Here is a 144,179-nt window from a genome sequence, read left to right as displayed (position 1 = left end):
TAAGGTTTTATCTTGAATGATATTTTTCCTCATCACTTGTAATGTCCATGCTATGTTTTACAAAGGGGTTTTGTTCCAAGACCCACCACTTGTCCAAGCTAACTCTATTGAAACATAGAGAGAAGCAAAGGTCCACCACTTGTCCAAGATAGGCTCCATTGAAACTTGGAGAGAAGAATGATCCACCATTTCTCCAAGATAGTTTCCATTGAAACATTGAAAGAAGCAATCTTCACCATGTCTCCAAGCTAGGCTCCATTGAAATACCCTAAATCCATAATTTTGTACACGAGGGTTTTACATTCAAGGTCCACCACTTGTCCAACCTATTATCCCTAGTAGCACGAGTGGTTTGGTCTCAAGATTCACCACTTGTACACTCTATGTCATTATATTAAGAAGAACTATGTGTTAAGGACCACCACTTGTCCATCCTATAAGGTTATATTTTAAATGGTATCCTTTCTCACCACTTGAAATGCCCATGATATGTTTTACATGGGGGTTTCATTCCAAGGTCCACCACTCGTCCAAGCTAACTCTATTAAAACATTTAGAGAAATAAAGGTCCACCACTTGTCCAAGCTAGACTCATTGAAACATGGAGAGAAGGAACCTCCACTGTTTCTCCTAGATAGGCTCCATTGAAACATGGAGGAAAATAAGCTCCACCATGTCTCCGAGTTGCTAGGCTCCATTGAAATACCCAATACCCATAATATTTTGTACATGGGGGGTTTACATTCAAGGTTTACCACTTGTCCAACCTATTATCCTTAGTAAGTTTGGTCTCATGATTCACCACTTGTCCACTCTATCTCATTATATTAAGAGGAATTTGGTGTTAAGGTCCACCACTTCTCCAACCTATAATGTTATAGCTTGAATGGTATTTTTTCTCACCACTTGTAATGCCCATGACATGATTTACATGGGGGTTTTGTTCCAAGGTCCACCACTTGTCCAAGCTAAATCTATTGAAACATAGAGAGAAACAAAGGTCCACCACTTTTCCAAGCTAGGCTGCATTGAAACATGGACCTTAATACCAAATTATTTCTAGTAGCATAAGTGATATTTTGTACATGGGGGGTTTACATTCAAGGTCCACCACTTGTGCAACCTATTTTCCCTAGTAGGTTTGGTCCCAAGTTCACCACTTATCCTCTCTATGTCATTATATTAAGAATAATTGGGTGTTAAGGTCCACCACTTGTCCAACCTATAAGGTTATATATTGAACGGTATTTTTTCTCACCACTTGTAATGCCCATGATATGTTTTACATGGGGGTTTTGTCCCAAGGTCCACCACTTTTCCAAGATAACTCTATTCAAACATAGAGAGAAACAAAGGTCCACCACTTGTCCAAGCTAGGATCCATTGAAACATGGAGAGAATGATGCTCCACCATTTATACAAGATAGGCTGCATTGAAACATGGAGAGAAGCAAGCTTTACCATGTTTCCAAGCTAGGCTCCATTGAAACACTCTAGGGGATTTTATTTCAAGGCCCACCACTTGTTTAACCTATTATCCCTAGTATCATGAGTGGTTTGGTTTCAAGATTCACCACTTGTACACTCTATGTCATTATATTAAGAAGAACAATGTGTTAAGATCCACCACTTGTCCAACCTATAAGGTTATATCTTAAATGGTATCCTTTCTCGCCACTTGAAATGCCCATGATATGTTTTACATGGGAGTTTTGTTTCAATGTCCGCCACTTGTCCAAGCTAACTCTATTGAAACATAGAGAGAACCAAAGTTCCACCACTTGTCCAAGCTAGGCTATATTGAAACATGGAGAGAAGGATGCTCCACCATTTCTCCAAGATAGGCTTCATTGAAACATGGAGAGAAGCAAGCTCCACCATGTCTCCAACCTAGGATCCATTTAAATACCCTAAACCCATTTTATTTTGTACATGGGGGGTTTTATTTCAAAGCCCACCACTTTTCTAACCTATTATCCCTAGTAGCACGAGTGGTTTGGTCTCAAGATACACCACTTGTACACTCTATGTCATTATATTAAGAAGAACTATGTATTAAGGTCCACCACTTGTCCAACCTATAAGGTTATATTTTAAATGGTATCCTTTCTCACCACTTGAAATTCCCATGATATGTTTTACATGGGGGTTTCATTCCAAGGTCCACCACTTGTCCAAGCTAACTATATTCAAACATAGAGAGAAGCAAAGGTTCACCACTTGTGAAAGCTAGGCTCCGTTGAAGCATGGAGAGAAGTAACCTCCATCATTTTTCCAAGATAGGTGCCATTCAAACATGGAAAGAATCAAGATCTACCATATCTCCAAGATGCTAGGCTCCATTGAAACACCCTAAAACCATGATATTTTGTACATGGGGTGTTTATATTCAAGGTATACCACTTCTCTAACGTATTATGCCTAGTAGCATGAGTGGTTTGGTCTTAAGATTCACCACTTATCCACTCTATTTCATTATTTTTAGAATAATTGGGTGTTAAGGTCCACCACTTGTCCAACCTATAAGGGTATATATTAAATGGTATCCTTCACCACTTGTCAAGGTCCATCACCACTTTTCCAAACTATAAGGTTTTATCTTGAATGATATTTTTTCTCATCACTTGTAATGTCGATGCTATGTTTTACAAAGGGGTTTTGTTCCAAGACCCACCACTTGTCCAAGCTAACTCTATTGAAACATAGAGAGAAGCAAAGGTCCACCACTTGTCCAAGATAGGCTCCATTGAAACATGGAGAGAAGGATGCTCCACCATTTCTCCAAGATAGGTTCCATTGAAACATTGAGAGAAGCAATCTCCACCATGTCTCCAAGCTAGGCTCCCTTGAAATACCCTAAACCCATAATTTTGTACATGAGGGGTTTACATTCAACGTCCACCACTTGTACATGAGGGGTTTACATTCAAGGTCCAACCTATTATCCCTAGTAGCACGAGTGGTTTGGTCTCAAGATTCACCACTTGTACACTCTATGTCATTATATTAAGAAGAACTATGTGTTAAGGTCCACCACTTGTCCAACCTATAAGGTTATATTTTAAATGGTATCCTTTCTCACCACTTGAAATGCCCATGATATGTTTTACATGGGGGTTTCATTCCAAGGTCCATCACTCGTCCAAGCTAACTCTATTAAAACATATAGAGAAAGAAAGGTCCACCACTTGTCCAAGCTAGGCTCATTGAAACATGGAGAGAAGGAACCTCCACTGTTTCTCCTAGATAGGCTCCATTGAAACATGGAGAGAAATAAGCTCCACCATGTCTCCGAGTTGCTAGGCTCCATTGAAATACCCAATACCCATAATATTTTGTACATGGGGGGTTTACATTCAACGTTCACCACTTGTCCAACCTATTATCCCTAGTAGGTTTGGTCTCATGATTCACCACTTGTCCACTCTATGTCATTATATTAAGAGGAATTTGGTGTTAAGGTCCACCACTTGTCCAACCTATAATGTTATAGCTTGAATGGTATTTTTTCTCACCACTTGTAATGCCCATGACATGATTTACAGGGGGTTTTGTTCCAAGGTCCACCACTTGTCCAAGCTAAATCTATTGAAACATAGAGAAAAACAAAGGTCCACCACTTTTCCAAGCTAGGCTACATTGAAACATGGACCTTAATACCAAATTATTTCTAGTAGCATGAGTGATATTTTGTACATGGGGGGTTTACATTCAAGGTCCACCACTTGTCCAACCTATTTTCCCTAGTAGCTTTGGTCCCAAGTTCACCACTTATCCACTCTATGTCATTATATTAAGAATAATTGGGTGTTAAGGTCCACCACTTGTCCAACTTATAAGGTTATGTTGGGATTAAAGCCCAAGTGGCCTCTTATGCGGATATGGCCGGCCGCCCGCCTAACTCACTTACCTCTAACTCTTTGTATATACTAACTTATACTTTGTGAATACTAAGGAATTGGGAGATAACCCTTCTAACAGTTCTCTGCGTACTGTGTACTGTGTAAGCTCACTGTGTGTGTGTGTGAGAGAGTCGACCCACGCTCCGCTCCGCGACTTCAATTGGTATCAGAGCCTTGGTTCAGTGCGGTTTTGCGCAATCGCGCGCGCGCACTTTTCCGGCAGATTCTGGATCCGGAGTTCGAAAATTCACACTCGGCGTTCTGGGAGTGTTTCCATCAGGCGACCTGGCGTTTTACCCCCCTTTCGAAGCCGTTTATGCCCTCAGAATTTCGTTCTGAGCACTACAGCAGAAGATAGATTTCAGCCGCAAAGAAATCCGTCTTGTGTAGATTGGCAAGCAGGAGGTGGTCGACATCAATATCGACATCGACATACATCACTTATTCGTCTTCAGAGCATCATCTATAGACCAGGTACACATATATATCATCAGATATATATATTGCAGTCTGCATTGCTACTTCTTGTGCTTGCCAGGTTCCAGGGGAGGTGTGGCCATACGACGGCTTGACACCACTGGCATGTATTGCAGATTGATGTACTGTGATTGTGGGTCTGCTAGTTGTGAGTCACGCTAGCAGACAGACCGCCGCAGCGGTCATAGGACAGTGATTGGTCTATTATAGAATGTATGCTAGTTCTGGGCAGTTTGCTGAGCCATCTGAGAGGGTCGTGTGTGAGGTTTTTTGAAGCCAAGCACTGGGGGCTGGGTTACCCAGTGTGAGGTGGATTTGGTTGCTGGAGTTCCCCTCTACATGCATCCTCTTCGGCGACTTTTATCCCTTAGGATGTATGAATTTGTGTAGACACTGGATTGCATCTTATGCGTCAGGCCGTTGAGGCATTGTTCAGGGTTCAGTCTTGAGACAGATACAGGTTCTGTCATCGCCCAGAGAGGAGACAGTGTATGCTTACAGGATTTGTCACTGGTCAGCTATTTATGATTGTTTTTTGAGCTATCTTTTGGTTCCCAGAGCTCAGTTTACAGGGGAGACTCTGTCAAAAATTTTCAAAATACTGACAGTTCCTGAGGAGAGGTGTTCAGCTTGTTGATTACAGCTTGTTTACTGTGTACAGAGGCCAGTTTACAGGGAAAACTCTACCGGATTTTTCTCAGGAGTAAACAGTTTGGCAGATATGGCATCTTCTCAAAGTGAGACTCTTTACAACATAAAGAAGCTGGATGGCACAAACTTTCCATTCTGGAAGAAGCAGATTTGGCAGGTTTTGGTGCAGAAAAAACAAGTGAAGCCACTGAAGCTCAAAGGGGAGAGACCAGAAGGTATGGCTGAAGATTTGAGTGGGAAGAGCTTGACGAGTTAGCTTGTTCCACAATCATGCTGACACTGGCAAAAAATATTTACTTCAACGTAGCAGAAGAGACTACAGCGTATGGCGTATGGCAAAAGCTATGTGGTATGTACGAGAAACAAAGTGCTGCTTCTCAGATTTACTGGCTCAAGAAATTGGTGGATTTGAAGATGAAGGAAGGGACAGCCATGTCAAATCATCTGAATGAATTTCACACAATTTTCAACCAGTTAACAGCACAGGAGATAGTCTTTCCAGATTCAGTGAAGGCTATGTTTCTCTTAATCACTTTGCCAGACAGTTGGGATACTTTTCGTACAGCGTTAAGTAATTCTGTCGCGCCAGAAGGTCTTACAAGTGCCAATGTAGAAGGCAGCTTGCTCACAGAGGAAGTGAACAGGAAGAACATTGACAAAGGCAAAGGCAATAGTGCTTTGGTCGTTCGAGGGAGACAACAGTTTAAAGAGAAGAAGGGTAAGAAGGCACAAAACCAAAGTAAGTCTCGTGATTCGAAGTCAAAGGATGACATAGAATGCTACCATTGTGGCAAGAAGGGTCACATGAAGCGAGACTGTACGAAGTGGAAACAAGAAAAAGGAAAAACAAAGAGTTCTGAGCAAGATGAAAAGAAGAGTTCAGTGAAGATTGAAGAGGTGAATGTCACAGGATCTGGTTCAGACAGTGATTCTGGTATAGCAGCTGGTGACATCTTCCTTACAAGTAATCTTGATTTAGTTTTCTTGACTGCAGAGGATGGACATGCTATGAGTGATTGGATTATCGACTCAGGGGCATCTTTACATGTTTCTCCGTACAAAGAGTGGTTTACATCATATGTGGCTACTAAAGATTATGTCAGACTTGGCAATGAGCAGGTTTGTAACATACTTGGAGTGGGAGATGTGCAGTTGAAGTTTCAGAATGGCTCTTCTTTATGGCTCAAGAATGTCAGACATGTTCCAGCAATACGAAAGAGCTTGATTAGTACAGGGAAGTTGGATGATGCGGGTTATGTGACAGTTTTTGGGAACAGCGCTTGGAAGATCTCCAAAGGTTCGATGACTGTAGCACATGGCAGCAAGTCAGCAACTCTGTACACTTTACATGTTTCAGAGGTTAAAAACCATGTAATTAATGTGATTGAGCAGCCAAGTGTGTCACTGTGGCATCGTAGGTTGGGACATATGTCAAAAAGAGGAATGGAAATACTTTCTCATTATGGTTATTTGCCTGGCTTTTCACTTCAAGATTTCGAGTTTCGTGAGCATTGTGTTTATGGTAAGCAAACACAGGAACCGCACAGATCAAAGAGGAATCGTAGGGACAAACGGTTAGCTCTTGTACACAGTGATCTATGCGGACCAATGCCTAGTTTGTCACTAGGGGGAGCAGCGTACTTTTGTACATTCATAGATGACTATTCTCGCAAAGTATGGGTTTGCTTCTTGAAGCACAAGGATGAGGTGCTCAAGGTCTTTAAGACATTCTTGCAGCTGGTGGAGAATCAGAGTGGTCAGAAGCTGAAGTGCTTGAGAACTGACAATGGTGGAGAGTACGTTTCCAAAGCTTTTCAAGACTTTTGTGAAGCAAAAGGGATTAAGCGGGAACTTACTGCACCATATAATCCTTCACAGAATGGGGTTGCAGAACGTATGAATAGGACCATACAAGAGAAGGTCAGAAGCATGTTGTCAAATGCTGAGTTGCCTGATGGATTTTGGGCGGAAGCAATGGCTACAGCAGTCCATTTGATCAACAGGTCTCCTAGTAGGGTTCTGGATAAGAGTGCAGTGGCCGAGATGCTATGGACAGGCAAGGCACCTTCGTATAAGCATCTCAGAGTCTTTGGTTGTGAAGCTTATAGCCATATTCCTAAGGAGTTCAGAAATAAGTTAGAACCAAAGAGCAAGAAGTGTATATTTCTTGGCTACGGAGAATCGGGCGAGATGGGTTATCGGCTTTGGGATCCTAAGTCCAGAAAGCTTATTCGTAGCAATGATGTGCATTTCAATGAAGCCAAGTTTCACGCTAAGCCAGAGAAGACAGAGGAGATCAGAAGAGTTGTCTTCAGGGAAGATGGACCTAGTGCTAGCACATCAAGACAGCATAGTCAGCAGGCTCAGGAACAGCCTATAGTGGCTAGAGAGGCAGAATCAGTTGTGGTGAGACGTTCTGAGCGTGTCTCCAAACCACCTGATCGTTATGTGCCATCTCTAAATTATGTCATGCTCACAGATTGCGGAGAACCATCTTGTTACAAGGAAGCATTACAAGTGGTTGACTCGAAAAAATGGCAGTTGGCCATGCAGTCAGAGATGACAGCTCTGCATAAAAACCAGACATGGAAGTTGGTTAAATTACCACAGGGCAAAAAGGCTCTACCTTGTAAATGGGTTTACAGGTATAAGATCACCGCTCATGATAGTCAGCCAAAGTACAAAGCAAGGATTGTTGCCAAGGGCTTTAAGCAAGAACAAGGCATTGACTTTGATGAAGTCTTCTCTCCAGTGGTCAAGATGACTACATTGAGATGCTTTCTTGCATTGGTGCTATATTGGATTTGGTGTTGCACCAAATGGATGTCAAGACAGCGTTCTTGCATGGTGATTTAGATGTGGAAATTTACATGCAGCAGCCAGAAGGGTTTGTTGAGAAAGGCATGGAACATTTGGTATGCCAATTGTTAAAGAGTCTTTATGGCTTAAAACAATCACCGAGGGCATGGTACCATAAGTTCCACCAGTTTATGCTTTCTCAAGGCTACAAACGTAGTGAGTTCGATCACTGTCTATATACAAAGAAGGCTAAGGATGGCAGTTGGCTGATCCTTATTTTGTATGTGGATGACATGTTGATTGCTGGCAAACACTTGGAAGAAATTTCAGCTTTGAAGTCAAAGATGGCAAAATCATTTGACATGAAAGACATGGGTGAGGCAAGTCATATACTTGGTATGCGCATTGAGAGAGACAGATCAAAGAAGTTGATTTGGTTATCTCAAACAGAGTATATTGACAAGGTTTTGCAACGTTTCAATATGGAGAAGGGAAAGGCATTGAGTGTTCCATTGCCACCATATGTGAAACTTAGCAAACAAGATTGTCCTGTGTCTGAGGAAGAAAAGGCTGAAATGGATAAGATTCCATATGTGTCTGCAGTGGGTAGTTTGATGTATGCAATGATTGCTACACGTCCGGATATTGCATTTGCAGTGGGAGTGGTTAGCAGATATATGTCAAATCCCGGCAAGAAACATTGGGAGGCAGTGAAAGGTATCATGAGATACTTAAAACATACAAAGAGTATGCGCATATGCTATGGTAGTCAGGATTTGAGTGTCAGAGGATACACTGACTCAGATTATGCAGGAGACTTGGATAAGAGGAGATCTACATCAGGCTATGTCTTTACATTGGTTGGAGGTGCCATATTATGGCGATCTCGATTACAAGATTGTGTTACACAGTCTACTACTGAAGCTGAGTATGTTGCAGCAAATGAGGCATGCAAAGAAGCTATTTGGCTTGGTAGATTGGTTGCAGACTTGGGAATCAAAGTAGATATGCCAGAGTTATATTGTGATAGTCAAAGTGCTATACAATTGGCAAAGAATCCAGTGTTCCATTCGAAGACTAAGCATATTGATGTGAAATATCACTTCATTAGGGAAGTACTTGAAGACAAGCAGATACAACTGCTGAAGATCCACACCAAGGACAATCCTGCTGATCTACTCACAAAGGGACTTCCAGGAGAGGGCTTTGTGCATTGTCGTGAGTTATTGGGCATTGGATAGATGGTAGCCATGTAAATCTTTGTACATTTATGTTCATAGATTTACAGTTACTTAAAGTGCCACATTGGACTTTAAGTGGGAGGTTGTTGGGATTAAAGCCCAAGTGGCCTCTTATGCGGATATGGCCGGCCGGCCGCCTAACTCACTTACCTCTAACTCTTTGTATATACTAACTTATACTTTGTGAATACTAAGGAATTGGGAGATAACCCTTCTAACAGTTCTCTGCGTACTGTGTATTGTGTAAGCTCACTGTGTGTGTGTGTGTGAGAGAGTCGACCCACGCTCCGCTCCGCGACTTCAGGTTATATATTGAAGGGTATTTTTTCTTACCACTTGTAATGCCCATGATATGTTTTACATGGGGTTTTGTTCCAAGGTCCACCACTTTTCCAAGATAACTCTATTCAGACATAGAGAGAAACAAAGGTCCACCACTTGTCCAAGCTAGGCTCCATTGAAACATGGAGAGAATGATGCTCCACCATTTATCCAAGATAGAGTGCATTGAAACATGGACAGAAGCAAGCTTTACCATGTTTCCAAGCTAGGCTCCATTGAAACACTCTAGGGGGTTTTATTTCAAGGCCCACCACTTGTTTAACCTATTATCCCTAGTAGCATGAGTGGTTTGGTTTCAAGATTCACCAGTTGTACACTCTATGTCATTATATTAAGAAGAACAATGTGTTAAGGTCCACCACTTGTCCAACCTATAAGGTTATATCTTAAATGGTATCCTTTCTCGCCACTTGAAATGCCCATGATATGTTTTACATGGTAATTTCATTCCAAGATCCACCACTTGTCCAAGCTAACCATATTCAAACATAGAGAGAAACAAAGGTCCACGACTTGTCCAAGCTAGGCTCCATTGAAACATGGAGAGAAGGAACCTCCACCATTTCTCCTAGATAGGATCCATTAAAACATGGAGAGAAGTAAGTTCCACCATGTCTCCAAGATGCTAGGCTCCATTGAAATACGCAAAACCCATGATATTTTGTACATGGGTGATTTACATTCAAGGTCAACCATTTGTCCAACCTATTATCCCTAGTAGGTTTGGTCTCACGATTCACCACTTTTCCACTCTATGTCATTATAATAAGAGGAATTGGGTGCTAAGGTCCACCACTTGTCCAGCCTATAAGGTTATACCTTGAATGGTATTTTTTCTCACCACTTGTAATTCCCATGACATGCTTTACATGGGGGTTTTGTTCCAAGGTTCACCACTTGTCCAAGCTAATTCTATTGAAACATAGAGAGAAACAAAGGTCCACCACTTTTCCAAGCTAGGCTCCATTGAAACATGGACCTTAATACCAAATTATTTTTAGTAGCATGAGTGATATTTTGTACATGGGGGGGTTTGCATTCAAGATCCACCACTTGTCCAACCTACTTTTCCTAGTAGGTTTGGTCGCAAGATTCACCACTTGTCCACTCTATGTCATTATATTAATAATAATTGGGTGTTAAGGTCCACCAGTTGTCCAACCTATAAGGTTATATATTGAATGGTATTTTTTCTCACCACTTGTAATGTCCATGATATGTTTTACATGGGGATTTTGTTCCAAGGTCCACCACTTGTCCAAGTTAAATCTGTTCAAACATAGAGAGAAACAAACGTCCACCACTTGTCCAAGCTAGGCTCCATTGAAACATGGAGAGAATGATGCTCCACCATTTATCCAAGATAGACTCCATTGAAACATGGAGAGAAGTAAGCTCCACCATGTCTCCAAGATGCTAGAGTCCATTGAAATACCCAAAACCCCTGATACTTTGTACATGGGGGGTTTACATTCAAGGTCCACCACTTGTCCAACCTATTATCCCTAGTAGCATGTGTTGTTTGGTCTCAGGATTCACCACTTGTCCACTCTATATCATTATCTCAAGAAAAATTGGGTTTCCATATCTAAATGGATCTTTGCTTGGATAAGTGGTAGACCTTGAGACCTAAATACCCATTCTACACTAGAGCATTGGTTAAGACTTATGCACTTCAAGGATACCTTTAACACTAGGTTGATAATGGGACACTTTTATGTCCTAGGACACTTTTATGTCCTGTTAAGTGACCATTTTCCTTGAATCATGTCAAGATTTCCAAAATGGATTTTGAGGTGCTATCTATCTAGAAAGTTGTCTCATGAGCTGAAAAAAACTCGACATTTTTTTGGAATATCAATTCCATCTTTAACCTTGTCCTTGCACAACATTTCACAACCTAAACTGTGTGAAAAAACGGGTCCTGTTTTTGGCTTTTTTCAACTTTTTGCAACTATACCACTCTAGAATTCATGTTTGTGAGGTCTATAATGCTAGAGAACTATCTTTAGTAGTCCTCAACATGTCCTGGTGCTTGTAGGGAGAAATAAATGTTAAAGTTTTAAGTTATGACCAAATTACAAAAATTGTCAAATCCTGTTTTTTAGCCAATTTTAGCTCTTCTATGATTTTTTTGGTGGCTTTCATGATATCCAAACGCAGTGTTGGTTTTCTATGTCGCATATTGTAACATAAAGCTAATATTCCTTGAGTTTTGGGGCACCTAATACCCTATTTTGCATAGTAGACAATGATGGTTGATTTTTTCAATTATAGAAGAAAACAAAACATTGTAGTATATCAAGTATAGCTTTTTCAATATTGTTAGTTTCTTGTGACAACTACATGCATTTTGTAGATAGTAACCATATCTAGTCATAAGGATCAAATTTGGCTAGATATTGAATAGTTTCTATGGGATTCTACAACTCATAATGTTGAACCCAATTTTTTCATGTTTGCTGTATTTAGAAGTTCAGCTTTGTCCCCAAGATTCCCCTTGGTAAGAGATGTATTATTCTTTTGACATGCTCCATGGATCCTTATAAACCTAAAGGACAATAGGGAACTAAGAAAACATGCATATATTATTTGTATTGAGCGTGGCTATAGAAAATTTGATGATAGGTTTGCAGAATGGTAAAAATTAAAATTTTTTGTACCTATTTATTTTGGCAAAACAAAAAATAGTGAGTGAGAAGCAATCATATGTTCCGATCACCAACCCATTGAAGTTAACTAGGGAATTTATTTCAAGTCCTACAAAAATCCCTAATCTTATTTTTATGCAACAAAACGTAAGAAATGACTGTTTTGATGAATATGTAATGGTCCATCAACTTTGGAGGCTTGGTGTGACCAAAAGATGAGAAATTTTACAAGTTTCTTATTTTTTACATGTGTTACTAGTAGGCCTTGAACTATAACCTCATGAAAGGATTTTACAAAATGAGTGGATCTACTATGGTTTTGGAGGTTTTTTTCAAAACCCTGAAAGGACACTTTTATGTCCTGTTAGGTTACCAACCTAGTGTTAACAACAAGTAGTAGTTATTAGTTGACTTAAGTCTAGTTGAACTCCATGGTATTGAGACTAAGAGAGAGTGTAGCATAAAAAAGAGTCAGGATTTTAATTTGACTTTCTTTCTATTAATGAGTAGATCATAGATGGATTTTGGTATCTAATAAAACCTTAGGGTAGACAATGTAAAACTCATGTCTATTGTTGTGTTTGCATTAAGTGTTCTTTTTCTTCAATTTCAGAACCATTAGAGAAAAATGGATTGGCTATATGCTGGCATAAATTGAAAAAAACTATTGAATTACCCATCCAACCTCCTCCAAGACCTTGTCCAAGGAATGAATCACCTCCTTATCACCTACCACTTACTTTCAAGGACATCAAAAGAGTACTTATCTTGGATCTAGAGGGGTTACTTCTCAAGACAATTGAAATGAAACATGGAGATTCTATACCATCTTGGGCTCAACACATGCGACTTGTGGAGGATAAAGATGAAGTTTATCATGTGGTGCGACCAGACGCACAAAGTTTTTTGGATTTTTGTGCTGAATACTTTGAGCTATGGATATGGAGTTGCTATAACTTAACAAGGGTGCAACGCATCACACAAAAATGTTTTCCTGAGCAGTATACCAAGTTCAAGGTGTTTATGAGTAACAAAAATTGCCAAATCCAAATATCATGTTAGGATTTACAAGGGTTTATCACAAAAATTTGAGTGATATTTGGAAGATGTTTGAGGATTTGGATGCAAACAATACCTTAGTTTTTTATGACACTCCATATAGGGTGATGTGGAACATGCCAGGGACATATCTTATATTTCCAAAGATATGGAGGCAAACTTCCGAGCAACTTCAAAACTTCTTGCAGAGAACCATAATTCCATGGTTGGTAGGATGGTTGTATGCAAGAGATAAGAGAGTCTATACATACAACACAATTGTAAATCAGTATAGTGATTCTGAGACAAATTATGTCCTTGGTGTGTACTTGTCAACACGAAAGCATTGAATAAATATGGCCATAAGATGCTTTTTTTATTCTAGTGTGTATCTTTCAACATTTGTATAATTTGATATAGTCTTTTTTTTTTTTAAACAAAGGTGTGTCAATTTTATGAACACTTGAATGGAGTGCACCCTACTCTAAGGGGACTTCAATGTACTATTGGAGTGCATCCTATTGTAAGGGGACTCTGATGTATTGCTAGAGTGCACCCAAATTTTTGGGGAATCATTTTTTATTTGATTGGGGCCCTTGTTGGGTCATAAAGTAAAAGAAATTCATTTTTTGTCAATTCATATCGAGGTTGCATTTATTTGTAACTATGAGAGAATTGATGTTTGATATCAAAATAAAACTTGTAAGTGTGGATCAGAGAATTCATGGACTTTAAAATAAAACTTGTAAGTGTGGATCAGAGAATTCATGGACTTTAAATATGTGAGAGGGATCTTTTTCTTGGGCACAAATGTTTGCTTCAAGAATTTTGTCATTACATACTTTATGTGAAAGAGTTTTAGAACCTAAAAGACTTTGAAAACAAAACTATGAAATCTAAGTGCATGTATTCTTGAATGGATTGAAAGTTGATGTATACATGCATGTCGCCTTGATGAAGATTTAGATCTGACAAGATGCAAAGCTAGAATTCTTGGACGTTACCTTTGTCAATTTGGTAATAACATATTTAACTTTCTTTTATTATGGATGGAAAATATATTATTATGTGCATTTGGAACCTAATTGCTTGACCTTCAAACCAAGATTCCTATGTTATTTTTTCATATACTTTTTTGTAATGAATTAAGATTGTGGATACAAGGTCCACCACTTGTTCAAGCTAGATCTAAGAAAGTATATATATTGAGTCTTCAAACTAGTAAACCAAGGGAAGAGAGAAGCAGGGTCCATCACTTGTCCAAGATCATCTCTAGACAACATAGAGAGATGTTAGGTCTACTAATTGTCCAATATAGTCATGGAGAAATGATAGAAGGTTGATCCACTTGTCCAACCTATCATCGCTAGTAAAATGGGAGGTTTGGCCTTAAGATTCACCATGTAACCAACCTATACTTCATTGTATTATGAAGAGTAGAAAAGCAAAGCTCCACCACTTGTCTAAGGTAGTTCCAAAATCAACATGGAGAGAAGCAAGCTTCACCATTTGTCCAAGATAGGTTCCATTAAAACATAGAAAACCTCATATATGTTGTACATGGAAGCTTTTTTCCAAGGTCCACCACTTGTCCAAGCTAAGATCCATTAAAACATGGATAGAAACAAGGCTCCACAACTCGTCCAACCTTTATAGCTGCAAAGTGTACCAGTTGTCTAAACTAGGCATGGGAAAATAATAGAAGGTCCACCACTTATACAATATATTATCTCTAATAGCATGGGAGGTTTGGTCTCAAGTTAGGAATTGGCTGACCTGTATTTCATTGTATTATGATGAATTTGGTTTTAAAGTCAACTACTTATCCAAGCTATAAGTTTATATCTTGAATGGTATTCCTTCCCATCACTTAAAAAACCAATGATATGTTGTACATGGGGGGGTTTGTTACAAGGTCAACCACTTGTCCAAGCTAGTTTCATTGAAACATGGATGAAGACAAGCTCCACCATTTGTTAAATCTAGACTCCATTGAAATCTAGAAAATCCATGCTATGTTGTACATGGGGTTTTTGTTTTAAGGTCCAACACTTGTCCAAGCTAAGCTCCATTGAAACATGGAGTAGAGAAACACTCCACCACTTGTCCAAGCTAGGAAACATTGATAGTAGTTGGTTTAGTTTAAAGATCCACCACGTGTCTAAGCTAACTCTATTGAAACATAGAGAGAAGCAAAGGTCCACCAATTGTTCAAGCTAGGCTCCATTGAAACATGGACAGAAGCAAGCTCCACCATTTCTCCAAGATAGGCTCCATTGAAACATGGAGAGAATCAAAGGTCCACCATTTCTCCAAGCCAAACTCCGGTTGTCCAACCCATAAGGTTATATCTTAAATGGTAATCTTTCTAATCACTTGGAATACCCATGATATGTTTTGCATGGGGGTTTTGTTCCAAGATCACCACTTGTCCAAGCTAACTCTATTGAAACATAGAGAGAAGCAAAGGTCCACCACTTGTCCAAGCTAGTCTCCATTGAAACAAGGAGAGAAGCAAGCTCCATCATTTCTCCAAGATAGGCTAGCATGGATAAGTGCACCTTGAAACCAACCTTCCTATGAGGCAATAGAGCATATGCTACATATTTTATGTATGCCCCATGCCTCAAATTAAGAATTTATAGATTAGAAGTGGACCTTGCTTGAATGTCACATGCAATAAATTAAGGAAAAATGGCCAAGTGGATTGTATTCCTCAATGGATCCTTGCTTTCACAAGTTGTGAACCTTGAGTCACTTTTACATTAACTTGGACAAGTGGTGGACCTAGAAACCAAGCTCTCCATGTTGAGATAAGTTGTAGGTAGGACAATAGAACATAGACAACGATAATGGATGCAATATACTCGTCTCCTAATAATCCAATTGATTGAAACCATGGTATTTTAGTTGTTTTCATTGTGTATTGTATGTGCATAAAGTGGAATGAGACCTTAAGAAAACTCAAATTTTTGACAAAATCTCTATATTTTGTACATGATATATTGAAAGTTGTCCAACTTGGGAATTGGGATTTTCCCACTTTACCTAATATGGTCTTCTTTGATAAAGGATCTTGGTGTACAAACTCATGAGCTAAAGTTTATAACCCAAAAATCTGAAAGAAAACATAATAACATGCTTGCAAACATAATAAAGATGTTTTTTGAAAGAATCTAAAAAGAAAACATAATAAAGATTCTTGCAAGGCACATAAGAGAGCCGCTTTCTCTACATTGGATATCCTCACATGTGAACCTTGGGAAATATGAAAGAGTCCCAGAATAATTCACCCCTTTCTCCATTGAGCCTTTGGTGTTAACATGGAAAACACAATTACTTCCTTCACTAGCCTAGGTTGCATTGTTCTTCTAACTTCAACCCTATCGTGAAATTCCTTTGTCAATTTAAAACTCCATTTCAAAATTTTACAATCTCAAAACTTTGGACAAAAATTGATGGCATGCAACCACATAAACAAAACTTAGGGCACCTGTGGAGTTATATTTTCACTTTAAAGTACAAAGCCTTTTTTTTTAAACGCAAATGTCATCAATGTTCTATGTGTGTGTGTTGATAGTATTATAGAACCAAACACAAGTAATTATGATGCCACCTAGACGTGAACCTGAGGGTGGTTATTTTCTTCATCCCCAAAATCATGGAGTAGTTACACCTTGTGTGGCACTGGACATAGAGTTGTTAATGAACCAATTGCATCTTATATTCTGGTTATGCTCACACGGTCTATGGAACACTCTGCTCATCCCATTTCTCCTGATTTGCACTTGCAACATGCTTCTTGGCACCTTGTCCACCAACCTATGTTGTGACTATAACAAAATCAGGTCTATGGCTATCCTCTTCCACATTTACATTGGAATCTACAAGGATGGGATGCTTTTTCCTTATGCTTTTCTCTTTATGTGCTGACATGTGCATCTTGGGACTCAAAATTCCCATCTCATGCATTGAGAAGTGTGCAAGGTTTTTCCAGAACCACTACCCGTTGAATGGCTCATAAAATGCTTAACAAGATTCTTTATACCTAGCCCCATGCAGGATCTCATTCCCTTTAAATATATATTGTATCTTACACTTTGAAGGACAACCAATGCCATGTCTACATAGGCAACCTCATACAAACCTCTGTTGGACTTGTCTAACCATACTTTGTTCCCATTGAAAATGCATGACCTATCCTTCTCAGACATGTTTTGGCCCCTCTAAAATACATAGTTTGAACAAAATCCAATTGGCACTTGCTTCATCTACCATAAATCCTTAAACCCTTAATCCATGACTACTTTATCTAGCATTTCCAAAATTCAATATGGGCATATTTGTTTTCAACAATGAATTCACATGTGCGGCCAAATTTATAAGTTCATGCACATGAGGTCATATACATGTGTTGACATGGTTGGCCAACCATCAACATGATGCACATGATAAAAATGAACCCACATGTTTTGCAGGTTTCCTCTAGGTCGCATATGATTTACCGGATCCACACCATTGCCAGGGCCCGTAATTGACATTTTAAAGACATGAAGCTATTGGCCCCCAATTGTCTTGGAAACAATATATTGTGCAATAATGGGTATTGGAATTTGTACTTTAATCCAAGAACATGCTCAAATCCTTTGGATGTAAGTCCCTTACCTGTCTTAGCACAATCCAAGCTTCTTAGCATTTGATGCTTTCTTGAAAGAGGAGTGACAATATCAAGGAATTCTGCAAATTCATCATTCCCAATATGGTTGTCCTTGTCTAGTTCTAAACCCTTGATTTTGTTCATAATGATGTCTTCTATGGAATCTCGCTCTAGTTTCTTTGCTATGGTGAAAGGGTTAAGAGAAGCTCGTGCAATCAATGCTTCACCTATTGTGACTGTTCCATAACTCTGTTATGTCGATCACCAATGGGGTGTTTGTGAAAGCCTAAATGGATTGCACACCTTGTGAAAATGCTCCTATTAATTGCAATGCAATAATATGTCGATCACCAATGGGGTGTTTGTGAAAGCCTAAATGGATTGCACACCTTGTGAAAATGCTCCTATTAATTGCAATGCAATAATATATCACCAATGGACATGTACTCATACACTCAAGCATATGACCACAATGAATGCACAATAGTTTCCAATACTCACCACTAAATAATCCCTTTGCTAGTAATTGAGATATCCTTCCCTTCCATTATGGATTTTAGATCTCAACTAGAATGAGCATTCAACATTTGCACTTTGAAGGTGATTAAAGAATATTCTAATTTGTACAATACCTTTGGAACCGTCATTGCTATAGGTGACATACTCTGCCCACTTATGACGATCACACCTTTCTCCATTCCATACATTCCTGATTTTTGTTTGTAGATGGTAGCTCAAAAGAAATGTAGCCGTCATAGTTTTTGTGGAGCTCATTAACCTACACAATATCATCACCTAACTCAAAGCAACCAACAAGTTACTTTGAAGTGGCAAGGCCCTTATTTTTCAATAACACTTGAGATTGAAGAGCTTGATGCACCCTCACAATCATCTTTAATAATGATTGGAGAACACTTTGAACCATTAATTTCCAATTGAAGTTTCTATAGTGCTCAATCAAATCTTGTAGAGTTGATAAGCTTCATGATTAAGCAGATACACATCCTCTCCTTGGTCATTTTTTCATACACTCTAGTTTGATTTTCCTTCCAGAGACTGTAAGTGGATCAAGTGAGAAGGCAGTGCCATTGAGCTCAAAGCGTTCCTTCAATGTATCAATTTTAATCTCTTGCATTCGATTCTCAAACAATAGCACCGATTTTAGGCCAACCTATGTACTATAAATGGGGATATGTTGGCTCATTCTTATCAAGTTTTGGTGGAGAATAGAGGTCTTGAAATTGGAAGGAAACAAAGGTCACAATTGTCTTAGGCAAGAAAGTTACAATAACTTGATATACTGAAAATTTTTGTCTATTAATTAAACGTACCTATCAATAATAGCAAAATTTTCATATTGTCACTCATAATAACTCATGTGCATTAAATATGTTGTTGAAACATATCCGCACTTTGAAAGCATTTAATGGTTCTTGTATCAAGTTGTGTATAATGATTCTCCACTCTTGTCCTTTTCCAAGGATGGCCTAGACATAAGCTTTTATTATTGAACTAAAATACAATATTATATAACAAAATACAATATTATCTAGCAAAATATATATTCCATGTTATCATTTTTGGTAAAAGTTCAACATCAATCTTGTACCAAGCTCATGTTTTAATCTTGCACCAAGCTTCAAAAAGTTTATGGTAAGTTTATTTACAAGGGAGGAGGGTTAAAACTTAAAGTATATGTCCAAATATCGAGGCCTCATCATTTGTGTGTGAAACTTGATGCATAAAATTATATGCAGAGAAAGCACATCTTCAACTGCTATGAATTTCACGCAGATGGCAAAGCTTGAAGACTATTAAGTTCCCTAACCTTGTTGCACGGGTTGTGTCTCCACCCTTCTGTCAAACCATGTTAAGGAAAGAATATCTCACTCTGAGGTATGCAGTTGATAAAATTTTACACATTATTTTCTTTTGTCTTGGCACCTTCAACCTCCCCCATTCAATACAATGTGCCATGCTTTAAATTGGGGTCTTACATGGCCATAACTTTGTGATATGGCTATAAAAAACATACTTTTCTTGCTATTTTTTTGGTAGTAGGTGATCTTGAGAAAACTATGGGACGCATGTCTAACCTCACCATCCTATCTTATTGCAGTACTAGCGAGAACCACGATTAATTTGTCACCCATGGGATGAAGCTGACTCGATGAGTGCATAGAGGCTACAAGAGTTTGTCAATCTCTCGGAAAACAACTAACAAGTCGCATCCAACTCAAGCTACACTCAAGTGACTGAAATCACCAAAAGCCAATCACTCATCGGTAAACAAATCACATCCATTACAGCATCAAATGACATCCAAACGTAATGAAACTTTTAGGACAAGTTTATAAGACCTAAGCACACATGCTTATGGTCTCAAACCCCACTTTAGGTCAAGTTCCAAAATCGCGATTATTAACAACAATGGATTTTTTACCTAGTCGTTTTCGACTCAGAATGCATCTAAATGCTTAGCAATGATGCCCCAATACCCTGCCTATGCTTAGTTTTTTATTTGAAAGTGTAAATTCCTTGTTATGATGAAATTAGGCCCCGAGTCGGCGATGCCAAAAGCTACAAAGACTGTGAACTACTTACGTCAATGCGTAGAGCTCTTATCTACGGTTGCAATGCAACAAACACGACTGCAATGTGACAACCGGGGAGGGAGTAGGAAGCGCGAGAAGGAGAGGAGTGAGCGTCGTTAGCTCACGCTGTGTTTCTATTATCCAAACTTATAAAAAACTTACAAAAATTGGCTTTTATACCTTAGCAGAGGTTTTTGGGTGGTAACTAAAAATCTGGAGTTCTACCAAAGCTGAGTAATGACAGGTTGATACAATCTGGAAGCTTGTAGCCCCGGATCATTAATTATAGAGTCTATCTGAGAAAATAGGAGTTACAATATTTCCAATTTATCAAAATAATAAGTGTCTTACAAAGAGAACTCCAAGAAATGGTAACCGTGTTAGCTTGCTGCTAACATTCCCCCCCTCCTCGCCTGTGTCGTCCCTTGACACAGCTTTATGGGCTAAAATAGTCTTCGGGCTGGCAGTTGACGAGGCGGTCTTTAAGCACATTCAATGCCTTCTGGTATTTGATTTTTCTTTCTTTATCTGGCACTTGCAGAAACTACATGGTCACTCTGTTCTTCAGCTCCACCGTTGAGTAGCCCACAAATCTGGATGTGAGGTTGTTGATCACTGGCGCAAATATCTTTGTTCGCCAAGTGAAAAATCTCATGTAGAAAGCTTCCTCGAATGTCAACATATTATATGATGGCAAGAACATACACCGGGCGTAGAAGCCATAGAGGACCTCTTCGAAAGGCTGACCACTGAGATCATAGCATAATCCTTTATTACCCTTGAGGAATGACATCCACGGGGTGCCTGCTTGCTTTGGCTCATTAAAAACTTCAATACAAGTGAGCAGCATTCGGCATATCTTATATAACATTGCACAAGAGAGATCTGGTAGACTCTTGAAGAAGGACATGGCGCCCGTTAGGGTTTTCACCATGTATTCCTCTGTTGCTTGTCCTTTCTCTAGAGCTGGCAGTCTTGGGTAGTTCAGCCAAGTTGGCCGCTTCTTTGTTAGTGCCTCATGCTCTTTCCACGTCCTTACTCTGGGTACATGACAAAATGTGGGATCTCTTTGCAAGGCTACAGGTGCTCTTGTGGACAGAATCAAATACCTCGGATTCTTGTTCAACTAGTTCAACCTCCACTTTGGGTGGTCTTTATCTGTGCCATCTTCTTGCATGTCTTTGTAGAGTCTCTCTTTTACCTGTAGTAATTCCACCTTTATCAAGGGGTATGACAGGGATTGCTGATGCCATTGCACATTGATCTGATTGAGAGTGAGTTGGGTGATGTTGACAGAGTGAAGAACTCTCAACTCCCAATCCATCGCGGCTTTCCACTGCTCATCTACGCTTGGGTGATCTTTTCTTTCAGTGCATCCTCTTCAGCTTTTGATAGCTGGACCATAGGCTATGTGTCTGCATTTGTAACGTTTATCTGAAAATCCTCTTCACCACTCATCTCTGTTGTGGACTGTGTCTCCAATTCAACAAATGAGACCGAGGGTATATCTATCTATGGCGGCTCTGACAGGCCTGCCTCTTCCTGCGTTTCTGGCTTTCCATCTCTAAGAAGCTGGTTAACTCTCTTGAGCTCAGCTATTTCTTTTAGGAGCTCTTCTTCTTTCTGGATCCGCATCAAAGCCAGGTACTTGCGCTGAGATTGCTCCAGCTTTAACTCCAGCTCAAGGTCTTTGTTCTTTTTCTCTAGTGCCTTGTATACCTCATTTGTCCCTTTGATCGAGGCCACGACTGGAGGCCACGACTGGATTCTCTCTTATTTGCCGTAAGAAGATTGCCTGATCATTTATTCTTTGTTCGGAGTATTGTAAAGAGGCATTGGCAACATCCAATTGCACTTGATTTTTTTGAGCTGACAAGGTTGTCATCAAAAGTTCGTTTGTAACGTCTGTCAGTTGTTCATCTTTTGCTTTGCAAGCATCTGATAACTTGGTGAGCAGATCACCTAGCTCTTCCATTTCTTTCTGTTGTCGATCTCTTGCTAGCTGATGTTGTTCAGCTTCGGCTTTCATCTTATGCACTTGCCTCTGAAGATCGGTGATGACGTTCATTCTGTCTTCTAACTCTCCATGGAGAGCGTCAATCACCATCTCGAGTTCTTTAGCCTTTGTGTTGTGGCTAAGTGCTATTGATCGGAGTCTCTCCATCATATCTTGCATGTGTCTTGCATATTCGTTTACTTGCAATATTACCTCGTCATTAGACTGCCAATCCTCCTGTCTTGCCAGCTGAGTTGATGTGCCTACAGCCTCTTGTGTGTCCTTCTACTGTGTCGTGGCTGTTGGTTCTTCTTGCGTGGAGGTAGAGGGTTGGTCTTTTTCTTTGTCATCTTGAGTCCTTGTGGATGCCTCCAAAATCTCTTTCGGATTTTCAGCCTCTTTTCTCGTGTCTTGCTTTGTCCTTGGGCCTTTAAGTCCACTAGGCACCCATTTCTCTGGGTCCTTCCCTTGTGCTTGTCTGCTGCACTGGTAGGCGTGTTTTTTTCTTTCAAAACGAGCTTGTTTCTGTGCGAGCTCTTCTTGGTGGGCGGCCACAACTTTTCTCTTCATCTCTTCTCTTCTCACTCTATTCTCCTCATTATCAAAGCTCTCACTACTGTGCCTTTCCGGAGAGCTTTCAGCCGACTCTTCATCTGATTTATAAGATCTCTTGCCTGACCTTGTAGCTCTAGGAGACGGTTGTGCTGCCAATATCCATGTGTTTTGGTCAGGGGAAGGTGGTAGATTGTCGGCCATGCCGATGGCATGGTACGCTATCCTTGTCAAGACTTCTGGCACACCCAAGTAAGTGATCTTGCCTTCTTTCTTGGTGCCCTTCAAGGTGGTCAGGACATACTAGGCATGGTCTATTGGTTGCCTAGTTGTTGACTTGAGAACCTGTGTAAAATTGGTGGCAATCGCGTGATTTGGCGTGGTGTACCTTGGTGGTCTTTTTGCCAAGAAGTGGAAGTGCTGATGGTATAACCGGGCTGGCTCTTCCACTTGTTTCTGAATTAAATCGGCAAAAGTAGCTGTGGTGGTCTCTTTGGTAAATGTTTCTGCTGTTTTCCTATCCCTTGCTTGCATGATCATTCCTTCTGTAGGCAGTCTGAGTGCCTCTGCCACTATATCTTTACTTATGACCACTTCAACCTTGTTTCCCTGAGTGTCAGATATTTGGGCCGTTCCATCTTCTTTAATTGTGGATAAAAGCTCGTAAGCTTTCTGAAAATCCACTCCGCAAGGCTCTTCTTCATAAAAGTCTCTAAATCCAAGCATGCGGTTGGCTTCTTTGGTCTCTGGCTTCGCGGAAACAATGACAACATTCATCGAACTTGTGTTCTTTTTACTTACTTTTGTACCCAGGTCTTGACTTTCCTCACTGCTAGTCGGATCTTTGACATTTCTAAAATCTGCTTTGACATCATTTTTATTTTCTTTTGTTTAGGAGCACTTCCTAATTCACTCTCATATGAACTTGAATTAAAACTAAAACTTGACTCCTCCATTGATGACTTACTGTCAATTGAATCCCTTCTTCCATTATGGTCTTTCTCCTTCTTGGCCTGTTGCTCCAATTTCAAAGCTCTTTGCACCAGATCATTGACCTTTTTGATTGGTGTTGGTACCTCTTACTCCCTAAAATTCTTACTTTTAGATCCACGCAAAAACTAGGCACATATTCTCTTTTATGAAGGAGGTTCCTTCATTTGTGTGCTGAGCTCTTGATCTTTTCTACATAGCTCCTTACTGACAACTTTTCTTGCTTGATCCTATCTAGCTCACAGAGAATGTTCTTATCCCCACAATTTTCATTATAGTCTAGAATAAATTCCTTCTTTAGTTTGTTGTATGTTCAAACTTTCTATGTTAGGTAATGGTAATATCATTTCCTAGCCGCATCCTTGAGAGTTTGTGGAAAGCATTACCCCATTCATCTTCATCGATGTCCTCTAACGCTACATATTTCTCAAAAGCCTATGTGTGTACATCCGGATCATCTTTCTTTCCACCTTTGAACGCCGGAAAGAAATCTTCAGTTGCTCCTCATATCTAGTCCTATGGTGATCAAAGTCTCGTTCCCTGTGTCTGAGTTTCTCTTTATGATCATAATTCCTCTTCCTATGCCTATGTTTACTGTAATGGTCAGTATCAACATCCCATCTGTCATTATACTCATCAATTGTCTCAGTTACAGTATACAAATTATTTTTCTTATCTGACTTCCGATGTGTCGTTTTCTTGTTTCATCTGCTACCATAACTGGCATCAGTCTGAACCTTCCGTTTGCCCTTCTTGTATGATCTGTGAGACCCATGTGAGAGCGTCTTTCATCCCTCTCTGAATGCCTCTTTCTTGATTGAGGAGAATGTTGAGAGTCTCCCAAGCCCCTAAGTATCTCTCCGTTCAGGGTTGGCATATGTCTCCTCATTCTATAATACACGTCCATCATTATAGCTCTACTCTAATGCTTCAGCCACTATAGTCATATGATCCTATTCTTTAGCAAAAAGTTGGTCTCCTCCCTATTGTTGAATGTCTAGGTGACATTGCGAGTGTCCAGGTAACTCCAAATTCCAACTAGGAGATAAGTTCATATCAAGAGCTTAAGCTCACCACCATGATCGCCAAAATGGAATGAGGAATCCCAATCCTCGAGCGAGTACTTCCGAGCGGACAAGAAACCAAGCGAGCATAAGCAATGAGAAATATTAGATAAAGATCTCAATAGTTACTCTATAGAGTATAGTGTAGCAAAGTAACCATATTGCATCTCAAATAGTCTCAAACAAAAGAGCCATACTCTTCCTTTAATGTGTTCACACGGACATTGATACACAGTCATATCCTTGCTTTTGAACCATCTTGTTGAGCATATTCCAAAACTCTATTTGTGCAAACTTATTCTCCATGGTAAATTCACATGTTGCAATTGTCATAAATTCGTGCACAAATAGATCAAAAGATGGTAACTCAAATGCCACATGTCCATCATAATGCATAGGTAGATCTTGAATTTGAATGATATCCTTTGCTTGCTTGAGTGCCATGTGTAGGCTGCTTTGTGAAGGCATTGCATGTAGTATACCAACTATTATGGAGGGACCATCGAACTATTACTAGTGTGTCCTTCATTCCAATGCCTTGTGAGCTTTCAATAGCAATGCGAGCCTTCTAGAATTGACATTAGCCATGATTGAGAAGGAAGATTTGTTCACCACTAGCAAGTTCAGTAGCCTTTATCTTCACCTGCTCTCCCATTAGAGTTAATGGATGCAAATTGAATGCATTAGTTATTTCACAATGTTGTATCACAAAAAGCCATAGAAAGTGCATAGATGCTATCATCAAACATAAGAACAATCTTGTGGCACATTGTCATCCATAAATGGTTATGTGCCTACCCATGGTTGACTGCAACATGAGGAATTTCAAACTCCAAGCAAACCTTTTTGAGCAATCTCAAAAAAGAGAAAAATCCCACAAGATACGTCGAACTTAAATCATAATAGAAACATTTAGCATCAAATTACATATTACAATCTACCTATCATTGTCTCTAAACGTCTAGAGCATTCCTTATGGAGATTTTAATCATCCACCCTTATATTAACTCCTTGATTATCCATACTTATGCTCCCTCCTTTGAATCACAGCTTGTGGTCATCACTATTAAAGCCATGGTAGATGCTTGGACAAGTAAATGAGTGTGTGTGCGCGCGCGCACGCACGTGTGTGCAATGTTGTGGAGGGGAGCGGAGGGTTTCTTATTACATAATATTATGGCAAGTGCTTTTGAGGAAGTTACAGAAGAAGTAGATTTGGTAGATCGTATTGGTAGGTTGGAGCCAATATGAACAATGTGTATTTGCAACCTTTGGTGCTAGATTGTACCTTATTGAAATTGGAGATAATTTTTTTTGGGTGAGTGACTCCATTTTGTCTAGCTCGCAAAAAAAATATTTCTCGTATAATCATGACACTTGAGAAACGAAGAGGAAAAGGAAAATATCCTTCACATCACATACTTGAAGAGAATAGTTTTCATGGACTACAAACTCTTTTATAGTTTTCACGGTGAGTTGCAAAAGAGGAGGCCCGAATCACGAGGACTTTGTGGCCAAGGGTGGAAGAGGTGATGAAGATCATAAGGTACTGTCGACATGAACGATAATCACCACTTGCATGCAACAGCTTGGCAATCACCTCTTATGCAATGCCTTCGCAATCACCTCGGCCCCATCTTTCAGCGAGAACAAAAACGAAGAATTTGTGTGTGTGTGTGTGTGTGTGTGTGTGTGTGTGTGTGTGTGTGTGTGTGTGTGTGTGTGTGTGTGTGTGTGTGTGTGTGTGTGTGTGTGTGTGTGTGTGTGTGTGAGAGAGAGAGAGAGAGAGAGAGAGAGAGAGAGAGAGAGAGAGAGAGAGGGATGTATGTGTGTGTGTGTGTGTGTTGTGTGTGTGTGTGTGTGTGTGTGTGTGAGAGAGAGAGAGAGAGAGAGAGAATGAGGTTCATCCTCCACAGTTGCGGGATCACAATCGAGGAATATTTTCTCAAAGACTAGCCTTTCTGGTCGCACATCAAAAATGACTTTGATGCGCCGATGCCTTTGTTCAGCAATCCCTACCTCCACCTTCTTCTAGAGTTCCACAAAAGTTGGCCTGACTCCGCCACTGGGTAACAAGCTCTACATGGAAGGGGTGTGCATGCTCTCAACCAATCTAGCCAATTACACTCTCTCTCTCTCTCTCTCTCTCTCTCCTCTTAGACTCAGCACCTCCTCTTTAAGTCACTCACAGTGCTTGAAAAAAACCTAGGTTTAGTGTAGCCCCACCTACAAATTTTGAGATTTACCTCTAAATTTTATAGTTGAAGGTGAGAAAACCTCCAAAATTTGAAGAAAATTAGTGTAAATTGGTCTAAAAACCTTTAGATTTAGTCAGTTTAGCTCTATTGTTTCTAACATGTATGTGTGACAAGTTTTTGGAAAAAAGTTTTTCTCGAGCACTGGTCACTCACTCTCAGTGGCCGAGTTTAGTGAATTTTCAGTGTCGTGTCTCTTGTTCACTTGCAGGGCTTCTCTCTGTCACGCACTCTCAGAGTCTCAGAAGCAAGTTAGACTCTCTCTCTCTCTCTTTCTCTCTCTCTCTTTTTTTTGTTGGAAAAAAATTTAAAAAGACATTTCCAAAACATTAGGTACAATCCCGTCCAAAAGACTCAACGTCCATGTTATTGATAGCTTCAACCACGCTGGTAATTCTTGTAGCATGCATCTTCTTAAGAGTTCTATGATAGAACTCAAAATTCATGAGCCTTCTTTCTCTCCTGACTTAATATGCACTAATTAGACACCTCTTCACTTCCTAACAACAGGAACATTGGTATGTTGATTCTGGTTCTGCATATCCTCCGTGCATCTAAACCTATGTGGTGGCTCACGTACCCTTCTTGTTGTGCAGGATCTCACTGCACGCACAATGTGAAAGTGAATGGCGCATGAAATGCAGTATTGCATTTTGGCGTAAAGCTTGGGAAGTGTGTACCCATCATAAACCAAGCATCCTGCACATCTCGCTCAACAGCTTGTTCAACAATGTTCCTTACAAGAAACCGCTTGACAGCCTTGTCTTTGGGCACACATCGCCCACAGTTGGAGCACTTGATGGGGTTTGTGTCACCTCTTCCGTGCTTTTTACATCCACCATTGTGGTGCTTGACCATCATGACTGTTTATGCCGCAACTGCTTCTGCTTCCTCTTCATCGTCTCTCTCTCTCTCTCTCTCTCTCTCTCTCTCTCTCTCTCTCTCTCACACACACACACACACACACACACACACACACACAAAACTCAACTCTCTCAAAGAGCACGTGCCGGGAGTCTCTCTCTCTCTCTCTCTCTCTCTCTCTCTCTCTCTCTCTCTCTTTCTTTTTAAAAGGAAAAATTACCAAAATACCCCTCTAATTTTTGGAAATTCCCAAAGTACCCCTCAAATTTCAAAAATTCCCAAACTATACCCAATATTTTGTCATAAATTCCCACAATGCCCTTCAAATTTTCCAAAATTCCAAAATATCCTTGGCACGACATTAAATTTCTCCAAAGATATTTTTTTTGTAGCTTTTCACAAGAAGACTGATTGTCTATCAATACGTTAAGATGCTCAAGCTAGAAGTTGAGTTGGTTATGTAGGCTTTGTAGATAAATCGTTTCATTATTTTTAAACATAGTCGACTATTTTTGCGAGGTACTTTGTAACAAATTACGTGCTAAGCACTCAAAACATATCTAAATTGTCAAAAAAGAAAAAAAAATAGAAAATCTTGAACAATCCTACCAAAATAGATACAAGGGTATTTTGGGAATTTTTGAAATTTGAGGGGTATTTTGGGAATTTCCATAAATTGGAGGGTATTTTGGTAATTTTTCAAAAAAAACACTCAGCTCTCTCAAAGAGCGCGCGCCGGCGTGCGCTCTTTAAGAGAGTTGAGTTTTTAAGAGAGAGAGAGAGAGAGAGAGAGAGAGAGAGAGAGAGAGAGACTCTCAGCACACGCGGGACAAGGGGCACTCACGAGCAGCCATGGTGAAGCTGTGTCGCAAGCAGCCAGAGATCGCAGTTGCCATGAAACATACGACAATATAAAGATAAAAGCGCACCACCCTCTACCCTCTGCAGGAGCATCAGTGAGTAGTGCAATTATGGCTCCTTCCAACGGCACCACGTCATTTGTGGAGGTCTGCCCCCATTGATGTCCCCTTTCCCTTCTTGGCCTACCAGTGCTGTTAGGCAGGCCTGTGATCTCTCCCTCCCAATTCGACGTCTATTGAGCACGATATATGAGCTTCGATGTCAATCAGCATCGTATACGAGAGCTTTGGCGTTCCGATATGTATCTCCACGTAGTACTTCTTGTCATTCAAGTTGATCTGGTCCTGCGTATTAATCAACTCACCGAATGTAGTCGTCGTACTTGCATTAGTAGTCAGCAGGATTTTGGTAATCTGAAAGGAGGTGATAATTTGTTGCAGGCATCCACCATTGCAAAGCCTCTGAACTCTGACCTGAAGCCAATTGTGAGTGGCCTTGCACCTCAACTCGTAGGGTAAAACAACAAGAAGACGGCACATCTCCACCTGTGCGAGCTCATTCCCAAGATCATGCGTAGCAAAAAAATCAGTCCTTCTGAAGCCCACCGTCATGTACGTCGTCAACAGATGACATATCTCGTTTTGTCTCTCTCCCCCCGCCCCCAACCCTCCTCTTTGTCTCTAAGCTAGCACATCTTGGTAGATTCCCCCTCCTCAAAACATTTGAACATATCTACTCTTGTTGGGGGTCGCCTGCACGCCATCGTGTGATCCTTGCTATAGGAATGATGCAAGAAAATGTTTGATGCTTGTCCTTGTTGTAGAGTACTTGATGCAAAGTTTGGCACTGGAGAGCTCATTTGTCCTCACTATAGAATTACTCACTGGAGAAGTTGATGTCGACCATCCTCACTACAGTGTTACTCGGGCCGTGACACCCATCTTTGCTGCAAATTTACCCAGGCCATCATGGAGTACTATCATAATTGCACTCATGTTCAATTCCATGATCGACACCAACTGGATCTGGAGACTGTTAGAGAGAAAGAGTGATTTCGTATTGTTGGATGTGATTACAGTTATATCTAAGCGTGCTGCTTGCCCCAGCCGCTGGCACGAGCACCGGCATAATATAAAGCGGTCCGCTGTTTAATTGCCTGCCAAGGGCTCATTATCGGAGCCCAACACGTCTCGCAGGGTCGTTTGCAAGCAAAAGAGAAGAAGAAGTAGAGCTCGTTGCGATTTTAAGCAGAAATAGTAGCTACAATATTATATTCGGGGTGGCCAACGAAGCTTGCAAGCGATCGTGGGAGGAGAGGCAGGAGCAGCTGGGGAGGGGGAGGGTGGACGTGGAGGGCGGAAGGTATGGCCTGCAGCAGCGCAGGGCCGCCTGTCGAGATCATATTGAGGGCATGGGCGACATCACAGCCCGCATAAGCGGGCTTCAGCTACGGTAGGCGAGCTTGAGCAGGAGGGGGAGGAGGCGGTAGGGGCCCCGGAGGAATGCTGCCTGCGGGCCGCCGTCTGGCAGCTGCGCCAGGAACTACAGAACGTACGCTCTCATCTGGCGGCGCTGGAGACGGAGGAGGAGCCACCCGACCTTCTACAAGCTCGTAATATGCTTACACTTCAAGCATCCGGTGGTACTGCAGCTACTGGTGATGAGCTGGACCTGGGACTGGCACTCACCATGCGAGGCATAGTTAATGATCCCCTCCCGCCAGCTATCATTAATAATTATAGTCGCCTGCTGCAATTATCAGGTCAACGATCTTATTGATGGTATGGACCGCCGCCTCACCCTCTCGCAAGCTACTGTACGCCTCTAGACCTCCGCTTGACACTGGCTCCGCCCGGCGACTCCAGGCCTTCTCTATCCAACTGAGATTCAAGGAGACATTCTATCTTCACCTTCAACTTTGTCCATGCCGACTTTTTATGGTTTGTGTTTCTTAATTACGAACTTCAGTAATGTCACTCGTCATAATTCAAGTACTTAGTTGAGCCATTTTTCTACTCTTTTGAGGCATGCCAATACATAATCTTGTATTCACACTTACACTGTAACCACATCCAACAATACGAAATGAGACCCTAATCGTGTAGGGCTGCTAGAGAGAAATAACGCAATAGCAATGACAATGAGGCCCACACCATCATCGAGTCACACACAATGATGTTTAATTGCATGTCTAACACTTAGATATGGAGGGAGTATTGGTAATAGTGCAGGCACTACAAGAGGTTGTGTGCTCTTGTGACGCTGTTAGCGATCGAAATACACTGGGTTTTTATAACCCCCGGCGTCGCTAAAACCGTCGCTAATAACGTCGCTACGAAAGCGTCGCTATATGCGTCGCTATATAGAGACGCTCATAGCGACGGTCATAGCGACGGTTATAGCGACGTTTACACAGAAGTCTATAGCGACGCTCATAGCGACGCTATAGAGCCATAAATAGCGACGATTATAGCGACGCCCAAGAGAAAAAAAAAATTGGTGACAGGGCATTGAATGCCCTGCCACACATCAACCATATTGTACTTGATTCACTTTTTAAAAAAAGTGCAAGGGTAGATAATAGACCCAAAATAGTCACCCACAAGACGTATTGTTTGCAAAATTGACAAGCGTAAAATTGACAATTGTACACATCATAGGCAAAATGAATTGATTGGCGAATGTAATAATGACAATTGTACAACATCATAGGCATAAAGAATTGATTGGCAAAATGAACTGCGGTGACAAATGTAATAATATACATGGTTCAAAAAGACGTATAAAATCCGTCTCATGATACATAAGCTATGAGAAACCCTAAACTAATGCTATCTAGCTACGGCTAAACTGACGTCGTCTAGTCAGACATCTCATCGCGTCCAAGCGGCGTATCTGTCGGATTCTGCAAAAAAAGACAATAAGACAGCTTTCAGTAAGTATAAACATATAACGACATTTATAAAACAATACAAAAAATAGAAAAGAGTAAACCCTAATACTAACCATGCCTCCGCGAGAACTGAGAATGTCCATCAGGGCGTTTAAGCCCTTCCTGCCTACGTACTCGCGCTCGTACGGTGTGGGATCACGTCCTGTCATCGACCACTGTCAAAACATACAAAGAATTCATTATGTTAGAATTAAAAAACTCATCAACCCTAAATTATCGAACATAAAGAGCAATGCGAAAACACTTACAAAATCGGCCTCAAATGATGCCCATCCACCGCTCCCCAAGTGGTGCGAGCTCCCTGCCTCTACTCGCGCTCTGGCTGCATCCTTTTGTTGCTTCCACTTGTCGGGATTCTCGCGCGCTGCTTTCTTCGCATTCTTCCAATCTTCTTTGGCCAGCCAATCTGGCCTATTCCACCCATGCTTGATTGCTTTTTGCACTTCGGAACGCTTGTGTTTGCAGTATTCGCGCATTCGAATCTTCATCAGGTCTTCATTGAAGCGCTGATCCCGTGTTGGAACGGGAAACTCGTCATGAAGTATGTTGATGACTCTGTTTTTTAAATCACTTGGTACTTCACTCCGTTTGTTTAGTATGTAGTGTCTAAACAGCTGAGAGCAAAGACCACGCATGTGCGAGATCACCTTCTTGCCGTCATCATCCATAATGATGCCGCCGCTGAAGTCGACGGAGTAAGGCAAGCCCTCTGACCGGTGACGCGTGAACCTGGGTGTCCCGGCAGGGGTCTCTAGCGGCGTGTCGATGGGGGTACGGACGTCTGGTGTCTCCACCGGCGTCTGGGGCCCGAAGCAAGGAGTGTCGAGTGGGGTGGCTCCTGGCGGAGTAGGTAGAGGTGTGTAGCTGCTAGGAACAGTCAGCCGTGCAAAACCAGGCGTAGATGGCGATGCTGTGGCTGGTGTGGGGGCGGGCAAAGAAGGGGAGGGTAAAGAGTCTCGTCGAACACGAGGCGGTGTGGAGGCATCGGTGGCGGAATCCCCACAACAACCGCCACCGCCACCACTAGAGCACCGGTGTCTAGACGAGTGTGAAGCACGTCTCGTCGACGCCGAAGCTTCGGAGCGCACCGAATGCTCCGAAATAGAGGGAGATGCGGATGGAGTAGGAACGCGCGATGATGCGTCAGAGCGATGATGCTCCACGTACCACTGTCTCTGCTGCGGTAACAAAGAAGAAAGAAACTCCTCATCATCCATACCTGCATTAAACACACGAATATTTAAACTTAATATTGAATGAATAGAGTAGACAATGACGCAAAGACCATTAAATACAATGACGTAATGACGCATATAAATACAATGACGCAATGAATTGAGTGATAGAAGAGGCAAGTCGAAAACTCAGAATTTTCAATCAAAAGATGTGAGCGCGAGTAGAAAAGAGCGTTATACACCATGGAAGGTACTTAGAGAGCCAGAGCTTTTACAACACGGAGCAAAATTGTTCAAATACAATATTTGTGGCTTTAAGAGATCTCTCTCTCATCCTCGCATAACTCAGCATAACTTCCTATATCTATATAGAGCTTTCCGTTTAAACACATATCCTCTGTTTCATTTTGTAGCTCTTCTGCATGCACCCCATATAGAGTAGTAGCATCTTGATGCTCGTCTGGCACCATCGCAGTGGCTTCTGATTGAGCATCTTCTCTGATCTCCTCCATTGATGCCGTTGTGATTGGCACATGGTAGCCTTCATACGTCCTTGCACTACGAGGGGCTACCTCTATGACGTACCACCAGTTTGATGTAGACTTTGTAGGATGAAATATTACCTGCCAGAGCCACATAACTTACATGAGGGCTTTCAAGCACATAACTTGTAAAAGGGGGATGTTAACTATTTACATACTTACTTGTTCACAATGCTCGGGTAGTACGAAAGTGTCTCTTAGGTCAGTCCATTTCTTAATAGAATCCACCTCAAGAAAACCAGACTCTCCTCTACGCACAGTAGCGTTGCGACCCTCCATGATTATCTTGAACCATTGCACGTTGAATAAGTCGACAAAAAATCCTCTGTAATCGATCCTCAAAATCTCTTGCAGCGTGCCGAAGTAAGTGAGTTCCGCCACCACAGGATCTGCATCAGAGGAACGTCGTCGACTAGACTGTTCAAATTTTGCCATGATTCCACAATCTTGAGTAAAACGCTTTTTGTCGATTCGTTTCACCCTAAAATGTCGACCTTTACACTGTGCTGCTGTGTATGACTTATACTACAACGAACAAAGATTATGAGTGGCCGTTCAAACGTTTAGAAATAAAGTCACTAGCTAGTCGTACATTGCAAACTTACCTTGGTCGCGCAACCCCGAGAGTACTCCCACTCTTCCTCAGTCACTTCGTCACCGCATTGTTGTACGCTTTTCAATTGGTTGTGCAACCATCTTAAGCTCATGAAGGTTGGTAGGCTCTCCAGAACCGTCGGATAGTGCATCGGTTGTCGTCTTCCCCGTCTCCACTCGATTCGTGCCCTTTGTCGCTCTTGCTTTGCATCCTCATATTGTGAAATCCACTTTTGCATCACTGGATTGTGAAGCATGCAAAATCGGTTGATTTTAGCCTCTAGATCTTCCGTCGTCTTCTTCTCAACACCGAGATTGCGAGGAAGCAGAGGAAAATGCTTGATGCGAGGAAGCAAAGGAAAATGTCGCAAAACCTTTTGTGGAATTTTTGTCCCGTGTAGATCTACTCGATATCTTTCGGAATCACATTTCGGACACTTCTCCATGTCTATGTATTCCCCTCTGAAAAGAATGCAGTCATTAGGACAAGCGTGGATAGAATTGTAATCCATCCCCAAGTTTCGCAAAATCTTTCTTGCTTCATCTCGGGAATCTGGCATCACATTGTCAGCTGGTAGTATGTGCTCTTTAAGCAATCTACACAACATAAAAATACGATACAGTCGTGTAAAAATCTATCAGATCATTATACATTTAGAGTTTTATTAAAGTAAACTAATTATAATAGATCACCTGAAAAGCGCTGTGACACTAGTGTCACTCCATCCAAACTTTGCCTTCATGTTGAGAAGAACCAGGAGTGCTTTCAATCTAAACATACGTGCTCCATTATACAATGGCGTATCGGCTTCACTTTTCATATCATCATAGATAAGCCTTTCTGAATCCATGATCGTCTCGATCATTTCATCAATCTCGGGCTCAAACATTGCCTCGTTGGGAATGTGCTCCGCATGATCATCCCCCGAGCTGTCAGAGGCTACATCTTGTGGCCTCACATATGCTGCTTGACCAAAGCGCCTGCGAACACGTCTATTGGGTTGCAAGATTGCTGCTTGTTGGCCAGCGTCAAAGTCCGACGAGTTATAATTGGCAACAACTCGATCTATAATAGATGGATCGAACTCGCCAAATTCGCGAACGTGCTGCAAAGAAACACGTCTTGTCCGTCGCACAACATGCTTGCATTGATTACAAGGACATAAGACCCTCGTTGAGAGATAGGTGTTTCGGTTGGACGGTCCCACATCCTCGTCACTACTCATAATGAGGATAAAAATCTTATAACCTGGACAACAAATTTAATATTCTATTGGCATTCTTCGTCTTATCTCTCTCTCTCTCTCTCTCTCTCTCTCTCTCTCTCTCTACCTCACATTCTCTAGTCATGTCCAATCCCCGCACACCTCGGTCTAGAGGTGCACGGAGATCAGAACCACCGGGTTATAATCTCGTCTTTATTGGTCAATACCTATATTTGTGGATACAAGAAATCTACAGACCCACATCTACATGATACTGCATGTAGTGGACAAAACCCCTTTGCCTCTTCTCTAGCTGTAGCACTTCACAGCATCTTAACATCTTTTCACAGTAGATCTTTTCACTGTTCGTCTAACTCTAAACCCTAAACCGTAAGTAATTCTTGCGTGGACTCGATCTAACGTAAATAAGCGTAAATCTAAATAAGCGTAAATCTAAATAAACGTAAATCTAACTAAAAATAAACCTAAATCTAATTTAACGTAAGTCTACATCTAACCTAATCTTTAACTTCTTTTGGGATAGTTTCCTACGACGTTAAAACTCTCTTCTTCTTGTGTGTGTGTGTGTGTGTGTGTGTGTGTGTGTGTGTGTGTGTGTGTGTGTGTGTGTGTGTGTGTGTGGGTAAACCTAAATAAACCTAAGTCTAATCTAATAGAACATAAATCTAAATCTAACGTAATTATGTTATATTAAAAACAAAGAACTAAACTAACAGGGATTATAAGAACCTTAAAACTGATTTAACACATAATTTTTCACATAACTCGGCAAGAGTTGGCATTCTCATCACTAAAGGTATGAGAGTTAACTTCCGGCGGTGACGCTGCCTCATCTCCATCCACATCTGACGACAGCAATTGGCCCTTTAGACCGTTCTTGCTCTTGTTACTAACTTTGAAGTTGCTGTTGAATGACTAGAGGTTGTCTAGATGGTCATTGTGTCGGGGATGTAGTGACTCTTGCCGCCCTGAAGATCCACCTTCTTCCCTATCTTCTGAAGACATTTCACCAGTACTTTTGGATCGACGGAGCCCACCATGAGTGAAGGCAGCAATACCCTATATTCCATTGAGGGCTTTCTTCACCCGCTTCATGTAGGCATCGCAGTCTATGGAGACCTAAATCTAATCTAATATAACGTAAATCTAAATCTAGCGTAAATAAACGTAAATCTAATTAAAAATAAACCTAAATCTAATCTAATTTAACTTAAATAAACCTAAATCTAATTTAACGTAAGTCTACATCTAACCTAATCTTTAACGTCTTTTAGGATAGTTTCATACGACATTATAACTCTCTTCTTCTTGTGTGTGTGCGCGTGTGTGGATGTGTGTGCCAATAAAAAGAGATAAATGGTATTACCTTTCTATCACCCATGCCAAGTATGATAGATTGGTTATGCCATTTCCCTCTTGAATAATAGGTCTTGAGTTCAACTCCTCGTCGGCTAGATCTTTAGGTCTTTTAATTTTAATTAGTTTCCTACGACGTTAAATTAGTTTCTCTCTCTTTCTCTCTCAATGTGTGTGCGTTTTTTTGTTTATGCATGTTTTCTCTCTCTTTTCCTCTCTCAATGTGTGCGTTTTTTGTTTATGCATGTTCTCTCTCTCTTTTCCTCTCTCAATGTGTGCGTTTTTTGTTTATGCATGTTCTCTCTCTCTTTTCCTCTCTCAATGTGTGCGTTTTTTGTTTATGCATGCTCTCTCTCTCTTTTCCTCTCTCAATGTGTGTGCATTCTTTGTTTATGTATGTGTGTGTGCATTTTTGTTTATGTTTGTACTCTCTCTCTCTCTCTCTCTCTCTCTCTCTCTCTCTCTCTCTCTCTCTCTCAAAAACACTATGTGTGTGTGTATGTGTGTGTGTGTGTGTGTGTGAGAGAGAGAGAGAGGGAGAGAGAAAGAGGGGAAGGGAACATGAGAGTGAGGAGAGGGAAGGAGCATACCTGGCTCTCCTTCCTCTCCTCGTGTGTGTGTGTGTGTGTGTGTGTGTGTGTGTGTGTGTGTGTGTGTGTGTGTGTGTGTGTGTGAGAAGAAAGAGAGAGAGAGAGAGGGAGAGCGTTACCTGCTCCTTGCTTGAGGGCGCCGAAAAACTCAGATCTGAGATCTGAGTTTTTGGGCGCTCTCTGTTATTTTTTTAGCACAGTCGGCGTCGCTATGAGCGTCGCAAATTTCTTTGTAAATTAGCGACGCCGGAAATTTTTTTTTTGAGCGTCGCTGTGTGAGCGTCGCTAATATGAATAGCCTCTTGTAGTGAGGGTAGGTAGAGAGACAATGCAACAACGATGTCTATGAGTCACACACCTTGTGTGACAGTGTGACACTGAGGTTAAGCCACATTGCAAATTGCAAAAGCAATGCTTGTGAGGTACACATGTGTGACATTGCAAAGGTAGAAAACACCTCAATGCCTTTCGTTTTGTTAAAGCTAAGCCAGTTACAATGGTAACTATGTCAAAGTCGGCATACTTACAAACTTGTGTGCATAGATCCCCTCCCGTGACCATGACTGAGGCATATTTTTCAGAAAAACAACTAATAACTATGCCTCGTGTTACAATTGCCTAAGCTGACAATACAAGGACTCTAGTTTGCACGCAGTAACTCAAGATGAGTCAAAGTGTCGCGACAATATGGAGATATTTCAAGAAGCTCAGAACCATACCATTGATGGACTATAGTTTCACCTAGTAGCACTTAACCGTAAATGGATATTAATTAAGAGCATCAATAGTGGTTGTGGAGAGAATGTCAAGATGGATGTAGAATGGGAGGACTACTGGCAATTAGCAGTCATGCAGGTTGGGAGGGGTAGACAACCCTGTGTCAGTTAGAGGGGCCCACAACACTGATGATGATGCAAGGGAGCAACCCATCCTCAGGGTCTTCCAGCTCCAACCATCATCATCCTTTCTCTCATTGGTATGGTCATCAATATCCTCTCTCTATTGAGCCCACAACTCATGATTCTCACTTACCAAAATTGGTTACTGACTATTTCCAAAGTTGCATGGGTTGCAACTCCACATGGTAATGAGAACTACTTCAAATCACATGACCAAATCATTACTCTTAATCACATCACCTAGAGTGTGGATAGTTGTGGGATAAATTACCTCCCTACACCTCCGCTATAAACAAAAGAAAATAAAGGCAGACAATGGGCATACTTAGTAAAGTTTCTAGTTCATAATTCAAATACATGGAATGAAATGTAAGTATGAAAAAAATTAAGAGCATACATAGTACAACATGGGTAGATGTCATTTTGATATTCGCTTGGGTTTTAGTTCGCTCGAAAAATCTCGCTCAGGCTACGGTAAGACTCAAATGGAATGAGCTAGTCACTTCTGATAGCTATTCCAGGTTGGAGATTGAGAGTTAGATGTCAAATCAGATAGAGAATCAAATTCAAACTTCACACAAGCATAGAAAATCAGATATGAATCGAACTGAAAGAACAATGTAAAATATTGGCGCAAAGTACGGGAGCATATATATTTAGATAATGAAGGAAAGGACAATTGGCACCACGTGCTAATTACAATAGAGTTGGATGACAAAAGGAACAATAGCTCAGGAAGTGCAATGACTCAAGAATGCCGAATGGAGTAACCACCAAAGACTCAATCAACAAACCATGAAAATGAGAGTAGCGGGGCCTATTTATAGGTACGCATATTGGGTCTGACTGATTGTACACTATTACAATTACTACACGAATTACTACTCGCTATGATCAAGCACCTGAATAAGACCCGTTTCGACCGTCTACACCCTTTAACCTCTGTAATGTTTTCTTCTCTATGTGTCTCTCTCGCTTCTTTCCTTCACTTCCACACTTGGATGTATGCAGGCAGTGTGAATCTAAGTCGTCGATGTTGTTTGTGAAGTAACATTGAACCGTGTGCGCTTTGCCATGGATGCGATCACGATGTGATCTGCATGTAAACTGTGTTCTGAACTCGACAGAGGATGTAATCAGCCTATAAACTGGGTGTGATCCTACATGAGCTTGGTGTAAGCAAGATGTGAATTGTGTGAGCAAGAGATTTTGCTAGTTGCTTTGAGAGAGAGAGAGAGAGAGAGAGAGAGAGAGAGAGAGAGAGAGAGAGAGTGTGTGTGTGTGTGTGTGTGTATACATACTCTCTCTCTCTCTCTCTCTCTCTCTCTCTCTCTCTCTCTCTCTCTCTCTCTCTCTCTCTCTCTCTCTCTCTCTCTCTCTCTTCCCGGTGTGTGTGTGGGTGTGTGTGTGTGTGCGCTAATAAAAAGAGAAAAATGGTATAACCTTTCTATCACCCAAGTGTGGTAGGTTGGTTATGCCATTTCCCTCTTGAATAACAGGTCTTGAGTTCAACTCCTCGTCGGCTAGATCTTTAAGGTCTCTTGGGATAGTTTCCTACGACGTTAAAACTCTCTCTTCTCTCTCTCTCTCTCTCTCTCTCTCTCTCTCTCTCTCTCAGTTGACGTTAAAACTCTCTCTTCTTCTTCTCTCTCTCTCTCTCTCAGTTGAGCCATGCAGTTGGCCCTTTGCACAACATTATGCACATTTTCCTTTGAAAATGCCTTTGTCATATAGACGGGTGACAAAGAAGGAAAATTTGTACACTTTAGGACCAACATTGTGGTTTGTATTTGTGTGGATGTTATATGCTTTGGCCATTTGATCAAGGTGGTTGGTAGTCTTATTGTTGCTATTAAGCATGAAGGCTCTAGCAGATTGGGGGGAATTGTTATGTTATGTCAAAGTTTTTGCAACAATGAAAGAAAACATTTAGTAATGATGCTAGGAATCCAAATAAATCAACTTCAATGTGGCCAAGGATTTCCCACCTAGAAATTTCGACATGCATAGTCTATGGTGTGAATTTACGTGCATTTGTAGCTATTGTGATATTTCTCACTCGCTTTTGGAATTTTTCTTAGCTCTCTTGTTTGACTTAGTTGGCATGTGCTTGTAATTGAAAGGTTTGGGCTCTACAAGTCGCTTCATGTGGCGTGCGTGCCCCACGTTTTGCTTCTCTTATTAACACCAAGATAAACACTTGGATATTGCTTTTTGTTAGTGAGGTGTGGGGTGCCTGATGCATTATTAAGGGGCTTGATATACAATTACCAATCTCACAAACTCGCAAAGTTAAATCATTCATAGTCAAGGCACGAAGCAGTGGCAAGTAGGAAGCTTACTTTCATTATATGTAGTTGGTACTAAACACCGTGCTTTGTTTGATCCAAGGGAACATTGCCACCATCCCATTTCATGATCTAACTAGCAAATTGTTCTTGTGACACTCATGCATCCACAATTGGTTCTTGCTTTATGCTTACAACTCCTGAATATCGTGGTTGAGCAAGACACAACCTGTCCACATGGGAAACAAAATATGGAGCACTTTCACAATTACAATCAATTGTGTTTGTTTAAGACCACTGTTTCTTGAGCAGTAAGAATTTAGGTTGATCTCACCTCTTTTTTGGAATATCATGCATATTGTGGTTGAGCAATATGCGGTTGAGCAAGTAGCATACTTGATTTTAGAGCTTCATAGACATGTTGTATGTTTGGTCAAGATGCCTTAGCGAAACTTTGGTCTCTGGCGCTCTGGCGCTCGCTGCATGAGCTTGAGGGGGCTCCGGGTAGGTCGTCCAGGGGATGGGGAGTCAGTGGCAAGTCCGGGCGGTGCCGGGCGTGGCGGATCGACACCTGCGGGGTCGGGGTCGAGATCTGGGGAGCAGATGAGCCGGAGGCTGGCTCGAGTGGGGGTTCCTGTCGACTCTTGCCCGTCCTTGCAGGGTAGAGGCTCCCTTAACCTATTTTTTGTTGCGGGGCTGGGCAGCAGCCCCCCTCTTCAGTTCGAAGAGAAAAACGCTCGCCTGGTTTTATGGTTCGGTTGGTGTTGTGGCTCGGCCCTCTGTTGGATGTTGTGGGCACCTGCCTCGGGTGACAGCAGGAGCAAGTGGTGGATTCTCTCTTTCCGCCTGGTGGTCTGACGGTTTGTGAGTCTCTCGGTAAGGGCGTGGCCCCCTTCAACAGCCTGTGGTTTTGATGGTGGATGATAGCTATGGTTCAACTGGGTGCGGTTGCTTGTTCGGGATCTCTTCGAAGCATGCGGGTGGCAATGACAGGGCCATCTCCATGGTGGCACTTCGGATCGAGCCCCTGGTGATAGGGACTATGGGCCCCGCCCGATCGGCATTTATGGTATGTACTGAGGGATTGCTGGCATTTGGATTCCTTTCTGCAGGGTGGCTCCCTTAATAGCTGATGTTACTTTGTGGGTTATAGTTGTTTGCTAGTCTGTTGATGCCCTGGCTCGAGGGTGAGCAGGGTTTGTAATGTATTTTTTTTGGGATTATTATCAATATATCACTCACTATTGTGAGTTTTGCAAAAAAAAAAAGATGCCTTAGCGAAACCTTGGTCTACCATATTAGATTTTGAAGTTGACTACAAAGCAGCTTTCACAGATGCATGTATGTATGGTCGAGATGCCGTACTACTCCTGGCTCCTTTAAGTGTCTGCACCACCACAACTAGCTTCAATAGCATTCATAACATATTAGCACTTCCAAAACAAGTGAGGAGCATTGTCATTGTGCCAAGGAGACTTTTATTTGCCTGGCGTATGTACCGACTCACTAATACCTTACTGATCTTTCACAAATAACTTGTATCATGAGAATCTCAATGCTTTGAGTTATTCCTCTTTGTAGAGTAGGGCATGGCACTTCACTATACATCAGTGCCAGCACACATCCTCCAAATAAATGTTAGGATAGTGGACCCCATTATTGTTATATCTTCATTGTATGATACTACTGGTATTTTGTCCTTTGTCATTGTGATTATAATGGGAGCAGTGCCCATGGCTTAGATATGCCCTTCAATAACGCATAAGGCACTGTGGAGTGTGAAGGGAAGGTAGATGCATCGTTACAAGCATGCTGATGTGGCCAATACTTCCAGGCTCGTTCATAAGCGTGCAATGGTAGGTTACTTCCATGTTGAATTGCCCAAGAATTGTGATCACTAGGAGCTCAAGGCACATAACACACCCATGATGCAAAAGTGGAAGTTCCACTGTAAATCTACTACTAGATGTGTTGCTTCAGTTGTGAGCTTTCTCATTTGCCCTTGCATGGTTTTCTAACACAATCCTTTTTTGTCGGTAGTGATGGAGCCTAATTCACTTTCTGACATTGTCAAAGAGAGCAAGGCATTCTTCCTTCTTCCTAGCACGAAACAACATGCACAACTCTAATGAGATGATGCCTTCTAGCCTTTCCTTTTAATACATTGCTTTTGTTATTGAGTTGCCTAGAGAAGACACAAACCACACGCCCTCCCAAGCTTTTCTTTGGGACAATCTCAACAGGACTTGAGATTGTCCCAACCATGAGGACACTATACAAGCTCCTCACCAACTGACCTCTCGCCCGCAATATGCCTTCTAGGCTTATTACTACAAGGAGTTGCTATCTGCATAAAGCAGAGTAGCATCTAAAAGACAAGGCTGCCACTCGGAAAGCATGCACGCACACAAATGCCCGCACACACAATTTTGTGATGAGGATTGAGTTTGCAGCAGTTATTGGTTTTGGCCCAAGATGGACCACATCTGTGAACCTGCTGCTCCAGACATTAATAAATAAGCACGCTGGCCCTGTCTTGGCCTCTGAGACTCAGAGCCCTGCTGAAAGGCTGAACATAGCCCTCCTTGAGCTGCTGCTATAAACCTTGATCTGGTTCAAGGAACCTATGAAATGAGATGTCTTGCGGAAGCGTTAGATAGTCTTCCTCAGACTGGTCCTGTGAAGAGCAAAGGAAGCTGTTTAAACATGATGTGCCAAACATGTATTAATGCGGGCAGAAAAATCTTTTGAAAAGATCAAGGAAAGGGCCAAGAAGATATGACAAAGGCAGGAACAACAATCTCCAACTCAACTACTTACAAATTCTGAATAACAATTTTTTTTTGTCACAAATGGTATGAGATTCAGGTGAGGAGACCTCGCATATGCATCGAGTGACAAGTTTTTTCCCGACATTCGTGGTGGTCAGGTAAATGCCAGGAATCTTTTTCGTGCCGCTGGAATCGAGCCTTGGTGTAAACACCTACATCAACACTTAACCACTAGACTGCAATGCTGTAGGATCGATGACATTTTCAAACAAAATGAAAAGAATGACAAAGGTCGTGTTCTTAAGTGTTCAAAAAATGGTATTGGTTTTTGGCACCATGCTTCGATGCATACCCTCAGTCTTGAGATGTAATTGTAGACCATATAAGACTTGTTTCAGCAAGTCTCTTCTCCAGATTCCTTTGAGCCTAAAGCTCCAAGCCTAAAGGACTTCACATGGACTGTCCTTTTAAGTTCTCTTTACCTTCATTCCCTCTCTGGAGTCTCACATTAAGGCTGCAGGTAGTTTAATCATAGCATTCTTCTCAAGGATTCTTCGAGGAATGCTTACATGGTCATCACATTGTTGCTGTCTTGTACAAGTTTCTCGCTTCCTCTGTGTTCTGGAGGGGCCAGCAGTTCAGGGAAGATAATGCTTTCGAAATCATTGCACTGCACTCTTTGAATTCCGTGTTCTTTGTGTTTTAAAAGGTTGATGAAATTCCACAAAAGAGCTGTTTAAAATCAGTAGTGGGTACTCCTCCACCTTGAGGTTTACTTGATAGATCAAATGCCTTGTTCTTGGCCTCCTCAATAAGCAATGCCTGTCAGAACAGAAATCCCTTAGTCAGCAAAAATCCTCAACTTAGCTTTAACACTAGTCTGGTAACCTAACAGGACATAAAAGTGTCATTTCACGGTTTTGGAAAAAAATTCCAAAACCATAGTAGATCCACTCATTTTGAAAAATCCTTTCATGAGCTTTTAGTTCAAAGACTACTACATATAGAAAAAATGAGAAATTTGTAAAATTTATCATGTCTTGGTCACAACAAGCCTCCAAAGTTGGACCAGTGCATTTTGCCCAAAACAGCTATTTCTTACGGTTGATTGCATATAAATAAGAGTTTGGATTTTTGTAGGACATGAGATAAAATTCCTGGTTAACTTCAATGGGTTGGTGGTCAAAAACATATGGCTACTTTTGCCTCACTATTTTTTTGGGGCAAAGAAAATAGGTGCAAAAAAGTTGCATTTTTACCATTCTATGGACCTATCATCAAAGTTTCTATAATCACGCTCAATACAGATACTATATACATGTTTTCTTAGTTCCCTTTGGGCCCTTGGATCCAAACGGAGCCATGGAGTGTGCCAAAAGAATTATGCATCTCCTACTAAGTGGAACCTTGGGGACAATGATGAAGTGCTAAATACAACAAACATGAAAAAACTGGGTTTAGCATTATGACCTCTAGAATCCTCTAGAAACTACTCAATATCTAGCCAAATTTATTGTTTATGATTAGATATGGATACTACCTACAAAATACACACAATTGGCCCAAGAAACTAGCAATATTGAGAAAGCTATACTTGCTACACTAAAATGTTTCGTATTCTTCAGCAATAAAACAACTCAACCATCATCATATACTATGCTATATAGCATATTAAGTCCCCCAAAACTCAAGGAAGATTAGCTTTATCTTATAAATGACACTTATACAATCAAATTTTCATTTGGATATCAAGAAAGTCACCAAAAAAATCATAAAATTGCTAATTTTGCCCAAAAAACAAGATTAGGCAATTCTTGTAATTTGGTCATAACTTCCAATTTTAACACTTAGTTTTTCCTAGAAGTGTCAAAACATGTTGAGAACTATAAAAGCTTATCCTCTAGCAATCTAAATCTCACAAACATGAAGTTTAGAGTTGTATAGTTGCAAAAATTTGAAAAAAGGCCAAAAACAGGATCCGTTTTTTCACACAGTTTAGGTTCAAAAATGTTGTGCAAGAGTAAAGTTAATGGTGAGATCAATCTTCCAAAAAAAATGTCAAGTTTTTTTCAACTCATAAGGCAACTTTGTGGATATATAACACCTAGAAATTTATTTTCATACTCTTCAAATAATTCAAGCAAATTGGTCACTTAACAGGACACAATAGTGTCCAAGGACATAAAAATGTCATGTTACCATTCTAGAGTTAATGATGCACAACATGCCATAAGTCAATCTTTGACATTTCTGAAATCTACGTAAACAACACTCTACATGACTGGTAGCTTCCTGCAAAAAAGTAACATTGATGTAGCCCAAACTTTTTGTATAAAAGAAAAAGTTCAGGCATCACCAGGCAGGATACAGTCAAAGCTCCCACATAGAGAATCCTAGTGGACAGATCCATTCACATACAGCGCTTGGGATGGCCTACGCTTCAAGGGAAACCACTATACTAGTGTTGCTTACAAAGGAGAATCTAGGATATCATTACCTTACATAGGGAGAGGCCTTCTTGCTTCTTTACTATGGAGGAAATAGGAACCATACTGTAGAGACCCATGTGAACATTCAAGGGATGAGCGCCCCTCCTTGTATTGTGAAGAGAAAAGAGTAACCAAAACCGAGGAATCTACTGCTGGCGATCAAGCTCGTCAACATCAAAGCCGGGTCTCCAACATAACACTACCAACGGGGTCCCTGCAAAATAGGAGATCAACTGAGGAGAGACTCGGAGCAACGCTCAAGTGATATGTGTACCAAGAAAATGCTACGGCACAACATGACAAGCTCCAAGGTGCTTCCCTCAAAGCCTCCAAAGTTCAAGCTGAAGCCACTCACAAACTGTGGCGCACAAGGGGGAGAGCCCCACCATGTGCCCAACTAGTGTCTACCCCACATAATGTCAAGTAGCAGCCTGGATGCCAGTAAGATCCTCTGTCCAGGCAAAAGGGGCAGGGGCACCCATAGTGGCGCTTGATAGTAGTATGGTGGCCGCCATGGAGTATACCTGACAGGAGGCTTCCCACAGACAAATGTCAATATTGTGGACTCGAGGGAACTCCAGAGATACAAGAATGCTCTGAGGACTCAAGTGCAACGCGGGCATATCTGTCTCTGGGAAGTTCCCACATGCGGTGTATAAAGGAGACAGATCTAATGAGCGCCTCCACCACTAGTGGGGGGGCAGCTAGCTCTGCCCGGATAATGGCATGTGGTACTGAAGCCTTGGCTCTACTGAGCCGTGAGATCATAGAGACTAGTGGCTTCTCCATGCCCCCCATCCATCAATGCGACCTGTCCTCCCGTGATGGTCCAATGAAGGTACCCAGATCTCAGCTCCATAGAGCAATGCAAAAGCCTCCAAAGTGTCAAAGAGCCAGAGATTCGTCCGAGGCTCCTGAAACTGAACATGTGAACACATCCTCTCCAATCTACCCAATGCTGCATGGGCTCTGGTCAGTCTAGTCTCTACTGCTCTCCTCAATGAAAATGCTGGTCCACTGAAAACCACTCCAAGGTAAGTGTAAGCATCTATATATTCCACCGTCTCCTGGCCGTATGTGAATGCGGGCGCTGACCTCCTGATCCACTGTGGGGTGGTATTAAATACCATGACCTTGGTTTTACCAAGGTTGACAGACAAACCACTTTCATGGGCGAACCTGTGCAAAGCATCCAAGTGACGTTGCGTCCCCTCCAGAGAGTCGGAGATCAACACAATATCATCAGCATATAACAATAGTGGAATCCATGTCCTTGCCAGCTGTGCACCTCTATCACCATCTCTCTCAATGTAGTCAGAAACCTCATCCACATACATACCAAATAGAGTAGGAGAGAGCGGCAACCCTGCTTCACCCCAATAGTGGAGTGAACAGCTTAGATAGGCCCTCTGAGGTACGTACATGCCCCACTTCTGACCTGTATAATGCCATGACCCCCCAAGTGAGCTCTGTGGGTACTCCCATCTCCTGTAATTTGCGCATCAATCTAGCTCTGGGTACTGTGCCAAATGCTTTGCGGAAGTCCACAAAGCTACAATAGATCCGTCTCCCATGTGATCTGCCCTCCTCAATGATGACTCTGTGTCAAGATATGGTCAAGAGTAGAAAAACCTCTCCTGAACCTTGCCTGCCCGCCGGCTGCACGTATCCTCTCTCTCTTTGCCCATCTGCACAGCTGCTGCTCAAGAACGGATGCATACAACCATGCCAGTGTGTGTCCGATCATGATGGTGCCATAATTCCCAAGCTCCATAGGGTCTCCTAACTTGAAGATAGGTACAATAGTAGATAGGCTCCAAATATCAGGCAAGCCCTCACACATGGCACGGTTTAACATAACTGCTAGTAGATCTCTGGCATGCATGAAGTGCTCAGCCACTAAGCCATCATGATCATCTGCTCTCCTAGTCCTCATCCTGTCAATGGCCTTCCTCTGACGCGTACTGGCCCCAGACCTCTGTAGAGGTAATGGCGGGGGGGACGGGAGGGGCGGGGGGGGGGGTGCTCATGAAAGAGCTGCCATGCCTCACGTGAGTCTTGACTCAAGAATAGCTGGTATAGGTCCTGCTCTAGGCGAGCCAAAAATGCCCTCTTCTTCCACCGCACTAAGCGCCAGAAGTCAATCTGTGACTATCTATGAGTGATGTCCCCTAAAAGCACCTCCCTCTGAAGTCTAGCTCTAGTCTCGCGGCATTCCTTATCATACCAGCTGTTCTGGCGCATGCTCCCAGAACGGCACCTCTGCTCAGGCTAGGTGTGTGGGTATGCCTCTGCTGCTCCATCATGCAATGTCTGTGTCAGTATAGTAGTAAGCTCCTCCAACATGTTGGTACGGGGAGATGACATCATGGTTTCAGGCGCATGGGTTCAGCATAGACAGATTGCCTCCCTTCCAATACTCACTGGATGCACCCTCTCTGACTCCTACACAGTCTGAGATCACCAGGCGCATCCGCCACGACCTGACTCAGCTAGACACCAGGAGGACATGGATACAGCCAGCACAGGAGTTGGACACGAAGATGGCTTTCTACAGAGAGCATCTTCTCCAGCTTACAGAGGATGGTTTTGTGACGAGGCCCAGATACATGGACACCCACTTGTCTCATGGGATACGATGTGCTATTGGCCAGATATGCACATCTTCACACCAGCTGCGGATCGAGACTGGGAGATACAGTGGAGTACCACCAGAGGCCAAAACATGACTCCTGTGTGACATTGATCCTGAGACAAAGTTGCACTACACATGCCACTGTCCCATCTACTACAAGATACGTGGCCGCTTCCACTGCTTGTTCAGAGAGGGCTTCGGACCACTCTCCAGAGTCATGTGGTATGAGGATCAGAGATTCTTGGGTCTGTTTTTGCTCGAGCTGCGTAGACACAGAGAGAGCCTGATGAGGGGAGAGGCTAGCCAGTCTCAGAGACGGATCACAGACTTCTTTAGAGCAGACATTGGACACCCGAAGGAGCTACTACCACAGGAGAGCTCGTCGCCTCACACCAGAGGCACACTGATCGACCGAGCGATCGAGCTAGGGAGTTCCAGACGCCCACAAGTGCGGAGGACTACACAGCATCGACAGAGGCTGCATCAGAGGATTCGGATCACTTTGGCCCGACATGCACGAAGCTCGGTCAGGCTATTGACCATGGAGGAGATTGATGAGATCCGCCAGCGACCGATGTTGGATCTTTTGTGATTGAGTTATCCCACCTAGCTGCTTAGCTCACACCTCGCTACCCTCCTACTCCCTTGAACATGGCTTGTTGTGAGAGGCACCTACGACTGAAGCACCTACGACTGAAGCTTCAAGAGATCCGAGGACTCCTGGACTGGACTATCCTGGGGCACCTCAAGCTGCTCCTGAACTGCATTGGTTTGGTACTTTATTTAACTATTTGGGTATATTTTTGAACACTAGGTGCTAAGCTAGTACTTTCCTTGGCACTTTTTGGTGCTTCTTTATTTCATTTGTTGGTACTGGTTTGGTATTTTTTTGTTACAAGATTTTGAGTCATTTAGGGTACTATTCGTTTTGTCTTGGGTGCTATGTTGGCACAATCCTTGGTACTTTGGGTGCTTTTTTGTTCATTTAATACTCTTTTGACCTATTTTGGTATTGCTTGGTACTTTCTGCTTACAAGTTTTTTGGTCTTATAGGGTACTATTGGGTATGTTGTGGTTTCTATTTTGTTAGTGTCTTTGGTACTTTTGGTGCTTCTCTGCTTCATTTGGTGCTCTATGAAAGTATTTTGGTACTACATTGTTACTTTTTTGTTACAAGTTTTTGGGTCTTATTGGGTACTACTAAATATGTCTTGGGTGCTGTGTCGGTACTATACCCCTCTGTCCAACTGCTCTCGTGCCTCCTGTCGATCCTGGTGTGGTAGCCTCTCCTCTGGACGTCTGTCTATGGGCTGCGCTGCCTCTGTCAACCTCTGTCTCACTACCCTTCTGTAAACAAGGGTAGGCTATGCCCGTATCAAATCTACATGTCTATGTCTATGTCTATGTCTCTGTCTCTGTGTCTGCTCTTCACTATGCTGCTGATGAGCACTCTGTTGTTGCTGACTCTCCAAAGTCATGCTGCTCTGCAGAACGCTGTTGAGGCCGTGGGGTGGTCTCCTTCTGCGACCATTTTGTCTCTGATGTCGCACCTTGGGGAAATCCCATCTCATGAGATTTAAGACACTGATTCGGTCTGCCCTTGACCACAATCCTCAGTGATTGCAACACCCTTATCCACTTGAAAGTAATGGTAACTGGAACAACTGTGGAAGGGATAGTGGCCACTTTTATAAATGGCACGGATGTCTGGGTCTACATTGAGCATATGAATGGTATGCCAAAAATGAAATCAATCTATCTCAACATGTTTGGCAACCAAAAATGTGCTAGCAGCTCTGGGAAAGATATTTTGACTGGATATTTTGGAACCTAATATCGATGCCCAAAAGCAGCTAGTGAAAAAGCCTCGTACCACGGGTGCTAAAAAACCAATCCATTGCGGAAGCCGAGAGGAGTGCGGTTGATGACCCTAGAGGCAAGTTACTCGGATGAAAAAATAGCAATGAAAGTACGTACTCTCTGCCGAGCAAAATGATATCCTCCACTTTGCCTTCATACGAACCAGAAAGAGTGCACGAAAGCCACTCTCGAATGTTGACTCGAGTGTAGGAACACCCAACCAAGCGGCCTACAACCCCTCTTTGAGAGAGAACTTCAATACGATCACCGATCTTGCGCTGTACATCTTCACGAATAACCATGGAAGGTGTCATAGTACTTGGGAGAGAGCTGAAATTCTTCCTCACCCCTCAAAACCGGAGATGTGAGTGAAAGGGAGACGCAGGCGGGGCGGGGAAGGGCAAGTTTGGGAGGCAGGTGGAGCTGGCTAAATGAGGGGCGGGATCAGTGGGAAAGGAGGTGGCTGGGCACTGGCTGGATGCGCTAGGGTTGGCGGGGGAGGGCTGGGTTGGGAGGCGGGAAGAGGCTGACAGCAGGGACAGGCGGGCAGGCGGCTAGGGCAAGTGGGGGCAGTAGGGGAAGAGGCAGGAGCAGGCGGGGCAGCACGTGCAGAGGCGTGGGCAAGCTGACAGGCAGGTCAGCGAAGGCAGCAACGGGTGGGCGAGAGCAAGAAGCAATTAGCAGAGGGGCGGCACGAGCAATAGCGTGACCTGCAGAGGTAACCCACAGGGCAGGGGAATACAAGGGTAGGGCAGGGGAAGGTGGAGAGGATGGCCATTAGGGTTTCGAACGAGAAAGGAAGCACACGTCTAGGGTTTCAACATTGCAGATCTCTCTCTCTCTCTCTCTCTCTCTCTCTCTCTCTCTCTCTCTCTCTCTCTCTCTCTCTCTCTCTCTCTCTCTCTCTAGAGTCATGAGATACCGCGATCAGAAATGCCTCGGATTATACTTATTGGGGATTCGCAGAGACAGAGAGGACCTCTTGAAGAGGGACACAATGAGAGAACAAGTGACAGCAGCAGATTACAGATTTCTTTCAGTCACAGATAAGAGGAGTTCGAGCAGCCACCACAACATAGCACCACCAGAGGCATGCTGTTTGATCGGGCGATAGAGTTGGGGCGGTCCCGTCGCCCACGGATGAGGGGGGCCTCTCGACTTCGACGCAGATTGTGACAAAGGATCCATACCATACTGGCGCAACATAGGAGCCGTCAGGAGTGGGGGTATGTATACCATCGGATAGTTCAGAGTGCATACACCACTGGATGGTGCTCCACCGTCACTCAACACAAAACAGAGGCTACTACCAATCTCTGTTATATGACAATAGTCCTCGAAATCTAGCTGTTATTGCAAGACCCTTGCCGAGCTAGCTAGATCCATCCCCTGCCGCCATCTATACAAGTACATGAAGCTCAGGGGACTCTGTGCCAATGCTAGCCTCTCCTCAGCCGATGCCTCAAACTCAACCCAATAGCAACCTCTCCCCAAAGGACAGTATAAGGGGGGTTTGGTATCCTTCATATTTCTTGAAAAAGCCCAAACACTCTCTATTTGGGAGGTTTGGTATCCTTCATATATCTTGAAGAATCCCGAAGACACATAAAATACAACCATTAGGCCAGATTACACGATATGCTAGCAGTGAAAAAAACCCTGAAAGACACAGGGAATGCAAACCATGGGGGGGAAATTACCAGTCAGATTGAAGAAACAGAGGTTACATCAAGAACGTATGGCATAAGTAAACTACTGTACTCTAGAGCTGCTACATAAGCCAGTAGAAAGTGGACACCCACAATGCATCTCATTAGCAATGATTCTCAAACCTCCCTCAGCACGTGGGATAAAAATCCAAGTGACCCAAGTATAGGAGCCATGAGAGTCTCCACACAAAAATTCCTGACAAGATGCTTCAAAACTATAAAGCATTCCAAGTAAGTCTACAGCAGGATGGAGTATACCATGCAGTACCTAGAAGCACCTGGTTCAGCACCAAGGGCCTGCCTGCTCGGGATAACTGCAATGAAGACCGACGGCAGCCCTTGTAGCTTATGTACTGCAGAACTCGAGCAAACTACTGCTAAAGAGATACATCAGGACATCAAAGTGCTGTTTGAACTTTCTGTGGACTCAAAGCATGACTTAACAGCACAAAGTGAATTCATATATGCCTCTAGTTCTTAAGTGCAGAAGGACAAAACATTGTGTCCAAGGCTTTCTTGGTGAGCCTCCACTTTGACATGGTAATTTTTCTTACCAACAAATAGAATGTTGAGACCTGGCTCCACATCATTTGCGATCTTTTCATGTTGAATTTTCCCATGTATCTATATCACTCAAGCAACCCATCTTTATCTTTGTTATGCAATCACAAGAAGCATGAGCACTAACATGACTCCATCGTAGGTTTGACAGTTTCGCAAAAGATTCCTTACATGAGTATGGCCAAAAATTGTGTCAATGGACTCGTTGCTGACATGCTGAGATAAATGGGCAAATAATGTTTCACCACAGAAAGCTCTGGCAGCAGACTACTTTCATCAAGGAGTGTGTAAAAGACAAAAAGCTGCATCTAGTCCACTCCCTGTGAACCATGGGGTTTAGACATGGTCACGTTGACCATAATTTTCTCAAGCACCAATAAAACGTTAGACGCAGGCATATGAAACGAGATCAACCCCTGGACCAAATCAAACGTGACACTAACTTTTTGTTGCATTAATGACCAATGCCAAAGAAAACTCCCTTCTTTTAACCCAATTAAGGTCGAGTTTAGACTGTGATTGTCGAGTTTAGACTGTGATTTCAAACTCCAATTGTTTCAGACATTTTCAAACGTCTGGAAAACTTTTCAAACGAGTTTGCCACTCTGACCAAGACTGTGCAAGCCATTTTGCAGGGTAGATATCTTTTTCATCTTCAAAATAAAAGGTTCAGTGCCGAAACCTCTAATTTGCCTTTCATCCAAAACAGCACTACAAACATGGCTGTGACCCCACAACAGCTATATGTTTCTCGCCCCATTGTCTTTACTTACAGACATCATCAATCCCTTCAGTAGCTATAATACAAGGACGCCAATCTCAAAGAAAAGAAACTTAGACAAGCATGAAACGAGTAACACCAAATCTAAACAAAACTACAGGATAACACACTATTGTACCAAAAGCATACCTGTACACAGACTTCTGCAACATCTGCCCTACTTATGGTTCTTGTATTTGTGGTAAGAAGCTCGTCATCCTTTCCTATGAGGAATTCCCTCACGCCCCCTTCTGAATCTTGCAAGCCTCCAGCTCTACCATAAACCCAAACTCAACTCAGAGATTTCGATATGCATATAGAAATTGACACTTCGATGAGTTTAGTCACCTGATTATTGTGTACGGTATGCCAGAATCTGCAAGATACTGTTCAGCCTTCCGCTTCCACACCTAGCAGCCAACTAAATACTTAAAATATTCCCTTCATGCATTTCTTAGTATCAGTACAACAGCATGTGTGAGCTGTATACTTAAAATATTCCCTTCATGCATTTCTTAGTATCAGTACAACAGCATGTGTGAGCTGTATACTTAAAATATTCCCTTCATGCATTTCTTAGTATCAGTACAACAGCATGTGTGAGCTGTTTGAGTGCTTCCTAACAAGACTACCTTGTTGAACTGATTTGATCAAGCACACAAAAAAAATCAATGCAAAATGTAAGGCTCAAAGCAAAGAACACGAAAGACATAACAGTAAACCTTACAGGCTCAAAAGAGGGGGTGCTGCCGTACGAAGAGTTCAAATCACACACATAGATGATTCTACAGTCTAGTAGCACAAACCGACATCCCCCCTTGTCACACAATGGTGACATGGCACTACCTGACCTGACCGAATGAGAGGTCCAAGAAGCTGAAGCTGAGCTGGACCTGGACCGGAACGGAGGACCCAAGTCCAAGTCCAGCAAGCGTGAAACGCGGCAGAGCTCAAGGCACGAATTATGAGCTGCTAGCATGGCAGTCCGTACAGACGGGTGACGTGGCAGTTGGACGTGTGGGCTACTTTTCAGCTCAAAGCGTCAACTTTCCAGGGCTTTTGGCGCAAGCTTTTCATAGCAATTTCTTTTGAGGCCACACGCCTTAAATATGAGACCTTGGGGGAGCCTTTGCATGTCAATGCTAGTTTGTAGATGTAGAGAGGCTCTCCCTAGGTATTGTATCTGTGAAGGTACCGCAAGGGGCGCTTACCATAGGGGCTAGTGCATCTGAGTGGGGAGCTCTACCCACTGTGTCTTATCTCCAATTCTCTTTCAAGTTCAAGTATTTGCTGTTTCTGATCTCTGTTCCACCACCTTGTCAATGACTTTCCGGTTACAATGGTATCAGAGAGCCAATCAATTCGGCTTCTACAAAGAGTCTGATCCTATATTTACCAACAACCCATCATGGATGTAGGAACAGCTCGCAACTGAGGAAAAGTAGTATGAGTACGTGGAAGAGGAAGTCGAAGTGGAAGAAGAGGAGGAAGTCAAAGATGAGGAATTGGCACATATAGAGGCAGGTGCCAAGGGCGGTCTTGCAGTAGACGCCAAAGCACAACCTGATTCTCGTGATGTGAAATATAAGGCTCAAAGCAAAGAACACAAAAGCCAACAGTAAACCTTAGGGGCTCAAAAGAGGGGGGTGCCATAAGAAGAGTTCAAATCACAAATATATATGATTATACAGTCTAGTAGCACATACCGACACCCCCCTTGTCTCACAGTGGTGAAGTGGCACTACCTGACCTGACCGAATGTCACAAAGTGATGACATGGCGCCGAACTGGAAGAGAAATGGCTGAGTGGGCAAGAGAAACTGAACCCAGGAGATCTTTGAAGAAGTTGTGGCCGAGTGTTAAAGGCTTGGACACTCCAAGCGAGAAAGCAATAGCAACACACGAACAGAAACTACAAAATCACTGAACTTGACGAGAGAGAGAGAGAGAGAAAGAAAGAAAAGAAAGAAAGATTTTTAACGTCTATATCAGGCCGAAATCGGCCTATGAGACAAATCAAATGTACATGGTGTGTATGTCATCCGTCTATCGGAAAGACAAATGAAACAAAACTGATACAAAACTGAACTGAACTGAATGTAAGGTAGTGGAGTATCTCAGGAGGGATGGAGCTCTATCTCTAGGGTATATGCATGTCTATATGCTCAAGGTAGTACAATCATGAGAATGCATCAAGCTATCTAGCTCCATCCTGTACTAATGGGGGGATGTAAGATGTGGTACATGGGCGGGTCTGGTGCCAAGGCTACCCGGATGAAAGCTGTCGGGTCGGCCCTCATCTGAGCCACTCGCTCCTCAGTGGCACGGCGTTCCCGGGCTCGGATCTCCTCGATCTGTCGGTGGTGGGAGCTCGCGCCCCTGTAGCCTGTGACTCGTGGTCGTCGTCTAGCTCGGTTCACCTCCGCCTGTGGGAGTGTCACTCCCCTCTGAGTGTCTGGTGAGGGAGGGGCGGAAATCCTCTGAAAGAAGTCTGTGAGCTACGACTGTCTCCCCTCTGTCTGTGTAGCTGTGTGTGGCTGTAGTAGTGTGTCCCGATGGCTCTGTATCTCTAGTAAGAAACGTCCGAGCTGTCTCTGATCTCGAGATTCCATGATCTCTCGGAGAGTGGGCTGTCCTCTGAATAAGGCCTCATACCTGCCTCTGATCTCAGTGTATGCTCTGCATCTACATACAAAGTGTTCCTCACTCTCCACCTCCTCTGTGCACGCTCTGCAGATCCGCTCCTCCCTGGGAACACCAGTATGTCTCCCGATCTCAATCTCTAACCTGTGTGAAGCCACTCTCAGCTGACCAATCGCCACCCGTGAGCTATGTGGCATATATGTGTCCATGTAGCGTGGTCTCTGTATGAACCCCCCAGACAATATGGTGAGAAACTGGTCTCTGTAATCTGACATCCTCGTCCCCAAGCCAGGTGCCTCCCAAACTCTCCTAGTGTATAGCTGCCACAGATCCTGTCTCAATACCAAGTTCCTCTCACTGCGAGAGAGGTGAACATATGGTGAGTGGGGGTCGTACTGGAATGGTGGTAGGCTCTCCATGTCAAGACCGTGTCCCTCAAACCATGCTCTGACCTGTGAGTACCATGCTCTCTCATGCCCATTCTCTGATAGCTGTATAGCTGCCTCAAATGCTCTACGGGTAAGTCTGTCAGGAGGTAGCTCTCTCATCCTCTGGATGAAGCAAACTGTCTGGAATAGTGCCTCTATAACCATAGGTGGTGTGGCGAGCTCGGCTCTAATAATGTCATGTGGCACTGTCTTCTTGCTGCGGAGCAAGTGTGAGATCATACATACCTGTGGTCTCTCAAGCTGTGTCCACTGGTCAGCTGTCAATCCCGGTGCCCATATTGCCGCTGAGTACATCAAGGCCGGGGTGACTAAGGTGTCGAAAAGCCACCCCTTCGTGCGGGGCTCCTGAAAGTGTGCCTGGTGGCATCTCCACTCTAGCATGGCCAGAGCTGCATATCCTCGGGTGAGCCTGTCAACAGCAGCCTGCCTCATAGTGAAGGGTCCTGGTAGGCTGGTGAATGTGATGCCAAGGTAGACATAGGAGGTGACTACATCAACCTGTCCTCCTGCTGCTGTGAAGGTGGCGGCGCTCCTCACTGCACTGGATGTGTGAAAGATCATAACCTTGGTTTTGCCAAGGTTCACAGTCAACCCCCTGTGTGTGCTGAATTCGTCCAAGGCCTCAAGATGGCGTTGCAAGCCCTCGGGTGACTCTGAAATAAACACAATATCATCAGCATATAACATGATGTGGACCGGAGTACCTGCCAAGTCGCTCCCCTCTCCCCCTGCTCGCAGTATGTAGTCGGAGATCTCGTCGATGTAGAGCCCAAAGAGTGTCGGGGAGAGTGGGCATCCTTCTCGCGTGGGACTGTGTCGAAGGCCTTGCGGAAGTCCACAAAGCAGCAGTAAAGCCTCTTCTTCCGCGCCTTTGCCCCATCAATGAGGCAGCGCAGAACGAAGATGTGGTCAGTGGTGGAGAAAGCTCGTCTGAAGCCTGCCTGGCCTGGAGCTCGTAAACCCTCGGTCTCTGCGTAGCAGCTGAGCTGTGCCTCAAGTACTGCTCCATATAGCTTGGCCATCGTGTGGCCAATCATGATAGTCCTGTAGTTCCCTGGGTCCAAGGTGTTGCCAGATTTGTGGATAGGCACTATGGTGTGCTGTGTCCACTCCTCTGGGAAGCCCTCCCCTATAGCCCGGTTGAAGACATGTGCAATCAACGGGGCTATAGTCGAGGCCGCATAAATGATGTGCTCACTCTGTAATCCAGTATGGTCAGCTGATCGTCTGTGCTGCATGCGGCGTATGGCCCTCTCTACCATCTTTGCTGTAAAGAAGGAGGAGCACGTGGGGCGTGGCTCGTGTGGCTGTGGGATAGGAGGCTGCCCTGGCACCTCATAAAGTCGCTCTGCATAATCATGCCATATCTGTGGATCCTCAATAGTTGTAGTCGGGCGTGGCTCGCGCAGGGTACGCCATGCCGTCGCGCTATCCATGCTCATGAATAGGCGGTATAGCTCAAGCTCCTGTGCCTCTTCGAATGCTCGCCGCTTTTGGCGTGTCATCGTCTTCATATGCCGTCTGGCCTCTCTCTCTGTGATCTCTCCTAAGGCTCGCCGTGCACGGAGGCGTCGGTATAGCTCTCTGCACTCATCATCATACCAGCGGTTCTGAGGCATAGTCCCGGGGGGGGGGAGTGCGTCCTGTGTGAGTGGTGTGTGGAAAAGAGCTAATAGCTGAAGGGTGGAGAACGGAAGAGATATGTGATGTGAGAACTGAGAGTGGTGTGGATGGGTGGAGGAGGCATAGGCCATGTTCGACCTTGGCCGAGTAAAGAGAGGCTAGCTCATGTGTGAAATGGATGGTGGTGTGTGGAGTGTGTGCCGTGGAGCTGTGTGGGATGGTATCTCCGATGATGGAGAAAGAGAGATATGTGTGGTCAGCTCCGATGGGTATGGGTGGAATGGTGAAGGATGTGATAAGGTGTGTAGCCTCCCTGGGTCCCAGAATATAGTCGACTGTACTCCCCCCTCCTTCTGCAACTCCATGTGGCATACAAGTCAGGCCCCCTGAGGTGGGCCACTGGACCATCCCGTTATAAATAACGAGACGGTGCTGGGAGCCAAGTCGAAGTAGATGTCGTCCGTAGGCTGTGACTGGAGCTCTGTCTGCTGTATCTCTCATAGTAGCCTCCTCATCTAGATTGTGTAGTGCCTCTGGGTCCTCATGGTCATATGCCTCACACTGCTCACTGCGCGTACGAGCATTGAAGTCTCCCATAAGGAAGACTTCAACCAGTGTGGAAGGAGTACTCCATAATCTCCTCCGTGAGGCATGCGTACGGTGACTCCTGCTCAATAGGGGCGAATCTGGAGCCTGTGGGAGCAAAGGAGCAAAGGGCAATGTAGACGATCCTGTCTCGTGATAGCTCGAGGCGAATCCACATGTAGCGGGCCTGTGGGTCCCGGGCAACAATCTGTAGTCTGCTGTGAAGCCCCTGTCTAAAGAGTATGGCCACTCCTCCTGAGCCGCGAGTGGTGTGCTGGCGCATACATCCTCGATGTAGAGACTCCCACTGGAATCCATGTATCCGTGGTAATCCTCTCTCCGGGCTCTCGTGTGTCTCTGTAAGTAGAATGATGTCTCGACCTCTCATCACCTCCTCAAGTCTCTCTGGGTGTGTCCATAGGTCTCCATTGCAATTCCAAACCGTGACATGAATCTCCTCGTGTGTCCCACAGGCCGCGAGTCCCTATGCGATGGTCTTGCCATCAATGATAACCCTACCATCTCGATATACTGCCTTCTTCCCTTCTTTGCGGGCTTGGTGGACTCGAGGCATGCACGCGCGACGGTGATCTTGTTGCATCTTTGTGAGGTCATCATCAAGATAAATCGGGGGGCCTTCTATCCCTCTCAAGATGACCCTCTTTCGGAGGAAGGAAGTTCGAGACTCCTCGGAGGCGAATTGGAGGATGAGAGCTCTCTTCTTTGGATCTTTGCCGGCTCTCCAAACTTTGGAGAAAGGGATCTCTTCTTCCTTGTATCCCACTTTCTTGCATAAAGCTTTCCCATCGCTCTCGGGTGTAGACCCTTCTTCTTCTTTGATGCCGGTCACTCGCACATTGAGACGGCGAGCTTGTCGCATCTTCTCCTCTTCGATGGTTGTGTGTACGATGAGTACCTCATCTTTTTGGGCTTCCTCTCTTGCTACCTTCTTGATGTTCTTTTTGACCACTTCGACCCATCCTTCTTTGGTGGCCTCTAATTTGTCCTCAATGTTTGCGGTGAGGGCTTTGGTGATCTCCTCCTTGAGGGCTTCCTTAGCCTCCTCTTTAATCTCTCCTTCCTCGGGGGTGAGGGATGTGATGGAGGCATGAAGGAGATCGATTTGTGCCTTCATCTCTTCTTGCTCTTTCCTCCATCTCTCCCTCTCCTTCTCGTTCTCCTGTTCCCTTCTCTCCTTCTCCTCTTTGAGATTTTGGATTTCCGCTCTCATGTCCTCCTCTTCGTTCCATAGCTTGATGAGGGTGGCTTTCTCCTCCTTCCATATCTCTCTCTCCATCCGCCATTCTTTCATGTCCTTCTCTAGTTGTGCAAGCCTCTTGTTCGTGAGCATGAAGGTTGTCTTCGTTGTCGGTGTCGGCGTCTTGATGATGGGGGAAGACATGGTTGTCTTCGTAGCTACCCTCTCTTCATATTGTGAAGAAGAGGGGAGAAGGGGAAGAGAGCACTCAACGTGTGTGTATGTGTGTAGTGTGTGTGTGGATATGTATCCGTGTGTGTGTTTGAAAGAGAGAGAGATGGCTGCGGGTACGGCAATAAGCAAGACGGTCAGAGAGCAGGGGGCAGCGGGCAGGGGATGGGGATGGGGTGTGTGTGTTCAGTGGAAGGGCTGGAGGTAGCGCGCTGGCCTTCTTGGCGTGCAGGGAGCAGCGCGCAGGGGGGGGGCAGCGCGCAGGAGGGAGCAGCGCACAGGGGTGGGGCAGCGCGCAGGAGGGAGCAGCGCACAGGGGGGGGGGCAGCGCGCAGCAGAGAGAGAGAGAGAGAGAGAGAGAGAGAGAGAGAGAGAGAGAGAGAGAGAGAGAGAGAGAGAGAGAAATGTTATATTAACGTCTTCAAAAAGGCCAAAATGACCTATGAGACCAAAAAGTTACAATTGGTGAATCTGATACCATGTCTGAGTACGGAAATTACAAAGTTACAAAGTTACAGAAAACTAACACTAAAACACTAAGGAGGAAAGGGGGGGGGGGGGGGGGGGTGTTTGTGGGTTCAGATGAAATCTCTCATCGGTTGCTGTCGGATCTCATCGACCTCCTCCATGGTCAGAACTCTGGTTGGGCGTCTTGCATGTCGAGCTAGAGTGATCTGTATCTTCTGTTGCAGCCTTCATCGGTACTGGGAGACCCCCCGAGGTCGTGGACATCTGGATCTGCCATGTTTAGTGGCTCGGTCAAGCAGTGTACCTCTAGTATGAGTAGGCTCTGAGATTTGTTGTAATGACTGCTCCGTTGGCTCTCCCCTATCTAGTGTAAAGAAATATGTGATTCGTTTCTAAGACTGTCTTTCCCCTGATGTCCTCAGCAAGCTCTCCCTAAGTCTGCGTAGCTCTAGCAGGAACAATCCGAGACACCTCTGATCCTTGTATCTCATGACCCTAGAAAAAGGTCCGAACCCTTCTCTGAATAGACAGTGGAAGCGGCCGCGTATCTCATAGTATGCCGGGCAATGACATGTGTAGTGCAGCTCTGTCTCTGGCTCTAAGTTACATAGGTGACGTATCCTGGCTCCTGCGGACACCCCTCGAAATCGGCCAGTCTCGATCTGGAGCTGATGTGAGGATGTGCGTATCTCTCCAATAGCACATCCTATCCCATGAGATAAATGTGTATCCATGTATGCAAGCCTAGTCACAAAGCCGTCCTCCGTGAGTTGGAGAAGATGCTCTCTGTAGAAGGCCATCTTCGTGCCCAACTCCTGTGTCGGCTGTATCCATGTGCTCCTGGTATTTAGCTGAATCAGATCCTGACGTATGAGTCTGGTGATCTCTTTCCGTGTGAGAGACAGGGAGGGTGCATCCAGGGAGTATTGAAGCGGAGGTAATCTATCCATGTTGAGACCATCCGACTGAAACCATGATGTCATCTGTCCATACCAACATGTTGTATCGCCTTGTAGAGCTAGTTGTCGAGATGACTCCAGGGCAAGCCGCGCGTATCTGTGTTTGGGGAGATCCCATAGACCGTGCATAAAGGAAACTGATCTCGTCAATGCCTCCACCACGAGGGGGGGGGGGGGGGGGGGGGGGGGGGGGGGGGGGGCTAGCTCGGCTCGGATAATCTCATGTGGTACTAAGGCCTTAGCCCGAATCATCCGAGCGATCATAGAGACCAGAGGCCTCTCCATACATCTCCATACATCTGTGTTGCCAGACCTCCCATGGTGGTCTACTGAGGGTCCCCATACCTGAACTCCATAGAGCATAGTTGGAGTCACTAGAGTGTTAAAAAGCCAAAGCTTTGTTCGCGGTTCCTGAAACTGAGCCTGCGATCACATCCTCTCCAGTCCTCCCAAAGCTGCATATGCTCTCGTCAGTCTAGTCTTTGATGCTCTCCTTAGTGAAAACACCGGTCCACTGAAGACTACCCCAAGATAGGTAAATGCATTTGTGTACTCCATAGTCTCCTAGCCATACATAAATGTGGGTGCCGACCTCCTGACCCACTGTGGTGTAGTGTTGAACACCATAACCTTGGTTTTCCCCAGATTGACAGACAATCCACTGTCACGAGCAAATGTATGCAGAGCATCCAAATGACGTTGCATCCCCTCTGGGGAGTCAGAAATCAGCACAATATCATCAGCATATAGTAACAACGGTATCCATGTACCTGCTAGCTGAGCCCCCCTGTCCCCCTGACACTCTACATAGTCCGAAAACTCATCCACATACATCCCAAAAAAAGAGTCGGGGATAGGGGGCATCCCTGCTTTACTCCAATAGTGGAGTGGACCATGTCAGACATTCCCTTAATGGTGCGTACCCGCCCCATCACTGTCCTGTATAGAGCCAGAATACCCCATATCAACTCTGTAGGCACACCCATGCCCTGTAGTCTATGTATAAGTCTGGCTCTCGACATTGTGTCAAAAGCTTTGCGGAAGTCCACAAAGCTACAATAGATCCTCTTGCCATGGTGTCTACCCTCCTCAATAATAGCTTTGAGTGTCAGAATCTGGTCAAGAGTGGAGAAACCTCTCCTGAAACCTGCTTGCCGTGGTGCTCTTATGCCCTCTCGCTCTGCCCATCTACTCAGCTCATACTCAAGAACGGATGCATACAACCTAGCTAATGTGTGACCAACCATGATGGTGAAATAATTCGCGGGAATCATGGGATCTCCTGACTTGAAAATAGGCACAATCGTAGACATACTCCAAGTCTCCAGGAAGCCTTCATACATGGCTCGATTAAACATTGTAGCCAGGGGCTCTGCAAGCATATCTCTGGCATAGATGAAGTGCTCTGCTACCAGACCATCATGATCATGTGCTATCCTTGTCTTCATCCTGTCAATGGCTTTCCTTACCCTCTCAGTAGTAAAGAAAGAACATGTCTCTAGTGGGTCCGACAGAGGTGGTTGCCCTTATGCTGTGTAGAGAGATGTGGCATATTCCCCCCATGTCTCAGTGGAGGTGACCGCTGGCGGTGGTGAATGATCGTGGAATAGCCTCCATGCTTCGCCTGAGTCCTGACTTATAAATAGCTGATATAGATCCCGCTCTAGCTGAGATAGATAGGCCCTTTTCTTTCGTCGCACTAGGCGGCAAAAGATAATCCGTGAATGTCTATGTGTGGTAATACCCGTGAGCACTTCCCTCTGTAATTTGATCCTCGTCTCTTTGCACTCCTCATCATACCAACTGTTCTAGGGCATGTTCCCAGATCGTCTCCGTGTGGGCTGGCTATGGGGGTATGCCTCTGATGCTGCATCATGGAGCGTCTCTGTCAGTATTTGAGTGAGTTCATCTAGTGGCCGTCCCAGCTCCTGAATGCATAGCTGCCTATATATCTCATCCATATACACAGAATCCGTCTCCCTCATGAAGGTATACCGAGCGTGTGTGAGGACCTCTCCTAGTGGAGTTGTGTTAGGTGCAGCGGAATGAATGTTTGCGCTTTGCTCAAGATGAGTGCTCCGAACTGTGCTCAAGGTTCCTTTTTGTTCTTATGGAAAGGAGAGCCTTCCGTTCTTAATGAGAGAATGCTATGATCACAAACAAAGTGAGTGGACACTGTGCGTGTAGGTGTACGAGACTGAGAGATAGAGAGAAGAGAGATACGACACCAGAAACATTGTAAAACCCTCCTCCGAAGGCCCCACTCTCGTCGGCGAGAGTGGTCTACTATTGATTGCACAATCTGGTACAAACTGAATGCATGTGAATGATGCAAGTCTAGGCTATGTCGACGATGACGATGGTGATGACGAAGTCGACCTAAGGGCTGAAATCTGCAATCTTTCTACTGCTGTCCAAAAACGCTATGGGCTGAAATTTGCAAATCTTCTATCTGCTGAATTCTAACTCTACGTCGATGACGATGTCAATGACGACGATACGACGACGACGCGCTGAAAACACGGATGCTGAAATCTGCGTTTTCCGGGCTGAAACTGTAAACCTTGCAAAAACTGACCGTGCGGCGAGGAACTGCTGCGGGAAGGTAGGATCTGCGAGGTTCGGGACTTTACATGCGGGTGCTAACTCCTGAAAACTGACAACGCTGATGTTCCTTGCTGTTCCGTCGTGGTAAAGCTGCAAAACGCCGGGGCTGATCTGCAAACCAAAAACGCTAGGGCTGAATTTCTACTGCTGTCGCCAGTTGCTCTGCAAAATGCAAAACGCTAGGCTGCTCTGAGGTTCTGCTGTTGCCGGAATCTGCAAAAAGCCAATCGTTGGCTGATCTATGATGAAAACGCAAGGTGATGGCTCTACTCCAAAAACGCTAGGTCTCCTGGGGGGGGTTCTGCTGAGAAGGTGCCTGTTGAGCGTGGAGCTCATCGTGCCTCTTCTGCCATTTAGTGCTAACTTTGGTTTGCTTATATATTTCCTTACCCAAAATGCCCTACCTACTTTTGTTGGAAAGTCACTTACATTAATAAGTGAAAAATGCCAAAAATAGGTAAAATAGGCTAAATGCATTGGAAAATTCCCCTAATGGAATCTGATGGGAATACTGATGATCATGATGTGCGCAACCAAAGGATATGCATCTACACTAAGTGACTGGGCATGCACAGTCTACGAATAGACTCATAAAAGTGTCAGATCACTTCTAAATCTAGACTGACTGGACTGACTGAACCTTGATCATGCTATAGCTTGTCCACGGACACATAGGGTTGGATGTGTCACGTGACATCCCCTCCTTTTCAAAGTGAGATTCTGGTACCGAACTGTATGGCGTCGAAGGAGATCCCCAATAGAATCCGGAATCCTGGAAGGGACTCTTCGCCGGCCCACTCTGATGTGTGGGTTGTGCGGTACTTAAACTTCATAAAGGTCTGCAATGCCTTCTTCCTTGGGCCACGCCGAAAGTGACACAAAGTCTCTTGTGGCTCCTTCGATGCTTCAACTTCGTCGAGAGTCATGCTTCTTTCTCCTTCAAGAATCTCCATGGCTGAAAATTCCTGAAACCACTTCCAACACAAAAACATGAACATACCCATTCCATGTAAAGTGAGTGGAAAAAAGAGAGATGAACAAAGAGACGGAGTGCCAAACCGTTCATCACACATACGCAAACAATGAGATCGAATCTTTCTCTTTTGATCTAAAGCAATCAACTGTCGCAATTCACAACAGAAATGCCCACGCTTGGTGCTCATACTTTCATGTGCTCTTTCTACAACTGTGTCGTGCCAAGGAAGAGACATGAACTGTGGCTTCCTTGAATGCATACTTGTCAGCTTTTCATGAAAAATCCATATACATTTGCGCTCATTCATGAGTGAAACGTGCTCAACGTACAACATGTCATGCCTAGGAAAAGGGATCACATAAAGACGCTGACTAAAATACAGGAAACGATCACGAATGAAACACTCGAACAATGCGTGCCTATCAATCATGTGAACACATAATACTTCATGTGAGGGTTCTGTGGACCTAAGCTCGAGAGCCAAGATCGATCCTTCGTGATTGTTCGAATCTGCAACGAGGTTAGCTTCGCTAGAAAAAGCATCCACTAACACATCATCCTTGTGAATAATCACATCATCGTCATGAAAATCCTCATGCTTGTGAGAAATCACATCTTGATCATGCAAATCATCATGCTCATCATTATCATCCAAATCATCATGCTCATCATTGTCAATCGAATCATCATCATGCTTCTCATAATCATGCAAATCCTGTGTGTCATGCTTGGGAGAAAAAGAGACTGAGAGAGTCCCCATTTCCTAAATCTCTTGCATCTGTGCCGGCACGTGAGAAAAGAGTTGCCAGAACTCTTAGTTTTGTCGATCGCTCTGTTCTTGTATTGCTTTGGCTTCCTTCCTTGCTACTTCTCGTTCTGCTTCTCTTTCTGCGTGTCTGCGTTCAATTTCTGCCATTCTTTCTGCATTTCTGCGATCCATTTCTGCTTTTCTTTCTGCATTTCTTGCTTCGCGTTCTAACTTCCTTTCCAGAAAAAACTACTTCAACTCCTCCATAGGAGTTAGTGCAATCCTTGACGTAGATGGCAAAGGGGGAGGGTCGGAAAAACCTCTTGGTGAGGAAAATTCTTCTTCGCCTCTCTCATGCTCATCACCTCTAAGTGAAGTATCCATTCCGCTTCGAGTGATGACCATTCTGAAGTCGTGGGTTCTTGTGGGTTCTTGGGATCTTGGGTTCTTAAGTTCACGAGGAACTTGGGTTCTTGGGTTCTTGAGGGTCTTGAGGTTCTTGAGGTTTTCTTTCGCTTGCAAACCATGTTTGAGAAGGATCTTCTCTTCACCCGAGTTCTACTCCTTTCCGTGGACGCACCCCTTGGCGGCCTTGCGCTCACACCAAGATTGCTTTTTCCCACCTCACGTCGATTGGCCGGCCGCTAAGTGCACGGTTCGCTCTCAATGAGTGAAAAGAGACACAAAGGGAGGTTAGACAAGCCCTTCTTTCTTGGGATTCCTGTCACTTTCAAAAAACACGATTAGCAATCGACACACCCAAGCGAACTTGGGTTCGTGCGACCGCAACAAGCAAACAAAAATTCTTGTGATTCTTGTGGCTCTTTCCTTGAGTGATACAGAACACTGTCAAATCTCTGATACCAATGTTAGGTGCAGCGGAAAGAATGTTTGCGCTTTGCTCAAGATGACTGCTCCGAACTATGCTCAAGGTTCCTTTTTGTTCTTATGGAAGGGAGAGCCTTCCGTTCTTAATGAGAGAATGCTATGATCACAAATAAAGTGAGTGGACACTGTGTGTCCAAGTGTATGAGACTGAGAGATAGAGAGAAGAGAGATACGACACCAGAAACATTGTAAAACCCTCCTCCAAAGGCCCCACTCTCGTCGGCAAGAGTGGTCTACTATTGGTTGCACAATCTCGTACAAACTGAATGCATGTAAATGATGCAAGTCTAGGCTATGTCGACGATGACGACGGTGATGACGAAGTCGACCTAAGGGCTGAAATCTGCAATCTTTCTACTACTGTCCAAAAACGCTATGGACTGAAATCTGCAAATCTTCTATCTCCTGAATTTTGACTCTATGTCGATGACGATGTCAATGACGACGGTACGACGACGACGCGCTGAAAATACAGATGCTGAAATCTGCGTTTTCCGGGCTGAAACTGTAAACCTTGGCGGAAACTGACCATGCGGCGAGGAACTGTTGCAGGAAGGTAAGATCTGCGAGGTTCGGGACTTTATCTGCGGGTGCTAACTCATGAAAACTGAAAAGGCTGATGTTCCTTGCTGTTCCGTCGTGGTAAAGCTGCAAAACGCCGGGGCTGATCTGCAAACAAAAACGCTAGGGCTGAATTTCTGCTGCTGTCGCCAGTTGCTCTGCAAAATGCAAAACGCTAGGCTGCTCTGAGGTTCTGCTGTCGCCGGAATCTGCAAAAGCAAATCGCTGGCTGATCTGTGATGAAAACGCTAGGTGATGGCTCTACTCCAAAAACGCTAGGAGACTCCAAAAACGCTAGGAGACTCCAAAAACGCTAGGTCTCCTGGGGGGGTTCTGCTGAGAAGGTGCATGTTGAGCGTGGAGCTCCTGGTGCCTCTTGTGCCATTTAGTGCTAACTTTGGTTTGCTTATATATTTTCTTACCTAAATTACCCTACCTACTTTTGTTGCAAAGTCACTTAAATTAATAAGTGAAAAATCCCAAAAATAGGTAAAATAGGCTAAATGCACTGGAAAATTCCCCTGATGCAATCTGATGGGAATATTGATGATCATGATGTGTGCAACCAAAGGATATGCATCTACACTAAGTGATTGGGCATGCACAGTCTACGAATAGACTCATAAAAGTGCCAGATCACTTCTAAATCTAGACTGACTGGACTGACTGAACCTTGATCATGCTATAGCTTGTCCACGGACACATAGGGTTGGATGTGTCACATGACAAGTTGTGCTGAACTGAAAGGTCAGGGTGAAACACACGAAAGCATGATCAACTGCTACTCCAACTGGCCTAGTGTCCACCATGAAATCCTGAAAGAATGGGATGAGATCTGGCTGGGCCATAACATAATCCACTTTGCTGGCACCATGTCGGTGTGGAAAGCAAGTAAAACCTCCAGCTGTCGAAAATCTTTGTAGGCCATTTATAATGGCCAATCTGTGTGCGGTTCCCATATCTATAAAGTATCTGCCATGTTCAGTGTATTCCTCATCTTGTGATAGTCTGGATAGACCCATCCATGTGACATCCAGCTCCCTAAGCATCTCTTCGGAAGTATCATAAAATATTGTCTGGTGGTAGGCAGTCCTAGCATTGAAATCCCCTAGTATGATAATGTCATGTCACGTGACACATCCAACCCTATGTGTCCGTGGACAAGTTACTGCATGACCAGGGTTAAGTCAGTCAAGTCAGTCTAGAATAGGAAGTGATCTGGCACTTTTGTGAGTCTGTTCGCAGACCGTGCATGTCCAGACACTTAGATTAGATGCATATCCTCCGGTTGCACACAGCATGATCATCAGCATTCCCATCAGAATCCATCAACGGAATTTTCCAGTGCATTAAACCTATTTTCCCTATTTTTGACATTTTTCACTTATTTATTAAGTGACTTTTGTTGGAAAGTAGGTAGGGCAATTTTGCTAAGATAATATATAAGCAAACCAGAGCTAGCACTTTCTCGCAGGAGAGGCAACTGGAGCACCTTGCTCAACAGGCAACTTCTCAGCAAGACCAACCCCCACGACAACTCTTGCGTTTTCTCTCACAAGAAGGCCTAGCGTTTTTGCATCAGCATAGCGTTTTGCAGATTCACCGCGACAGAACACCAAGAAGCATCAGCGTTTTCAGTTTTCAGCCCTTCAACATTGCAGAACAATCCCCGAACCTCGCAGATCTCAACTTCCCGTGGCAGATCCTCGTTGCACGGTCAGATCTCGCGAAGTTTGCAATTTCAGCCCGGAAAATGCAGATTTCAGCATCTGCGTTTTCAGCGCGTCATCGTCGCATCGTCGTCATCGACATAGAGTCCAAATTCAGCAGATAAAGATTTGCAGATTTCAGCCCTTACCGTTTTCAGTTTTCAGCCCGTCTCGTCGTCGTCCTCATCGTCGTCGACATCGTCGGCAAGTCCAAGCATTGTAGAGATTTGTGCAATCAATAGTAGACCACTCTCGCCATAGAGAGTGGGGCCTTCAGAGGAGGGTTTGACAACATCTTTGGTGTCGTATTCTCTTCTCTCTCCATCTCTCAGTCTCATGCATTTCCATTCACAGTGTCCATTCACTTTGTTTGTGTCCATTGCACTCTCTCACTAAAGGAACGGAAGGCTCTCCCTTCCGTAAGTAAAAGGAACCCTTGAGCACAGTTCGGAGCACTCATCTTGAGCAAAGTTGAACATTCACTTCCGCTGCACCTTACATGTCACCATCCTTGGAAAACTCCCATACGTCATTATCCAAAATAGCAAAGGGGGATTGTCCTCTAGGTGATGCATATACTGACGTACTAGGAGGAAAGTAACAAATAGCAATGTAGAGGTATCTACCCATCTCTACCCCGAGCCTCACCCACATGTACCTAGCCTGTTCATCCTTGCGTGCTATATATATCAGCCACTGCAGTTCCTCCCTAAATAGAATTGCCACTCCCCCTGAGCCCCATCCTCGATGCTCCAATCTGGTCTCCTGTCTGCAGGCTGTCTCCCATCTATATCCACTCACCTGTGGCATGGATTGTCCAGGTGCTTGATGCGTCTCAGAGTAGAAAATGATGTCTCTCCCCGTGAAGCTATCCTCAAAGGCCCCTACATCAAGACGGAGTGAACCATTACAATTCCAGGTTGCCATCTTTAGTGTGGTCCCATAGGTCTCGCACCGTCATGCGGGGCGTCGCTCCAATATCACCACCGTTCCATCCCTGTAAAAAGCAATCTTCCCCTTTTCCCTTGCTGCTCTTATTTCCGGCATTACTTCTTGCATATGAGCAATCTGCGAGAGGGTGAGGTCATCTCCAAGAAAGATGCCAGTCTTCTTTAGAGTCGGTCTCTTCTTCAAGAAGTCTTTCTTCGCTTCCATGGAGGGGAAGCGGAGAATGAGTGCCCTTTCCTTCCGAGGTTTCTCCGTTGCTCCTACTTTTCTTAGTGCCCACTCTCCAAGCCCTCGTATGCGTCTGCTTGTTGACCCCCACCAGAGTCATGAGTTCTTTCACCTCTTTATCTACATTATCTTGGTCTCTGAGGCCACATATCCTTACGTGTAAGACTCGTACACGTCTCCTTTGCTCCTCTTCTAGTGTCAAATTGATGATGGTTGGTGTGGGGGTGGGGGTTATTTCCTTGCTTTTCCTTTCTTGACAATCTCGATCCATTTTTCGGCCTTTTCTGCTTTTTGTCGGGTCTTTCTGATGACATCTACCCACGAGGTCGTCATTTCTTTTTGTTGCTCCCCATCCCCACCTTCTTTGATGGCCCGTACTTGTTCCTTAATTGTGTTAAGCTCTTCAATGACAGAGGGTTGTAGTTCTCCCTCTTCGAGGACATTCTACGATCGCACCTCTGCAAGCTCTTTCTTAAGTAGTGCACTTTCCTCATCTTGGGCCTTCACGCGATCTTCGAGTGTATGTATCGTGCTTTGTTGTGCCGCCACACATGCGTCGAGTCCGTTAATAGTACCTAAGAGATGGCGGTTGATCTTGCTGACAGACTCGCTCAGTTCTTCTTTGCATTTTTGGATGGCATCCTCCACCAGGTCATCCTTGCTATTCGGCTTTCTCATGATTGAGAGGCCGCGACAAGAGAGGGAGAGGGGGTACCAAAGTGAAGAAGAGGGTTTTTTTTTCCTCTCTTTCTCTCTCTACGCGATCCCCCCCCCCCCTCCCTTCTCTCTCTACGCGCTAGGTTAGGAGGGAGCGGGAGCATATGGGCAGCGGGTGCGGGTGCAGAGCAGGGGAGCATGGCAGCGAGAGAGAGAGAGAGAGAGAGAGAGAGAGAGAGAGAGAGAGAGAGAGAGAGAGCGGGAGCGCAAGGGCCGCAGGTGAGGGGGGGGGGGGAGAGAGAGAGAGCAGGCGCAGAGCAGGGGGCAACGGGTGTAGGTGCAGAGCAGGGCAGCGAGCAAGAGAGAGAACGGGAGCGCAGTAGTGGCAACGGGTGAGGGGGGGGGGAGAGAGAGAGAGAGAGAGAGAGAGAGAGAGAGAGAGAGAGAGAGAGAGAGAGAGCGGGAGCGCAGGGGCAGCGGGTGCGGGTGCAGAGTAGGGGGCAGCGGGTGCAAGTGCAGAGCAGGGCAGCGAGCGAGAGAGAGCGGGAGCGCAGGGGCAGCTAGAGAGAGAGAGAGAGAGAGAGAGAGAGTCGACATGGCACGGCCGAATTCCGAGCCAAGACGCACTAGCCCAAAAGACTAACGCCCCTTTCGGTATTTCTTTGGGGCCAGTGTCGGAACTCCGCCATGCCATGTCCCCCCTCTCTCTCTCTCTCTCTCTCTCTCTCTCTCTCTCTCTCTCTCTCTCTCTCTCTCCCCCCTCGTCGGCTAGATCTTTAAGGTCTCTTGGGATAGTTTCCTACGACGTTAAAAATCTCTTCTTCTCGGGTGTGTGTGTGGGTGTGGGTGTGGGTGTGTGTGTGTGTGCTAATAAAAAGAAGAAAATGGTATAACCTTACTATCACCCAAGTGTGGTAGATTGGTTATGCCATTTCCCTAATAACAGGTCTTGAGTTCAACTCTCCTCGTCGGCTAGATCTTTAAGGTCTCTTGGGATAGTTCCTACGACGTTAAAACTCTCTTCTTCTCGGGTGTGTGTGTGGGTGTGGGTGTGTGTGCTAAGAAAAAGAAGAAAATGGTATAACCTTTCTACCACCCGAGTGTGGTAGATTGGTTATGCCATTTCCCTCTTGAATAACAGGTCTTGAGTTCAACTCTCCTCGTCGGCTAGATCTTTAAGGTCTCTTGGGATAGTTTCCTACGACATTAGAACTCTCTCTCTCTCTCTCTCTCTCTCTCTCTCTCTCTCTCTCTCTCTCTCTCTCTCTCTCTCTCTCTCAGGAGTCATCACTTACAGACAGTTTCGGATTGCTTCCCGGCGCTTTGTGCGACGGAAGAAGAGAGCTTACCTGGCTCAGATGGAGCAAGACTTATATCATATGTTCTTGAGTAGGCACTCAGGAGAGGCATGGCGACTCTTTCATGAGCACTCTCCTCCCCCAGTAATTACTTTACCTGATGTGTGGGGCCAATATGCGACATTGTTATATACGGTTCCTAGACAGGAAGTTGGAACCCCTTCCAGACCCTACAGAGCCATGCCCAACTACGAGCACCTTCTTTACCACTAAGATGGTATAGAGGGCCATTGACAAGATGAGGACCGGGAGGGCATATGATCATGACGGTCTAGTAGTGGAGCACTTTATACATGCTAGGGATATGTTGATGGAGGTTCTTGCAGTGTTGTTCAATCGTGCCATGTGTGAGGGGTTACCTGAGACTTGGAGGTTGTCTACTATTGTGCCTATCTTCAAGGCAAGTGATCCTACAAAGCCTGGGAACTACCGTACTATTATGGTTGGACACACATTGGCACGATTGTATGCATCCATTCTTGAGTAGCACTTGAGTAATTGGGCAGAGGGTGAGGGTGTACCAGCAAAGGGTCAAGCCGGTTTCAGGAGGGGTTTCTCCACTCTTGATCATATTCCCACACTCAGAGCCATCATTGAGGAGGGCAAGTCACATGGGAGACCGATTTATTGTAGCTTTGTGGATTTCCGCAAAGCATTTGACATGGTATCGAGAGCTCGATTGATGCGCAGACTATAGGAGATGGGGGTGCCCATAGACTTGATTTGGGGGATTATGGCTTTGTACCAAGGTAGGATCCGTACATACGTACGGATCTGTACGGTACGGTACGGTACGTCCGTACCGTATGGATTCGTACTGTATGTTTTTTTTTTTTTTTTTTGGCGTAGTGCTGTGGGTAATGTGTGGAAATAAACCCTATTGTGGCAGGAATTTTTGGTTTGCCCTTCTTCAGCCTTATCCCAACACCTAGTTTTGTAGACATTTCGACACAACTTGCATTTGTAGAGCACACATGAGCGTCATTGCGGTGGTGAATATAAGAGGGCAAGCACGATCGGGAACTCATTGAAAGCTTTGCCTTAGTTTATAGAATAGTGAACTAACATCCTTGGAGTGATACTTATGAATTTTTTATCAAGTACAGACTGTATTGTAGGTTTTTGGCATTTAAAAAAAAAACTACGAATTTTACGTACCTAACAACTCTATCCATTCAGTACTACGTACAGGTCGTATGAATACGTACCTTACCACCTTGCTTTGTACAGATCAGTGATGGGACATATACGCACTCTAGAAGGGGTATCTGATTTAGTTCACTCAACTATTGGGGTGAAACAGGGCTGCCCATTGTCTCCTACTCTATTTGGTATGTATGTTGATGAGGTGTCTGATTACATTGACAGAGAGGGTGACAGAGGTGCCCAGCTGGCGGGGACGTGGATCCCATTGTTGTTATATGCTGATGATATTGTGTTGATATCTGACTCACCAGAGGGTATGCAGCATAGTAACACGGAACGGGCGGAACGGGGGGTAATCGTACCGAAACGGCGTTCCAGCCAGTTCTGTGCGCCGAAACAGTGTCGGGAACGGAAAAGTGTTCCAAATCCGGAACGTAACAAGGGCACGGGCGGAACGGGCAGCCGGAACGGCTTGGCGAAACAAGCAACAAAATTTGAAAAAAAAAAAAGAGAGAGATAGAGAGAGTGAGAGAGGTGGCAGTTTGGGGGAGATTTCAAACCTCTCAAGACTAACACAAGGGAGGGGTGGGGGGTCCTTTTTTCTTTAAAAGCTATCAATACGCCTCAAGCGGAACGGGCAATCATCAATATGGCACAACTTACAAGCTTCATTGGGGGGCAAGGTGGGTATCCTTCCCATCCTCTCCTAGATAATCCAAACCCTCAAGCTCTCAAGAGTCAAAAACAGGCCCCCCCCATGGCATATTTTAGGTTCACCGTTCGGCCCCCCGTTCCCGTTCAGCTGTTCCGCCCCCCCCCCCCCACCCCCCCCTCGTTTCGGGAACATTCCGGAGGCCTCCGTTCCCGTTCCGTGTAACTATGGTATGCAGCGACATTTGGATGCACTACACATTTTTGCAGAGGATAGTGGATTGTGTGTAAACCTTGGTAAAACCAAGGTTATGGTGTTTAACACCACACCACAATGGATCAGGAGATCAGCACCTACTTTCACATATGGCCAGGAGATTGTGGAGTATACAGATGCATACACTTAGCTGGGGGTAGTCTTTACTGGGCCAAGATTTTCTTTGAGAAGAGCAGCAAAGACTAGATTGACTAGAGCTTATGCGGCTTTGGGAGGATTGGAGAGGATGTGTTCGCAGGTTCAGTTCCAGGAACCTAGGATGAAGTTATGGCTCTTTAATACTTTGGTTGCCTCTACTATGCTATATGGGGTGTAGGTTTGGGGACCTTTTGTAGGCTAGGATGGTTGGAGACGTATGGAGATGCCCTTGGTATCTATGATCTCTCGGCTGATTAGAGCCAAGGCCTCCGTACCGCATGATATCATTTAAGCAGAGTTAGCTGCCCCCCAATGGAGATTGAGGCACTTACCATATCAATCTCCTTTGTACACAGCCTTTGGGATACCACCAGAGATAGATATGCTCAGAAAGATTCTTCTTCTACGAAGGATCCAATCCTTTCTGGAGCACACATGGGTTCTCGCGGAGAATCCAACAGAGACGACACCCTTCTGCAGGGAGATGAAGAAAGTTGAAACCCGGTGCGGTAACTGAGGAAACCAACAGAGATTTAGGCAAATTTTCGGCGGGAAATTTTGCCAATGCAAAGTGTAACCATCAACTACACGTTGACAAGTGTGTAAAAAGATTGATCAAGTACACCCAAAAATGTGAAGCATCTAAAGGATTACCTGATTGATGAGATTTGCACGAGATGGCAAGAGGCCGTCGATTCTCCTCTCAAGGCGGAAAAGGAAACTGAAAGAAAAGCTGAGAGCAGAGAAGCGGAAATTGTACTCGCAGAAAGAGCTGGACAAAGCTCTTGAAAAGAAGGTGAACCAGCTAATGAAAGGCTTGAAGCACCCTCGGAAGAGGAGGATTTTCCCGATTATTTGGGTCAGAAATCGGCTTTCAAGGTGGCAAGCAAAGAAGCGTGTTCGTTTCGAGGATGACCCTGATTTTTTTTCGTCTTCAGAGAGTTCCAACAGTTCGTCGTCCTCTAGTTCCAATGAGGATGAGAAAAGGCGTAAGAACTGGAGAAAAAGCAAGAAAAACAGATTTCTCGATAAGTCTAAAAGGCATGGGAGGCCATCTACCAGCTCAGAGGAGGAGAGCTAGTCCTCTTCTGACAATGAACAAATGGACAAAAAGACCAAGGAGTTCAAGAATGGGGGTCAAAACAGTCCCGTTTGACACCTTCTCAGGCTACCAAGACACCCATCAAACCCTTGAGTTTATACAGCAATTTGGCGTCAACCTCTCGAGAGGTCGGTTCTCAGAGTGCTCAAACGTGCGAAAGGCGGCATCTTACTTGAAAGGAAATGCACGAACATGGTGGTCTACTCTGTTGTTACGTAGAGAAGCACCTATGGCGTGCGTAAAATTCTAGAAAATTTCAACTTGGATATCAGAAGAATATGAAGAAGATGTCATCATGGCTTGGCATCATCTGAGAAGGACTAAAAAAGACATGTTGGATGACTATTGCCAGAGGTTTTGGGAAACCTTTTTACCAGTGTCCTCATTTCAAAGGATCACTTTGAGGGACCAGATTGAGCGGTTTTGCTGTGGTTTGCCAAACGAGATTCGACTGTATTGTCTACAACAGAAATCTGATTCTATGCAAAGACTTGTGGGACATGCCAAGCAAGGTTTTGGAATATATGCCGGCTCATTGACTTATCCTACAGACAGGCTAGTAACCACCTCAATAGGGCAAGAGTCTTCTAGTGACGAGAATGTATCAGGGAACCAGATAAAAGTTCATCAAAGGATTCCAAAGAAGAAAGAGAATCAAATGATAGTGCATCCGAGGATTCCAACAAACCTAGGGAGCCAAATGCAAGTTCATCAAAGAATTCCGGAGAACAAAGGAAATCATATGATAGTGCATTTGATGGTTCCGACGGAGCAAGGGAACAAAATGTAGGTTCATCAGAGGATTCCAAAGAACAAAGGGAATCAGATGATACCGCATCTGAGGGTTCCAACAAAACAAGGGAATCAGCTAATGGTTCCTCACAGAATTCAGATAGCAATGCCAGAGGACAAGGGAGGCCAACGGGGCTATCAGCAGGTCCCAAGGTACGAGAAAAGAACAAAATATTAATCAACTGGTAGATCTAAGAATTCCAAAGATCTAGATTGAGGTGCCAAGGACAATGGAGGCCAGCAAGGCTACCAATAGGTCACAGGACACAGAAAAAGAACAAAAAGGTAAGCTAGGTCCACCAAATAATTTGGCCAAGGGTACTTTTTGGCCCTCGATGCAAAGTGGATGGAGGAGGAGAACATCGCAAATTCTCTTGAGAGAGAGCCGTACCTTGAAGCTTTTGGATTATTAGCAGTGTCTATGAACTTGGACAGTCCAAGCAAGAAATCAATAGCAACACACAAACAGAAACTTCAAAATCACTGAACTTTAACAGAGAGAGAGAGAGAGAGAGAGAGAGAGAGAGAGAGAGAGAGAGAGACGGCACGGCGGAGTTCCGCGCCCAAAAGCATTGGCCCCAAAGACTGGCCCCCTTTCCGTATTTCTTTATTTATTGATCTCAACAAGGTACAACTCCCAAGGGACCTCTGCTCTCAGACTCTGCATCCAGATGCTCTACAGAATGAGGCCCCAAGGGCTCTTATAAACAATAGAAGGGATGCCAAAAAGCAGAGCCCCAAAAGCAATACTTGAAAAGCTTCAAGTTCAAAAGCTAGTGCTCAAGGCAGCCAATGCAAATCATGCAAATCCGTACGGTGCCACGTTGGCAGTCAACGAAAAACGCGGGTTGTCCGTACAACGCTGCCACATCAGCATCCTTGTGCAATTTTCTTGTCCTTTTGTCCCTTGGGCCCCTTCAAATGGGGTACCATAAGTTGGTACAACTTATAAGCTTCATACTATTTAATTTTAGGCCCCTCGAAAGGTTTTGCAAATTGGTAAACTTCATCTGCATCTTTCTCTAGGGGCTAGACCTCCTGTTGTCCAGAGTCCGTCCAGATGGTCATGCCACGTCATCACTTTGTGACATACCCCCCTCTTGAAAGAATTTTTAACGCCCTCGATTACACCTGCAAAACCAACATAAGCCAGACCTAGTTTAGTAGACACTGACTCTAAGTAGCGATGCACTAGACAACACAAATTCAACACTTGCACAAAGACGACAATCACTAACAATTAAATCAAATCACATAAAGTCTATCGAGATATCAGATCATGATCTATCGGCAACGTGTTTAGCAACTGCATCTAAAATCTATCCCAGATCTCACTGATGTCGGGATTGACTAATTCTTCATGCTATCATGCCCATCTCATATGGAATCACAAGACCAAAATGTTGCAATCATTTCATCTTTCAAACATGCACTCAGACACTACTCCCATAAGAGAGCGTACGTCAATCAAATTCATGTCGGAAATTCCCAGTTCGAAGTACTTCTATTATAAAGTCATCCAGTTGGCACTCCATTTAGCATATTTTACATGCTTTGAACACCTCGGCTACTTTCCCCCTTCGACTACATGTGTAACACCCCTTGGACCCACCACCGCAAGCTCTCTCTCTCTCTCTCTCTCTCTCTCTCTCTCTCTCTCTCTCTCTCTCTCTCTCTCTCTCTCTCTCTCTCTCTCTCTCTCTCTCTCTCTCTCTCTCTCTCTCTCTCTCTCTCTCTCTCTCTCTCTCTCTCTCTCTCTCTCTCTCTCTCTCTCTCTCTCTCTCTCTCTCTCTCTCTCTCTCTCTCTCTATGCATGTGAACCGCCTCTCACTGCTATCCCCAGCCAGCCTGTATCCTCGAAATTCGAGGGAGGCTACATTCAATCCCCCCCCCCCCCCCCCCCCCCCCCCCCCCAACGCTGCCCCTTGCCTGCTTCCAGCACTAGAACGTGGGCGAAGGTTACAAGCGAGAAAAAACTCTTGGAATACGTACCAAACCCTGCACCGACGCTGCCAAGACTTCTCGCTCCTGCACGCACACACTCGGACAGAACCTGCTGTAGAATTTGAAGACCCTACAGCACGGTATCTTGGCAATCACCAGCTGTTCGCTGCGCCAGACACAGAGAGAGAGAGAGAGAGAGAGAGAGAGAGAGAGAGAGAGAGAGAGAGAGAGAGAGAGAGAGAGAGAGATGATGAAATGAAATGTTATATTCACGTCTTCTAAAGACCATATTGACCTATGAGACCAAAGAGTTACATCATGGTGAATCTGATACAAGGTCTGGATAAAAAGAAAGAAAGAAAGAAACTAAGCAGAAACACTATTAGAGCTGTAAAAGGTGGGTATCAACAGTCTGAGAGGTACAGATACAAAAAGTGGGGGTGTATCTCAGAGAACAAATACAAAACGGTGGATATGTGTCTATGAATCCAGAGATGGCTCCCATTGGTTCGATGCTGCGTGATCATGTCGATGTCCTCGATAGTGAGAGTCTGCACAGGGCGCCTCCCATGTCTCGCCAATCTAAATCTCTCCGTCGAGGGGAGCATCTCCTCATCCTAGGCCTCCTTTATCTCCCCAGCTCTGCTACTCTATCCCTCAGTATATCTCTGCTAATGATGTGCCCTGTATCCCGCCTCTCTAACTGGTCTCGTCTCTGCTCAATCTCTGGATGGATGTACATTGTGATCTGTCTCTGGGTGTGTCTCCTGGTGTGTGAGCCTCTCTCGCCTAGTAACCCTGCTCGATATTTCATGGGAAGTGCAAGCTGTGAGGCGCAGAGAGTGGGGCTAGCTTTCCAAGGTATAAGGATGAGACGATGGTGGCCACAGCAACAGAGCACACCTAGGAGCATGTGACGGAAGTAGGTGGTGGCAAAGGAGGGCATTACAAGTAGAGACGATCAAAAATTACTAACCTAGTGCCATAATATTTTCAGTATAGCTGTACTTGGCAGCCAGTTTTGAACGCAAGCTGAACAGCAGTTTAGTATACCAGTATATTGCCATTGCCCAAAGCATTGAGAGGGTTATTGATATTGGTCCCTCCCATTGAGCCAACTAAAACAACGTGTTTTGCTCCCACTGCTTTGGCTGCCAGCACAACACACAAAAGGAAAACGAATGAGTATGTTGAACAATCTCTGCTCGATTAAAATCTGTGTGTCAAGCTGTCACACGAAAAAACTCTCACCAGCATCTATCTGATTTTTCTGTCCCAACCAATCAACCTAATCCAAGCACAATGAAGGTTGGTGTGAATAAAATGAGTTAATTATAAAAAGTACAATACTTGCCTTTCCTAAGTTCAAATGTCTGCAAGGTGCATTTAGAAGCAGAAAGCAACAACCATCATGCATGTAACTTTTAAAGTCCATACAATTTCCTTACATGTAATTTGCCCATATGAGCATATCGTGGCTTTAGAACTGAAAATAAACATACCTGTTCGGGAAACCCACCATCTTCAAAGTAAAACTCAGGCCTTCCACCTTTGCTTGGATCAAATCCAGGCTTCATCTTTGGCACTGCACTAGTAACAATGACAAGCGCATCAACGTTTGTAAAAGCTAAAGAAAGGCTTTCAGGCTTCGTGATGTCGCCAATGTATACATCATCAGCTCCTCCAATATTGGCCTTGCTTTCTTCTGACCTGACCAAGCCTTTTGCTGTGAATTGGTCTGCCCTCTCCTTTAATTCAGTATACACAATGCGGCCTTAAAAAAATTTGTGTGTCAATGATACCACAACGAAAAATGTCCATATAGCACAGAGTTTATTGCATTTAAACCTTCAAATCGTAAGCGGTAATTTGAACACTCTAATCTTCCCAGAAGACACAGGTAATATATCGCAAATAGAAACAAAGCCCATGTATTGGCCTCTGGGTTAAGTTTGTTGAATTTATTTTGTAAGGTCAAAAAAATTTTAGCATGTTGGCGTTCTAGGGTGCTCTCTATTGGTGCCTCTTCTTCTCCCTATTTTGATGCTTAGTGTTTCCATGTCACTAGCTTTGTCAGCTGATCTTTGAGAAGAATAAGTCCCCAATCTAAACAGGGACCAGATGAACAACAAGCCACCTGTCAAACTCGATGATGCAGAAGCGTAGAGACCAAAGGGGGGGAGGGGAGAGAGAGAGAGAGAGAGAGAGTCTCTTCAACCAATCAACCTTGGCAATGAATAACTGAATGCGTAATATAGGGGAGGCAAGGGGTTACATATATACCAACCTCAGTAAATTGCCCTACCCAGACTTTGACAAATAAGTAAAATAAATACCTAAGAGCCAAAATAAATAATGGACTCACATTGGGCAGTTTACTTGATATGCTCATAGTGGACATAAATAGTGAGAACAAGTCGATGAAGAAGCTACCATGGACACCCCAGCAACACCAGTCATGCTGGGTACACCTCAGGTTTGCTACCCTCAACTTTGTACCTTAGAAGAATGCCATCTTGAGCATCGGTTGCCGTTTTAGAAAATTGAACTGTAGACCACACAACGTCCAAGAATCCCCATTCGTGAACTGTGAACACATCACGTCCAAAAATAATACTCCAAGATAATGAACTGTGGAACACATCCTGTCCATGATCCGACCAACAACAATAGATTGGTGCACTCATCCATAATGTTTTAGATACGTCTGATTGGTTCCCTACCAGATGCATGTGCCTTGAACTCTGACGCACAGGTTCAAACATCGATAACTTGAACTCCAACACAAGGGTCCAAATCAATTATACGGAGCACTTCTTATCCCTCTCTGCCACTCACAAGCCTCTCTCTGGCTCAAGCTGGTGGCAGCACCAATCTCCATGTGACTAGAAGGTGGGAGACCTTGTCAGTGTAGACTCCACTACACTAACAACCATTTTCTTGTCCTTCCTTGAGTCACTATCACTGCTTTCCTCCTGATGCTTGCTTTTACCTTTGTTCTTTGTAGAATCTTTGTCTTTGCCTTTGGGTTTGCAATCCTTAGCCAAATGACCACGCTTTCCACAATTGTAACAACGGTTCTTGGTCTTCTTTCTGGAATCCGAAGCAACAAGTGCTTCCTCATCTTTCTCAGAAATCTGAATTTTGCCTTGAGTTATCAACACGGCTTCCTCCTCAATAAAAAAAGAGCTGAGATCATGAAATCCCCGATTTTCCTTCGTGACTTGTAGTCTCCATACGCCTCAAGCAACTTCTTGAGAACCAAAGCTGTAACAGACTTGGACACTCCAAGTCAAAAATCAATCGCGACAGCACCAAATAACCACTTCAAAACAAGTCACAGATCACAATAGATTTACACTGGCCCGGCGGAGTTCCGTGCCTAGAGATATTGGCCCCAAAGACTGGCGCCCCTTTTGGTATTTCTTTTTGTATTAATCAATTCAAAGTACAAGAGAGTGGGTCGGAATTCACTCTCAAACTCTGCATCCAGATGCTCTGAGAAGTGAGGCCCTCACCACTAATTTAAAGGTTATAAGGGATGCCCAAAAGCAGAGCCCCAAAAGCTTCAAATCAAAAGCAATTGCTCTCTCTCTCTCACAGAGAGTCAAAACTTGAATGCAAAAGCATTCTCTCTCTCTTTCTCATATTGTAGAGAAAAAGCAAAATTTGCGTCGCTCATCATTTTTATTTTATTTTTTTATTTTTATTTTTAAAGCCTCCGCGATTTTCGGAAATTAGGGTTTTTGGCAAAAATTAGGGTTTGCAAGAATTTTAGGGTTTTTGGCAAAAATTAGGGTTTCTGCTGTCTGTAGCCACGTCATCACTTTGTGACAAAAGCAGCTAACTGAGTACTCGTCAATGCACTTTTCATAGCCGATAGTTGATCATGAATAACTTCAGCCTTCATAAGAAGTGATTGCATGGAACTTCCTCGTGGAAATTGGATGGCAAATGACTATCCAAGAAGGGTGACTGCTCACAACATAGAATCTCGATCAAACATTCCGACAAGCTTGAACCACATATGTTGGCAGTCTTCAAAGTCTAAATGGCTGGAGAAATGTCTTTTGTAGAGATTTCGCAATGGCCGACATTGCCTTTGCATTAGCCGCATCCCAATCGACACACGACTTGAGATATTCGTCATCTTGCAGTCCGGTGTACATGTTGTTGGGATCCCTCGCGGGACGGGGTTCCGAGCCGTCAAAAATCCCATAAGCCTTTTCGTGAGAACCAAAGTCGCATGATCAAATTCCAATGAGCGTAGCTATTACCGTTCAATTTGCCGTTGGCGCTCAAGCAAGGGGGGGCCATGTTGAAATTGCAAAATCTGAAAATCTCGTAATCCAAGGGTGGCCGCACGAACCAAGCCGCAAAATCTCCAATCCGTACCAATTCCCAAGCCACTTCACACACTGCTTCTCCCGATGTACGCCTCTTCGTCTCCTAGGCCACTCCTTAACAACTTTTCTGCCTCGCTCGATACTTCTATTCAAGCCACCAAGGCAGACCAACTTGTCCCTCTCTGAAGCTCAAAGATGCCCTATCCTCCTCAACCCACATCGTTTTAAAACACTGGGTTAGTGGTGGGCGTTGACGCTGCAAAGGGGATCGCGTCGCCGCCTTCGGCGTTTCAAAACGCTAGCAGAGGGAGGTATTCGGCATCGAGTTGGGGGAGTTGGTCGTCGCCGTGGTCGGCATTTCGAAACGCAGGGGATAGGGGAGGGTGCCACCTAGCAGGTGTTGCCGGGCAGTGTTCTAAAACGCTGAATGATCTGGGAGTCAATACCCGCATAGTGAATGCCTATGACTTGGTCGCCTTTAAATACCGCAGAGTCCAAAGAGCCTGCTCCAAATGTGACTTGGCGGGTTTCTGCATGAAAGAACTGAGAAGTCCCACCAAATAACTGACATCAAACCGGGTGTTGAGAACCCAAATAAGAGAACCAACTAGTTTCCAATACTTTGTAGCATCTATTACATATGGGAAATCATACTGTGACAACTTCTGATTGGCATCCATAGGGGTTGAGATAGGTTTGCAATCAGTCATACCAAATGCTTCCAACAACTCTTGGATATAGCACTCCTGGGAGAGAAAGATGTCCCCCTCTGTCTGCCATAACTCCAATCCAAGAAAGCAGTGAAGCAAGCCAAAGTCTGTCATCTCAAACTCCTTAGCCAAGGTCTCCATAGTACCACTGATGTGCTCAACATGGCTACCTGTAATCACAAGATCGTCCACATAGAGGATAACAAGTGTCACCGATCCTCCCTCACGGTAAATGTATAAATCTCGGTCTGCAGAAGATCGTCGAAAGGAGTGCCGTAGGAAGAAAAAGTCTATCTTCTGGTGCTCGAGGGGCTTGCTTCGGGCCATAGAGAGCCTTTAGCAGCCTGCAAACCATGTCTACGAAGTTTGGATCCTCAAACCCTAGAGGTTGCTCCACATACACCTCCTCCTCTAAGTCACCATTGAGAAATGCCGAAACAACATCCATCTAAAAAACCGGCCACCCTAAAAAGGTAGTAAGGGCAAAAACTATCCGAATGGTCACCATCCTTGCAGTCGGTGCAAAGGTCTCGTCATAGTCCACACCAGGTTCTGAGAGAAGCCCTTGGTAACCAGTCTTGCCTTGTGATTGTCCAAAAAACCATCAGATTTGTACTTGGTCATGTAGACCCATTACCAATCACTTTCCGCTTGGCACGCCGTGGAACCAACTCCCAAGTGTTGTTCTTCTTGATGGAATCAAGTTCTTTCTGTATGGCCAACTTCCACTTCGGTTGTAAAAACATCTCCTCAACTGTCAGAGAATCTTTGTCCTTGATCACTACAGACATCAAAGCATAGTTCACCGGTAATGAAGTCCCATCCACCTCGGCAAATCGAAGTTGCTGAGATCGTCATGTACTACTGGCTTCACGCCAATCAAGTGCAAAATCTCAAGTTGTTGAATCTCGCAAAGTCTCCAATAGCCACTTCAGCAACTTGTCTGTTTTGCTCCCAGGGGGAGAAGCTACTGGTATATCTGACTCTAAATCTGCACTAAGATAAGAACCACTCTCATCTACATCATCTGGAATGGGTGCATTCTCCTCCGAAGCTTGCGGGATAGGGGTAGGAGAAGAGGATTCATCAAGAGGCAAAACAAAATTTGGGTCTCCAAGCAAGCCTAATTTTTGAAGGCTTCGACGCCCTTCGGAGGCACTTTTATCCTTCATTGAAGGGCAAAAATATTTTTACCCTTCGAAAGAAGGATAGAATATTGAAAAATCTATGAGTAGCCCTTCTAATTTTTACCTAAATATAGCTTAATGAAGGATAGGCAAAAATTTACCCTTCAATTGAATAATTAGGGTCACCCTTCAAAATGAGCCTTGTCTCCAAGTATCGGCAAATCAGGAGTCGTTGTGGAAGACTTGGGAGTGTGAGCCCCCTCTGAAGGTAAAAACTCGTTGAAGACAACATCACGGCTAAGTACAACATCCTTCTTCTCTTGATCATAAAGTTGATATCCCTCGGAAAGAGAGTGGTAGCCGACAAAAATCATTCTCCTGGACTGGGGGTCAAACTTTCCCCTCTACTCCTTCGGTACATGGACATATGCATCGCTCCCAAAAATCGAAAAGTGGGAGACATCGGGATTTTTACCAAACTAGGCTTCAAACCGGGTCTTGAGGGGACCTAAAGAGGTTGAAGGTCGGTTTATGGTGTTAATTGCCGTCACAACAACCTCCCATAAAGACTTTGGCAAATCTCGATGCTCAAGCAAGGTTTGTGCCATTTCTACCACTATCCTATTCTTCCGCTCCACAACTCCATTCTCTGAAGGTGATCGGGTATTCACAAGCTGTCACATATTGCTAACGTGTCAAGCCACTGAAGAACGAAGCCAACATGTAGATCCTGGCCGAGAAGCCTAAACCCTAGAAGCAGAAGAAGTTACCACCAACTTATGCGACCCCGTCCGATGGGGCCCAAGGGCCACAAAGACAATAAATAAAGTTGGACCCATAGACACACAAAAGCGTTAAAAATTGATGACATGGCAGTTGTGCAGACAGCCCAAAATTTACGTTGACACGATGACATGGCAACAGTACGGATTTCCACGTTCTGCACCGACAGGTGCTGACGTTGCACGTGTACGGATTTCCGTAATTCACGTTGGCAGCTTTTTGGGCTCAACGCTTTTGGGCCTAATGCTTTTGAGTTTGTAGCTTTTCATGTAGCTGCTTTTCATAGACCAAGGGCCTTTAAATATGAGCCAAGGGCTCATCCTCTGGCATGCTTCCGAAGGTGCAAAGTTTGGAGTACCGACGTTATACCGAGTTCAAGAAACATAAAGAAATACCCAAAGGGGCGGTAAGGTTTGGGGCCAGTGCTCTCTAGGGTGGAACTCCGCCACTCCCCGTCTCGTGTGTCGTGCATCTCTTTCAGTTCAGTGTTATTTGAAGTGCTTAAAGTTGCTCAGTCTGTTCTTTTTCGTTGGCACGTGGTGCCCGTCCCCGTGACAGTGGTAGCATAGCTTCAGGAATTCAAGATCACTTGTACGAGAAGGATCAAAGTTTTTTTCGAGCCATTGTCTTTCTCAGAAGCAATGCCATGCTGTCACAAAGTGATGACGTGGCGGACAGCAGAAACCCTAATTTCTGCCAGAAACCCTAAAATTCCTGCAAACCCTAATTTTTGCCAAAAACCCTAAATTCCGGAAATCGCGGAGGCGGATTATTTATTAAAAAAAAAAAAAAAAAATTTGGAAAATGATGAGCGACGCGAATTTTGCTTTTGCTTTTTTTTTTATAAAAAAAAAAGAGAAAAGACTCTCTAAGAGAGAGAGAGAACTGATGCTTTTGATTTTAAAAGCTTTTGGGGCTCTGCTTTTGGGCATCCCTTGTAACCTTTAAATTAGTGGTGAGGGCCTCACTTCTCAGAGCATCTGGACGCAGAGTCTGAGAGTGAAACCCTAACCGCTCTCTTGTACTTTGATGGTTGATTAATACAAAAAGAAATACCGAAAGGGGCGCCAGTCTTTGGGGCCAATATCTCTAGGCACGGAACTCCGCCGGGCCAGTGCAAATCTATTGTGATCTGTGAATTGTTTTGAAGTGGTTATTTGGTGCTATCGCGGTTGATTCTTGACTTGGAGTGTCCAAGTTTGTTACAGTGGTATCAGAGCACGGCCGATTTCTCTTCTACGGGAAATCCGATCCCCGAATTTTTTTCGCGGCACCTATGGCTTCAGGCAATGATCAGTCGACTCCCTCTGCATCTGGAGATGCGGGCTGGGATCACAACGAAGATTCAGACAGAGAGTATGGCCCGCCTCGGCCTACTCAGGCGGAGCAAACAGAGATGGAGCGTCGTCAATTGATTGGCGATGCAACAAAGATGATGCTCAATTTTGCCAAGGACCCGAAGATGGTAAAATATATGAACCAGACCTCTTTGAAAGAGGTACAGATGGAGTGGCAGAGAACCACAACACCACTTCCGAAACCCGCTCTCAAGAAACCTTCTGCCTCCAAGAAATATACGAAGAAGGAACTGGAGAACGTGGTTGATGCACGGATTGCTCAACTTTTCGACGTGCAAAAGAAAGGCAAAAAGCACGGCAAAAAGCAGAACAAAGGTACTGACTTCCCGGGATATTTGGGTCATCAGTCGACATTCGACAAAGCAAAGAAACGGAAGAAGCGTGTTCGATTTGAAGGAGTACCCAGTTCTTCTTCTTCTTCTGACAGTTCTTCTAGCTCCTCGGATTAGAGCGAAGAAGACACAAAAAAAGCAAAAAGCGAAGCAAGACACAAAGCTTCGGAACGGGCAAGAAAAAGGCAAAGAAGGCTACATCTCGCCCAGAGACTGACAGTTCTACTGAGGACTCGTCTACAGACAGCTCAGATTCCGATGACGGAAAGTTTTATGCGAACAAGAAGAATTTTTACAAAGCCAACCAGTATGACTTTCTCGAAGATAACAGCAAGAAAGTCCGAGAGTTTAAGGAAGGTGGCCACTCGATCAAGTTTGATACTTTTCAGGATACTCAGATGCTTCGAAGGCTTTGTCTTTTATACAGCAGTTTGACATCGCTTTCGCGGGAGGACGCTATTCAGAGCACTCCAAGATTCGGAGAGCTGCCTCTTACTCTGAGGGGAATGCTCGTACTTGGTGGTCCACGCTTCTATTAAGCAAGACTGTGCCAGTTACATGGCTGAAATTCAAGAGGCTTTTTATTTCTTCTTGGTTGACTCAAGAGTTTGAGCGAGATATACGAGCTGCTTGGAACCATCTCCGGATGACCAAGAGCGATACAGTGAATTCTTATTGTGAAAGATTCTGGAGCTCTTTTCTACCCGCCTCTTCATTCAAGAAGATCTCGTTCAGAGAACAAATTGAGCGGTTTACCTTGGGTCTACCTACAGAGATCCGAGATCACTGCTTGGAACAGAAGTCAGCTTCTATTCAGGAGTTGATGAGTCATGCGAAGCGGGGCTTTGCCATTCACTCTGGCAGTCTGACCTACCCCACAGATGAGGCCATGACACAACGAGCCGAACAGACTTCTGAGGAAAAGAGCAACCCAGAGAAAAAAAAAGGATGCACGACCCAAGCTTACTCCTGAGGAGAGAGCTCGCTTCATCAGAGAGGGGAAGTGCTTTGGATGCGGGAAACATGGACATATTTCCGCAAAGTGCCCTGATAAGGCACAGAAAGAACAGAATGATAAAGACGACGACAGGTCTGAGAGTTCAAGAGCAGCTGAGGAATGTGGCAGAAAAGGCAGATAGAAAAGCAGAACTGGTACCATATGGCGTGGGACTTGAACCGAATCAAATGAATGAAAGTACAAACTTTGCCGTTTTTTTTTGAGGCAAAGTGAAGGATCAGGAAGCTCTTTTGAAGGAGCCAAGGCCAACTTCTTTTCACTTGGAATTGGCGGCTCGATTTGGAACTGCGCCCGACAGACTGACGCCACTGGCGGAGGTAGTTCGACTGGCACCCGGATGGGATGTTGCCATTACACCGAGCATTGGCAAACTTCGTTTGCAATGACAGGGGTGTTCAGGGCACGTGAGTGACGTTCTACTCGGGATCCCTTGGTACCACAAGAACTACGCCGTGGTTGACTACCGGGCCGAGAAAGCGACTTTGATAAATGAAGGGCTTAGAGATTGTACTTGATGAACTTCAGTTTTCTTACTCATTCTTTTGGGAGAACTGAACAATGGATAAAAGTTGAATATGTTTTGACCTGAAGAAAAGAACGCCAAGATTTTTTTCTCCACGCTCATGCCGATTGCTTTTGAGAGGGCCTGAAGATCATACCATTGATCTGATATCTGGAAGCACGTCACCGAATCGGCCACCTTATCGTGTGAGCCGAGTACAGAATGAAAAGATTATGAACTCACTGAAAGACCTCTTGGAAAAGGGTCTTGTCCAGCTTAGTACTTCACCGTATTGCTCTCGAGTGTTGTTGATTTTGAAGAAAGACAGATCTTGGAGAATGTGCATCGATTATAGCACTCTCAACGAAATCACCATCAAGAACAGATTTCCGATTCCTAGGATCGATGATATACTCGACAGGTTACAGGGATCCTCGTGCTTTAGCAGGATTGACTTGAAGAGTGGATATCATCAGATCAGGATAGCGCCAGGAGATGTCTACAAGACAGCTTTTCGGACGACTTTTGGGTTATTTGAGTTTTTGGTGATGCCTTTTGGCTTAACCAATGCTCCTGCAACATTTAACCAGATGATGGACAGGATTTTTCGAGAGTACAGGCTATTTGTTGGCACTTTCTTTGACGACATCATTGTTTTCTCGAAGAATGAGGCAGAACACAGAGATCATCTGCTTCAAGTCTTTTAGGCATTACGAGATCACACGCTAGTGATTAATGCAAAGAAAAGTGAATTTTTTCCTACCATGGATACACTTTTTGGGACACATTGTGTCAGCAGCACAACAGGAGTGCAAATGGACCCGGCCAAGATAGAGACTATCCGTGATTGGCCCGATTTGAGGAATGTCCATGAAGTTAGAAGCTTCTTGGGACTGTGTTCGTACTACAGGCGGTTCATACGAAAGTTTGCAGAGGTTGCTTCCCCTTTGCATATCTTGACACAGAAAGGAGTACCTTTTTCGTGGGGACCCACAGAGGTGACTGCCTTTCAGACATTGAAAGAGAAATTGACTAGGGGACCTATTTTGACTTTGCCGGACTTGCAGAAGTCATTTGAAGTATATTGTGATGCTTGTGGTCGTAGTCTGGGTGCGGTCTTGATGCAAGAAGGCCATGTCATAGCTTACGAGAGCCGTTTGTTCTCTAGGCCGGAGATGACAGTACAGATTTATGAGAAAGAGCTTTTGGCGGTTATCCATGCTCTTACTCAGTGGCGGCATTACCTACTCGGAGCGGATTTTACTGTCTTTACAGACCATCAGAGTTTGCGCTACTTCTTGTCACAGAAGCAGCTTTCGGAAAAGCAGATGCGGTGGGCGAACATCTTGTCACAGTTTCACTTCCAGATTGTCCATGTGCAGGGACAGAAGAATGTGGTGGCAGATGCTTTGTCTCGGAAACCGTTGGTTCTGGCTATTTCCGCGATACATCATAGGAGCTTCGAGGATATGGTCGATCAGTGTGCCACAGATACAGATTTTGCAGATATTTTCACACGGATACGGGATGGGGAGACAGTAGCTGGATACTCCCTTCGGGAAGGCTACTTGATGAAAAAGACTATGTTGTGCGTTACACAGCCGTTGAGGGAAAAGGTTATGACTGATTGCCACTGTCCACCTTTTACCGGTCACCGCAGCATTGCTACCACCATGAAAGGGGTAGAGAGATTTCTTTTGGCGGAGACTGAAGAAGGATGTGGAAGAGTTTGTGCGCAGTTGCTTGGTATGCTAGAAGGTCAAGTTTGACAGGCATAAGGCACAGGGATTGTTACAGCCTTTACCCATACCCACCCGCCCCTGGGAAAATATTGAAATGGATTTCATTTTTTTTTATCTCCCGAGAATACAGAATGATCACGATGATTTTCTGATTACATGGCACGCCTGAGACGATTGTCTCCGACAGAGACCCCAGATTTATGAGTTTGTTTTGGAAGGCAATTTGGGAGAACATTGGGACGCGGTTGCAGTTCTCGTCATCGTTCCACTTGCAGACTGACGGGCAATTTGAGATTGCCAATTCAGTGATTTTAGATTTATTGAAGTCTTGTATCTCGCATCAGAAGACTCAATGGGAAAAGAACTTACCTTTGGTGGAATTTGCCTACAATAACACGATACACTCTTCGACGGGGAAGACGCCATGAGAGATTGTTGAAACTGCTGCGAAGGTTCCATCCTTCCTGAGCACGAAAGATTAGAAATTTGAAGCGGATGAATATTCGCGAGATTTGGATACGGCTTTTGCCAAGGTTCACGAGACTTTACAGAAGTCTCAAGAACGACAGAAAAAGGCAGCGGATCGCCATCGTCGCGACTGGAAACTGAAGGAGGATGATTGGGTGCTCTTACTTTTGAGAAGGCACGCCTAAGAAAAAAAAAAGGGAAAGGAGAGGCTTTTTTTCAAAGCTTAGTATGTGATACTACGGACCTTTCCAGATTACTGACAAGATAAATGATGTCTCCTTCCGATTGGAACTGCCAGATACTTGGAGGATTCATAATGCATTGCATGTGAGTCTCTTGAACCCTGTTAAGGGTGATGTGCCTGATGATGGGGAGCCTGATGAGCAACCCGAAGTGGAAGAAAACGAGGAGATCCTTGTTCCTGAACAGATTTTGGCACATAATGATACGAAGAAAGGTAAAGTCCGAAGGCGGTTCTTGGTTAAGTTCAAGAACTTTCCTGCATTTGATGCGAAGTGGATGGAGGAGGAGGACCTAGCAGATACTCCTCGGATTGTGAAACTTTACCTCGATGTTTTGGTTTAGCATAGTCTACTCCAAACGGAACCCAGAAACTCAGCTTGGCCGAAGATCTGGTGCAGTGGGATGCACAAGAGGGGAGTCGCTCCACTCCTTTGTCAACAGATGCCTCGATTTTGATACTAAAGTCACTGATGTCTCTTTGAGCTTCAGGGATACTGAGAGCTGACAGTATTCTGCTGGATGACTTTATGAAATGGAATTCCTGATTTGTTCTTGACTTCTTGTGAGTGCAGGAACTGATAGCCGAAATGACTGCAGCATTTTGGTCTGATTGATCTCGAATAGACATGGTTGCAATAGGGGTTAGTCAATCGGACATCGATGAGGTCCCGATTGGACCTAGATGTGATTGCTAGCTACATTGCCGATAAATCATGGTCTAAGATCCGAATGAATGTTGAATGTCATGTGATGTCCTGTGATGTCTGGTGATGTCCTGTGATGTCGTGTGATGTGACTGTCGATTTTGTACATGTGCTAGATGTGTGTTCCTAGTACGTAGGTACTAACAGTCAGTGTCTGCTAAGACGGTTTATGGCTTTTGTCGGTTTTGCAGGCGTAATCGCGGTCGATTACAATGCTTTCAAGAGGGGGGTATGTCACAAAGTGATGACGTGGCGGACAGCAGAAACCCTAATTTCTGCCAGAAACCCTAAAATTCCTGCAAACCCTAATTTTTGCCAAAAACCCTAAATTCCGGAAATCGCGGAGGCGGATTATTAAAAAATAAAAATAAAAAAAAAAAATTTTTGGGAAATGATGAGCGACGCGAATTTTGCTTTTGCTTTTTTTTTATAAAAAAAAAAGAGAAAAGACTCTCTAAGAGAGAGAGAGAACTGATGCTTTTGATTTTAAAAGCTTTTGGGGCTCTGCTTTTGGGCATCCCTTGTAACCTTTAAATTAGTGGTGAGGGCCTCACTTCTCAGAGCATCTGGACGCAGAGTCTGAGAGTGAAACCCTAACCGCTCTCTTGTACTTTGATGGTTGATTAATACAAAAAGAAATACCGAAAGGGGCGCCAGTCTTTGGGGCCAATATCTCTAGGCACGGAACTCCGCCGGGCCAGTGCAAATCTATTGTGATCTGTGAATTGTTTTGAAGTGGTTATTTGGTGCTGTCGCGGTTGATTCTTGACTTGGAGTGTCCAAGTTTGTTACACATGCAATGGTGGAAGTCTATAGCTACCAGGCCGCACACTCCAAGGACTTGGCAAGCTTTCAAGGAAAATTTTTCCCAAAGTTACATGCCTTCAGACATCTTTCTTTGGAGTGGAGCTTCTTGCAAAGTGGTGTATCCTAAAATGCTTGCCACGAAAACCCTAGCAGATTACAACTGGAATTTCTTGACATCTCCCAATAGGTGTCTCTTCTCGAGCTAATAACCTTGGAGGTCTGGTACCATCACTGCCAAAGGAACATTGTCTGTCCAAGAGCTGATGGACCATGCTGTGGTTGGTTATGACCTTATTGAAGAAACCTAACCCTAATTTTTTATGCAAGTTTCAAGGTGGAAAGTCAATCGACTTTTCGAGCTCGACTGATGTCAAGATTTATTTTTAAGTTTGAATCCGTTTGGGAAATTGTTTGGTGATCCTGTTTGGAATTTGTTTAAAATGGATGGTATCTCTTTTGAACCAGTCTAGGTGCCGATTTGAATTGTTTGACTCTGGTTTTAATACTGGTTTCAATGATTGGTGATTTTACTCCCGGGTGGAGTAGTGAGAAATGATGTTTGAGAATGCTTGCTCATACTCATGGGCCGGACCCTTGTAATTAAATTGGGGGGAGTATTAAGAAGTTTGAGCAGTGGTTACTCTCAACACCTCCAGACAACGCAGGCTGTGGTTTGGGGGGTGTTTGGTTGTAAAAGGCCTCTATATCTCATGGCCCATACCTTTTTAGGTTATTTGTGGAAGGAGTGATGAAGGAGTCGTTGAACAGATCATGGTCCGGACCTAGATGGCTATTTGCAGGGGGAGTGTTCATCGGCGGCTTTATGTTTCTATGTCTTGTAACATGCATATGTGAGCATTTGTGTTGCATTGTGATGTGCCAATCACTGAATATTCCTTATTGGATGAGATTTTTCTGGGAAGCCAGCGACCGAGGAAATCAAGAGCTCCAATCTGGAATGAGAATATACTCCTTATTGGATGAAATTCTTCTGGGAAGCCAACGACCCAAGAAATCAAGAGCTCCGATTTGGAATGAGAAAACTAATAGTCCGTCCAATTGTCACTCAGAATGACCCTTGGAAATTTTTGAGCTAACTTGAGTTGTTTTGCAGATATACGGTAATCACAGACGATTACTTTCTTTTAAGAATGGGGGATGTCACAAATTGCTGACGTGTCAGCCACTGAAGAACGGAGCCAACATGCAAATCCCCAATTGAGAAGCCTAAACCCTAGAAGCAGCAGAAGAAGCAAAAGAAGTTATCACCAACTTATGGAACCCCGTCCGATGGGGTCCAAGACCCAAGTGCCACAAAGACAATATTGAATAAATAAAGCTGGACCCCCCCCCACACACACACACACACACACACACACACAGAGAAGCCTTAAAAATTGATGATGTGACAGCTGTATGGAAAGCCTGGAATTTACACTGACATGATGACATGCCAGCAGTATGGATTTCCACGTTTTGTGCTGGCAGGTACTGACGTGAGAGGTGTAGGGATTTCCGTAATTCACGCTAGAAGCTTTTTGGGCTCAACGCTTTTGGGCCTGATGCTTTTGAGTTTGTAGCTTTTCATGTAACTGCTTTTCATAGACCAAGGGCCTTTAAATATAAGCCAAGGACTCATTCTCTGGCATGCTTCCTGGAGAAGGTGTAGAGACTGGAGTACCGGCGTTGTACCGAGTTCAAGAAATATGAAGAAATCCAAAAGGGACGCCAAGGTTTGGGGCCAATGCTCTTTGGCGTGGAACTCCGCCACTCCCCGTCTCATGTGTCGTGGATCTCTTTCAGTTCAGTTATTATTTAAAGTGCTTAGAGTTGCTTAATCTGTTCTTTTCCGTTGGCACGTGGTGCCCGTCCCCGTGACACAAGCTCTCACTTGATGCCATTGTCTGCACAAAATTGAATGAATGCATTGGAGGTAAACTCCCCACCTTTGTCTGCATAGGTCCACAAAGGTCGGTGTGAACCAACTCCAGACGGTAATGGCTCGGTGTGTAGCAAGCCTCTGAATAGATTCTCGATGTCGCTTCCCACAAATGCAAGTAATACATTTCCCATGCTTACTACCAACATCTGGTAAGCTTGTAAGCATCTCCTCACGAAAAGCAAGCCGAAGAGCACCATTGTTCAAATGACCAAATCTATAATGCCAAAGATCACTAGTAGGTATCTGTGTCATTGAAGAAAGAACATGGAGCCTGTAGAGTCCGTTCTCCACTAAGCCCCCTCTGACCTCTTTGTCGGATTGCCGATCCCAAATAGATACCCATCCTCTGTAAAAATCACCTCCATGCCAAGCTTGCACACTTGTGCACAGACATACGATAAAATCCCAGCTTCGGAGCATAAAGTACCTTGGAGATATGCATACCCCCTCTGCCGTCGGAAATCAACTCCATAGATCCTTTGCTATGAATAGGAATTTCAAATTTGTCACCAATAAAAAAGGTATCACGGTGTCGTCGCATGTTGGACAAAAGATCCTTTGAAGGTGTCATGTGCCGTGAGGCACCACTATCCAAGATCCAATCACGATCATCTCAACCTGCAAGAGTCGACGTAGCCTCCCGTGAGAGGAGAATCTCCAAATGAGGTTGGTAACTACATCACTGCCACCGAAGAAGTCGAAGCATCTCCAACTTGCTTTGGACACTTCCTCCAATAATGTCCCTTCTCACCGCAACTGTTGCAATGTCGTTCCGCCTTCAAGGCTTCCCATTCGGCATCACTCTTCTTGTTTTTGGTGTTGTTGCTTTTCTTCTCATCCTTCTGCTGCTTCTTCTTGTTGAAAGAACCGGTCAAGGCTTTGAAGCCTGACTTCTTCCCCGTTTTGAACCTCTCCTCTTGGTCCAATACCATTGGAACAATCTTGTCCCATGAGATAGTATTCAGCCGGGCACTCGTAATCAATGAGGAATAGAAGTTGGTGTACCGAGGAGGCAATTGGGCCAAAAGCTAGATGGCCATATCCTCTTAACTGATAAGCTTTCCCATATGAAGTATCTCTTGTTGAGCTCCTGCATATCCCGCATAGAAGAGTGCTTCGCATCCAGGGTTCTCAACTGCACCTCGAGGGCTATCCGCTTCATTGGAGAAACTTGATCATAGAGTAAAGAAAGCCGATCCCAAATCAACTTCGCATCTTTCACCAATCGTATGAGGCTAATAACAGATGATGTACTGTTGAGGATAATGAAAGACCGGATTCGAGCATTGACACACTTCCATTACTTTGCTCCCACAGGGTCCTTTGGCTTTTGAAAGTTGCTTTTCGTCGCGAAAATTCAGCACCAAAAACTCGCACAAATCAACAATCCAATTCAAGAGCACGTCGTGGCTCTGATACCATGTCAAAGGTGCAGCGGAAAAGGGTGAATCGGGTGATAAACTTGTCTGCAACCGTGAGCAAACCTCCTCTCCGGACCGGAAGCCAATAGATCTCAGATGTATTGCGATGGATCTCCTCGTACTCAAGCTCCTAGCGCATACCGCCCACCAAACGGGCACGGGAACTCACCGCAAGTAATGCCACACCGAGAGGGTGCGCACACGGCAAGGGAGGGGAAGCGCTAGCAGGGGGGGGGGGAGAGAGAGAGAGAGAGAGAGAGAGAGAGAGAGAGAGAGAGAGAGTGCCTAATGCCCAAACGCTGAAGCTCTGCAATGATCACAACACATGTCCAAAGTACAAGGGGGTGGGTTGCATATATAGGCAATTCCCAGAATTTCCCTACCTACTGCAAAACTCCACGATACTGATAAATGGCTAAAAATGCTGATAAATATGTAAACTCACTAAAGTGACCTGACACACCCGGGAAACCCTAGGAACAGGGGTCCCGCCTCATGCCAGCCTACATGATTAGCAACACCGTGGAGTGCATCACCAAGAACTGGTACGTCTACCTCAGATACGGCCACGCACAGTCACAAAACAGCCCACTCCCTAATCTGCTCCTCAGAGATATTGGAGCTACCACCAGACAAGAATCTGAACTCTAACAGATTGACCTTGTGCCAGGATATACAATCAGCACTCTGGATTGATTTGCATATACTTTTTGAGCTACACGCCCTAGTGGATGGGAGCTATTATGTAGTTGAAGATTATGATTGCAATCAAAGCTTACACAGATGATGAGGAGTGCTTTTTCTTCGAGGTGCGGAAGCATCAGCTTTCTTGCGTTCAATGCGAGACGAATGTGGTCCCATAGTGCACCTTTCAAAAGATCAGAGTGCTTCTATCTACGCAACAATGGTTTCTTGACCTCGATCCAGACAAGGAAATACAGGGGGCTTGCGGTTACAGGTTTTCGTAGCTCGACCTCTAGAACATCTCCAGTGGGGGCTTGGTGAGTGGTTGTGGCGAGATCCCTTTGCCTCTCCCAGCCACCCTCGCATTCCCTTCCAGTAGACGGCTTGGCTTGGTAGCCTGCAAACTTATATTGATATACCTAGATGAATCCAAACTAAGCCCAAATTCACCCTTAAAGGCAAGTGCAAGGTATAGACCCATGGATGTCCGAACAGCAAGCCATTCTAGTAGCATTCAAACATTGGCACCAGCAAGGATCCCAGATGAGTTCTTAGCAAACTTTTCGAATCGGCTCTGGGCTAGCCACCGAGTCCGTCGGATTGATGTCCTTCATAGGCTGGTCACACACTAAGGGACAGCAATGGGGGACCGGCTTGCACATGGTAGAGTCTGGACACCCCTCGATTTGCCTTCATTCCAAGCATCCCAGAATTTAGATACTATACATGCAGCACGGGGAGCGCCTGGAAGAGGCAGAGGAAGCAGAAGAACCAATAGCACCCGCAGCACAAGGACCCCTCAGCCCATCCTCTGAGCGTTTTTCAGCCAGATCGCTAGCCCTTCACCATCAACGTTTTCAGCAGATCTTCTGTAGCGGTTCCATTTCAGCCCTTCACCAACAGCGTTTTCAGCATTCAGCCCTCAGTCCGCAATTGTTCTCGGCATTCAGCCCATAGCCGAGTGTAACAGGGAACATGCGGAACGCAGCACGAATGTTCCGAAATGGCATTCCAGACAAGTCCCATTCCCAAAATGGAGTGGGGAACGGAATGGTGTTCCGGAATGGGGGCAAAACAGGCAAAAGTAAGCATTTGGGGGCAGATTTGGGGCTGTTTGGGGGACATATTTGGGGTAGTTTGAGGGCAAGTTTGGGGGCAGGTTTGGAGTTAATTGGGACTAAAGCTGAAAGGAGGTTATTCAAGCCTTACTTTAGTCGACCCTTTTGGCCCCGTTCCCATTCCGGCCCCCTTTCTTCCTCCTTGTTCTCGTCTCGTTCCGGACCCTCCTATTCCCATTCCCCGTTCCCGTTCCGGGTAACTATGCTGGCATAGTCTCATTGCGGTTGCAGACCTGAGCCATCGACATCCTTAGCATTTTCAGCATTCAGCCCTTAGCATTTCCAGTATTCAGCCCGTAGCCTCGCAGTTCCTGAAGTACCAAGCACCAAAAGTACCAATGCACCGAAGTACCAAGCATTCATGTCAAGTACCCATCCGCATCCTAGCAATACCATCAGCATCCTAGCAGTATCAAGCATCTGCATCATGTTCCCGTCAGCATTCTAGCATTTGGCCAGTGTATCAGCATTTGTGCAAGTAATAAAGAAAGTATTTGCTCTGGCAACAGAGCAAGGGGACGCTTGAGGGCGGTTGGGACCCAACATGCCATGTCGTCTCTCTTTTCTCTCTCTACGTCATTGTGTTCAATTCAGTTTCTCGTTTCAAATGAAGTAAAGTAACCTTGTGTTTGTGTGGAGTACTAGATCGAGCTAAATCCACACTTCCGTTGCACCTGACCTTGGTATCAAAGCTCTATGCGTGCTTCGGCTTCGTGAACTCAAGGGAAAAACGACCAAAAACCCAAGCAAAACCAAGAACCCAAAGAACCTCTCTCAGTTTTTTTTCCTTAAAAAAATCTTCATGTCCCCATCACGGACTTATTAGCCACTCCCACCCTTAGTCCATCACACATCGGACACGCTCCCGTTTCACCGCTATGTTTTTGAACGAAGATCGACATTGGATACACAAAAATCCAGATCTTGAGTACCTAGAAGATTCAAGATCTTCTAGCCTTGCATGCGGATATGGAAGGAGTTGGTGCAAGGATCCCTAACCCTCTTCTGCATTCACATTCGCATGTAGCGTGCATCCACTTCCATCAACAAGCAACCCTTGGAAATACCTCCGAGCACCCTTGCCTTTCAATTTCACCCGCAATGGTTTCACAACAGGGCTATTCGAGTGGTAGTACTTGCTCGCAAGGCAGAGTCATCATCAAGGCTAGTATTGTGTAGTAAGACTACATAGTAACTCGTATGGTCGGTGTTTACAACGCAACAATACCTACATCCGCAGTATCCACAAGTTTGGAGGAGTTTTCATCAGCTTATGCATCCACAAGCATCAGAAGCATTCAGCGTCGGAAGTACAGAAAGAATCCAAAGGTAGAAGTTTAACAGTTGTGTCTCATCTTTAACAAGGGGGATGTCACGTGTGCACTGCAGCGCGACGTGGACAAGCTTCTGCTACCATCTAGCGTCAGTCATAGTATAGCATAGGACCTAGCCTCGCATTTTTTGAGCCTCTAGTAGGACGTGCATGCCCAAGCCGGTCATAGTTGCATACCCTCTCTTGCACTGTACAGTCATTCCAACATATGCACTTTACCGCGCGTGAACCACCTCTTATGCTCACTTAATAACTAAGTGACTTTAGCCAATTTAATAAATCTTGGGGCTGATCCTCTACTGCTCAACCCAGCATTTAGAGACTAAATATGCAGTATGGGGAGCGCTTGGAAGAGGCAGAGGAGGCAGAGGAAGCAGAAGAACCAATAGCACCCGCAGCACAAGGACCCCTCAGCCCATCCTCTGAGCATTTTTCAGCCAGATCGCCAGCCCTTCACTATCAGCATATCAGCGTTTTCAGCAGATCTTCTGCAGTGTTTCCATTTCAGCCCTTCAGTAGCAGCGTTTTCAGCATTCAGCCCATAGCTTCATTGCAGTTGCAGACCTGAGCCATCGACTTCCTTAGCATTTTCAGCATTCAGTCCCCCTTAACGTAGATCTGTATCATATTCCCGTCAACATTCAAGCATTTAGCCATTGTATCAACATTTGTGCAAGTAATAAAGAAAGTAACTTGCTCTGGCAACAGAGCAAGGGGGCCCTTGAGGGTGGTTGGGACTCGACATGCCATGTCGTCTCTCTTTTCTCTCTCTCTCTACGTCTCTCTCCTTCATTGTGTTCAATTCAATTTTTGTTTCAAGTGAAGTAAAATAACCTTGTGTTTGTGCGGAGTACTAGATCCGAGCTAAATCCTTAAACACTTCGGCAGGCACCTGACAACACTATACGGCCAATATGACATATACACGGTAGCTTTGATAGAGTAGAGAGCTTGCCCCAGGCTTTCTACACGGTTGTGGCAACCAGGACCATAATCAGTGGCATTATCGGCCACATGCATGGCTCTTCCCTCCTCCCATTTTGTGATTGAGCCATTGACTATTTATTCTTTCAGCATGGGGGAGTCTCTCTCTTTCTTTTGTACAAAGTACCTTCTTGTTAGGGGGAATATAGTCCATTCAGCACTTTCAAAAGCCCAAGAGAAGGATCTTTTCACGCATATATAGATATAACATCTGCTGAATAACATGAAAAAGCGCAAGATACACATTATGTTAACCCTTTACGATGTGTTTTATGGTCATCAGTCTTCCGATACAACTAATTATTTGACCTTATATCCACAGCTTCATAACTCATTTCCAATTTTTGGCTCAGAGTTGTCGGAATTCTGAAAATCGCATTCAATGTTCTCAGTCGCTTCCAAACGCTAAGGCATGGACTTGCAATAATTGTTGGACTCTTACGCTCGACCCATTGGAAATGGCATGCCCTAGAGGATAACCGAAAATGAAAACAGTGCGCTTGGCAGAAGCTAAATGAACTTGATAAGAAGTCCATTATGTAATTTAGTAGGCAGTACATTGTCCGTGTTTAAGAGCTTACCAGTTCTGCCACCAGCTCCAGTCACAAGAACGGTTTGTAGGACAGGGGAGACCATGGAAACAACAAAGTTCGAGGCGCGCTGCCTGCTTGAAAAGGCACGGGTAGCATTAAGCTGGGCCTTGCTGCAGAAGAGAGCTGAGGAGCTCCATGCTAGCGATGACGATGCCATCCTACACTGTTGGGACTGTGGTATATCTAAACTACAACAATATAACAATATATATCTCTTCTCTCTTCCCTATCCCTACAGAACTAAATAAACAACAGTGAGCCGTCTTTTGCTCAGGAGCTCACCATCTGGCACGTGCCCCCGCTACGAAGGAGGGGTCGCGCACTTGTATAGATAATATATAAAATTATATTTATATTATAATTATAATTATCTACGAACATAATATGGCGAAAGGGGGAGCCTTTTACACGTGTCGCAATCTGCGACCTGAAGGCTAAAGTCCAAAACAAAAACAAACCCCTTTGCACGCGATAAAGAGGGAGAGAGGGGGAGAGAGAGAGGCCGCCCAACCATACTAGTATAATATAATAATGGCAATTGGGGTTGTGGTTGCCATGTGTTGACATATGCGACCTCTTGCATAGGGCTTGAGATTTGAGACTCGAGAGCGTACTAGCTTTCTTTCTCGTTCAGATTTTGAAGAGACAAATCTAAATGACAATAGTATAATGGCAGTCGGCGTTGTGGTTGCCATGTGTCGATACATGCAACCTCTGGGGTTGTGGCTTGCCACATGTGGACGTATGCAACCTCTTGCATAGGGTTCAAGACTCGAGAGTGTACAAGCTTTCCCCCTCGTTTAGATTTTGAAGAGATAAAAGAGTGAAAGCCTCCCATTGTACAAATATTTATGAGCCCTTTACACGTGTCGCGATCTACGACCTGAAGGCTAAAGTCCAAAACAAAAACAAGCCCCTTTGCACGCGATAAAGAGGGAGAGAGGGGGAGAGAGAGAGGCCGCCCGACCGTACTAGTATAATATAATATAATAATGGCAATTGGGGTTGTGGTTGCCATGTGTCGACATATGCGACCTCTTGCATAGGGCTTGAGACTTGAGACTCGAGAGCGTACTAGCTTTCTTCCTCGTTCAGATTTTGAAGAGACAAATCTAAATGACAATAGTATAATGGCAGTCGGGGTTGTGGTTGCCATGTGTCGATACATGCAACCTCTAGGGTTGTGGCTTGCCGCGTGTGGACATATGCAACCTCTTGCATAGGGTTCAAGACTCGAGAGTGTACAAGCTTTCCCCCTCGTTTAGATTTTGAAGAGATAAAAGAGTGAAAGCCCCCCATTGTACAAATATTTAGGAGCTACATTCACGCGGCGTGTCACATTAGCCTAGTGGCTTATGTGACAAATCCTTGCAACATCAAATGCATGTTCACACTCTATCTACTAGTAATGGCATCCAGTTGCACTATTAGTCTTTTGTGTAGCTGTCATAGCCCTCGCAACTTTCTACAAGATAAACTGAAGCCAATTTTTTTCTTGATATAGAAGTGTTTGTTGTCATAACATTGGCCCGCTTACGTGGACCTAAGGCGCTTGCTCAAAGAAAAGCCTCCCAGTTCACAACAAAAGAAGCGGATGGGTGACGCATCCTTAGGCTCCACTTTGAAGTTTAGTATTGTCGGAGCTGGATGAGAGAATCGAGCTCTCACTCTCCCTTTCTCACTTCAACACAGAGGTGATATTTGAACCTCTCTCTCTCTCTCTCTCTCTCTCTCTCTCTCTCTCTCTCTCTCTCTCTCTCCATTAAACAGGTGGTGAACCTAACAACATAGTACCTGTGTTAAAAATAAACAAGCAGATTATCAACAGACAGAGAAATGTCTTCCCTTGGTACCCCAACCCCCACATGCAAGAGCTTTCTTATGATGGCGGCTGCGCCAAGGAAAGACCCCCTTGCCTGCCAAGATGCACGGATCATAGTTTTGGAGGCTCAGATTCAAGAGCTCATCAAGGAGAATGAAACACTCAAGCAACGAGTGCATAAGCTTGAGGACAAATAGGCAGTAGAGAACCAAGTTCTACTTGCAAAAACAAATGCAGTCGAAACCTCCCTCACAGAGACAGTCAAGGAAGTTTACAAGGTGACACATACAAAGATCGACACCACTATACACACGGCCTTACAAGAATGCAAAAAACAAGAATCTCTAGGTCTTCAAGTTAGGATCGGGGGGCTCCACACACCATGGTGCACCGAGGAGGACACACTTGAAGACGCAATCACCAAGCTCAACGACATTCTTCAACCCATCCACATCAAGCCTGAAACCATTTCTTGGATAAATGACACACATCGACGTGTTCCACCCAAGCAGTGCATCCTCACATTCAAGGACAAAGAGGAGCGAACGAAGCTATTACGACAATCCCGCCTTCTCAAAGGAAGAAAGCTTTGGATAGCTGAAGAACTGACTATAAATCAGCTCAAGGCTAAGGCAAGCGAACTCAAGAAGATGCAGGGTGCTCGTAAAGAAGGCAAATGGGCAGTCTACCAAGGCGGAAAAGCCATCGTTCAAGAATTTCGATCTCCCAAACCAGTCCCCTCCCCGCCTAACCCTCCCTGGGCTCTTTCCTTTTGCTTTTCTTTCCCTCTCTTTTATCCTTTGACGGACCCTTAGTCCTTAACTAACATGTATCCCACACTCTTAACTCGACGAAGCAGTTGTTCTCGGTCCCATAGGCCATATCTGACCTCCGTGGATGATAATTCAATCTATCTATCTATCTATCTATCGCGGAAAGAAAGAGCATTACTCTTGACCACAGGTTGTTAATTGGATGGTAGGTTGAGGTGGTCTTTCTAACAGGCGTGGTAAACAGGCCTTGTCATCATGAGCGGTAGTGGCTTCGAGACTAGTAGCGATCATGGACATATGCTTGTGAGCAACAACATGAAAAACAACGATAGCATTTGGTCAAGGTAAGAGAGCTCCTAGTTTGTAGCAACAACAACGTGCGTGAGTGAAGTCCATAGACACACACTTTTTTTTGTAAATTTTTGGGATTAATTTATAGGTGGAAAACCTCAAGGTGAGGAAAACCCACAAAAAAAATCATGTACAAAGGAAAGAATACAGAAGCGTTCGGCTGCAAAAAAGGGCTGAAAGCATTCATAGAAAAGTTCATGCATCCCCGGGGTGATATCACCAACTTCCAAGGCAAAACGTAAAGATTGCCTAAGGGAAATCTTGAAAAATTGAAAAGGATCTTCATCGGAGCAATGGAACATATAGCATTTACGTTGGTGCCACAGGGTCCATAAGCCCAAAATTTGACCCACATAAAGAGATCGAAATTGTCGTAAGGAAGACGAGAGAATACCAAAAACCCAAAACCATTTGTAGAAGACCATTGAGGGGAAATGCAGCAATCCCAAAGCAGGTGACTAATTGTCTCTGCCAAAGTCGAGCACTGCACACAATGGGAAGAGTAAATATGACATGCACTGAGAAAAGTGCCCACCGGGAGAACTCCAAGCAAGCAAAATAATCGCTCCTTCAAGGCAAGTGGCTCTTCCATAAGGCAGAAAGAGGCTTTCTCCATCAGCTATCAGACTTGGGCATGGACCATAGGGCATTACAATGGTCAGCAAGCCACACCTATGGTAAAAGAGGGGCATAAACCTTACTAGCAAAAATGGCCTCCAAAGGTGTATCCCCGAGATTCCAATTAGACATGCAAGGACCATCAACCAAAGACAAAATGGGTAAAAAATCAACCAGCATACATTGAAGTTCACTCCAAAGCTGACGGTGATGCATACCCAATCCAAAACATCGAGCAAGCAAGGGGAAATTGGAGAGTGTAGCCCACCTCATCAACCACATCACCAACCACGTGAAGGCCATTATAAGAGAGAAAGTATGCCTGACAAGGCAAACAATCAACCAAAGTAAGAGAGAATGCCTGACTCCAATGAGGTCTTTCCAAACGAAGTGAATTCCCTTCTTGTTGCTATCGCCCATGCCATGATAAATGACTTGTAACTTTTTTCCAAGCAAAAATCAAACTAGAAGTAAAGGGGCATCCACAAATATGCCCTTCCATCTTGCCAAACACAACATCCCAAAAAGATGATTTCCAATGACCAAAGGAAGAAGTAATCACATGTTGACATAAGTAAGCAAGCATAATTGTCCAAGGCTGAGTTTGTTGCACAAGGTAGGCAACAACATGGCTTTTCTGGCAAGAACATGTGTACTCAAGTTCAAAATATTTAGACCACCAAAGCGCTTGGGAGTGCAAAGTTTCCCAATCTGCATCAAACACAAGGCTTTTTTTTTTAGCATGTGTGCGCCACAAATGAGACAAAATAGATAACATAAGAGAAGCGAGACAATGACGAGGCCAGTGTAGCATTGACAAATATCGCAAACAAACATGCAATGGCCATGTGGATAATTTTTAGTAATGCAATTTGACATTGAGGCGCTGCATAACCCAATCCACTTTTTGTGTGTGAGTAATTCCATCCAATTGGACACCCCAAATGCCTTCCAATCTCATTCAGAGGAATAATCACACTTAGCCACATCAACTTATGTGAGCTACAAGGATTAATTGACATTGCGGAAATTGGCTCTGAGACCCAGCTGCAAGCCCACACATTTCCAAAGTATTCATAAATCACTCGGACATCAACATGTTGATTGTAGGCATAAACAAAGAGTCATCGATATAAGCTTGGCCAATGAAATTCTGACTTGAGGGTAATTGCAAGCCATAAAGACGACCAACAGAAGTCAAGTGATCGAGATACATCAACAAGGGGTGAGTGGCAATATCATACAACAATGCACTAAAGGGGCAACCTTGCCTAGTTGAACAGCCAAGAGGCCAAGGTTCCATCATTTCCCCTTCAAGAATCTCTGAGGACATACTGCTAGCATATAAGAAATAAATGATATTGGCTAACTTAGGACCAAACCCAAGACACCACATCGTAGCAATGTAGTCACATTGCACATTGTCAAGTGCTTTTTCAATATCAACTTGCATTACAAGCTCATCCTCCTATGTGTATTTTCCATATTCCATGCCAATCAGAACAATGTAACCATACTGAGCCTGGTGAAGTCTTGTAAAAAGGTAATCTTTAATCATGTTCACCAACATCTTAGCCAATAACTTATAGATGACACACATCAAAGTAATTGGCCACCAATGAGAAAATTACTGATAAAGTGCTTGCTTGGAATATGTCCACCAGTTGCCTAAAGGAAGCATTACTCTCTTAATGTCATGTGATACCCTCGTATGATACAAATGCTTTAAAAATTACTTCGAAGCACAGCCTTTATCCACAAAATCCATTGGCGAGCATGCATTTGCCATTTATGTTTTTCATTGAGCTGAATACATACACGAGCTTCACACAACTCCGACATTTTAAAGTTGGACAAAGGCCACGAGTCACCTAATACGTGCACCTTTTAACAAACCTGTTTGGCAACATATACCTCCCTCCAAGTCCAATGCATGTATTGTTTACCATAATAAATCAAAATTACGCAGCATAAAGATCAAGATGCATGTGAACAAGAAATGGGGGAATAATTCTAGAAATCATATCTCAAAACACCTTATAAGATATGAATTAATGATATGCAATAGACACTTTTGAGAAAGAGGTCGATCAAAAATGGATTGCCCATAGTACCAAGTCAACATAATAGGGTAATGATTCGATAACTGCAAGGTGTAATCCATCCTCATATCGCATACAAACTAATCATAATGTTGTAAATTGAGAATATACCAAGATCCAGACATGCGCGATAAGAGGAACGTGCAACATGTTAAAAAGTAAATCCCAAGACATTTGGATGCAAATAACACCATAAATCAAGCAATAGTGCAGAAGCAAGAAGATTGCCCCAAGCTTTGCCCCAAGCTTGCCTCTCTGCGAGCAACATGTGTGAATTGCATGTGGTGCTATCTTGCATATCTGGAGTAATGTTAAAATCACCACAAAGGAATGCATTGGACATCCATGGATAAGAAGAGATATCTCACCATAAGGCGGTGCTTTGCCTAGAGGTTGTATATGCATAGATGCCTCTAATTTTGAATATCCGATCATTCATGCACAATCATCTAGCATCCATCTGGGTCATTTCTCACAAGAAGTGGTTGAAGCTCATGGCGAACCATCATCAATAATCTTGATAACCATGCAATCCAGCATACACAATCCACCAACCCACAAAATAGGAATCCTAACCAACAGACTCATACTGATTGTGTTCTTGCAAAACAACCATATCTGCCCTACATGTATTTACATAGTGCCAGGTTAGCTGCCATTTATCAAGGTTACATAACCCATGCACATTATACGAGATGCATTTAATATGATCATGCATGCAAAATCATATGTACAAGTGGCAACGTAAGGAATTAATTAGATGTGCACATAGGCACATCTTGATCCACCACATCCATGCTAGAATCAATCCGTTGATTCAATGTAGAGACATTTCCACAGAATTAGCATTTGAGGTGGAAGCCTCACTAATAAGTACATCTTTGTAAGAATGCATCGCTTTTTACCATGCGTCAATCAACATGTGATTATCATTACAAGGAATTTGCTTGTACGATGCATTCCTATTAGCATTGACAAGTGGAACATAGTTATGAGAGGAGGGTGGGGTGCAAATCTTCAGTGTCTTTTTAGGCACGCCCCAAAGAAAGAGAGAGAGAGAGAGAGAGAGAGAGAGAGAGAGAGAGAGAGAGAGATATCTTGATGCTCCTACTCTAGCCACTCTAGCCTCTAATGTGTTTTCTCCTCAATCTTGAACTCTTATGATGAAAGTTTATTGCATTGCACTTATTTTTGTATGCGCTGTGAAATTGTGCATACACTCACTTGAATTAAGCACATTTCTTATGTATGTACTTTGAAGATACTCATTTAGAATTAAGTATACTACTTGCAAGTCTACTTCAATTTTTGGACCTTGATTTGTTAATGCCAGAGTAATGTAGAAATTGTCTTCAATGTTGTCAAATGAAGGAGTGACAACTTTAGCAACATAAGCATAGCCTCAAGTTTGTGACTCAATGAATCAAGAAAAAGAAATATTTTCTCCATTACTGTAAGTTCTCAACAATTGCGATTGCTTGACTCTCCTTTGCTACTCTTGATCCTTCTCACCATTTCAATTCAAGTTTCATTTATGTAACAAAAACATATAAGGTGTGCCCTTTCATGAACCAAATTATCACAGTTGTGTTTTAGATTTCATGTAATCCATTTTGAGGAGGAAATTATAAGAACTAGGACTATTTATTTCTCCATAATAATGTTGGAGTTTTAAGCCAACTATCCCAAATACCCATTCACCCATCACTAACATAATTCACTTATTGGTTTAATAGAACAACAAGGAGTGGATGAGCATTTTTCTCATCCTACGCTCTAGTGTATGTTGTGTGTGTCTCTCCTTTTCGCACGCACTTACACATGGTATTAGAACTATGGTAATGGTGATTCTTCCCCCTCTCGCATATGCGTGAGCTCCCGCTACCCAACAAACTACGGCTTCAATGAGCTCGACATCACACAATGATTAGAGTAGAGAGAGGAGAGGGCTTGTGGAGAGCTCACAGTAGGTGTGTGTGTGTGTGAGAGAGAGAGAGAGAGAGAGAGCTAAAAATTCTCATTCGCATCATGTGCACACACTTTTAGGTAGGATTTTGATTCCAATTGTTTCTTATGAGGTGTCCTATCTTGTAGTTTTACTCCCCTTTCAAACACCCTCAAAATCTCCATTTGAGCAACATTGCAGAAGGTAGCTTTCAGCCGGCATTTTTGGCACCGAATTTGACTTTGCCACTTCTTGGCTTATGACATTGATTTGATTTTTGACAATCGACCTCCTTGCATCATGTTGATCTTTGGGGTCCTCGTGTCCTCGCCATTGACTATCTACCTTTGACAATCATGAAATGGCATCTACATCACACTTGTAGATATTTTTCATATCGACACCCCTACATTCTGTTTTGGCATATAGACCCACTCTTTGACATTGACAAGAGAGTTCTAGGGTGTTTTCGAGGGCTACTATGGTGTAGTCTTGGAGTGGGAGTGTACTTTTGGCTTTCATAGAGTCTCCCAAGAGACTGTTTTTCCTAAGCTTTCTGCATCGACATCACATGTGGTCTTAGCATTGGAGTTTTGACCAAGGTCTCCATTTAGTCAAGACGTAGGTCTCCGCAATGACTTTACAGGTAGATTTTATTTTCCAGGGACAACTACTTTTGCATACGCATGTGTATTATGATCTCTATGCGTATTGAGAGCGATTTATATTGCCATATGTGTTTGTTGGCACTCATGTATGCAATTGTGGTTCTCATTGGAGATCATAGATTTTGATTTCCTCTACATTATCAGCCACTTTGGGCACTGGGATTATAGGTTTGCTGGATACGAATACAATGTTTTACAAGAAATTTTGGTAGCACTTTTGGTAGCAATTTTACTATGAAAATGTTATGCAGTGACATATGCATTTTTTTTGAAGCACTTAGAGTGCCACTAAGCTCTTTTGAGAGCAAATATCCCTATAGATATTTGGTATATTGCTTGCACCACTTTCTAGTGTAGACATGTAGTAGTGTTAGTGTGTATACGCGCTTCACCAGGGGCACTTTTCTCCCACTGGGTTTTTCCCCCTAGACATCTGGTGTGAAAGGACACCTTATCTCTTAGGGTCTCATATAAGCTTTGTAGCTCTGAGTTTGTATATACTCCATTGTTCTAATACAGAGAGATAGACTACAGAGATCTCGTATGTAAGCTTTGTGTCTTCTCCTTCTCCATCTTCTTCCTACTTTGAGTTGCTATCTTCCTTCTGTTTCCTGTTTCATCATCTTCAACATCTAGCGCCTATTTGTGTGCAGTTCTTTACTCATCTACGTCGAGTTTTGGACACTGCTACCATGTGGAGCCATTCTTAGGCATTTTTTGGTAATTTCCCAGTTGTTTCTAAGACTCAGATTGAAAGGGCCCTTTTGGAGACTGTGGCTACTGTCTTGTGTCTGCTTAGCTTTTTGAAGGGTCCTACGTGAGGTTTTATTGAGCTATGGTATTTTCAAATGTTGAGATACCTTCAGTGCTACAAGTTTCCAAAGTTCCCTATTTTGGTATCCTTGCCAGGCTATGCATATAGGGATATAGGTACTTTGACACCATGTTGGCAGTCACTTGTTAGTGAGATTAGCAATTTATGCCCAGTTTAGATTCTTTTCCTTGATATATTGTTGAGATTTTTTTCTTTGAGCAAAGGAGAATCTGCCAAAATTTCTACATAAATTTTTCCATAGTTGCAAAGTTTGATTCTCTTCTACATTCTCTTGGCATCTATGGCTACTTCTTTTGAGAAAGATGAATATTACGTCAATAAGTTTTATGGCATAAAATTCACAATTTGGAAACAACGCATGTTAGATCAATAAGGGTCTTGCATCACCGTTGAAAGAGGGCAAAGAGAATGTATAAACTGATGATTAGTGGAAGGAGATTTACACTTGTGCTAGAGCAATTATTTGATTGCACCTTGGTGAATCCATATTCTTCACTATTCTGGACAATACCAATGTGAAAAATTTATTGGAGACTTTTTCTCAACATGGGATGGTAGTGCTTTGAACAAAGTGTTTCTTATGAAGAAACTTATTCGTTTAAACATGAAAGAGGATAGTAGTGTCTGTTCACATCTAAATGAGTTCAATAGTCTGTTCACAGAACTTATGATGAGATGAAATCCATCTTCTTGCTATGCTCTTTTTCATCATCAAGAGATACATTTAATGCAGCCATAAGTAATCCCACACCTAGTGCGAAACTTGCATTCAGTGATGTTACTAGCCCTTTGCTCACTAAAAAGATACGATGCTAATCTCTTGATCTAGTGGGCATCAAGATGCATAAATGTCTAGTGGTGGTTATCAAAAGCAAAGAGGTCATAGTTACAATCGTGGTCTTTCTAAAGACCGCCATAATGGTCGTAGAGCAAGAGCCATGGACGTTCCATGCGTAATGTAGACTGCTATCATTGCCACAAGAAGGGCCATTTAAAAGAAAGATTTCCATATTTTGAAGCGTTAGAAATGGAAATCCATTATGAAGTATGATCCTCCAAGGAACAATGTGAAGATTGAGGAGATCAATGTAGTCGAGTTGCCACCCAATAAGGTTGTTCCTAACGTGACGTAGCCATCAAATGTGTTGATTTTCATTCCTGATTTGAGTCCAAATGCATTGTTGGCTCTAGATGAGTGTTATGCACAAAATTGGGTCATTGACTCAAGTGCTAGTTTTCATGCTACTCCACATAGGGAGTGGTTCTCCAATTATGCTCCCACGCATGTTTCGATCAATCTTGGTGATTCCTATGAGCTTGAAATTTGTTGCATTGGAGATGTGAAATCATGTATGCATAATGACATTGAGTTTATGCTTTGAGGTGTCAGACATGTAGCAAAGTTGACCAAAAGTTTGGTGTCATCTGGTCAGCTGGATGAGTTGGGCTACAATAGCATCTTTGAAAATTGATCTTGGATGTTTTGCAAAGGGAACTTGATAATCTTGAAAGGCTAAAATTATGGTTCATTGTATTCTTTGTTTGTCTCTTTAGTAAAGATAATTCCATATATGTTGCCGAGCTGCCTTCTAGTGAGTTGTGGCATAGTTGGCTCGGTCATATAAGTTTGAAAGGAAGTAAACAACGACAACATTTGGGCTACTTACTTCTATTAAACTATTGTGATTTTAGTTTTTGTGATCATTGTATATATGGCAAGCAAACTAGCCTCACTTCTTTGCCATTGAATACAGAGTTAGGGAACCCTCTAGACTTACTCATAAGTCTTTAGGGGTGGCACCATATTTCCTAACGTTCACAGATGACTCTATTAGGAAGGTGTGGGTCTATCTCTTGAAGAGGGAAGACAAAGTCTTTGCTACTTCCCAAAAATCCCTTACGTTGGTCGAGAACTAGTCATGCAAGAAGCTCAAGGCTTTGCACACTGACAATAGGGGAGAACATATCTCCACAAAGTTCAAGGATTTTTGTGGTAAATGAGGAATTAGGTGATAGTACACTATGCTATACACACTCATAATGGTGTAGCAGAGCATATGAACAAAACCATACAAGAGGGAGGCACATCAATGCTATCTATGGAAAACTTACCCATAAATTTTTGGGGAGTGGTTGTTCTTATAGTGGTTGACATTATCAACAAATTGTCTAGTACACCATTGAATTACAAGATCCCATAGGAGATTCACACTCGTTCTCCCTCTCTCTCTCTCCTGCGCTCACTCCCTCTCTCCCTGTGTGTGTGTGTGTGTGTGTGTGTGTGTGTGTGTGTGTGTGTGTGTGAGAGAAAGAGCCTTTCTTACTCGTTCTCTCTCTCTCTCTCTCTCTCTCTCTCTCTCTCTCTCTCTCCTTCACTCTCTCCCCCCCCCCCCCCCCTCTCTCTCTCTCTCTCTCTCTCTCTCTCTCTCTCAGAGGAAGAGGCTTTCTAAGAGAGAGAGAGAGAGAAAGAGAGAAAGATAACAAGGAAGAGAGAGAGCCTTGTTATCTTTGTCTCTCTCTCTCTCCCTCTCTCTCTCTCTCTCTCAGAGCCTCTCTTCCTCGTTCTCTCTCTTCCTCTTCACTCACTGAGAGAGAGAGCGAGGAGAGAGAAGGAGTGAGTGAAGACGAGAGAGAGAGAGTGTGTCATAATAACTAATATCTAATTTTCCTAAATGATTTTCTCATGTTAAACTGATCATTTAATATGGGGAAGTATAAGGGGAGAAAAAGTTAGAATATTGGTTAAGTTGGCAGACCAGCCATAGTAGGGATCCAAAGGAGGGAAAAATAGGGATCCAAAGGGGGGGCCATCTGCAAAAGATCAATGCACAACAATGGGCTTTAAAGACCCTAAGGTTCATCCCATTAAGACTTCCAAAATGCTAAGGTTGTGTCCAATGGTCAAGATTAGTGAAATTGGATGCTTTGTGAGTGTGCCAAAAAGTCTTCAAGACTTCTATATAGGAGGGGTCGAGCCTTGTAAGTAGGGGATGAGACAGAAACACATACACAGGCTCCCTTTACACAAAGGGAATAGGGGACACATGTCAGTTCCCTAGGCCAATTGCCCTCAAGGTGCACTCAAATCCTATTGGATGGCCATAAAGATGGACCAATGAGAATTAGGCTAGAGTAAATCTAGTTTAATTCATTTAAAAACACTTGATAAAAGAACCAATAAAAAATAAGCTCTCTAGAAGACTATTGGCCAATCTCCCAAGGGGTCCAATGAGCATTCAACAGCCCCATGGCTTGCTTATTCCTATTGGCCAGAAGACAAAGGGGTCCAATGAGAGTTTAGTTGCATTATTTAATTACCTAAAGCTCTCACAAAAGGGGAAAAGGGGACACTTGTCACAAGGCTATCACTTATGCTTCTTAAACCCTATTGGCTAAGCTTGGAGAGGTCCAATGGGAAGCCAGTAAGAGGGGTCGACCAAGAGAGAGAGGGGGGTGATTTTTCAAAGGCATTATCACACACACACACACTCACACAGTCTCATGTGTGGAGCAAGAAGACTCTCTCTCTCTCTCTCTCTCTCTCTCTCTCTCTCTCTCTCTCTCTCTCTCTCCCTCCTTCTCAAGATTTAATGGAAAGCTCATCATCTACTCCAAGCTTGTGAGAAGGGAGGCCTACACCAACAACTCTTGACTTTGTGATGCAAATCCAACCAAGAGCCAAGCTTCAATGCATGCTCATCTCCTCTACCATGTTAATTACTAAGCTATGCTAAGCTTTTATGAGTGATTATGTGAGGAGATATATTTCTTTCTTGTAAGACTACTCCTTCTTCCTCTCAATCTACTCTCATACCCCACTAGCTCTCACCATCTTCGAAGGTGTGTGAGGTCTTGGGTCTGAGACCGTGAGGGAATTGATGTTGTGTTTTTTAAGTGTTTGCTTAGTGCTTGAATCTTCCATCTTCATTGTACTAGCTAGTTATTGAAGGAACATAAAGAATTGTATTGTAAATGTCTCCCTTGATGGGGGAAACCTATAATACAAAGCCTTTTGGAGGGGGGACCGACTCCATATAAATCCAGTCCTCAACTATTGTCAATAGCTTAATTTCTCTCTCTTTTGAAGTATTGTTCATGTCTATCTAACTAGGTGTTATGATTTTTGTTGCTCTCTCCATCCAAGCACTCTTGCTATGCTCATTAGGAATCTATTCTAATGAAATGCTCACTATGTCTATGCTATTTTCCGCTACACACAAGTTACTAGGCCATTAAATGTTACATGGGTATTAGAGCACAAGGTTTCTATTTTCTTGCTCAAGAAGGGAGGTCCTCAAGCTAGCTATAAATGGTTGTTGTTACTAATTGCAATTGAGTAAGTAGAATAGGGATTTTCAGCCTTGCAGTGCGTCTGTCTTTGTGCAGATAACGGGGCTTGCCTACGGCTTAACCAATGTTGAGCTATTAGAAGCTTGACAGGAGCCGGTACTGTTTTGGTGGTGAAAGACCCTCTCTTCTATTTTTTGCAATTAATGATATTCGAGCCACGGGTACAATAGCTTGAGTGCTTTTCTAAAGGGGTAAAGAGGAGTAGCAACTAGGGCTTGAAGTGCCAATGTACACCTAAAAATTGTTAGAATGGCTGACAATAGTAAAGAGAGTGAAATTAATGTTGATAGCTTTGATTTTGCTAATGAGCAGGCTACTAATGATGCCCCTATGCTTGTTAACTACCTTGTTTCTAGGCTTCAACAAGCCATGGGAAATCCATCCCTCCAAAGTGAAGTGCAACGACAGCTTCGTGCTCATGGGATTCTCCAAGTTCCCCACCATGACGAGAGAGGACCTAGGAAGCCTCCTTGTGAGACTTCCAAAAGAGGCCTCTCTCCAATTCGGGAAGAAGAAGAGGATCCATACAAAGGGCTCAAAAATTTGATTCTTGATGATGCATCTCCTTCCCAAAGGAGAACTCAAGAGCCCCCACCAAAGGAATGAGAAAGAAGTGAGTCTCCTGCCTCGGCGAAGATCACTCCACAAAGACGGCAGGCAAAACGCTCTCCATCACCTCTAAACAAAGAAGACCATCGCACACCTCTCCACACCATAATTCAAAGAGGGATGACAGAAACAAGAGAAGAAAAAGGTGAGAAAGAGGTCACCCTCTTCTCCATCTTCTTCATTCTCTTCCTCTTATGAAGAAAGTGATGGTGCAGACAAGGAGGAACAAGGCAAGAAAAAGCCAAGAAAGTGGTCACCCTCTTCTCCATCTTCATCTTCCGAAGAAAGCGATGTTGCAACTTTTGAACCATCAAAAGGAAGAGGCCATAGGAAATCCTATGCCACGTGGAAGAGATCATCCAAGCTCAAGAAGTTCAAAGAGGGAGGAAAGAGCATCTCTTTCCTTACCTATGATGGCACCTTTGGTGCTATGGACAAAGTCTTGGCTTTCATCCAACAATTCGATGTTGCTTTTGGAGATGAGGGCTTCACGGAGTCCTCTAAGCTACGCCATGTAACTATGCACTTCCAAAAGTCCGCCAGGCAATGGTGGTCTAGCCTACGGGCAAACGGTGAAGCTCCACGAACATGGAAAGCTTTAAGAGCTTCCATTATGAAGCAGTTTTTGGCCACCGATGCCAAAGAAAAAGTACTCACCAAATGCCAAAGCTTGAAGCTCTCTCCCTAAGAATCCGTTCATAAATATGTAGACAAGTTTTGGGACTTACATCTCAATGCCACTATCTTAAAAAAGATGGATTTTGGAGAGCAAAACAACAATTTTGTGCGGGCTTAACTAAAGAAATGGCGGAGTATGTTAACTCCAAAAGGCCACGCACCATATCTATGGTCATACACCATACTATGGTGGCTTCACGAAATCAATTTTCAAACAGGGGCTAAGAGAAATATAAGCCCACAGAAAACAAGGGTTCCAATGAGCCTAAGGGGAAGGACAATGTCCAAAAGTCTCCTAATGGCAATTCCAATAACAACAAAGCTAAGGAGAAGGGAGTTAACAAAGGCAAAAAAAAACTCTCTCCTAAAGAGTTTGAGCATTATCGCAAGGATAACCGTTGCTTCAAATGCGGCGAGCAAGGGCATGCGTACCGCGCTTGTCCCCAAAAGAACAGCTGCCATGAGCCTCCTAGAGCTACCTTGGTCGAGATCCAAGAAGAGGAAGCTCACCACAAAGGATCTCCTCTATGCCATGCTTGGGAAAAGGTAAGAGAACATGATGCTTTTATTCTCTTTGACCCTGGTTCTACTCACAATTTCATATCCACAGAGTTGGCCACCAAGCTAGTCATCCAAGCCTATGAGATGGGAGATGTCCTACCTGCCAATGGTGCTTTCAAGGGGCAAGCAGCTTCAATCACTCCCTTAATCAGGAAATTGAGGCTCCATGTCCAAAGCTATGTGGACAAAGAGGACTTGTTTATCTCTCCTCTCAAGCACGCGGATGTAATCCTAGGGGCACCATGGTTTGATTGCATGGCTGCCCATGTTAAATTCTCTGAAAGAAAAATCTACTTTAGGTTCAGGGAAAAAGATATATACATAGATGCTAAGGAGTTGGGTAACACCATATCCATTGTCCATACTCAAGCTTTCAATAAGTCAATAAAGACCTCTATTTCTGTGTACATGATTTTTGTTGAAGATTCTCAAAATGAACCTAATGCTTTAACAAAAGAAACAAAAACAATCACAAAGAATTAGAGTTATCCAAATTTCTCAAGGGATTTCGAGATGTCTTTATTGACGACATCCCTTGTGAATTACCTCCTAAACAAGGCAATGATGACCATGCAATTGAACTTCTTCTCGAAAGATCACTGCCTAATAAACCTCCTTATAGAGTTTCTCAAGCTCAACATGCGGCAAGTGCACGAATTAGTTGAGAAGGGCATGGTTAGGCCTAGCTCATCTCCATTTTGCTCCCGTGTTATTAGTGCAAAAGAAAGACGGCACATATCGTATGTGTGTCGACTATAGAGTACTAAATAGGATCACTATCAAGAATAGGTTTCCCGTTCCACGGGTAGAAGACCTATTTGATAAGCTGCAAGGGTCGACCTACTTCAGTAGGATTGACCTGAAAAGTGGATACCATCAAATAAGGATAGTTGATCAAGACATTGTAAAGACCACATTTTGCACTACGTTTGGTCTTTATGAATACATTCTCATGCCTTTTGGCTTGACCAATGCACCAGCCACATTCAACCGCTTGATGGAGAAGCTATTTAGGCCTCACCAAACCTTTACTAGGGTGTTCTTTGATGATATTATCATCTACTCTAATTCACTAGTCGAACACAAGCATCACCTCCAAGTAATATTTCAAGTCTTAAGAGAGAATAAACTTTATATTAATCGAAAGAAAAGTGAGTTTTTCTTACAAAAGATTTAATATTTAGGTCACATTATCTCTCAAGATGGCATCCAAATGGATCCATCAAAGTTAGAGGTAATAAAAGGATGGCCTAAACCAAGGAATCTTCATCAACTAAGAAGCTTTATAGGGTATGTGTGCATATTATAGATGCTTCATAGAAAAGTTCTCACAAATCGCAGGACCATAGATGTTAGGTATACATGGTCTGCCAAGGAGAACTATGCTTTTGAAAAGCTTAAAGAAAAGCTTATCTCTCAACCTGTGCTTACATTGCCGGATCTCTCAAAGCCAATTTAGGTCCAATGTGATGCTTGTGGTGATTGCCTTGGAGCTGTTTTGCTCCAAGAAGGGCACGCCATAGCCTATGAAAGTCGAAGGCTCGACCCTGTTGAGCAAGCTCTAGGCCCCCCTTGTGCCTCACCGTGCTTACCTTTGAGCACCCCCCACCAGCTTAACTACTCAAATCAATAAAGGAAAAGTTTTCCGTTTCCTTTTCGCTTTCTTTTAGCCCAAAGGATTTTTGAATACTACTACTACTCGGTTCCTCTTCATTAGCTAGAATCTTCACAAGATTCTATTTTCCTCAAGGCAAAAATCAAATAGAGGCCTTTTGTTGTCAAAGCCTATCGTCGTTCCCATGCACCCCAATTTCCTTGACTTTTGATGGTCTACAACACGGTGTAGGTGCTTTCCTTCAAGTCCAGAACAGGGCACTACATGGGGGAGAGACAGAAACACATATCCTATCGTGCCCTACCCTTCCCTTTCATCGTTCACCCCACTATGCCTCCCACTCCACTGATGCCCTTAGCCTATCATGATCTAACCAACAGGATAGTCTACCCTCAAATAGACTAGAGAGTGTTCGGGGCCCACCAGAGACAAACGAGAGAGAGAGAGAGAGAGAGAGAGAGAGAGAGAGAGAGAGAGAGAGAGAGAGACCCACGCCTACATCCGAGACGAGTGTGAGAGAGACAAAGGCTTCACCCTGCACGTCTGGCAATCTCTTTTTGTCTCTTCCTCTCTCTCTCTCTCTCTCTCTCTCTCTCTCTCTCTCTCTCTCTCTCTCTCTCTCTCTCTCTCTCTCTCTCTCTCTCTCTCTCTCTCCCCTCCACGTGCTAATTCATTATTTTTCTTGCATCACAAATTTGCCTCAAAAAAATGCATCCTCCACTGTGTTGCAGTCTCCCCCTCCGCAAACCTCCGGCCCCTGTTGCCCCTGTTCAAGCGCCATCTCCTAAAGAGAGAGAGAGAGAGAGAGAGAGAGAGAGAGAGAGAGAGAGAAGTGGGAGTAAGGCATTTTTTGCAATCAAAGAAAATATGGGCAAACTTGAAATTCTCTCTCCAAGAATCGTACCCAATATACCCCTCAAATTTTAGAAATTCCCAAACTACCCTAATATTTTGTCATAAATTCCCAAAATGCCCTTCAAAATTGTCTGAATCCGAGTTGGTTTTGTAGGCTTTGAAAATGAATTGCTTCATTACCTAGTAATTTGTGACAAATAACATGCTAAGAAGTAAAAAAAGGATCTCAATTGTCAAAAAACATAAAGATTAGAAACTCTTGAAGAATATATATACAAGGGTATTTTGGGAATTTTTGCAATTTGAGGGGTAATTTGGAAATTTCCACAAATTACAGGGGTATTTTGGTCGTTTTCCCTAAAGGAAACTCTTTCCTGGTTGTGGCCTGGCACGTGGTAGCCCTGAACTTGCCTTTGTGGCTCAACACATCCCTCCCCAACTAAGCCAATGTACCACATGTAGCTTCGTGTTATGTGCGTTGCGTCTTGGCATGTGCAATAACCATCCCTTCTCACCCTAGCTTGTACACCCTCCTGTTGGCTTACCCGCGTGCAGGGGGGGGGAGGGGAACCTTTTCACTTGCTTACCTTTGAACACTCCCCCACCCAGCTTAACTTATCAAATCAATAAAGGAAATTTTTTCCCTTTCTTCAGCCTAAGGGATCTTTCAAGATTCTTAAGACCTACTAGAAGCATCAAAACTCTAATATTATGAAAAAGTGAAGCTTGCTCAAAAATTATTAACCACATTTGATAAAAAATTATGAGTCTTCTGATAAATTCGTCCGTAAAGAAAGGCATGGAAACACACCTGAAAATTTTATTAGTGCTTTTCATCAACTCACCTTGAGTATTGGACATATTTCTTTGAAATGATTTTTCTTTTGAACCTCTACAAAAAATCACTAAATTTTTTACAAAATTCCCTAAAAGGCACAAAACTAGTTTTCTCTCTATAAGACCTCTCTATAACACTAGTATTAAGAAAGAGATAATTTGCGAGGATTTTGGGTTGTTTTGTGTTGCATTCCTTGCCTTTTCCTTTGTCTCGCGAGTAGGGGACACGAGTGATTCACTAGTCTGTTCCATATGATATCACTTGAGTGTAAAATAGGGAAGTTTTTTGCAAGTGTGCATAAGCGTATACAATAGGGGTAGCCTCAAAAACTTGTATACATAGACCATACAGTTAAGGGAGGGGGGATAGGAGGCAAGGAGGGAGGGGAAAAGGAGAATAGGATGGATAGATGGTACGTTAGGATACTAAGCAATTGAGGTGTCCTTTCCACATCCTCTCTCTCTCGCTCTCTCTCTCTAGTTTCCTGCGATGTTAAAATTCTCTTGTTCTTCTTCTTTTCTCTCTCTCTCTCTCTCTCTCTCTCTCTCTCTCTCCACTCTTTGGAAAAGGTCTATGTTTCGAAATTCTTGATCTCTTTGCAGAATCCCAATAATGTTTATGAAAATTTACAATAATAAATTGTACAATGTGCCTTACTATAACATCATAAGCTTCTAATGAGGAGGTAAACCTTTTTTTTATGAAGTGATTGACAATTTCTCTAAGCTATTACTACTACTACAAGCTTGGTCCAACTTCAATTTTGATTATGTGTAATCTTTAGAAGGTAAGTTTAGAATATGTACCCACTCTCATTTCAAAGGCTAATTTTTACCACTTTTAAAATCCGTTTTCATTACTCGCATTTGAACCCATCACGTTGAAGTAGGAAGGGTCAAGCTAAACCACTAGGCTACAAACCTACTTTTAATTTCCATTTTCATTACTCACATTAGAACTCATCAGTTGAGGGAGTAAGGGTCAAGCTAAACCACTAGGCTACAAATCTATGGTGATGTATAGGGTAGTTTTAAATATTGAAAACAACCAAACACAACCATCCTCAACCACAACCATAAAAAAGCACATCCACCAACAAGAGCATATAGGTAGGAGAGAAGAGTACTAAGCGAGAAAGAATAGAATTGCATATGCGGGAAGCTTGAACGCTCCATCACCATGAAGGATCGAGAGACAACAGATGCCGCCCGCCCATAGCAAATCAAACCACCAAGAAAACTCTAGGCTTTTGCGGGGAGCCTTGCACCATTGAAGAGACCATAACCACGAGAGCCAAGCCCCCCGGTGTCACCAACTGAGTATTGGATGCCACCCAATAGCCAGTTGTCGAGCATCTTCTCCACAACAAATCCAAGGTTTGCACACCAACCAAGCGAGGTTCTTCACTCCAAGAAGTAGGGTTGTTGCAAGACCTCCGTACAAAAAAGAAGGCATGTCATTGAAAGAGCAGTACAGATCTGTGCCTAGCAAGGATAGTCAGGCAGTTCATACCCAAGGTTGCTCCATGCCACTCTGAGCAGGGATCCAAGAATGGCAAGAAGCCTCTCATGCCTCGAGTCACGAGCTAGGGTGGCCCCTGAAGGATCTACCAATGGGCCCCCCTCCCCGTTGCAAATCTTCCAGGGTTGGCTCCCACCCTCAAGAACTTAGCTTGCCCTCCCCTGCTCTTGACACACAGAGGAGAGCCTCTATCCAAACACTAGTCATGCTTCCCTTTTCCTTTCTTCCCTCTCTCAACTAACTAATGAATTTCACTTTTGTAATTGTTTAGCGCTAAGGGATAGAAGGATCTCCCTTACATTCCAATTAATGAAATAAAAAAAAACATTTGGCACACCTGAATTGTACATATAATCTAGGGGGTCTTGTTAATCCGATGAAGACCCTATGTAGGGGGTTATGTTAGCACTTCAATCTCCATAGATAGGGGGCTTGATTTCTAGATTAGGGACCGTATAGAGGGGGGTATTCCTAGCAAGATACACATAGGTGGCATCCCCTCCCCAATATTAGTGAATCCTACATGGTAGGGGAGCTCATAGGAAGAGAGTGTTGTGAGGGATGACGTGGAGAGCTCGGGCAAGTCGTCCGAGCTTGGAAAGCATCTCGTCATGGTGGGCAAGGGCCAACCTTGGGTGGGGCTTTCAGTTGCCCGACTTTCATCCCTGAGCCTTGTTGGAGCTAGGACCTCTCATTTTTGGATGTGATGGTGGATGCTCCTCTCGCTTCACCAAAACGATGCCGAGGCCCCTACAAGATGGTGGGAATTGTGATGGCTGGTTGTCTTTTTCTACTATAGATTTGGTTTGGGTTTGAAGATATGACTCCCAATTTGGTTGGCTACAAGGAGCAGCTCCTTAAAACTCCTTGGGTGACGGTTATGAGGTGATCGTTGGCTTGGTAGCAACCATCAAGTAGGGTTTCGTGCTTCCTTTTTTTGCTAGGCTTTGTTGGTGTACGTTGTGGCCACTTTGGACACTAATTCCCTCATTTGAGGAGGTAGTTGGTGGTGGCACCCGTCCACTTTTTACTAGTAGTTGTAATGGGTTACGGGCTTCCTTGTAAAAAAACCCGGCTTAGTGACTCATATCGGCTTGGTAGATGTGTTGGCTCAGTCTGGGCATGGTTATGCTTGTATTCTTTTCCATTTTCAATATTACCTCACTCATAGTGAGTATTGAAAAAAAAAGTATGTGCTAATGATAAGTTTTTGGAGTTCCTCTCAAAAAATTATTGAGTCTTTACCTTATCAAATTCTATAATGGGGAAGTGTAGAACTTGAGAGTGAATGCACATGAGAGAGAGAGAGAGAGTCAATGTACACATATATTATCATGGGGGCTTTGTTACCATATACATGTGGTAGTGATGTGTGTGAACACACTAGGACCGCCGGGGCATTTTTTCCCTCTTTAGGAGGTTTTTTCCCCCGTGCATTGTATATACGCCCATCACTCTAGGGCTATCTATCTTTCCATTGCACACTAAGTAACACACTCTCTATTGTGTGCCTTGAGCTTCCTTCGTCTTCTCCAAGCTGTGTGTGTTTCTCTGCAACCCTAATTCCAACAATTGGTATCAGAGCAGGTCACGTCCTCCCGGGCTTAGTCGCCAGCTGCTCCAGCACACGCCTGCTTACTTTCTCCGATTTCAGTGAGCTTTGGCGAGCGTTCGCAGGTCGACAAAAATTTTGGGAGATGTCGAAGAGCTTGGTCTGCTCAAAATTTTGATTTGGGCTCATTTCGGCCTCCGTTTCCACTACGGGCAGTACTCCACAGGCTATTTTGTCATTTTGTGCAGATTTTCTGTCAGTGCCGTTTTCTGCATAACAGGTGCCTTAACGTCTTCTACGGTTTGTGCTATATAGCACAAGTTGTTCCCGCTCCATTTCTCCTATTTTCGGGCAGTTTTCACATCAGGTGCAACATTTACCATGGCTGACAACAACAACACAGATGTGTTCAAGATGTTCGCTGCTGAGGACAGGTTGGATGGGGACAACTACCCTATGTGGGCTTATATGATGCAACATGTTCTTGTGTCAAAAGGTGTCTGGAACATTGTGCAGGGCATTGATGTACGTCCTGGTTCTGAAGATGTAGGCGATATTGAGGATGTTGCAGGTCTTGCTGCAAGGATTGCAGCTGTTAGAGTTGTTTTGCCTACGGCAGAACAAGCTCGTTGGGATGTTAAGGATGCACAGGCTCATGCATTGATTGCGTTGTCTGTGAAGCGCACCATTATTCCTCACATCCGTTCAGCAAAATCTGCAAAACAGGCTTGGGATATTCTAGCAGGTCTTTATGCAAGCCGCAATGAGGCTAAAATTGCTTTGCTGCGTAAAGAGCTAGAGTCGAAAATTATGCATGAGGAAGATGATATGGACACTTTCCTTGCTAGTGTCAAGGATATCAATGAGCAACTCATTTCTGCAGGTGAAGTCATTTCGGACAGTTCCCTTGTGCAGACTGTTCTTGATGCCTTACCAGATTCCTACCAGACTTTTGCTAGTACTTGGAGACTGATGACCCAAGGAAATCCTGAAGTTGTCAAGTTTGATGCATTATGCACATTGCTGTTGCAAGAGTCACTTTCTAGAAAAAACAGGACTAGGCAGCGTGCAGTTGAACAGGCTTTTATTGCTTCTCAAAGAAAGGGTGGTAACAGTAATGCAGCCACTTCTTATGGTTCTGCTGCGAGTGGCAAAAATTCTGTTCCTAATGCTTCTGCTGGCAGCACTTCGTCTGGCAATTCTGGTGATAAGGGCAAAAAGAAGATGCGTTGACATTATTGTAAAGCCAATGATCACTTGATCAAGTCGTGTCCTAAGTTGAAGGCCAAAGAGGCTAAGAAGAAAGAGGGTGGTTACACTGCAAATGCTGGTTCCACTACAAATGCAGCCATTGTTGAGTCTTCTGTGAAAGGAGATTGTGATGCTGATGTTGATGCAGAATGGGATTTTAGTGCAGAGTGCACTTACAATCCTGCTGTCCATGATGCATGCTTGTCAGTTGCTGCAGATTCACATGTGTGGTATTTCGACAGTGGTGCTACAAACCACATTACCTCACATCGTGAATTGTTTACCTCTCTCGAGTCTGTCCCTCATGGGAATTCAATCACTTGTGCCAACAACGCCTCTTATCCAGTTCAGGGAGTTGGAAAGATTGTGCTCACTGCTGCTAATGGCAGTTCCTTCACACTTGTTGATGCACTTTATGTACCTGGGATCAAGAAGAATCTCTTGTCTGTATCCGCACTTGCTAGACTTGGACTTGTAGTCAAATTTGTGGATGACAGATGTACTGTTCATGATCTCAGTTTTGGTGATGAAATTGTTGCATCTGGGCTTTTGTGCCGTGGGCTGTATAAGCTCACTTTGTATGACAAGTGTGGACAAAATTTTGCAAATGCTGTTGCAGATTCAAGGGCTATTTCAGATGCAAAACTTTGGCATGCACGTTTTGGTCATCTGAATTTTGCCAGTTTGCTGCGTTTGCAGAAATCTGATATGGTTGCTTCTTTGCCGCCTCTTGAAGCACCTGTCAAACATGTTTGTGAAGGCTGTATTCTGGGTAAAATGCAGCGTTCTAAGTTTCCAAAGGATGGTTCAGTTAGGGCCACATGCAGGTTGCAGCTTGTGCATAGTGATGTTTGTGGGCCCATGCAAACTCCGTCCTTGGGCAATTACCTGTACTTCGTGACTTTCATTGATGATTACTCCAGGCATGCATGGGTATTTCCGCTTAAAGCGAAGTCCGAAGTTTTTATGTGCTTCAAACAATTTTTGGCTATGGCTGAAAATGTCTCAAAATGTACTATGGGCACCCTCCGTTCCGATCGAGGGGGGGAGTATATGTCTCATGAATTTAATGCATTTCTGGCTAGTCGTGGGATAAAACACCAATGTACAGTGCCTTATACACCTCAGCAAAATGGTGTTGCTGAGAGGAAAAACAGGTCACTAACGGAAATGGCACGATGTATGGTCAAAAGTCAAGCTTTGCCGCATTCTTTTTGGCTTGAGGCCATCATGTGTGCCACTTATGTACTTAACAGGTGTCCTACGAAAGCTTTGCAGTCGATTACTCCATATGAAGCATGGCATGATAGAAAACCTTCTATTGAGCACATGCGTGTTTTTGGCTGTTTGGCATATGCTTTGGTGCCACAAGTGCAGCGCAGAAAATTGGATGATAAGGCTGTCAAATGTATTTTTGTTGGTTATAGTGCTGAAAGCAAAGGTTACAGGTTGTATCATCCGCAAACAAAACGTATTCTGGTTTCACGGGATGTAGTGTTTGTGGAAGACTCTGTTCAGCCCTTGCTGTCATGTACTAGAGACAGTAATGTAAGCTCACAGGACATTTATGACACTTTGTTGCCTCTTTTCAGTGGTGGAAATACGAATGTAAGTTCCAATGAGGCAAATGTACAGCCTATGGGGGTTTCTGAAAATGTTTTAGAACAGCCTATTACTGATGCAGATGTACATGATGTACTTGATGAGGAAAGGGCTGAAAATGAGCAGGCTAGAAGTATGCCAAAATGGCTGGTGCTCACTTTGCGTGACAGTAAATTGGATGCACCTTTATCTAGTCGTACTCGTTCAGGCTCTCGCCATGCATCTTATGCATCAGATTGTTATGCTTTGGCTGTGTCTAGTTTACATGATGTTGAGGAGCCTCTGTCTTTTGATGAAGCACAAAATTCAGAAAATTGGATTGCTGCCATGAAATCAGAATATGATGCACTTATAGAGAATGACACATGGACTTTATGTGATTTGCCTCCTGGCAAAAAGGCCATTGGTACAAAGTGGGTTTACAAGTTGAAACGCAAGCTGGATGGTGAGATCGATCGCCATAAGGCTCGACTTGTTGCAAAGGGTTATGCACAACAAAAAGGCATAGATTATGAAGAGACTTTTGCTCCCACTTGTCGTATGACTACTGTACGTTTTCTATGTGCATTGGCAGCTCATTTTGGTTGGGATGTACATCAATCAGACATTGTTACTGCTTTCTTGAATGGTGACATATTTGAGGAAGTTTATGTAACGCAGCCTCGCGGTTTTGTCATAAAAGGACAAGAGGACAAAGTGTGCAAATGTAAGAAGGCTTTGTATGGGTTGAAGCAATCTCCTCGTGCTTGGTATGAGAAAGCTGACACTCATTTGGTTAAACGAGGCTTTCGTAACAGTCCAACAGAAAGCACATTGTATGTAAAGCGTGAGGATGATGTATTTCTCATTGTGGTTCTTTATGTTGATGATTTGCTGATCACTGGACCAAATGAGAGACATATTGCTGAATTTAAGGCTGATTTGAATGCTACTTTCAAGATGAAAGACTTGGGGCTGTTGCATCATTACTTGGGTATACAATTTAAGCAGTGTGATGGTGGTATTGCCTTGTGTCAGAAAAGTTACATAGAGACATTGCTATGTAAGTTTGGACTTGAGGATTGCAAACCTATTGCCACTCCCATGGAAACAGGTTTGAAGTTGAGTCTACATGATGCTGGCGATCCTGCTGATGTCACTCTTTACCAAACTGCTGTTGGATGCCTCATTTATGTATGCAACACGAGGCCAGATATTCAGTTTGCAGTCTCGCAGGTCAGCAGATTTATGCATAGCCCAGGGTCTAAGCATTGGCAAGCTGTCAAGAGGATTTTCCGCTACCTTAGTGGCACTTTACATCTTGGCTTGTTTTATCCCAAGGGGGGATCATTGCAGCCAGACTTACATGCTTTTTCGGACTCAGATTGGGCTGGTTGTTTTGACACGCGAGTGTCCACAAGTGGTTTTTGTTTCATGCTTGGCAGTTCATGTATATCATGGTTGAGCAGGAAGCAACCTACTGTGGCCAATTCGAGTTGTGAGGCTGAGTACAGGGCAGTCTTCACAGCTACGGTTGAGTGTGTATGGCTCAGACTCCTTATGGCTGACTTGGGTGTTGGACAGGACACTGCCAACACTATCTACACTGACAGTCAGAGCGCATTGGCAGTTGCGAGGAACCCAGTTTTTCATGCTCGCACAAAGCACATTGAGGTGCATTACCACTATGTCAGGGAGAGGCTCTCAGCAGGAGAGATCAGCTTGCTTATGTGCCAACAGAGGACAACCTTGCAGATCTTTTCACAAAGGCATTGTCTCGTGAGAAGCTTGAAGCTTTCCGCAAAGCTTTGGGCTTACTCCCCTTTGTGGACTGATCCTGTCCTCAGGGCATGGCACTTCCCTTTACTCATGTGCCAGCTCTCGTTCACCGCATCACTCCAGGGGGGATTTGTTACCATATACATGTGGTAGTGATGTGTGTGAACACACTAGGACCGCCGGGGCATTTTTTCCCTCTTTAGGAGGTTTTTTCCCCCGTGCATTGTATATACGCCCATCACTCTAGGGCTATCTATCTTTCCATTGCACACTAAGTAACACACTCTCTATTGTGTGCCTTGAGCTTCCTTCGTCTTCTCCAAGCTGTGTGTGTTTCTCTGCAACCCTAATTCCAACAGGCTTAAGTACACCCCTTAGAAAATTGCCATACCCTAAATTATGGCAAATAAGTAAAATATATACCTAAAGACAAATAGCTAACCAGAAACACATTGGGCCATTCACTTAAGATGCTTTAACTTTAACACCCTCTCTACAACTCATAGTGGACATATATGGGAAGACCAAGTCAATGAAGAAGCTACTATGGACACCCCAATAGTAGCTAACTATTGGATACATCTTGAATTCATGATCACCAACCTGTCCCTAAATAGAATGCCAGCTTGACCACCAATTTATTCATAGAAAAGTGAAATGTAGACCACACTATGTCCACTAATCCCCACTTGTGAACTATGAATACATGATGTCCAAACTTTCCAAGACAATGAAATTTTAGAGCACATCCTATCTATAATTTAGCCAACATCAATGAATTGCAAGTACATCCATAGTGTTTTATATATGCTCCGTCGGTTCCTTGGCAAATGCATGTGCCTTGAACTTTCCCTCACATGTTCAAACAATGATAACTTGAAATCCGACACACGAGTCCAAATCATTTATAGAGATCTCTTTTTCGCCTCTATCTCCTTCTCACACACCCCTCTCTGGCTAAAGCATATTATGGCAATGACTACTTGACTAGAAGGCTAAAGCCCTTGCAACTATAGTCGGTACGACACCAACAAACTTTGTTGAGTCCTTTGTAGAATCACTATCATTGTTGTCATGTTCTAGTATCCCAAGCAGCAAGTGCTTCACCACCATTTCCAGAAATGTAAATTTTGCCTTGAGTGACTAAGATGGATTTCTCTTTAATGAGAAAATATTTGAGATAATCAAATTCCAGCTTCTTGATTTGCAAGCGTAGTGTCCTCGACACTATCTCATGTTTCTTAGGAAAAAATTTACGTACCAAGGTAACTAATTTTCGGACTAGTCAATGCAATTTTGATAGCCAAGAGTAGATCATGGATCACCTTTTCCTTCATTAGGAAAGACTACCTCGAACTTCCAATTTTGAACTTGATGGGGAAAATGATTTTTTCCAAAAATGGTGATCTCTCTTGATCAAACATTTTGATGAGCTTAGACCACATTCAATCAATGTTTTTCAAAATCTAGCTAATAATAACTTCCAAGACTGCGGAGCACTTTGTACTAGGAAAAAAGGGGGGGGGGGGGGGGGACACGGGCATGTGAGGGTGGGATCTACGGTGGGGGATTGTGGGTCATAGATTTTGAATGCGGGTTTTTGTAATCTAGGGTACCCTAGATTACAAAAGTAATCTAGGGTACTCACGTTTTGAAAGTAATCTAGGGTACCCCATTTTGCGGGCTGGGGTTTGAATCCGTGACCTCACCTATGAGATGCACAAGCCCTAACCACTTTGCCTTGCAGGCATTTCTGAAGCATGGGGGCCCTAATTTACTTAAACATGTATTCAAGGTGGCAACAATCGAAAGTAATCTAGGGTACCCTTTTGTAATCTAAGGTACCTTAGATTAGTTTTGACGTTGCCACCAAGATCTATGGCCCACAATCCCCCCAACTGTAGATCCCACCCTCCCATGCCCACGTCACTTAGTCCCGCAGGGGCGGGGGGGGGGGTTGATGGGAGGTTGTAGGTTGTGGCTTAGTCATGTATTAAATGCATTTCACTCCAAAAGGAGCTCATCTGTGGTAGTATGTTATAGGGGGTTTGAAAAACTTACAAAAGAGAAGGGATTATATTGGATATGTGTGTGGTTATCAGCAAAAGAGTGTGAGAGAAGGAGGGCTTATATTGGATCAGCAAAAGAGTGTGAGAGATGCTTACCAAAGAGTGAAATCTCATGGGTATGCGGATTGGTGAGCGAAAGTCAAAACCTTTGTTTCTTCTTCTTCTTCTTGGTTCTTCGAAAGAGGAGGGGATATCCTTCATGGAGGACAAAATGCGAGGTAGAGAGGTGGGAGTGTCCGTCCAAAGATTCCAAAGAAGGGGAGCTTGCTAGAAAGCAAATTTATCCTATGAGTGCGAAAATGTGATGTGTATGCAAAGAGTGAGAAGGGGAAAGAGAGAGAGAGAGTACACAAGATAAGGGTGGAGCTCCCACATCTCACTGTATGCACAATGTGAGAATCAAGTGAGAGCTCCTTATTCTTTGTATGTATAAAGAATAAGGAGATAAATGTGGGTGGTTTGTTACCATATACATGTGGTAGTGGATGTGTGTGAACACACTAGGACCGCCGGGGCATTTTTTCCCTCTTTAGGAGGTTTTTTCCCCCGTGCAAAAAAAAAATTTGTATATATGGCCCATACTCTAGGCTATTCTAATCCTTTTATCCAATTGCACACTAAGGTAACAAATATTCTCAATTGTGTGCTTTGACTTCCTTTGTCCGTGGGCCAAGCTGTGTGTGTTTCTTTGCAACCCTATTTCCAACAATTGGTATCAGAGCAGTCCGTCCTCTCCCTGGCTTAGTCCGCCCAGCCGCTCCTGCACACCCTGCTCCTTTCTTACCTCTCATTTCAGTTGAGCTGTGGAAAAGCGTCCGCGAGTCGACAAATCTTTGGATGAGCTCGAAGACTCAGTCTGCTCAGAATTTTGATTTGGGCGCTCATTTTCGCCTCCTTTTCCTACCAATACAAAAACAGGTGCCTTATAGTCTTCTACGGTTTGTGCTATATAGCACAGGTTGTTCCCGCTCCATTTCTCCTATTTTCGGGCAGTTTTCACATCAGGTGTAGCATTTACCATGGCTGACAACAACAACACAGATGTGTTCAAGATGTTTGTTGCTGAGGACTGGTTGGATGGGGACAACTACCCTATGTGGGCTTATATGATGCAACATGTTCTTGTGTCAAAGGGTGTCTGGAACATTGTGCAGGGCATTGATGTACATCCTGGTTCTGAGGATGTAGGCGATGTTGAGGATGTTGCAGGTCTTGCTGCAAGGATTGCAGCTGTTAGAGTTGTTTTGCCTACGGCAGAACAAGCTCGTTGGGATGTTAAGGATGTGCAGGCTCATGCATTGATTGCGTTGTCTGTGAAGCGCACCATTGTTCCTCACAATCGTTCAACAAAATCTACAAAACAGGCTTGGGATATTTTAGCAGGTCTTTATGCAAGCCGCAATGAGGCTAAAATTGCTTTGCTGCGTAAAGAGCTGGAGTCGAAGATTATGCATGAGGAAGATGATATGGACACTTTCCTTGCTAGTGTCAAGGAAATCAATGAGCAACTTAGTTCTGCAGGTGAAGTTATTTCAGACAGTTCCCTTGTGCAGACTGTTCTTGATGCCTTACCAGATTCTTACTAGACTTTTGCTAGTACTTGGAGACTTATGACCCAAGGAAATCCTGAAGTTGTCAAGTTTGATGCATTATGCACATTGCTGTTGCAAGAGTCACTTTCTAGAAAAAACAGGACTAGGCAGCGTGCAGTTGAACAGGCTTTTATTGCTTCTCAAAGAAAGGGTGGTAACAGTAATGCAGCCACTTCTCATGGTTCTATTGCGAGTGGCAAAAATTATGTTCCTAATGCTTCTGCTGGCAGTACTTTGTCTGGCAATTCTGATGATAAGGGCAAAAAGAAGATGCATTGCCATTATTGTAAAGCTAATGATCACTTGATCAAGTCGTGTCCTAAGTTGAAGGCCAAAGAGGCTAAGAAGAAAGAGGGTGGTTCCACTGCAAATGCTGGTTCCACTACAAATGCAGCCATTGTTGAGTCTTCTGTGAAAGGAGACTGTGTTGCTGATGTTGATGCAGAATGGGATTTTAGCGCAGAGTGCACTTACAATCCTGCTGTCCATGACGCATGCTTGTTAGTTGCTGCAGATTCACATGTGTGGTATTTCGACAGTGGTGCTACAAAGCACATTACCTCACATCGTGAATTGTTTACCTCTCTTGAGTCTGCACTCATGGGAATTCAGTCACTTGTGCCAACAACGCCTCTTATCCAGATCAGGGAGTTGGAAAGATTGTGCTCACTGCTGCTAATGGCAGTTCTTTCACACTTGTTGATGCACTTTATGTACCTGGGATCAAGAAGAATCTCTTGTCTGTATCCGCACTTGCTAGACTTGGACTTGTAGTCAAATTTGTGGATGACAGATGTACAGTTCATGATCTCAGTTTTGGTGATGAAATTGTTGCATCTGGGCTCTTGTGCCGTGGGCTGTATAAGCTCACTTTGTATGAAAAGTGTGGACAAAATTTTGCAAATGCTGTTGCAGATTCAAGGTCTATTTCAGATGCAAAACTTTGGCATGCACGTTTTGGTCATCTGAATTTTGCCAGTTTGCTGCGTTTGCAGAAATCTGATATGGTTGCTTCTTTGCCACCTCTTGAAGCACCTGTCAAACATGTTTGTGAAGGTTGTATTTTGGGTAAGATGCAACGTTCTAAGTTTCCAAAGGATGGTTTAGTTCGGGCCACATGCAGGTTGCAGCTTGTGCATAGTGATGTTTGTGGGCCCATGCAAACTCCGTCCTTGGGCAATTACCTGTACTTCGTGACTTTCATTGATGATTACTCCAGGCATGCATGGGTATTTCAGCTTAAAGCGAATTCCGAAGTTTTTATGTGCTTCAAACAATTTCTGGCTATGGCTAAAAATGTCTCGAAATGTACTATGGGCACCCTCCGTTCCGATTGAGGGGGGGAGTATATGTTGACGAAGGAAATTTGGAATGGCGGCCTCTACACCAAAACAAACTCCATTGCGCCACAAGGGAAATGAGATGAGGGCACCACCTAGTCTTGGAAGCGTGGACTAGGGCCGCTACACAAGAGAGAGAGAGAGAGAGAGAGAGAGAGAGAGAGAGAGAGAGAGAGAGAGAGAGAGAGAGAGATCACTATGAATGAAGCATTAACCGTGGTGTGTGTACAAGGAATGGATGACTTCAAACACTCCCAACACAAATAGCATATAGATTACCAAACAATCACTCAAGGATTAGCCAAGATCACTTAGCCAAGATCACATCAAGCACTCTCACACGCATATAAAACATTTCTCTTAATTAACATAAGAAGAGGAGGAGAGGTAAGAGGAGGAGAGGTTACTAGCATGAAAACAATTTGCACTCTAGGATGTGCAAGAATAGAGTGATGAATGAGCTTATGGGCTCATGGTGAGTGATACAAAGGCTCAATGGGCTGAGGGAGGCTTGGAATTAAAAGGGGAAGGCCTCTTTATATAGGAAAGAGAGTGATTAGGAGTGAGGTTAAGATCCAAGTGTAATTTGTACAAATGAAGCTTGATTAGGGACATTCAACCAATGAAGAAGCTCCTTCCAAGTGATTTGTTGACCAATTAGCTCCATCATCAATTGTGTTGTTTCACTCCTTCCTCCATAGCTTGAGTCCAAGAGCTTCCTTATTTTAAAATGTTAGAATCTACATAAAATCAATACATATCTAGTAATAATAGAAGGGGTTTTGAATGAGAACTTATGAATTACAATAAGATTAAGCATGACTTGAGAGGTGATTAGAAGAGGACTTTGATGGGTTTTTGAGCTTGAGAGAGAGCAGGAAGGAGAGGAGGGTGAGAAGACTAATGGCTGATTTTAAAGAAGGTCTCAATGTGGAAAAGGAAGGGTGTGTGTGTGTAAAGGTAGGGGGTTGGTCTCCACCACAGTTGAAAAAACTGGCGTCCACCATTTTGGCCATATCTCCTAGACCGTAGGTGCAAAAATTATAAAAAAAATATGGCCAGAATCTTCAGCTCGTCAGTTACAACTTTGATGAAGACAACTTTTCTTGGATCGGAGTGGAAGTATTTTTTAAAAATTCAACAAAATCATGTGCCTGGTTTCTTCCTTTACCAAGTCTTCCACTTGGGTCCCATTTGTTTGAATCATCATATGGCTCCAAAGCCATGATGATATGAGCCACTCATGACCCTTGAATCATGGGTGCATGGCTCCACAACCACATCATATCTTTCCTTTTCACATTTACATATTTTCCCTTCCCTTTACCACTAGGTTCTCCCTCTACCTTTCACCTCCGGTGAACTAGTCAAGAAAAAATCATGTTTTTTAAATTTTTCCAAGAGGTTGTTCTCACTCGTTCTTTTATTGTAAACCTCTAGAAGCAAGGAAAACCAACAAAATATGATAAACAAAAATTTGTGATAGGCTCCGGATCATAGCCCCCCCAAACCTGGCTAGGGGTATTTATGCCTCTAGCCTACTTTCTTTGATCTTGAGCTGACCTTATCCTGATGTGATAAGGCTTTAGATGCCATCCATTTGTCCTGGTCTTGTGCACTTTACCATCAATGTCTTGAAGTCTGTAAGAGCCATTTTTGAACTTTTTGGTGACCAAGAACGGGCCTTCCCATCGGAAAAGAAACTTTCCATCTTTACGAGTGTCGAAGCGATTGTCATATCGAAGCACCAGAGATCCCTTTTTGATGTCTTTGGATGCTAGCTTTTTGTTGAACTTTTCTCTGCGCTTCTCTGCTTCTTGAGAATAGTGGTTGATGGCTTCTTCACGATCCAATTGCAGCCTCTCTAGATCCATGATCCTTTGATGTACTTTCTCCTTTTGAGAGCCTACCTGGCTACCCAATATTCGAAGACTTGTTAACTTCACTTCAATGGGCAAAAGCGCCTCCTTTCCATAAACCAAATGAAAGGGTGTGTACCCTAATGTGGTTTTGAAGGAGGTTCTATAGGCCCATAGAGCTCCATTCAGGTGTTTGTCCCAATCTTGGCGCCTGGCATGTACCTGTTTGGTGAGAATTTTGCAAATGATTCCATTTACCTTTTCCACCAAACCATTGCACTGAGGGTAGTAAGGAGTAGAGTGTTGATGCTGAATATTTAGCTTCTTCATGAGTTCTCCTACCAAGTCTGCTCTAAACCCTGGTCCTCTATCAGATAGTATTTCAAGAGGGGTGCCAAACCGGCAACAGATGTGGTCAAAGATGAACTGACTCACATCCTTAGCAGTAATTCTATTGGTCGGCATAGCCTCAGCCCATCTAGTCATGTAGTCTACTCCCATGATGATGTACTCTTTACTTGACTGAGTACGTGGTAGAGGCCCTATGGCATCAATTCCCCACTTCTCAAAGGGCCCATATACCTTTATTGGGTTCTGAGGTTCAGCTATGAGCCGTCGTGGTCCTGCTTTCTGACATTCATCACATGTTTGACACCAATATTTGACATCACGATGAAGACTTGGCCAAGTAAACCCAGCTTGTAGAACCTTTCTACTAGTGACGTCGTGTGCAAAGTGTCCTCCGCACATATCATCGTGACAAGCTTTTAAAATCTCTTCAATTTCACTCTTCAAAGGAACTCTCCTAAGCACACTATCCTTACCAAGACAATACAAGTCATCATTTACTATGCGATACCTGGTAGCCTTCCTAGCTAACCATCGCCTTTCACCTGCATTCAAGTGTTTAGGAGCCTCTCCTTGCTCCAGAATGTGCATAATATCTTCCAAGTCCTCGTTGCCTTGCTGAAGTGGAAGTTTGATGGCCACTGCTCCCACTATTGACTCATTTAACTTTGATGATGCTAGGTGGTCTGCATCCTTGTTCTGGTCTCTTGGTACATGATGTACTTGTGCCTCCCTAAATCTCCTCATAAGAGCTTTTGCTTCTCTCATTTTAGTAGAGAGACGGGCATTTTTGCAAGCCCATGTACCTTGCATTTGCCTTACCAAAAGCATGGAGTCACCAAAAGCGTTTGATCTCTTAATTGAATTATCGAGGCACCAGCAAAGGCCATGAATTAGAGCATGATATTCTGCTTCATTGTTGGAGTGGACATCTTCTAGAGTGATCCCTTCACCATGGATCCTCTCTCCCAATGGGGATAAGACCACGATGCCTGCAGCTGCCTTATCCTTGGTTCTCTTGTATGCTCCATCAAAGTAGAGGCTATAAGCATTGAACAAAGCCTCTAGAGCTGGAGGTGGTGGAAGTTCCTTTCTCTTCAAATGGCAAACTTTTTCATAGCACTTGTTTGTTAAAATGTCGGCTAAGCATGCTCGAGTTGTTCTTTCGACCTGTATTGTATAATCAAACTCTTGAAGTCGCACCACCCACTTTGCTATTTTGTCTGAGATTTCCATATGTTGTAGTGCATAGGGAAACATATCCTCCACAGTGATAATTACAAACCTCTTCGGCAGCAAGTATGGCCGAAATTTGGTTACCGCAAACATGAGAGCTAACACTAGCTGTTCCATCAGGGTGTAGGCCTTCTCTGTGTTTTCCATGAGGCGGCTAACAAAATACACAGGCCTCATAAAGGATGTTTTTGGATCTTTCTGTAGGAGGGCAGCACCAATGGCCTCTTCTCCCACACTAGGGTTTACAAAGAATGTTTCTTCCCAACAAGGTTGGAGGATTACAGGGAGTGACCCTAACATTTTTTTAATCTCTCTAAAATGCCCTTCACTTTCTTCACTCCAAACAAGCGTCTCTTGACGAGTCAGCTGTTGTAGAGGAAATATCACTTTGGAGAGTAAGTGTATGAATCTACTCAAATATCTTAGCTTTTGCAAGAAGGAGATTAATTGTTTGATGGAAGTTGGGGAAGGTAGATTTAGCAATGTTTCTATCTTTTCAGAATCTACCTCGATTCCATCAATGGACACTACATGCCCTAATAGTGTAACCTTGCTTTCCCCAATGTGACATTTGTCCTTGTTTAGTTGTCCACCCAGCTTAGCTAAACGAGTAAATCCTTCATCAATCTTGCCGAGATGCATACTTTTGGAGCTGTAAATACAAAAGTCATCTATGAAAACCCTTATGGACTTACCAAAGTAAGGTTGGAAGACCATGTTCATGAATCGTTGAAAGGTGGCTGGAGCGTTGGTGAGACCAAAAGGCATGACTCAAAATGCAAAACATCCCCATGGTGTGATGAAAGTAGTCTTTTTCTGGTCCTCCTCTGCAATGCGTATTTGAAAGTAGCCAGAGTAGCCATCACACACTGTGTATCTCTCATGGCCTGCTACTTCATTTAGAATCTCATCTTGAAATGGGAGAGGGAAGTGGTCCCTCTTTGTTGCAGCATTTAGTGGCTTGTAATCCACGCACACTCGCCATTTACCATTCTTCTTTGGCCTCACCACTACTGGGGAGACCCATTCTGAATCTTCTACTGGGTATATGAATCCTGCTTCTAAGAGTCTCTTCACCTCAGACAACAGTGCATTTTGTTGCACAACTCCTAATCTTCTTAGTTTTTGTACTACTGGCTTGCTCCCTTCTTTTAGATGGATATGATGCTTCACTGCCGTGACACCTGTAACGTGAGTGTAATCAGAAATAAACAATGATGCATGCTTCTTGAGAACATTTACATAACCCTCCTTTTCTTCTTCCTTTATATCCTTGGATAACATCTCCTCTAGGCTGGCATCCCACACATTCTCCATTTGGATCCTTGGGTTGTCTTCTGATGAGGTAGTTTCCTTTATGGTGACGCCCATGACTTCGAGAGTGCTATCACTCTCTTCACTTGAACTCTCTTCCTCGTCCATGGATGAGGAGCATCCACTTGAGCTCCACTCATCAGCTGACGTCTCTAGTTCAAGGTTCTCTTGTCGCCCATTCTTTAGGTTATAAACCACCTTCCGACTATGGCCACCCATGCGAGGCCTCAACTCCAAGTCTCCTGTTGCCCAATCTTGCCTAGCTCCTATACCCATGAGCCAAGGTCGTCCTAATATAAGGGGGTATCCTTCTCCCTTTACTGGCATCACATAAGCATCAACCTCTGCAGTGATTCCAAAAACAGAAACTCTCAAAGCTTTCACTACACCCACACAAGTGACAGAGACATTATTGGCCATTTTTGCCCTAAAGTTTGATGATTCCATTACCTCTAAACCCAATTGATGCATTAGCTTTTCTGTCATGACACAAACCTCTGCTCCACTGTCAATGTAAGTTTTTGGAATCCGTTGTCCCTTGATTTGAGCCTCCACCAAAGGCACTATATCCTTGAGACCATATGCTTTGATTACACTTACTAGCTTACTTCGCTTTGCCCTCGTGCTCACCATTTTTGACCATTGTCGTCGAAGCTTTGGGGAGATATGAAGTAGTTGTGGCCAAGTAATCTTTGGTCCTTGAGAACTCACATCAGCTGTCAAGTCATAAGGTTGTGTCCGAGATCCCATAGGGAAATCAGAGATGTCAATTTGAGACCTAGTACGGGTCTTTCTCTTCTTGGCTTCATCTTTAGTTGCCCGAGATGTACTTGCTTCATTGCTTGCATCCTTGCTTGTTTCTTTACCTACTTCATCTTGGACACGCACACGTTTGATAGGCATTGTAGCCGCTTCATCTATCTTCATCTTCCCTTTAGCTATTTCTTCCTGGTTGCTTCTGCCCTTGAGGACCTCCTCCATCCTTATGATGCTCACATTTGGTTGAGTAGCAGGGGCTTGAGCTTGAGCACGAGGTGGCTGCAAAATTTGAGGTTGCGGTTGCTCTTGTGCTTGAGCTCTAGCACGGGGTGGACTTACTTGTTGTCGAGGACCTCTGACAGGGTAGTCATATCTTCTGGGATGAGGGCAATTATACATGCCGTGGCCAATTTCCCCACAATTGTAACACAACATTTCCCTTGCTTGACGTCGCATTGGTGGCCGATTCCCACCATTTCCCTCAATAGGCCTTCTTGCACCCTGCACAAGATTTACTCTCAACCCCTCTAGCTGGTTTGTGAGATTGTTTATTTGTTGGAGCATATCTTCTTGTTGACCTCTATTGAGGTCTGGTGCATTAGGCACATTTGGAGGTATGTGAGAAGCTTCCATAGTTGTGATATTGCCTCCCAAAGCTAGCTGCCAGCTTGGGCTTGATAGAGAATCTTTCTATTCTTTTCCCTAGCAATTCTTAAGGCATCTTCAAAAGCATTTGGAAATTTGCCCTTTACCTTCTCCCTTAGCAAGGGGTACAAACCTGAGATAAATCGATCCTTTTGGAGGCAATTGGGAGCTCGCTCACAAGGGTTTAGTGAGTCTGACCATTGCCCCCAAAGTTTCAGAAAACCTTCCTCATAGGTTGCATAACCATGAGGGTCAACTTGATGAAGGGACAGAAGCCGTTGCCATAGTTCTTCTGCCGAATTGGCTCGTTGAAATCTTCGTAGGAAAGCCACCTTCAATCTCTCCCAATCAATTCTTTGGGTTGGATCTAGAGCCTGGAACCATACCCTAGCTTCTTCTTTGAGCACCAAAGGAAAAGCTCTCAATTTCACTGCTTCGTCATCCCTCCCGGAGACAAGGAAAGCCATCTCCAAGTTATCCAAAAAATCCCCAGCATTTTCCCCACTACGCCCGAAAAAATTTGGGAAAGCCATCATAAAAGTGGGTTGCCTTCCTCTCAATACAACAAAAAGATGAAAACGTCTAGGCCCAAATCATATCTTATTAAGGGTAGAATAAATGGATTGATAGATGCATTAATCTCAGCTAGACGACGAGGGCCTAGTAAGTCCCTTATGATGTTTTGGAACCTAAGCTTTGTGCTAGCTATTATATGCACAGTTTGTCTAGCAAGAGGTTGGAAAGGTCCATATAAATCCCTATGATTCATGGAGTATGCTTAAAGCAAGATGAAGATGTGAACATCAAAGGATACATTATACTCCAAAATAGGAAATATTATAGGGTCAGGGGATAGCAATATCTCTCTCAACCTCTCAGCTCCAAAATAGAAGACCAATCTTTGTTGGAAAAAAATCTTTCTATCAATGCACACATTCACCCTAATATTCTGAACTGATTGAAAGTTGTGGAAAATGGGATTATTCATTGGTGCATTAATTACAAACTTCCATGAAGCACTTCATTGAAGTTGAGCTCTCTTGGATCCCACCATTTGAGAGATGCGAAGAATTTGCTCACCAGTGATTAGCCTAGCTTTGGTGTGACCATCTTCAGCTTTGTAGAGTTCATAGGGTTCGATGGCTACCCTCTCAACCACCTTGAGCCTTCTTGCTAGTAGTAGTTGGAGTGCATCACCATATGTAGCCTCTTGCCAATACCGCACCCCATTGATGTGTAGCTCCCCCTCCAAAAACTTATTAATACCCGAGTTTGAGAGTGCTTTCACCACCTGAAGTCGAGGCTTCAAAGGAAGTGTCTTCACACTAGCCACAAAGCACTCAACACAATTTTTTGACGTAGGGACTTAATGACTACAAGATTTTCCTTGAAGCAAAGAAGGGTGTGTGTAGTTAACTCTCTTTACCTGCATACGTGCCGTTTGTCGATAAAGACGCTTCTTTTCTCGAGCTTCTTGGGGAGACCATAGTGGAAGTCTCGGAGAATTTGATGGATCTTCCTTCATAGGATTGATAGAGCGCTGCTTGAGAACTCCTCAGTGGGGGCACCAATTTATGACGAAGGAAATTTGGAATGGCGGCCTCTACACCAAAACAAACTCCATTGCGCCACAAGGGAAATGAGATGAGGGCACCACCTAGTCTTGGAAGCGTGGACTAGGACCGCTACACAAAGAGAGAGAGAGAGAGAGAGAGAGAGAGAGAGAGAGAGAGAGAGAGAGAGAGAGAGAGAGAGAGAGAGAGAGAGATCACTATGAATGAAGCATTAACCGTGGTGTGTGTACAAGGAATGGATGACTTCAAACACTCCCAACACAAATAGCATATAGATTACCAAACAATCACTCAAGGATTAGCCAAGATCACATCAAGCACTCTCACACGCATATAAAACATTTCTCTTAATTAACATAAGTAAGAGGAGGAGAGGTTACTAGCATGAAACAATTTGCACTCTAGGATGTGCAAGAATAGAGTGAATGAATGAGCTTATGGGCTCATGGTGAGTGATACAAAGGCTCAATGGGCTGAGGGAGGCTTGGAATTACAAAGGGGAAGGCCTCTTTATATAGGAAAGAGAGTGATTAGGAGTGAGGTTAAGATCCAAGTGTAATTTGTACAAATGAAGCTTGATTAGGGACATTCAACCAATGAAGAAGCTCCTTCCAAGTGATTTGTTGACCAATTAGCTCCATCATCGATTGTGTTGTTTTCACTCCTTCCTCCATAGCTTGAGTCCAAGAGCTTCCTTATTTTAAAATGTAAAGAATCTACATAAAATCAATACATATCTAGTAATAATAGAAAGGGGTTGAATGAGAACTTATGAATTACAATAAGATTAAGCATGACTTGAGAGGTGATTAGAAGAGGAACTTTGATGGGTTTTTGAGCTTGAGAGAGAGCAGGAAGGAGAGGAGGGTGAGAAGACTAATGGCTGATTTTAAAGAAGGTCTCAATGTGGAAAAGGAAGGGTGTGTGTGTGTAAAGGTAGGGGGTTGGTCTCCACCACAGTTGAAAAAACTGGCGTCCACCATTTTGGCCATATCTCCTAGACCGTAGGTGCAAAAATTATAAAAAAAATATGGCAAGAATCTTCAGCTCGTCAGTTACAACTTTGATGAAGACAACTTTTCTTGGATCGGAGTGGAAGTATTTTTTAAAAATTCAACAAAATCATGTGCCTGGTTTCTTCCTTTACCAAGTCTTCCACTTGGGTCCCATTTGTTTGAATCATCATATGGCTCCAAAGCCATGATGATATGAGCCACTCATGACCCTTGAATCATGGGTGCATGGCTCCACAACCACATCATATCTTTCCTTTTCACATTTACATATTTTCCCTTCCCTTTACCACTAGGTTCTCCCTCTACCTTTCACCTCCGGTGAACTAGTCAAGAAAAAATCATGTTTTTTAAATTTTTCCAAGAGGTTGTTCTCACTCTTTCAAGAGGTTGTTCTCACTCTTTCTTTTATTGTAAACCTCTAGAAGCAAGGAAAACCAACAAAATATGATAAACAAAAATTTGTGATAGGCTCAGATCAATGTCTCATGAATTTAATGCATTTCTGGCTAGTCGTGGGATAAAACACCAATATACAGTGCCTTATACACCTCAGCAAAATGGTGTTGCTGAGAGAAAAAACAGGTCACTGATGGAAATGGCACGATGTATGGTCAAAGGTCAAGCTTTACCGCATTCTTTTTGGCTTGAGGCCATCATGTGTGCCACTTACGTACTTAACAGGTGTCCTACGAAAGCTTTGCAGTCTATTACTCCATATGAAGCATGGCATGATAGAAAACCTTCTATTGAGCACATGCATGTTTTTGGCTGTTTGGCATATGCTTTGGTGCCACAAGTGCAGCGCAAAAAATTGGATGATAAGGCTGTCAAATGTATTTTTGTTGGTTATAGTGATGAAAGCAAAGGTTACAGGTTGTATCATCCGCAAACAAAACGTATTTTGGTTTCTCGGGATGTAGTGTTTGTGGAAGATTCTCTTTAGCCCTTGCTGTCATGTACTAGAGATAGTAATGTAAGCTCACACGACATTTATGACACTTTGTTGCCTCTTTTTAGTGGTGGAAATACGAAAGTAAGTTCCAATGAGGCAAATGTTGTAGCCTATGGGGGTTTCTGAAAATGTTTTAGATCAGCCTATTACTGATGCAGATGTACATGATGTACTTGATGAGGAAAGGGCTGAAAATGAGCAGGCTAGAGGTATGCCAAAATGGCTAGAGCACACTTTGCGTGACAGTAAATTGGATGCACCTTTGTCTAGTCATACTCGTTCAGGCTCTCGCCATGCATCTTATGCATCAGATTGTTATGCTTTGGCTGTGTCTAGTTTACATGATGTTGAGGAGCGTCTGTCTTTTGATGAAGCATAGAATTCAGAAAATTGGATGGCTACCATGCAATCAGAATATGATGCACTTATAGAGAATGACACATGGACTTTATGTGATTTGCCTCCTGGCAAAAAGGCCATTGGTACAAAGTGGGTTTACAAGTTGAAACGCAAGCTGGATGGTGAGATTGATCGCCATAAGGCTCGACTTGTTGCAAAGGGTTATGCATAGCAAAAAGGCATAGATTATGAAGAGACTTTTGCTCCCACTTGTTGTATGACTACTGTGCGTTTTCTATGTGCATTGGTAGCTCATTTTGGTTGGGATGTACATCAATCAGACATTGTTACTGCTTTGTTGAATGGTGACATATTTGAGGAAGTTTATGTAATGCAACCTCGCGGTTTTGTCATAAAAGGACAAGAGGACAAAGTGTGCAGATGTAAGAAGGCTTTGTATGGGTTGAAGCAATCTCCTCGTGCTTGGTATGAGAAAGCAGACACTCATTTGGTTAAACGAGGCTTTCGTAATAGTCCAATAGAAAGCACATTGTATGTAAAGCGTGAGGATGATGTATTTCTCATTGTGGTTCTTTATGTTGATGATTTGCTGAACACTGGACCAAATGAGAGACATATTGCTGAATGCTGATTTGAATGCTACTTTCAAGATGAAAGATTTGGGACTGTTGCATCATTACTTGGGTATACAGTTTAAGCAGTGTGATGGTGGTATTGCCTTGTGTCAGAAAAGTTACATAGAGACATTGCTATGTAAGTTTGGACTTGAGGATTGCAAACCTATTGCCACTCCCATGGAAAAAGGTTTGAAGTTGAGTCTACACGATGCTGGCGATCCTGCTGATGTCACTCTTTACCAAACTGCTGTTGGTTGCCTCATTTATGTATGCAACACGAGGTCAGATATTTAGTTTGCAGTCTCACAGGTCAGCAGATTTATGCATAGCCCAGGGTCTAAGCATTGGCAGGCTGTCAAGAGGATTTTCCGCTACCTTAGTGGCACTTTACATCTTGGCTTGTTTTATCCCAAGGGGGGATCATTGCCGCTAGACTTACATGCTTTTCGGACTCAGATTGGGCTGGTTGTTTTGACACGCGAGTGTCCACAAGTGGTTATTGTTTCATGCTTGGCAGTTCATGTATATCATGGTTGAGCAAGAAGCAACCTATTGTGGCCACTTCGAGTTGTGAGTCTGAGTACAGGGCAGTCTTCACAGCTACGGTTGAGTGTGTATGGCTCAGACGCCTTATGGCTTATTTGGGTGTTGGACAGGACACTGCCAACACTATCTACACTGACAGTCAGAGCGCATTGGCAGTTGCAAGGAACCCAGTTTTTCATGCTCACACAAAGCACATTGAGGTGCATTACCACTATGTCAGGGAGAGGCTCTTAGCAGGAGAGATCAGCTTGGCTTATGTGCCAACACAGGACAACCTTGAAGTTCTTTTCACAAAGGCATTGTCTCATGAGAAGCTTGAAGCTTTCCGCAAAGCTTTGGGCTTACTCCCCTTTGTGGACTGATCCTGTCCTCAGGGCATGGCACTTCCCTTTACTCATGTGCCAGCTCTCGTTCACCGCATCACTCCAGGGGGGATTTGTTACCATATACATGTGGTAGTGATGTGTGTGAACACACTAGGACCGCCAGGGCATTTTTTCCCTCTTTAGGAGGTTTTTTCCCCCATGCATTGTATATATGCCCATCACTCTAGGGCTATCTAATCCTTTTCCATTGCACACTAAGTAACATATTCTCTATTGTGTGCCTTGAGCTTCCTTCGTCTTCTCCAAGCTGTGTGTGTTTCTTTGCAACCCTAATTCCAACAGGTGGCCGGACACTGGCTGACAGACATGGGTAAAGCACAGTGAGGCACATCACCTTTACCGAACATTCTTCCACTAAAGGCCGTGTGTCGATAAGTGGCAAGAAGACTAGCCTACAACTAGTATATACAAGAGGTGAGAGAAGACGGCTCTCAACCTATGCCCACTGGCTCACTCTGTAACCGCTCTAGTGTAGATGCAACATGCATACCACTAGGGCTAGAGCTATGATGATACTCCTGATACAGGTATCGAGTGACAACCTGCATGGCTCCACAATGCACAATGCTAGTGTCAGTGATCACACGACTGACAACTCCCACTACAAATGCACCAACCGCATAAGCAAGATCAGGTCTCGAGACCAAAAGGTCAGACATGAGAGACTCGAAAGCCGATGAAACATGCACTATGTAGTCCAACCTATCCCTGTTAGCAACGTCAGTGCCATATGCATCCTCATCAGGAACCACCTGACTATGAATCACCATGTCACCATCGTCTAGAAAAGACATATCCGTTGAGAATGATCGCAAAACC

At 43.8% G+C, this 144,179-nt stretch overlaps 1 protein-coding gene and 1 pseudogene across 2 annotated transcripts; one reads left to right on the top strand and one right to left on the bottom strand.

Moving 5' to 3' along the window:
* The first annotated feature begins 30,345 nt into the window (after positions 1–30,345).
* Positions 30,346–30,889, top strand: LOC147424662 (uncharacterized; annotated as a pseudogene).
* Positions 30,890–43,347: 12,458 nt separating this feature from the next.
* On the bottom strand, positions 43,348–100,751 carry LOC147424661 (uncharacterized protein At5g02240-like). 2 transcript variants are annotated; one of them, XM_086500179.1, is made up of 7 exons: positions 100,432–100,751; positions 79,731–80,002; positions 79,480–79,516; positions 79,282–79,379; positions 53,691–53,752; positions 53,493–53,616; positions 43,348–44,150 (listed from the first exon to the last, which is right to left on the bottom strand). In XM_086500179.1, the coding sequence occupies exons 1-7, from the start codon at positions 100,598–100,600 to the stop codon at positions 44,031–44,033; spliced, it is 882 nt and encodes a 293-aa protein (XP_086356305.1). In that variant the 5' UTR covers positions 100,601–100,751; the 3' UTR covers positions 43,348–44,030. The 2 variants fall into 2 exon arrangements, with proteins under 2 accessions (XP_086356305.1, XP_086356306.1); XM_086500180.1 differs by having other exon boundaries at positions 79,731–79,933.
* Positions 100,752–144,179: the final 43,428 nt, after the last annotated feature.

The sequence above is a fragment of the Adiantum capillus-veneris genome, chromosome 25 (genome assembly GCF_014529385.1).
Source record: "Adiantum capillus-veneris isolate H3 chromosome 25, ASM1452938v2, whole genome shotgun sequence".
In the NCBI taxonomy this organism is placed as follows: domain Eukaryota; kingdom Viridiplantae; phylum Streptophyta; class Polypodiopsida; order Polypodiales; family Pteridaceae; genus Adiantum; species Adiantum capillus-veneris.
Note: the sequence above shows the minus strand (reverse complement) of the source record. Positions and strands in the feature narration are given on the sequence as shown.

Coding starts and splice junctions, on each gene's coding strand:
- LOC147424661 (XM_086500179.1), bottom strand. CDS start 100,600: ATGGCATCGTCATCGCTAGCATGGAGCTCCTCAGCTCTCTTCTGCAGC. Junction 80,003..100,431: donor TGGAGCTGGTGGCAGAACTG/GTAAGCTCTTAA, acceptor AATTTTTTTAAG/GCCGCATTGTGTATACTGAA. Junction 53,617..53,690: donor ATACCGTACACAATAATCAG/GTGACTAAACTC, acceptor GGTTTATGGTAG/AGCTGGAGGCTTGCAAGATT.